Source organism: Bufo bufo, chromosome 4 (genome assembly GCF_905171765.1).
Source record: "Bufo bufo chromosome 4, aBufBuf1.1, whole genome shotgun sequence".
Taxonomy (NCBI): Eukaryota; Metazoa; Chordata; class Amphibia; order Anura; family Bufonidae; genus Bufo; species Bufo bufo.
In genome coordinates, this window is record NC_053392.1 from 548,628,591 (window position 1) to 548,772,769 (window position 144,179).

Sequence of the window (144,179 nt, forward strand, 5' to 3'; positions counted from 1 at the left end):
ACAGTGATTAGTCAGGCGGGTGGGTTACTGATATTTGTGTGTATACGAATGTATTATTGTATTATATAGATAGTGTGTGGGGTGGAATTTGGGATTGTGCTGTGTAGAGTAGTTAGGCTTGTATTGTGTTTATTGTAGTACCATTTCTATACTGCGGTGTGTACTTCTGTATGTATATATATTCATATCCATTGATCTATGAATATATATAGATATAGCATATTGTTAGACTTGTATAATTGTATTGTGTAATAAATATTCCTTATTGTTCATAATACAGTGTATGGTGTTTTTACTTGTCGCCGCCGTAGTATAGTGATAGTAAGTCGCACGTAGTGTAGTTCAGTGTAGTGTATAGGCAATCAGAGGTAATCAGTAGTGTTTTATGTTTATAAAGGTATAAATGGGCGGAGTCATCAATAGACGGCTCCTCCCATTTATGAATATTAATTATCGATATTTGCATAAATATTGGTGATTAATATTCCCCCCTTAACATGGAGCCTAAAAGTCAAAAGTTCAAAACATTGTTGCCTATTTGCTCGCCAGTGTATATTTTCTATTGGCACCATTTTGGAGTACATATAATCTGATGAATATTTGTAGAGGATTATTAATTGTTTGTCTTTTTTTTAAATGGATCAGTACAACTGCAAAGTTACCAAAATTATATTGTTAAAAGATGTTTTTCTACTTTTTCGCAATAAAAACACTTTGGCCTAGATTTACTAATCCTGTAAATGGAGTAAACCTAGACCGGCTGTCTAGACCTGCACCAAATTTATCACAGGGGCTTAGGCTGGATGATAAATGTGGTGCAGGGACATAAACTTTTTTCTGACTCTAAATAGATTAGAATTGCACTAACATTTTAGAGCAAAATGGTACATTTTAGGCCACATCTCTTTCCTGTGAAACCTGTGAACCTAGTACCATTATTCTTATTGAGGGAAAAAAAAATATGTATTATTATTATTGCTGGAGGCACCATAGGGGCATTATTAACACTGGAAAACTATAGGAGCTTTATTATTATTGGGTACATTACAGGGACAATATCACTACTAGGGGTCATTATAAGGGGCACTCTCGCTACTGGGACCATTATAGGGGCATTATTACTATTGGAGATACTAAAGGGGGCATTATTACTACAGGGGGCATTATAAGGGATCTTTATGACTACTTGGCCACTATGGGAGACTGTGGGCCAGATTTATCATTACACTTACATCTTACTCCATTTTTACATATGTTCAAAGTCACTTTAACCTAAGTCAGATTTATTAATGGTCCTTTAGTACTGTGAAAAATGTTGTTTGACGGTAGCAGTTTATCCTTCAGTAAGCAGCTTTACAAAAGTCGCACGTCTTTACGAAAAAGTCGCATGTTTTATTAAAAAGTCGCGGAAGATAAGCATGGCCCTCACTAGAGTGAAATTGCGCAATTTTTTGGGACTTTTTTAAATTGTCATAATAGTAAATCTGTCTAGAGACTCATTTACATAAGAAAACAAGTCCACTTTCAGAAAACTGGCGAGCATAGCGCAGAGCCAATAAAAGTCGCACATTTTTGCGCAGTTTTAGCGGTTGTGTAAAAATGTGCAACTTTTTTACTCCATTATTTTGACTTGAGCTAATGATAAATCTGGCTCTGTATTTCTACTGGGGGGCATATTACTACTGAGGCCACTATAGAGTGCAATAATACTACTACTGGGAGCACAGTATAGGGAGTGGTGCTGGGGTAGCAGAATGGGGGTTTGTGTTGGAAATGGGGAGGATGATAAAAAACTGAGGAGCTTAAAGGGGTTGACCACCCTAAGTATCAAAAATCCAAAGTGCCCCAGACAATAGCCAAAACTATAAAGTATTAATATCTAAAGCTAAATGTACTGGCTATATATCATTTCTCTAGCCTGTTCACCATGACACACTTCCCAGGAGGAGCTCCTCAGACTGGATGTGTGGGAGGAGCAGCTGTAAAGTGAAAGTAAAAATCCCAGCATGCACTGCAGCAACCATCTTCAGAGGAGCAGTCACATGACATCCCCGCCCACCTGTGTTCCCATAGAGACGAGAGCCCCTTAGACATCAGTAAATAACTGCCGTACAGACATAGCAATAGAAGGAACGCCCCAGTCCCAGCATTAAAGGGAACCTGTCACCGGGATTTTGTGTATAGAGCTGAGGACATGGGCTGCTAGATGGCCACTAGCACATCAGCAATACCCAGTCCCCATAGCTCTGTGTGCTTTTATTGTGTAAAAAAAACGATTTGATGCATATGCAAATTAACCTGAGATGTATCCTGTATGTGAGGCGAGTCCAGCGTGAAGGAGCCCAGTGTTGGTCTTTCTGTAATAAAGTTAGCAGAAGAAAAAAGCACCGCGGCACTCACCACTGGTCACAAAGTTGCTGTTTGCAGTTTATTTTTCAAATACACATCGTGGAAGCGGACAGGACACAGGTGAATGAACAGGCTACAGCTGTGTTGCGCTTTGTCAAGCCTCCTGTGACGTGGAGGAGGAGGGGGCTAGAAATACCCCCATCTCATGCACGTCACTGGTTACGATTAAAGTGGTATAAAAAACATGTGTGCTAAAACCAATCAAATGAAAACAGCTAAGTCATTCTTGTCATTTAACCCTAGAGGGCCCATGGCTTGTGTTTTGATTATCCATGCAGCTTCTCTCTGGAGAGATGGGGGTATTTCTAGCCCCCTCCTCCTCCACGTCACAGGAGGCTTGACAAAGCGCAACACAGCTGTAGCCTGTTCATTCACCTGTGTCCTGTCCGCGTCCACGATGTGTATTTGAAAAATAAACTGCAAACAGCAACTTTGTGACCAGTGGTGAGTGCCTCAGTGCTTTTTTCTTCTGCTATCATCATAACTACTATATCACCGATAGAGCACCACCGTGAAGGTTCGGGATCCAAGTGTTTTATGTGCTCCAGTGACTGTATAGGCACATGTAGCAGTGCCGGTTGCGTTCTTTTCTCTCATTCCCTTTCTGTAATAAACATGTCAGTGATAAGACCACAGAGCAGAGGGGCCATAAACAGGACAGGCACTTGGATTCCTCACAGTTTGTGGTCCTCAGCACCTTCCTGGCCCTGCTACATCCTCACATGCAGGCAGGATCCTCTCAGTATAGGAGATACATAGGGGGCAGAGCCTGCAGACAGTGAGCTCCCATCAGCTGATCACAGCTTCTCCTCAGTCTCCTTTCCTCCTGCAAAAGTTCCTTTATCTAAGCTTTTAAGAATCCTACTAAGTCCCTCCAGCCCTGCACAGCCAGGAGAGGCAGAAGGCACCACTGATACAAGCCGGTTACTTCTAGGACCCAGACAGCAGCACTCCTTCAGGCATGTGCAGGGATGGACCAGGGAGCATGCTGTGAGAGCAGGACAGGAGAGGGCGTGGTGAGAGCAGGACAGGAGGGGGCGTGGTGAGAGCAGGACAGGAGGGGGCGTGGTGAGAGCAGGACAGGAGGGGGCGTGGTGAGAGCAGGACAGGAGAGGGCGTGGTGAGAGCAGGACAGGAGAGGGCGTGGTGAGAGCAGGACAGGAGGGGGCGTGGTGAGAGCAGGACAGGAGGGGGCGTGGTGAGAGCAGGACAGGAGGGGGCGTGGTGAGAGCAGGACAGGAGGGGGCGTGGTGAGAGCAGGACAGGAAGGGACGTGGTGAAAGCAGGACAGGAAGGGACGTGGTGAGAGCAGGACAGGAGAGGGCATGGTGAGAGCAGGACAGGAGGGGGCGTGGTGAGAGCAGGACAGGAGGGGGCGTGGTGAGAGCAAGACAGGAGGGGGCGTGGTGAGAGCAGGACAGGAGGGGGCGTGGTGAGAGCAGGACAGGAGGGGGCGTGGTGAGAGCAGGACAGGAGGGGGCGTGGTGAGAGCAGGGCAGGAGGGGGCGTGGTGAGAGCAGGAAAGGAGGGGGCGTAGTTAGAGCAGGAAAGGAGGGGGCGTAGTTAGAGCAGGGCAGGAGGGGGCGTGGTGAGAGCAGGGCAGGAGGGGGCATGGCTGCCAATAGCAAGGAAACCAGACAGATCAGTATAAGAAGATATATTAGTAAGTGTAATATTTCCTGCCTTTCTTTACAGTTTTAATAAGTGCTAACAAAGTGGCCAACCCCTTTAAGATGTCTGGGTGGCAGACTGTGCAGAGATGAGATATGGCTGAAAGAACCATCATAGCAGTCTGTGCAAAATGGAGAAAATGAAGAAAGAGAATGTCTACATCAGAGAAGACCACTGGATATAATATAGTAGGTATGTAGTGCTATATTCCTGTTTGGTAATGCTGAAAGACCAGGGAGCACACTGAAGGTAGGGCTGGCTGAGTGCTGTGGCCTGCATCTCACTTTCTTGACCCTTTCCTCCATATCTAAATTAGAAAAACTGGAGGTCAACTTGTACCTACCTACAACATGGGGTCAGTTTTAGTTTTATTTCTGGGCCAAGTTCCCAGTCTGCCCCTCTCTGTTATCCTTAATTCCAGCAGTGAGTTTGGGGTGCCAGCTGTATAACACTGCCAGCATCTGCAAGTTATGGTGCGGGCACAGCTCCTGAGCTTGTGCCATCACTTTGCCCTAATAGTATGCTATCTGCTTGTCATGACATATTATTACAGTGCAGAGAGGGAAGGGGTTACTGTTCCTATAATTGCTTCTAGGAAAATGCACAAACATGGTGCCTCATGTAGAAATTAGCGTTGATCGAGCATGCTCGGCCAAACACCAGTTCGGATCGAGCATCGCGGTGCTCGGCACATCGCAGTGTTCGGCCAAATACCACGTGTGCTCGAGCGCAATGCTCGAGTCTCCTCCCCGCACGTTTGTTGGCTGCTATGCAGCCAATAAACGTGCAGGTAAGTACTGCCACTCACTGTAATGCCGTAGCCATGTTGGTTACTGGCATTACAGTGATTTGCTGTCCGGAACGCGTCATCGGGTGCTATAAAGCATGACACGTGGTTCAGCCAGTCTTAATCAGGGAGAGCTGTGCTGTAGAAGGGACAGATAGTGTAGGAAATTGAATTGAATTTTTTTGTTAGGCAGGGTTGGAGTTAGAGACCCAAAGGTCCTTTTAAGGACTATTGTTGTGTCAGGCAGCAATATATATTTTAAGCGCAACCTGCGCTAAATTGCGTGCGATTAGAGACCAAAAAGTCCTTTTAAAGACTATTGTTGTATATGGCAGCAATATATATTTTTAGCGCACCCTGCGCTAAATAGCTTGCAATTGTTTGGCCGCTGCAGACAGCGACATTACCTGCGCTACATCTCTTGTGTAACGTGTGCACAGCCTAAAAATATCTGTGACCTCCAGTGTACTTTTTCCGTAGACGGTGTCCGCTGCGGACAGTGACATTACCTGCGCTACATCTCCTGTATAACGTTTGCGCATCCTAAAAATATCTGTGACATCCAGTGTACATTTTCCGTAGACGCTGCCGACAGTGACATTACCTGCGCTATATCTCCTGTATAACGTTTGCGCATCCTAAAAAATCTGTGACATTCAGTGTACTATTTCCGTAGACTCTGCGGACAGTGACATTACCTGCTCTACATCTCCTGTGTAACGTTTGCGCATCCCAAATAGCTGTGACATACCCTGTAATTTTTTATTAGCCGCTGGTGAGAGCGACATTAACTGCGCTACATCTCCTGTATAACGTTTGCACATACTAAATATCCGTGACATTCAGTCTAGTTTTTTCGCTGCTGGTGGCAGATATATTACCTGCGCTAATTTATTTGCGCATACACTTACAAAACCTGCGCTAGTGTACGTGTGACATACTTGCAAGCATATATACCATTTAATATGTAGAAGGCGAGCAGTAAGGAACGGGGAAGTGGCCGTGCTGCTGATGGTGCACGCACAGCCCATGGCCCTGGGCGCGGTGAAACTGTACCTGCTGCCAGAGCACAAGAAGCACACTTAATACATGATACCTATCTTTATGTCCCAGTTTCCAGGGCAGCACTGGACACCACTCTCGAAGTCAGACCAGTGCAACCAGGTGGTCGGTTGGATTGCAGCAGATAATGCATCCAGTCAGTTAAGGATTACCCTGTCTTCCACAAAGTCTAGTCTCAGTAGCCAAGAGTCTGGTCAAAAGAATCCTCACCCTGATCCTCCTTCCTCCCACCATGGAGAGTCTTGCCAAACAAGTGATCCCACACTTGTATATTCCGAGGAGCTCTTTTCATCGCCATTCCTTAATTTGGGCCTCTCGCCAAGCCCGCTTGAAGAGGGACATGAGGAGATCGTATGCACCGATGCCAAAACTCTTGAGCATCCACAGTCACAAGAAGATGAGGGTGGGAAACGGCAATTAGTGTTTCACGAGGTGGATGATAATGATGAGACACAGTTGCCAATAAGTCAACAGCAATTAGTGTCTCAAGAGGTTGATGATGAGGATGAGACACAGTTGTCAATAAGTGAGGTTGCTGTTAGGTCAGCAAGACAGGAGGATGACCAGAGTGAGGAAGTGGAAGAGGAGGTGGTGGACAATGAAATCACTGACCCAATCTGGGTAGGTGGCAAGCCGAGTGAGGACAGCAGTACAGGGGGGAGGGATCCGCATCACCACAACAGGCTGGAAGAGGCAGTGGGGTGGCAAAATGTAGAAGGCAGGCCACATCAAACAGGCCCGCAACTGTTCCCTGGAGCAATCTCCTTTGCCGAGGGGTAGGGGTTCCGCAGTCTGGCGCTTTTTTGAGGAAAGTGCGGACAATAAAATAATTGTCATTTGCAACCTGTGCCGTACCAAAATGAGCAGGGGCGTGAACACTAGCAACCTAACCACCACCAGCATGATCCGCCACATGGCATCAAAGCACCCTAATAGATGGGCTGAATGCCTGGGTCCACAATCAGTGTCTGCGAGTCACACCACTGCCTCCTCTTCCCCTGTGTTACGTGCTGGCCAATCCCCTGTCCAAGACGCAGGCCCGGATGCCTCCTGCCCTGCACCTGGACCTTCGCAAGCACCATCAGCTAGCACATCCACTTCTGTGTCCCAGCGCAGCGTACAGATGTCCATACCCCAGGCCTTAGAACAAAAGCGCAAATACCCAGCCACCCACCCACAGGCCATAGCACTAAATGCGCACCTTTCCAAATTTCTGGCCCTGGAAATGTTGCAATGTAGAATTGTGGACACTGACCTTTCCGCAGCCTGATGTCGGCGGTGGTCCCTCGTTACTCAGTCCCCAGTTGCCACTATTTTTCTCAGTGTGCCGTCCCCACCTTACACCAGCATGTGACCAGTAACATCACCCGTGTCCTGACTAACGCAGTTATTGGGAAGGTCCACTTAACGACTGACACATGGACAAGTGCTTGTGGCCAGGGATGCTACATTTCCCTGACGGCACCCTGGGTGAACAATGTGGAGGCCGGGAGCGAGTCATACCCTGGAATGGCACAGGTGCTACCGACGCCAAGGATTGCGGGCCCTACTTCCATCAGGATTTCCGCCACCACCTACAATAGTGGCGGCTTTGGAGCTCCTCAAGCTAACACACATATCATGCCTAGTCCACGTGTTCAACTTAGTGGTTCAGCGGTTTCTAAAAACCTACCCCAATTTGCCTGAGCTACTGGTGAAGGTGCGCTGCGTGTGTGCCCATTTCCGAAAGTCATCTACATCTGCCCCCGGTCTGACAATGCTGCAGCAACGCTTGCAATTGCCAGCTCACCGACTGTTGTGCGACGTGAGCATGCGCTGGTGCTCCACCTTCCACATGTTTGCCAGGCTTTGTGAGAAGCAGAGGGCGGTAGTGGAATATTAGCTGCAACATGGTTGTCGCCTTTCCAGTCAGCTTCCGCTCTTCAAAAGCGACTAGTGGGCATGGATATCTGACCTCTGTGAGGTTTTACGCAACTTTGAGGAATCAACATAGATGGTGAGTGGCGATGGTTATATTATCAGCATAGCCATCCAACTTCTGTGTCTACTGAAACACTTGCTGCTTGCATTGAAGGAGGACGCTTTGCATGTGGAAGAGGTGGAAATAGGGGAAGACCACCCTCCGTTCGTCTTCTCAGTGTGAGTTGGATGATGAGGAGGAGGAGGAGCAGGAGACGGTTACCTCCGCTACAGAGGGTAGTACCCACAGCAGGTTTATTTCATCTGTTCAGTGTGGATGGGCCGAAGAGGAGGAAGAGGATGAGGAGATTGAGAGTCATCCTCTTGATGAGGACAGCAAAGTCTTGTCTGTTGGGACTCTGGCACATATGGCTGACTTAATGCTATGCTGCCTTTCCCGTGACCCTCGCATTATACACATTTTGGCCAACACGATTACTGGTTATTCACCCTTCTCGACCCCCGCTACAAAGAGAACTTCTCATCTCTCATTCCTGTGGTGGAGAGGACTAGCAAAATGGTGCAATACCTTGTGGAAAAATTGCTCCAAAAATTTCCAGCTGACAACGCTGGCAGCAGAGTACATAGTTCCTTGGGCAACCGAGGAGGGGAGACGAGGTGAACACACAGCAGTTCCAACAGAGGCAAGGTAACACTCTCCAAGGCCTGGGAGAGTTTCATGACACCTCGCTAGCAACCTCACTCTGATGCGCGGCCTAGTGTCACAGGGAAAAGTTTTGGAAGATGGTGAAGGAGTACATAGCAGACCGTGTTAGCGTCCTCAATGATCCCTCTTTGCCTTACAACTATTGGGTGTCCAAGCTGGACACGTAGCACGAACTGGTGCTCTACGACTTGGAGGTGCTGGCCTGCCCTGCTGCCAGCGTTTTATCAGAGCGGGTATTTAATGCTGCTGGGGGCATAATAACTGATAAGCGCATCCAACTGTCAACTGAAAATGCTGACAGGTTGACTCTTATCAAAATGAACAAGGCCTGGATTGCCCCTGACTTCTCTACTCCACCAGAGGAAAGCGGCTGAACATAAAGGCACTTTAAATGCGGCTTTTATGGTATATTGAATACACTGTATTCCTATGCACCCCTTCCAACACAAAAAAGGGTATATGGTTCAATCTTCTTTTACTCGTCCTCCTCCTCCATCATATCAACATGCTTATTAGGCTGCCCTCGCTCCTAATATTTTAGAGGGTTAGCTCAGCAGCAGGCCCTCAACCATACGTTTTTCAATGGTCAGCTCAGCAGCAGGCCCTCAACCATAATTTTTTTGATGGTCAGCTCAGCAGCAGGCCTTCAACCATAATCTTTTTTGATGGTCAGCTCAGCAGCAGGCCCTCAACCTTATTTTTTTCATGGTCAGATCAGCAGCAGGCACTCGCCCCTAATGTTTTAGTCAGCTCACCAGCAGACCCTCAACCATAATTTTTTCGATTGTCAGCTCAGCAGCAGGCCCTCAACCATAATTTGTTCGATGTTCAGCTCAGCAGCAGGCCCTCAACTATAATTTTTTTCGATGGTCAGCTCAGCAGCAGGCACTCACACCTAATGTTTTAGAGTCAGCTCAGCAGCAGACCCTCAACCATAATTTTTTTGATGGTCAGATCAGCAGCAGGCACTCCCCCTAATGTTTTAGAGAGTCAGCTCAGCAGCAAACCCTTAACCATCATTTTTTTTATGTTCAACTCAGCAGCAGGCCCTCAACCATCATTTTTTCAATGGTCAGCTCAGCAGCAGGCACTCACCCCTAATGTTTTAATAAGTCAGCTCAACAGCAGACCCTCAACCATAATTTTTTCGATGGTCAGCTCAGCAGCAGGTCCTCACCCCTAATGTTTTAGAGGGTCACCAGCAGGCCCTTGCCCTTAATGTTTTAGAGGGTCACCATTAGGCCCTTGCTCCTAATGTTTTTGAGGGTCACCAGCAGGCCAGCAATCATAATTTTTCAAGGGTGTGTATGATGCCCTCCTTTATGTGTAATAAAGGGTGTATTGAAGTGCCAGTTCCTTGTAATTTTTGGAAGCCCTTTCACTTAGTGCATAGGCTTTATGAGTGTAGGAGTCCCACTACCTGAACAATTGTACCACAATGTAAATGAGGCCCTCCATTATGTGATATACAGGTTGTATCGGAGAGCCTCTTCCTTGTAATTTTTGGCAGCACTTGCACTTTATATACAAGTAAATATACACTTAAGAATGTTTCCTAACAATCTTTCCTCTAAAATCGACTTTAACTTCGGTTTTGTGCGTATTATTGTCAGTCTGTAAAAGTGGCGTACTACTCGGACACCATCATTCCCAGCAGCGACCTGGGAGTCCAAGATGCATCCAGACATCCTCCCCATGCTGTTCCAGAACCATTTCAGTGGTGTTTCCATCCATTTCTGACCTTTTCCTGTGAACCAGACACCCTCCCCTCTTCAGAGCAGGGGGTGCCTGGTTTAATGCTCGGGTTCTCCCATTGACTTCCATTGTGCTGGGGTGCTCGGTAGAGCACCCAAACATCCCAAGGTGTTCTACTCGAGCACCCGAGCACTTTGGTGCTCGATCAACACTAGTAGAAATCCCAATCTCGGTTTTACATGTAGCTTTCAATGCTGCAGATTTTCAATGTAATTAAGACTGTAGATACATGGAGGTTTTCTCACGGAGGTACCTGCAATGCAGGTCTATATTCCAGATTCATAATGCAGTCAGTGCACCGCCATGTGGATAAACCCTTCAAGTATTATTCCTGTGTTATGCCTAGTAGAGGGTGGTACATGACACAAGGACCATCATAGACAGAATCCATGCATCATGTACCACCCCCTCTGGCCATACACAATGCAATGTCACTACAATTTTTTTTTCTGCCAGTTAAAACCAGATGGAAGCACATATCCTTTTTACTAATCTGTTTTTATTTTCTGATTGCAGATTTATTTATTCTGTTTTCTGAACATGATTATGGGGGCGTCCATCTTGCCTGAGCTGTTCTTAACAACATTTAGAAAGCATTAAGAAAATTGCTTTACGGCAGCCCCAAGGGCCACAGACACAATGGACAGGAGGGGACCTCATTAACTTCTATGGGAGAGATTTCTAGGCATGCTCTGTGACCGGTGCAGAGATCATTGTACAAGGAAAGAATAGATAAGCTCTGACAATCACTTACTGTAAATAGTGGTCCCTGTCTCATCTGTCATTCTAATCCTGCCTATAATGATATCACCTATGTGAACAGATAAGCAGATAACTACAGTAAAGTGATCTGTGGAGACCAAGAAGTGGCGCCTGGAGAAACTGCAGGATTTTATGGTTATTGTTTGAATACAGAAAATGAAAAATAACATCATCAAAAATACTTAAAAAATATGTTAAACATAAAAACGTGATTTATACAATAGGTCATTTTCTGATGATAAATTTCCTTTCACTGCACTGCAGAGAAAATAAGAGTGAGAAAGAAAATGAGAATATCCATCTCTGGAGCAATTCCTAACATAATCATATAGAAACCTGTAGGTGTCCTTATACCGGACATTTATTATTACGTATCATATTGTAGCAATTAGTTAAGCATTTTTATGAAAGACTTCTTCATTTCAATGCCTTTATGTGTATGGTTGTACAGTACTAACACAGTTCCTAACGTCAATAGGAAAGAAAAGTTCCAGGAAAGGGTTCTTATGACTCAGTGGTTCCTCAAATTAGAAGAACTGTTAATCTGTACAAAATTAAAGTGACCGAAAGGTAAAGGCCAGTTCTTCACACCTCTCTGTTTCATTTCCAGCTCTGTCCTCGGAGGTGTATATAAGAATGGTGCTGAAGTCGTATGGATTAAAGGTTAACGAGCCCAAGAAAAATAATCTGGAAACCTTACTTTAACATCCAGTGATCCTCTCCAGGTTCAAGATTTGTTTGGTAAAAGAAGTCAAATGTAATAATTCAACAAGAGAAAAGAGCTATAGGAAACAGAATAAAAGAATTAGCCTGAGCATGATATGGAGTCCCACAAGGGATATTGGTTGAAACCTTGGAAGCAGCATAATGGGAAAAGGATACAGTAGAGAAAGGTAAAATGAAGACATAAAATATGACTAGACACTGGAAAATAAAACAGACAATTATATTCTTTAGTGAGAAGGCTGTGCCAGATGAGATGAAAAAAAAAAGAAAATTAAAAGGTTGAAAATAATAAAGTTTTGAGTCACAAAAAATGAGAGGAGGATATTTGTATTGGCCTGGGATTATAGAACAATGCACATTAGCTGGAGCTAAGCAGAGGGAAATTAATGAGGGTGAGAGTATATTCTATTGACGGATAATTAATTTCAGAATATATTTAGTACTGTAGATAGCGAGGGCTTGGAGCTTAGGTCTTGTCAAGGTAAAAAAAAAATGGATACAGACTACAAAAAAACACATTATTTATAGATTTAATTACACGAGCAGCTGAAAAGAAAATTAAGGCTAAGGTTTTGTATGGCAAAGGTTTGTAGGATCATTTTTTCGTTCCAAGTAATTGAACATGTACTGATCGGTGGGCTTTTGCATTTCTCCAGCGTCTCTGCCTGATGTAAGATGTTTGGAATCAAAGTGAAAGTTTTTTCATAAATAAGAATAGAAAGTTAAAATACAATGACATTTTTTTTTTGGTCATGTGTTAACAGATTAGAGTATATCAGAACTATGCAGACCTTTACAGCCAGGATACCTGTTTGCAAGGCGGGATGTTAATTTCCATGTTTTTCAAGTGGAGACTTTCTTTCATAAACATAATTAAAAGGGTTGTCCCATTACAAACACATCCCTTACTGACAGAATAAGGGATAATCGTCTGTTCGGCAGGAATCTGACTGCTGGGGCCCCTGCTGATCATAGGAACGAGGGGCCTGCGTTTCCCCTTTGGAAGGTAGCAATGGATGTGCACGTGCACTGCCACTCCATTCAGCTCTATGGGGCTGCCAGAGATAGTCGACCACTTGTACTTAGCTACCTCCAACAGTCTCGTAGAGTTGAATGAAGCAGAGGACACACATGCAAGTCTATCACTCCATTCTCATGATCAGCCTGGGTCCAGGGATCAGACCCCTGCAGATGAGACAACTACCCCCTAAGCTGTGGTCAACCCTTTTAAGATTTTGCTTCATGTTACCTTACTAATATAGTAAAAACCTAAACCAGTTCAAGTTATGCTTGGCGTGCCACCGTCCGCAGATTGAGAGATGCTCTTTATAACCACTCCAAGGCTGAAAAAAGACATCTGTCCATCTAGTTCAGTCTGTTATCCTGCAAGTTGATCCAGAGGAAGGCAAAAAAAAATAAAAAATGTGAGGTAAAAGCCAATTTTCCTCACCGTATGGGAAAAAAAATCCTTCCCAACTCCATTCAGGCAATCAGAATAACTCCCTGGATCAACGACCCCTCTCTAGTAGCTATAGTCTGTAATATTATTACACTCCAGAAATACATCCAGGCCCCTCTTGAACTCTTTTAGTGAATTCAGCACCACCTCCGCACGCAGGTAGAGAGATAGATAATAGTCTTGAGCAGAAGACCCACTTTTATCAACTCCAAAAAAGACCACCTGCTTGCAATTATGCTTTCGGAACCTCTTATTGACCAGGCCTGAAATTAATTTAATGACCGGCTAAATGTTTTCATTTTTGCCACTTAGCAGCCACAACTTTTTTTTATTTATTTTTCATTTGACATAGCTATATGAGGTCATAATGTATACAGGAGAAATTGTATTCATTTTTCAGGTTATTACAGATGTGTAAAATCCAGGGTTGCTAACCACAGTCCGTAAAAATAAGTGACTTTTTTCCTGTGTCCATGAAAAAAATAGATGTGTCCGTGATTTTTTTTGAGGCTGGTGGTACTTGACTAGATTATTTTGGTGGTATTATCATTTTACAGCTCACAGTTAGGGATCATGCACATGACCATGTGCCACCTGGGCCAGTGCCGCGGATCGAAAATTGCGGTCCGCAATGCACGGGCACCAACCGTGGGGCCGCCGCATGCGGATTGCGGACCCATTCACTTGAACGGGGTCCGCGATCCGCATCCGACTGTCCACACAGCAAAAAAGTAGTGCATGTACTACTTTTTTGCGGTGTGGAGGCACAGACAGAAAACCCACGGAAGCGGAACGGATGCGGACCCATTTATTTCAGTGGGGCCAAAAATATACGGACAGTACACAGTGTACTGTCTGCATCTGTAGTTCTGTTCTGCGTCCCCGCAAAAAAGATAAAGCATGTCATATTCTTGTCCTATTCATACATCTGAATGGACTCTAAATGCTGGTAATGAGTTCTTATAGGTATACTGTGCTATAGACACGTATTGCTTATTATCATTAAAATTCATTATGGTTTTCCATTTGTGGGTAAAAAAATGTTGTCGTCCATGATTTTGGGATAAGTTGTACAGAAAAATTCTGGTTGGCAACACTGGTAGATATGTACCTATTTTGTTTTTATGTAATGTGGGCACTAGAGTAGACGGAACCTGCCTTTTGGCAGTTTCGAGTTCGGAGGTTTAAGTGAATTACGTAATGAATTCTATAACATAACGGAATCCATAACGGAATCCAATGCTGGCATGCCAAACGGCATTCCATTTTGCATGCTGTCATAATATAAGTGTATGGCCAGCAGAAAGGAACCCTCGGAGCTGGCCATACACTTGTAATATGCGGCATGCTGGTATTGAATTTTGTGATGGATTCTGTGGGAACGGAATCCATTACGTAATTCACTTAAACCCCGAACCCGAACCTGCCAAGAGGCAGGTTCGCTCAACTGTACTGGGCATAATAAAATATGAAATAGAAAAAGACGATTCCGGCACTTCTTTTTCTTCCCATAAAATATTCCTCTTTATTAAATCACATCATATGCGGGACAGTATCACAAACAAGCTGTTTTACGCGTTTCGCAGACCTTCTCCTTAGTAGTTACGACTAAGGAGAAGGTCTCCAAAACGCGTAAACAGCTTGTTTGTGATACTGTCCCGCATATGATGTGATTTAATAAAGAGGAAGATTTTATGGGAAGAAAGATAAGTGCCGGAATAGTCTTTTTCTATTTCACTTTGTCTACGTCCAGGAACTTGCTGGCACACGGGATATTACACGCCGACCAGGTGAGCTGGATACCATTACCCATAATAAAATATACATTAACTAATGACACACTTCTTAATTTTTTGTACATATTTATATTTTACATATTTATAATTACTTAATTATTTAACATATTTATAATTACAATTTTTGAACCCCATTAAAGAATTACTATTTTACAGGCCTGACAAAACCTTGGTCGCCCACTGACCTTTATGACATTTGCACAATGAACGTGAGGAAACCTGGAGGTCCTCTATGTGCCTACCAGCTTTCCATCTCAAGTAGCGTAGCGACAAGAAAACACACACTCATATATAAAAAGCCTGTGCACATCTTTGCTTTAGGTGTGTGGTTTTGTGGGTCGAGAATCAGAGCTGTAACTTTGCATTCCTGTGTTTGGATCTTGGCTCAAATTCAAAGGATTCCCAGAAATGGAGGTTGAAATCGACATTAGCCAAAATTTTGAAATAGTAAATGTGCTGATTTGCAAGGCGATTTAACATGCTTAGACAGACGTTTCACAAATGTCTTTGGCTGGAGATATGTGGTTTGTGGGGAAGGCAGCGATAGTATATTTCAGAGAACCTAGGGATTTATTTCAGTACTTACAATACGTTGTGCCTTCAGAGAAGGGTCTGCGCCCACAGCAGTTTATCATTACAGGGGTCATTATCAGTTTCAACACTATACCACACATTGACAGTACAAGTCAGAAGCCATTTATTTTTGGTTTAGCTACATGGAAATTAAGGGTGCATAAAAAATGAAGAAAAAACACAAAAAAAACATAATAAATCATAACTTTAAAGGAGTTCATCTGTTGAAAAAAAAACATACTCACCTGCTCCCCACCAGAAATGTATCATCCAAAATAGCTAGAGGATGCGATCACCCACCAAATGCGCCCCAAGCTTCCAATCCTTGACTAGAAAAGATGACATTAACCTGGCTTCATGGTCAGTCTTGGATAAGTGGCTAGGGAGGATATACATCAACAGCTGGGGTATATTCTCATGTGGCAGATTAGTTGCAGAAATCTCTGTAGGTCTCCATTGACTTACATTGCGGTTCAACAGGGGAAGCAGCGGATGCACGGTCTGTCCGCAGTATAAGACAATGGAGTCGCTGATATATGCCATTTTCAAACTACAGCGCCAGTTTGGAGGTAAGAGTCGATGGCAATAAACAAGAATTAAAAAGGTTGTCCCATCTTGGACATTTGGGACATATCGCTAGGATATGCCCCCAATGTCTGATAGGTGCGGGTCTCGCGGCCCCTCTCCATTCATTTTTATGGAACTGCCGAAAATAGCAAAAACACTGGTTCAGCTATTTCCGTCACCCCCATAGAAGTGAATGGAGTGGTGGCCTCGCTTGTGCAGTCAACTTCCCATTCATTTCAATGGGACTTCAGAAAATAGCCGAGCACATTGCTCGTCTATTTATGGCACTCCCATAGAAATGAATGGAGGGTGGCTGTGCATGTGCGGTGCGCCCTCTGTCACGAGCTCCGTTCTAAGGATACCACCTCTGGGACCCGCACCTATCAGACATTGGGGGCATAACCTAGCAATATGCTCCTAATGCCCAAGATAGGAAAACCCTTTTAAGCATATTAAACTATCGGACATTAGTGGCAATTATTTCTCAACAGTGATTCAGTATACGTACATGTATTACGTGCTGTTCCTACCACATGTGCAGCAATATGCATTTAGTGGCCAACCCCTTTAATAAATCCATTCAAGACAATAGTGGCATAACGGCATCTAATACATGTTCTGATTACAAACAGCTTCCCTGGTGAGAGTTTTCCTTTCAATTAAACAACTAGTAATATCAACATGAGTATTGCATGCTCCCATCCATGGATGGTTCTGATTATTTCTCATTTAATTATATTGGTAGAATAATAAATAATAGTTTGAATAACTAATATGATGTAATAACTTAAAGGGGTTGTCCTATGAAATATATTCTACATTTTTCAAACCAGCACCTGGATCTGAAAACTTTTGTAATTGCTTGTAACTAAAAATGTAGCATAGCCACTGAGTTATTCACTGAAATCTATCTGTATGGCGCCACCTGCTGTTTGTTCTTTTTCTAATGTCTCTGTCCTGCTTACTGAGATGGAAGCACATGCTCAGTTCCATCCTTCAACTGCCACTAGCTGCAGAAGAAAGGACACACCACCTGAGAAAGCGCACGTCCCCTAAGCTGCCAGCTTGAAATAAATCCAGCAGAGCATTAGGAGCAATGAATGGGGAGATCTCTGGGCAATTGTGAAGTGCAGGGCTGGTTCTAAGTTTAAAAAAGAGAATGTCATATACTATATGATATTGAATTTCATTCAATAAAATGTATCTGTCTAGCGCCACCTGCTGTTTGTTCTTTTACCTATTGTCCTTCCACCTCTCCTTACAGGGAGAGATCTACAGCAGAAAGGAAACGCCACCCTGAGCTGTAACAGGGAGAGAGCTGCAGGTGAAAAGGACTGAAATAAATCTAGCAGCACAATTGGAGCAATGAATGAGGGGGGCTTTGGATCCACGTGGGCTACAGGGCTGGCTCTAGCTTTGTTAGAAAGAGTTTGTCGTTAACTATATATTGTCTGATCTTTATTTTTGCAAACTGAGTTTCAGCCCCACATTTTGGCATATACCTCCTGTTATATATATATATATACCAAGCTTATCCATAGGGCCCCATTCACCTGATGGTCTACATCGAGATGGCATCAACATATCTTTTTTTTAACTGTATAGTAAAATACAGCAGAATGTGCTTTCCTATACAGAGCGACACCACCATGACACATATACTAAACTATATAATTTTTTTATAAGGCAATAAGCAATGTATATCACCATAAGTCTATACAGTGGCACATGTCAACGACTTCCATCGGAGGTATACGGTATATTGGGCAATGGAAGAGTGAAAGGCTCAGACTGCACAAAGCCTTGCTCACTTCATATAAAGACATTGTTGGTACAGGATGCGCCGAAGGAGCTTAAAGTCTCCTTTATGTCTGCATTGACTTTACCCCCTAGGGAGTTACACCCATATAATCATCGAAAACAGCTGAGCTAGTATTTTTTCTTTCCTAGGCCACATGCACACTGCATACCAGAGATGCCTGCACGGAGCCTGTATTACAATACACAGAGACCATACAGCTACGTAGTAAGGGAGCCATAAGGCCTCCATGCACTGCCGCACCATGCACCGTCACCGGTAGGGTGGCCACTGGCTTCACCCTAGAAAGCCGGACCTCACCGACCATGCCACCAAACTGCTAAACCTCGCCCCAGCGTTGTTAAGCCACGCCCCATTGCTGACAAAAAAGGGGAGAAGTTTCAGATGTGATTGTGAGCTGGGGGCAGTCCAGGGTGCTTCTTTCACCCTCAGTCAGCCACAGGGAGCCATGTCTGTGGGCTCTAGGGACTGACTGGGGGTGAGAGAAGCCTCAGTCAGTCAGTTAATATGTTGCTGCAGCTCATGCTCAAGCTACTGAAAAGGAGGACATCCCTGCGTCCGTCTAGGCCCTGTACCGGACAGAGGACAGGGAGCCAGAAAACCGGACTGTCCGGCCTAAAACCGGATGTCTGGCCACCCTAGTCACTGGGCTGCAAGTATGCAACATGAAACAATGCTTAGGCTCATGCAAACATTTACAACATGATTAAAAGAGTTTTCCCATAACTTATCCCTATCCAGTGGCGTTACAACCGCTAGGGTCCAATCGATCATGAGAATGGGGGTCTGTGCTCTCTGTTCGAATAGAGTGGAAGACACAAATGTGTGTCTGCTGCCCCCTTCAACTCTCTGGGACTACAGGACATAAAGTAGCTGAGTACAAGAGCTTGGCAGCCCCATTGAGCCGGATGGAATGGCAGCAGGGTTGCATGCTGATCCATTCAAACGGGGGAGCACAGGCATCCCCCCCAGCCCCCGTCTTGTGATTGGCCGAAGCCCCATCAGTTAGACTCCCACCGATCAGTCACATCCCCTATGCTTTGGATAGAGGATAAGTTGCCTTAATGGGACAATAACTTTAATTTGCACTGGTACTGTCCTTAAAGGGGTTGTCCACGTTAAAATATGTCTGGGGCAAACTGCAGGGAGGTTGGTAAAGTAATAATAAATCATAAAATCACTTTTCAAGCCCCCTCTGATCAACCGTCACCGCTTCGTCTTCTCCACTGGACTGCTATCGTGATGTAATGTTTTGTCGCAGTGTTGACGTCCCATATACCAGTGCAGTCAACCGCTGGTGAAAGCCAGTCACGTGCGTTATACAGGACAAGACTGGTGCAACCAAAACTTTACATCATAACTGCAACCTGGTGGACGAAGGAGCGAAAGCGCTGATCAAAGAAGGCACAAAAGATGAGTTTCATTTTGTTTAGTATTTTACCAGACTCTCTACAGTTTGCCAAAGATGAATTTGAAGTCAGACCTACCTTTTAATATGGGAACACAAGATACAATCATAGGCTTGATAATAGTGAATAACATTAAATTGTACTACATAGAATAAAAAAATACCCAAAGTCCAGTAGTGTTATGGCTACGTAATAGACACACACGATTCAGAGCCACCATTGTAAGCGTATTTCTCAGCAGCTTCTTAGGTATATTATGTGGACCTTTACTTTAGTTCTCTACACTCTTTGGGAACACACAGGATCAATATCGTGAAAAAATTACAAAAAGCAGCTGGGAATCCATATAGAACTTGTAGAAACAGATGTTTTTGTTGTTTTCTTTAATATCATATTATTGATTTACTGGATATACTCCAAAGACTACACAAGATCAATGATAGGTGATCTCAGATCTGCTTACAGTATATGTGACTTTAAACATTTCGTCTTTGAATTCCTCATGTAATCCCAGCAGGGTTTTGCTGAAGGAAAAAATTACAAAGTAATCCACAGCTGTAGGAAAATATGGACGGCCAATTCATGGCCGTGGAACCACCAGTGATATAGTTGGCTCTCATCATTTACTGGCTCGTTGGTGAAATTTCTGCACTACTCTTATAGAGAGTGTAAGCCTTGTAGAGGAATGTGAATAAAGAACAATAACTGTAGTCATTATCTTCATAGGAGACTATCATAATAAATGCTGAACTTTAGTCCGTAAAAAAACCTCAATGTCTTACTTTGGTTTCCATAAAAGCCATCAGGTTTTGAAATGAGTTTTGCAGAACTAGTTTGCTATTTGTAAAAAAGGTGGGTGATTGAGTCAGCACAACCCTGTATGTAGGTGCACATCACTATGGCGAAATACATATACAAACGCAAAATACAAATGTGATAGCACTCTGCAACCAGCATTCTGCCCTGCCTCTATGCTGGATGAGGCATTGGTGTACATTTTGGCCAAAGCGTAATAAGCCACTCACCACGTCAAGGTCGCCTCTATGGAGTGGTCCCTAATACTAGTTCCTACCTGTTTATGGGCCATGACAGCCACACAAAGTCCAGGGAATGCAGGTCAGCATGCACACCAAGCACACTCTGCTTTTAACCCCGTCCGGTGCCATTACAGCCTTCATCGGATCCAGGGATGCAAGTACCAACATGCATGCTGAGCCCACTATATACTTCTCCTTGAGCCAAATGGCTACTGGTAGGTTCTATATAAGCAGACTCAGTTTTATACTGACTTTAAAACCAGCCTCCAGGACAGATTGACTGGTCAGGTGTGCATGACTGCATGGAGATCGCCACACCTCCAATATATACTACAAAGAAAAAATGTGGGTGATTGAGTCAGCACAACCCTGTATGTAGGTGCACATCACTATGGCGAAATACATATACAAACGCAAAATACAAATGTGATAGCACTCTGCAACCAGCATTCTGCCCTGCCTCCATGCTGGATGAGGCATTGGTGTACATTTTGGCCAAAGCGTAATAAGCCACTCACCACGTCAAGGTCGCCTCTATGGAGTGGTCCCTAACACTAGTTCCTACCTGTTTATGGGCCATGACAGCCACACAAAGTCCAGGGAATGCAGGTCAGCATGCACGCCAAGCACACTCTGCTTTTAACCCCGTCCGGTGCCATTACAGCTTTCATCGGATCCAGGGATGCAAGTACCAACATGCATGCTGAGCCCACCATAGGGACCACTCCATAGAGGCGACCTTGACGTGGTGAGTGGCTTATTACGCCCACTGGCATCCTTCTGCTCCTTCCTACCATAGTCAACTAAAGCCTTCTCTGACCAGGCGTACACCAACACACCCTCCTGCCCATGATGGTCAGCGCGCATCCTAATTTGCCCTAGTTTATGGCAAGGGTTATTACAGCACCTTCCCCTGTAGGAAAGTGCCTAAGCAAGGGGTTCCCCAGCTTGCTAGTCCCTCTGGAGGTGCACTGTCATTCAGTTATGATTTCCTATGCTCGACCGCTTTCTGACCTATCTTCTGCATTGACTCTGAGCTGCCTGCCCTGACTTATTGCCTGTTTACCAGACTGAATGATCTCTGCTTGCCCTGAACTTGACCTGTTCACTGACTGTTGCCTGTCCCCTTGGTGCCACACACCAGTGTCTCTTGACCCACCTGGGTCAGCTGTCACTGAACAGAGACTACTTCAAGAGTCCAGTCGCTGTACAGAGGTTAATCTATGAATACCAGGAAGGCCCTTCAGATAATGCCTTTAGAAGTAGCCCCAAAATAAATTTGTTCAGTCACACAGTGATCCACATGCACTTCCTGATACGGTAAAGGTGCCACCAATCACTCAAGATTAGTTATTTTTTGGTTGATCGCACCTTTCATGAGGCACCAAAAATCCTCATTTGTGAGCAGCACATGATCCTGTGTAAAGAAGGATGTGCTGCCGTCAAACTGGGGTACTGTATAGGGATGAAGCCGGTAACGATCATTCATCCCCATACATCACTGATCATTGCTGAATGTAAATGCAGCTAACCAGCCAGCAAAGATTGGGAATCAGGACAAACTTTCTCATCACTGACCAGTGCCCACTCTCAGCCCATATAAAAGGACCCTTACTCTCCATACTACTAGTAACAGTAAACTCCATCATTATCTCTATAAGTTTAATTCAAACTCCCTGCGTATATAGAGTGTGTCACAAAGTCCTGTTTGTCGAGACATTTTTTTAAAAAGCCACCCAACACATTTCTGCATCATAAAATACACAGCTGGTGCTTCAAGAACACTGCACTATAGTGTTCTATGCACTATTACAGTCTGTGGACGGGTCTACTCTGGAAAATTACAGAAAAATATACAAAACATCCTGCGCGATATGATAACTGAATATGCGGATGTACATGGCAACATTTATAAGGAAAAAATCACGGAAAATAATGCACAATAGATGCAAACATTATATATGGACTAAGCCCTCACTCTGATATGATAAAATCTGAGACTCTCATATATATTTTGATTAAAACACATCTGTGCCCACCTACCAGCACCAAGGTGGTCTCAGGTCAGGCAGGTCCTACTCTAAACTTATGTCATATGGGCATCTACATTCAGGAGAGCAGACCCTGCACATATAGTGTGCTGCTCCTAGTCACCTCTATGTGCATCCAGCAACTGATGAGAGGAGGAGCACGCATAGCTATATGTACCACCTAATGAAGGTCGCCTGTGGGATATCTACTGTGGCTTTGATAATTGATTTTCAGGCTGAGCCCATTGACTTATAATGGGATTCATCTTCAGTTTCTGGTGTTTTCTTATAGTAATAATAATGCTATTCCTGCAGTCAAAGACACCAGAAAGCCGATGGTCCCTAAATTCCTGAGATGGGAATACTTCTATAGCACCGGTCAGGTGATAACTGCTAGATCAGTATGTATGTGTGTGTGCCCTACCTCTGGGACCTGTACTAGTTGCCAGAATGGGAAGTCCCATGTCACTTATTTAAATGTGGGCTCCTGCTCCATTCAAAGTCTGTTTGACAGATGAAGTCTACGCTGTATTTGGCTATCCCGATCAGTCCCACAGATGACGCGCTTCATTCAAATGCAAACCCTGGAACCCTATTCTGGTGCTGGGTGGGGGTCTCAGTGGCTGAATCTCCACTCTTCTAGCAGTTATCACCTATTCAGTGGCAAGATGATAATTGCTGATAACCAGGATATCCCCTTAAACCCTAATTGAATCTTAGTAAATAAATAGTTTTTATGTGTGTATTTATACATTTAACTACTAACATTTATTCACTTTCGATAATCAGACATGTCTTCTTTGGCTGCTGTATCGGGGTCCATTTGCAATTTGTGTGTGTAGATGGCTTATTCTTTCAGCATGTACATATGGATTAGCAGAAAACACAACAGAGCCGGATTTGTCAATGATCTGTCTCTTTTGTCACAACAAGGATTCATGTTGTTTTACTTCTTTACCTCGAGACCCACAGATAACACACAGAAATATTACATAGTTACATAGTTGATACGGTTGAAAAAAAGACATAAGTCCATCAAATCATATTACCATGAGTAGTGTCAAATGACAAATTTAGCTCTGCTACAGTAAAACTGTTAGTGCGTCTTCACATCTGCATTGGAGGCTCCGTAAGTCTCCTCCGTTCCAGATTCCGTAAAAAAATCTGGTCAAAATAAGAAAAGTATGCTGTGTTTTTTTATTCAGTAAAATGCCAGAGTCCATAGCCATGTTTTAGACTAATTTCACATGTCCGTAATGGCAGTAAGTGTGATGGCTGCATTTTCTGGCAGGAACAGTACTCCTCTGAGTGGGACTCACAGCATCATAATGATTTATAAAGTTGTGTGTTCCTGCCTGACTGCCACTCTATTGTACTGTACTCATGGTATAATGTGTGTACAGTACAGCAGACCCACAGCAAGGCAGGAACTCACAGCATCTTAAAGGGGTTGTTCCATCTTATATATTGGGGGCATATCGTAAGGATATGCCCCCAATGTCTGACAGGTGCGGGTCCCACCATCTTTAGAACGGAGCCTGCAAAGTGAAGGCGGGAGCACCTTGCATGCATACCTGCCCTCCATTTATTTCTATAGGACTGCTGAAATAGCCGGACAGAACTCTCGGCTATTTCCGTCAGCCCAATAGAACTGAATGGAGCGCTGGCCGTGCTTGCGCGGGACTTCCGAAAATAGCCGAGGACACTGCTTGGGTACTTTCAGCAGTCCCATAGAAATGAATGGAGAGCAGCTGCACATGTGCCCTCCTTCACTTTGCGAGCTCCTTTCTATCAGAAATTGGGAGCATATCATAGCAATATGCAGCCAATGTATCAGATAGGACAACACCTTTAAAGGCTATGGACACCTTTGGGGGCAATTTTCTTTATTACTGCATTGTACTCATTTTAAGATATATATATATATTTTTATTAGTCTTTAGTAAAAATATGGCATCCTTTTTTCTGTACAGAGCTGACATGCTCTAGTAGCATCCTTTGGATTTTCTATCTTTTCCGTCAGACCAGGAGCAGACAGACTCTTTATCTCTGCTCTCTGACACTATAAACACTTATTATAGCTCAGTTCTTATGTTACTGATAAGAATGTGGCTTTAATAAGTGTTTATGACCTCTTGGTAGCATAGAGATAAGGTTTATTAGATGATCAGCAAAAAAGTGAAAGTACCAGTCACACAGTTAGAAAAACAGTTAACCCTTTGTGACAGAACAGCTCAATATTTTTTTTTTAATAAAGGCCAATTGAAAAAATTATTTTTAGCCAAAAATGAGTAACATGCAATCATTAAAAAAAATGCCTCCAAAGGTGTACATAGCCTTTAAGTCATTATGCCTAATGGTGTAGCCCCAGCCTAAGACCACTTTTACATGGTAAAAACCAGTGTGGGTCCAAAATACAGAAGAAGCACAAGTCTTTCCAATAGGCCTCATGCACACGACCACATTTTGTACCCGATACACATTTTTTGCGAATAGCACCTTCTATGGGTCCACAAAAAAAAAAAAAACAGACAGGACGTGGATGTCATCCATGTGCTGTTTGCATCTGTATGTCAGTTACACAAATTACGGAACATATCCTATTCTTGTCCACACTGCACTGCACTAAAAAGGGTGTGGAAAAAAGCGGATTACATGTGGAAGGTATCTATACTTTAAGGTTCCATGGTTTGCCGGTCATGTGCATGAGGCCTTCTACCTATTTTCTGTAGGCTCCACTCCCGGTGTTGGCTTACAAATACTGAAGGAAAACACTGACCAAATACTGACCATGGTGTCATCAGCGGAAAAAGTCCAGCAGGAGCTCTCGGTATTGCAGCCATAATAGAGTCCACATCGTGGCTTTTTCAAATAAACAGAGCCACTCCATGGATTCTGGCTCCTTTTTCAGCCCCGTTCACTTGAAGGGGGCAATAGTGGTGCTATCTGGAAAGTAAAGCTGTACGCTCGCTGGCAGAAAACTCTAGAAACATTATATCCACGAATAAATAAAAATTGTAAAGGTTCTTTGTTCCTCAAATAGTCCATATAAAACAAATTGCAGATCCCTTTAAAGTCATCTGAAGGTGGAAAATTCCTTTAAACGGCTAATTTAATATTCCAATCTGGAGGTGTGATTTACGTCCTTTAATCTTTTATGCTTTGTTCCACTTTAATGTAAAAACAGATAATTAGAAAAACAAGGCGCTGGTAAGTGTTTTGTTTCATGGATGCCACATAATGAAGATGATTCTTGAGACTAATTAATCCTTAAAATGATCAGTTGATCTATCTCATTGAGACCAATACATTTTTAATTGTTCATTTTAGTCAAGCATCATTTGAACAGAACTCAATTTGCAATTTCATTAGTGTACAAAAAAAAAAAAAAAAAAAAGGCCCGGGGTCTATTCCTGGTAAAGGAAAAAAAAAAAATCTTTGGCAAAAATTCATAGCGGATGTTAATCCTATAATTAATTCTATGTATCGAGCAAGAATTAATGTGCCTTTCAATTTCATCATATTTCATTGTGCCAAGAACGGCATTTTGTCGTACCTTCCCCTTAGAAAAAAAAAATCTTTAACAAGCTCAGTGGCACAATATCCAGGCAACTAATGATAAGCTTTGAAACAACATTCACAGGCCATTTGCTTTGATGGCGTTTCAAGGTTTCTTTTCCTCATTTAAAGCCTACTGTATGCAAAGAGAGAAATCGCAATCAGCTTTTAAAAAATGAACTTTCACTTTGCTTTCGCTTCCTACAGACGTTTGTGTAAAGAATAATCCCGGTTTCTTAAAGGGATTTTGTGTCGTCAGAAAAGGACCCATCTTCTACATATTTTGAATTTTCCATTTCACATCTATATTTAAAAAAATGAAATCCCACAGTTTTTACAATGACTGCTAAGACTAAGAATAGGTGCCAATTCTTGGTCAGCAGTCATCTCATTATCATCACAGTCAGGATTACAATAATACATGTCATTAGTGTTGAGCGAATTTAAGTATCCAAAATGGACTTCGATACGAATTTCAGGAAAAATTTGATTCGCTGACAAGCCAAATTTCCTTGCACTTTGTGGTAACGAAGCCAGTCTGAGCGCAGTCGAAATCGGCAGACTGATGGAGAGATAAGTAAAGGCCAAGCTAACTTTCCACAATAGGTCAGAAGGCTAACTGGATTCTTTTTAAGCCTGTAGAACCCCTGCAGTGCAGTATAACCCTAGCATCCTCCTTTAAGAAGCAGGCCTAAACAATCTCAACAGTTTCCATATCTCATTGCAAGGAGACTCTCATTTTAGCACAGTTGATATCGTTACCGGAAAAGGCAGCATTTGTAGGTGAAAAGCCATGCAATTAGCAGACTATTTCCCCCAGCCGGGCTTTGAATGACTTGTGTGAGTACTTTGCTCTACACAATTTTTAATCTTTCAAACGGCGATAGATCATTTGTGCTCAAGTTGCAGTATATCAGAGAACAGTCTACAATGAAAGAACAAAGAGGCCTGAAATTCCTCTTAATTCATATTCTCTGTGATATACTGTCCTATATTATTACAGCCTGGGCTTTTGATGTTAGAGAAATTATGCCAGCTTTGTAGATAAAAATTCTAAACCATTACTTTACAAAATGTAATATGCATGACTGGTAATTACAAGAAATACACTGTGCCGAAACAGATTACAGAGTCACGCGGCGCTCTAGACGGAAGGTGGCTGAATAAAGACACCTCTTAAAGGATAGTCCTTGGCAAATCAAATTCACGCATTCTTTAACGGATTACTCAACTATTCATCATAATTCTCTTGTCTCAATGGGATATTTAATAATAGCAACGCTGGGTAACTTGGTCATGGTTTATCGGCGGTACAGAAATAACTTGATGTATAAAGGCTCCCTCTTAACAAACTATAAAACACAGACATTTGTGGCTAATATTAATACTGATGAGCTCACCCATTTACAGGAACTAGGGATTCCCCTGAGGACACAGGCAAAGGGGGAATCACTGGTTTAATGTCCCCTTTATATGTTTCTGTACTTGTAGCTCTGTACCACCAGTACTGGATTAGGTTACATCAGGGGCGGATTGGCCATAGACCTTACAGGGAGATTTCCCGGAGGGCCGATGCCCAGGGGGCCGCCGGAGCCCTGCTCTCGGCCGCCCAATGGAAGTTTTTGGGGATGTATTTTGTGCTGCTGGTGGCAGTATTTTGTGATGGACTGTGGTATTCGCCTCTGTTGGGGTGGTATAATGTGCCACAATATGGTATTGCTGGCCCTGCCTTCCATCAGTTTGGACTCAACTACAAAACAGGGCCACTTTTAGTATTTTTTCCAGGGTCACTTTGAATTCCCAGTTCGCCACTGGGTTAAATATAGCGTGCACAGCTAAAAAACAACAACAACACTCTTACTAAAGGGGTTGCTCAGTGCCACAAAGTATTAAAATGAAAGGGTTGTGGGTGGATGTTGTTTGAAGTTGGCGTTTCTGTATGTTCATATTTCTGTGTTATGAAAATAATAATAAAAGTGATCTGAATAAAAAAATAAAAAAAAGGTATTAAAATAGCCAAGACTCTGCAGGAAATTTCCTGCTGTTTCCAGCCCTGCCTTCTTTAGCAATGATGCAGCCAATCACTGGCCACTGAACTATATGGCAGGTCATCGCTGCAGCCAAGTGAATACAAACTGGAGGTGAGGATTGGAGTTGCAGAGCTGGGACTAACTAGTGAGTATTGGGTCTTTTCTTTTTAATACTTAGTGATTTTCTAACTTAGACAACCCTTTTATTTAAAATATATATACATATTACTTATTAAGTCACACATGAAAGAAAAATACACAATAACCAATATCTGTACAGCTTAAAGGGGTTGTCCCACGAAAAATATTCTAGTTTTCAAACCAGCACCTGGATCTGAATACTTTTGTAATTGCATGTCATTAAAAGTTTAGCATAGCCACTGAGTTATTCAATAAAATGTATCTGTATAGCGCCCCCTACTGTCTGTTTTTTTTCTTATTTCTTTGACCTGCTCAGTGAGGTGGCCGCACATGCTCAGTTTCATCCTTCAACTGCCTCCTGAGCTGTGATAGGCAGAGCATGGACACGCCCCTTGAGCTGCAGCAGAAAAGACACTCCCCTGAGCTGTCAGCTTGATATAAATCTAGCAGAGCAATAAATGAGGAGATCTCTGGATCCATGTGAGGTACAGGTCTGGTTCTAGCAGTGTTAAAAAGAGATTGCCATGGACTATATGATGCCCAATTTTTATTTTTTACATTAATCATGGGATAACCCCTTTAAAGCTAGGGCGACATGTGTCACGCGACAATAAGTTGCGCAACACAAAAGGTAAAACTACATTGCGACTTGTGCACTTTTTTTTGTAATGATAGAAAATGGTGTCGCGCTGCGACATGCTGCAATTGCAATACAACAGTCGCACAAATATCCAACTTGGACTGTGTTGCAGTCGGAGCATGTCGCAGTGCAACAACTTTGACTATCATTAACAAAATTGTTGGGCGACAAATGCTGCCCTGTAGCCCTAGCCTAAACAGGTTCTCCGAGATCAGTATTCCCTTTTCTTATGGCCAGGCAAGGTTCGGGGATTAAAAAAAAAAAAAAGAGACTCACCGGTGACCAGCACTCCGGTCACGTATTGTGCTTGCACACATCACAGCTGAGGCCACTGATTGTCCGGCAGCAGTGACATGCAAGTAGACAGCATGTCACACTTCAATTCAGAGTGTAACAGGAGAAAGGAGATTGCCATTGTAACCGAGACACCAGTGACAGGTCTATTATAATTTTTTTTATTGCAGCTTGCCTACGGGTTCCCAGTCAGAGAACCCCTTTATATATTAATGTACTGCAAACGTACACTAATTTATTTGAATAGAGCTGTGCTTACTCTGATGCACATAACTCAGCTGATCATTGGAGGACCCCCCGCCAATCCTAAGGACAGGTCATCAATACTCAAGTACCAGAAAGCCCCTTTAAAGGAGCTGCTCCAAGATGATAGGTGATGTGTCTGATTAATCAGTCTGAACTCTGGCATCTCCACCGATCACGAGGGCCCTGTGTCCCTCATTTAAAGTCTATGGGACAGCCAAAGAGTAAAAATAAAGGGGATCATTTATTAAGACTGGCATTTTAGATACCGGACTTAATAATGGCCAAAGCTGGCGGTGGATCTGGCGCCTACCTCTACATAACTTCAGGGGATCCGCTGCCGCTTCTAAAGACTTCCTTGCCGTCTTACATTTAGACCATTTTCTACACCTAAAGCATGCGTAGAAAATGGTAAATCAGACGCCCACTTTTTTAGACCTCGTGTGAGCGGGGAAAAGTTTCAGATGGCGGTGCAAAGAACCTATTAGCGTATTTGTTGTTAGTACATGACCCCCAAAGTGCCTTTTTAATGCATAAATCATAAATAAATAAATCATCCTTTCCAAGGAAGAGATGTTGAGTAGTTGTGGCCACATGGAAACTGCCAAGTAGATGTGCAGGCTTGAAGACCCAAGAAACTGATTCAACTATGAAACAACAGACTAATTGACAACTTAACAGAAGAAGACTACTCAATGACTTTTTTTTTATGGGGGTTGTTTGATTAGGAGAAACCCTATCCATATGGTGCATAAAGGCCCCTTTAATAAAAACTAGACGGATTGGCTCTGGATGCGTTCAGTGAAACTTGCACAATTTCGCAAGCAAGTTTTGTCAGTTTTGTCTGCGTTTAGTGTTTCAGTTTTTTCTGCGCGGGTATAATGAGTTTTAATGTGTTTTTCACACGGGTAAAAAAATAAAAAGAAGGTTTACAAACAACATCTCTTAGCAACCATCAGTGAAAAACGCATTGCATCTGGATGCAATGCATTTTTCACTGAAGCTCCATTCACTTCTATGGGACCAGGGCTGCATGAAAAATGCAGAATATAGAACATGCTGCGATTCTCAAGCAACGCAGAACTGATGCGTGAAAGATAACACTCATGCGCACAGACCAATTGATGTGAATGGGCATTGCACCCGCGCGGAAAACACTCATGTGAAAGGGGCCTAAAGCACATGTAAGGGCTCTTTCACACTTGCGTTGTCCGGATCCGGCGTGTACTCCATTTGCCGGAATTACACGCCGGATCCGGAAAAAAGCAAGTGAACTGAAAGCATTTGAAGATGGATCCGTCTTCAAAATGCGTTCACTGTTACTATGGCACCCAGGACGCTATTAAAGTCCTGGTTGCCATAGTAGTAGTGGGGAGCGGGGGAGCAGTATACTTACAGTCCGTGCGGCTCCCGGGGCGCTCCAGAATGACGTCAGAGCGCCCCATGCGCATGGATGACGTGATCCATGCGACACGTCATCCATGAGCGTGGGGCGCCCTGACGTCACTCTGAAGCGCCCGGGGAGCCGCACGGACGGTAAGTATACTGCTCCCCCGCTCCCCACTACACTTTACCATGGCAACCAGGACTTTAGCGTCCTGGAAGCCATGGTAACCATTCAGAAAAAGCTAAACGTCGGATCCGGCAATGCGCCGAAACGACGTTTAGCTTAAAGGGCTTCTGTCAGCCCACTAAACCGTTTTTTTTTGTTTAATAATAATCCCTATACTGCGAGCTCTGCATACATAAGTAAAATTATAATTTTCGTTCAGTAGAATTTGATAAAACGCTATTTTTATAATATGTAAATTACCTTGCTACCAGCAATTAGGGCGGGTACTTGCTGGTAGCAGCCGCATCCTCCGACCCTAATGATGCCCCCTCCGCATTGTGATTGACAGGGCCAGGGAACGGAATCGTTCTCTGCTGGCCCTGCCTGTTTTCATTCAATATCTGGCGCCTGCGCCGCGGCCGTACCTATCTTCAATCTGCGCAGGCACACTGAGAGGAGGCCACTCACTCGGCCGCTCGCTCCTCAATGCGCCTGCGCCGGGTGTAGATGTGACGTCATCGGTGCAGGCGCATTGAGGATGGAGCGGCCGAGTGAGTGCGCGCCTGCGCAGATTGAAGATAGGTACGGCCGCGGCACAGGCGCCAGATATTGAATGAAAACAGGCAGGGCCAGCAGAGAACGATTCCGTTCCCTGGCCCTGTCAATCACAATGCGGAGGGGGCGTCATTAGGGTCGGAGGATGCGGCTGCTACCAGCAAGTAGCCGCCCTACTTGCTGGTAGCAAGGTAATTTACATATTATAAAAATAGCGTTTTATCAAATTCTACTGAACGAAAATTATTATTTTACTTATGTATGCAGAGATCGCAGTGTAGGGATTATTATTAAAAAAAATAAATAAAAAAAAAACGGTTTAGTGGGCTGACAGAAGCCCTTTAAGGCCGAATCCGGATTAATGCATTTCAATGGGCATTAATTCCGGATCCGGCCTTGCGGCAAGTGTTCAGGCTTTTTGGCCGGAGCAAAAAGCGCAGCATGCTGCGGTATTTTCTCCGGCCAAAAAACGTTCCGGTCCGGAACTGAAGACATCCTGAACGGATTTCTCTCCATTCAGAATGCATTAGGATAAAACTGATCAGGATTCTTCCGGCATAGAGCCCCGACGACGGAACTCTATGCCGGAAGAAAAGAAAGCAAGTGTGAAAGAGCCCTAATAGAAAGCAGCCCACCCACACTTTTCTCTTAAATGGGTATTCCAGTTGTTAGAGCTCTATTTTCTGGCTTTAAAGGGGTATTATGGTTGTTACAAGTTATCCCCTATCCACAGGATAGGAGATAACTATTAGATCGGTGGGGGTCCTACCACTGATCACGGAATGGCCAGAGGCACATGCTATCTCCAGAACTCCTATAGAAATGAATGGAGCGGCTACTTCGTTCATTTCAGGGGGCTGCAGGGCATACGGGACACCCATTCTCGTGATCGGTGGGGATCTCAGCAGTAGGACCCCCACCGATCTAATAGTTATCCTCTATTCTCAGGCTAGGGGTTAACTTTAAACAACCAGAGTGCCCCTTTAAAGCCAGAGCAGAGAGCGGAGTAAATTTCCTTCTGCAGCACCTGCCATGTTTGTGCATTACATGGTCGACCCAATGACTGGCAGGTAATGAGGACTTGCCTGTGGTTCTCCTGCCCATAAAAGCTGATTGAGCAGGATTCACAGGAATCTGTCTCTTCCACGGCTACTAACAACATCTGCCAAGTCAGGTCCGTAAATTATTAATGCATTTATTTAGCAAACCAAAAGTTCGAAAACTCATTTATTAAGTGTTAATACATCTAACAAAAGGCTAGAAAATGGCCTCCAGGAGTGTTTTCTGAGAACATGGTGATTACAAATCAAGCTTGTTCATTCCTGAACATGGTAGGACACTTTATTATACAAAAAATACAAATATATAGTTTAACACTGTAAACGTTTTAGAATTAACTATAATAAAATAGTGTTTGCTGTGATTTCCACGTGTAATTTCTCACAGAGAAATTATAAGATGGCTCTAAACAAGGTATCCAATACAACAATATAGAAAGACTAGGTTGGCGCAATGTCACCGGAACTTGCTCGCGCTTTCATTTTCCTCCGGGCCAAAGCTTCTTGTTTCTTCCTCTCAATCTCCTCCATAGAACATTTCTTATTGTGGTCTTCAGATACAAACACTGAAATAAAACAAAAAGCTCCTTCACATTAGTAAAACATTTTCTAATTTCTTCATTAAAATGTTTCTTTTTTCCTATTGGTACTTCTTTATATAAGACTTTATATCCTTTATATCAAGTTTAGTGTTGGTATTCCAAATAGTGTGGATATGCAAATGAGCCTCTAGGCGCAACAGGGGCGTTACCGTTACACCTAGAGGCTCTGCTCTCTTGGAACTGCCACTTTTATCGACAGGGACAGGTGTGATAATGATTTCACTGCCTGAGTGCTGGGAGCGCAGCAGTTGCAGAGAGAGCGGAGCCTCTAGGTGTAACAGCAATGCCCCCGAGGCTCATTTGCATATATTAAAACGTCCGTTTTCTTAGCAATGCGGGCACATATGAACATGGGACTAACACAGATGCCTTCAGCTGCCAAGTGCACATGTAACAGGTCAGCCAGTGTCATAGGTACAAATCTGCTGACAGATGCCCTTCAAGTAGCCGATTAGGAAGAGGGTGATTGAAGTCAGACAACTAGTGATCAGATATTGAAGACCTATCCTGAGTATTTTGGGAACGTGATTAGGACTTCGTAATGGACACTGCTTTGAGGCTGGAATATTATAATAAATTCTGCACGTTGGGCACTATGGTGTGATATACTGCTTGGTAAAAGTCCTGATTGCCAAAACACTTGTTTTTGGCTTATTCGCTCCAAATAAACTTGGTGGTGCCTTGGACTCTTCTTGTAAATTGAGAATGATCATTTGAGCAACACTGGTGATACCACTACGCTGGCACTACACCTTGGCCTTACTTGTAAACCCACGTGTGTGTGTGTGACTGCAACATGCCACCATTGTTTGGTCATAACGTAGGGACAGTTCCTGCGAGTATGGTACCACTATTTGGAGAATTTTAAGCATTTCCTTAGCATTATAGCTCTGGACTGGGAACACAGGATTGTATTAAGGGTACAACTGTAGCCCCCATCACATAGCTATGATCAAAGTTTTGGATCCTAGTTTGGATTAGGGTTAGGTAGTCAGGTTATGCAAGGAAGAGGCTAAGTGAAAACACTAAAGCGCTTTATTACTGGTAAATGGGAGTAAAATATGCAATAACATATGTCTGATTAGCAACCACAGGTAGCATAGCATATACTTTTCAAATACACATACAGAATATATAACATATGGTCCTTCTTGGACCCATTTGCCATCCCCTTACCTTTAGAAGACTGTAGGGTGGACTCTGAAAGGTGCCTTTTTAATGTTGATTGCTGAGGATTGCTTACACTGTCAGAGTTAGATCGCACAAGTGTGTCCCTGTTACTCCTACTACCACCAAAAGTTTGAGAATGAAGACCATTATAACTGCTCCAGCTTCCAGCAACAGAGTGTGCTGTGTGAACAGATGTCACCTGGGATGGCTTTATCTTTGTAAATGAGAACTTAGAAGGAGCTGATGGGTTTGTTAAACTGCATGTAGTACCCAGAGACTTTCCTGGGTTCTGTGATTGAGGGCTAGTAACAACCGAGCTTTTACGCTCCCCTCCTGAAGGCACGGAACAGGATCTGCTTAAAGTCTGGTTGGACTTTTGTAAAGAACTGATTTTGAAAGCATTTAAGCAATTTCCACTGAAAGAGGCAGGCGAGACCCCTCTGTTGTTCAACTTATTTGTACCGAACGAGGAGCTTGCCGTAACATGGCTTCCATTTCTGTTTTGGTGACTGGCATTGGTTCCCTGTTTAGCAGGGATTTGGCAAGTTGTACTTGTTAACAGAGGAGTTTCCTTCTCAGGGTTTTCTCCAGTGGTTTCATAAGCTTGAGTTAATCTTTCAACGTCATCACAAACTTGATACAATAGATCATCATCATCTTCCTTCTCTTCCCACAGACTATCAGAATCACAAAACATATCGAGAACTTCATCGGAGAACTGGAGATCATCCCATTCGTCATGTGGGACAGAGTCTTTGTTAGCAGTCATCGTCCGAGTCTGTGGCACTGTCGGGGCACATGGTTTCTGGGAGGATTTCATCAAAGTGCTATTTGTTGCCGGTGCCAAGCTATGAACATTATTGCTTATCACTTGTCCTGCTGCATTTGTCTGAGGTTTCGAAGGCACGCGAGTTTGAGTACTAGAAAAGGATTTTACATTATTTGTGTCTCTTGAACTGCCTTGTAATGAATTAACACTAGTCACTTCTTTGCTACGCAGGTTACTGGGTTTTGTCTCAGATCCAACATTTCCCTTCCTTGGCACAAACTTGTAATTACTAGTCTTACTGAAAGAAGAAGAAATAGCAGTGGACTTATCCTCCCCTCCTGCAAGGTGGGTGCTGCTCTGACCCAGTTTACTGGAAGGCATAGTATTTTTAGGGGTAGCAATAAGTTCGGGATTCTGAGTAACCTGCATGATAAAAGAGTCATCATCAAGGAGATCATGGCCCCAGTCATCCTCAAAATCATCTTGGCTGCTTGATACTGACTGGACGGTTTCCTTCTCCTTACCGTTATTTTGCTTGTGACATTTTTTCACACTCTGTAATTTGTTTGTGGAGATTTTTGAAGCTGAACTAGAGTGCTCTGACTTTTTAAGTTTTTCAGAACATTGTTCTTTTTTACTGTGCCCAATATCTTCATGGACATTGCTTCTCACATTTACTGGAGCTTTGTTCACACTGCTAATGGAAACATCTGATAAACCTTGGCTTAAACGTCCGCTGTACTTCTGCGTCGATGAATCAAACAGATCATTAAGGGCAGCTTCAACATCCTGGTCCACAGACCTTTGACTACTCCCCTGAGGTGCAGATCTCTGACTAACAGATTTCAGAACCAGATTCATCTCATCTTCTTCGGGGAGGTCTTCCAGGAACGAGTCTTCTTTGTTGTCCATAGCATTGCGTTCACTGAACATTTCATACTCAGAATTCGCCAGCTGCTCCTCATTCTGATCTTTTTGCTTCACCAGATTACTATCTAATTGCTTTGCCAATTTCATGAGTTCTTCTTCAGTTTGTAAAATCCTTGACCTGCAGTAATAAGCAAAAAAGTAAAGTAAGTAAACAAATTAAAATGTTCCCAATTCCCTATACTGAAGTCGGAACCCAAACTGTTATGGGTTTGTTCGCGAGTCTTCCCAACGTGTATTTTACAAGAGTATCTTGGCAAAAACCTGAGACTGATATTCTGATTTCTGCTATGGATGTGCCGAGGAGCCGCATGGAGATTAGCCACAATGAGGCTAATAAGCTGCTTTTCCATGCAGAATCCACAAAAAGGATAAACATGGTCACTCTCATTGTGGATGATCTTTTTCTGCACCTGATTTTTTCAAGGCCATGTAAATACTGGATATAAAATACCCTATGGATGTTAACAACTTTGATGAGGATTTAGGTGCGGAGTCCACATCCAACTGGTTATTCACATATCCGCCTTAAAAACCATCCATGTTGTAGCTGCAACAAACAGACAATTTTATTAAGTACTGCAGTAAGGTCTTATGCCCGTGTAGGAAACTGGCTTAATGACTGCAGGGGGGAATTGTCTCCAGGTCCGTGTTCCATGAAGCAGGGCCAAGAACAGGACAAAACGGCGGTGTAAATACCAACACTTGGCTCAATGGGTTAGTGTGCAGCCTGTATGCAGTGACCTGTGTATACGGACCAAAAATATGGCTGTGTGGATAGGCCATAAATCCTCAGCAAATTCTGAATATGTGAGTGAGTCCTTATTGTTCTCAATGGAAGCAGCCCAGTAAGTGCTTTATTCTATTTATATGTCATAAATAGGGATAATTCAGCTTAACCCCTTCAGATCTGCTCGTTGACTATAAAACGTTCGGGTAGTGGTTGTTTATCCATTCAGAGATCGCAGCTACACGCTAATGGTGCAGCTGCTGTGTTAGGGGCCCGCTATCAGTGAGCAGGGCACCCCAGGGAGAAGGCAGGGACAGTTCCCAGGTGTCCCTGTCTTCTAGATTGCTGCATACATAGCGCTCAACGCTTCAAAACTGCTATTATTGTGTTAAAGTGAACTAAATAAAAAAGTAGATATATTAGGTATTGCCGCGTCCGTAACAATCTGCTCTATAAAAATATCACATGACCTAACCCTTCAGGTGAACACCGTAAAAAAATAAAAACAGTGCCAAAAAAAGCTATTTTTTGTCATACATCACAAAAATAGCAATACGAAGCGATTAAAAAGGCGTATGCCCCCCAACATAGTACCAATCAAACCGTCGCCTCATCCCGCAAAAAATGAGACCCTACCTAAGACAATCGGTCAAAAAATAAAAAAACTATGACTTTTAGACTATGGAGACACGAAAATATGATTTTTTGCTTCAAAACAGGTATTATTGTGTTAAAGTGAACTAAATAAGAAGTATATATATTAGGTATTGTCGCGTCAGTAACAACCTGCTCTATAAAAATATCACATGACCTACCCCCTCAGGTGAACACTGTAAAAAAATAAAAATAAAAACAGTGCCAAAAAAGCAATTTTTTGTCACTTAACATCACATAAAGTGCAACACCAAGTGATCAAAATGGTGTTTGCCACCCAAAATAGTAGCAATCAAACTGTCACCTCATCCCTCAAAAAATTTGATCCTAACTAAGACAATCGAAAAATAAAAAAGCTATCGCTCTCAGACTTTGGAGACACTAAAACATAATTTTTTTGGTTTAAAAATTGCTATTATTGTGTAAAACTTAATTAAATGAGAAAAAGTATACATATTAGGTATTGCCACGTCCGTAACAATCTGCTCTATAAAAATGTCACATGACCTAACCCCTCATGTGAACGCTGTAAAAATAAATAAATAAAAACTGTGCTAAAACAAACTATTTTTTGGTCACCTTGCCCCATAAAGTGTTATAATGAATGATCAAAATATCATATGTACCCAAAAATGGTACCAATAAAAATGTCAACTCTTCCTTCAAAAAACAAGCTCCTGCACAAGGCAATCTGCAGAAAAATAAAAAAATATGGCGTTCAGAAAATGAAGACACAAAAACATAATTTTTTTTTCAAAAATGCTTTATGTAAAACTGAAACAAAGAAAGAAAGTAGACATATTTAATATTATTGCAACCGTAACAACCTGCTCTATAAAAATAGCAAGTGATCTACCCTGTCAGGTGAATGTTGTAAAAAATAAAAACAGTGCAATTTATTGGTTACCTTGCCTCTCAAAATTTTTTAGATAGAGCAATTAAAAATCATATGTACCCCAAAATAGTACCAATAAAACTGGCTCCTTATCCCCTAGTTTCCAAAATGGGGTCACTTTTTAGGGGAGTTTCTACTGTAATGGTGCATCAGGGGTGCTTCAAATGGGACATCGCATCTAAAAACCAGTTCAGCAAAATCTGCCTTCCAAAAACCATATGGTGCTCCTTTTCTTCTGCGCCCTGCCGTGTGCCCTTACATCAGTTTACGACCACATGTGGGGTGTTCATGTAAACCGCAGAACCAGGGTAATAAATATTTCGTTTTGTTTGACTGTGAACCCTCAAAGTGTTAAATAAAAAAATTGATTAAAATGGAAAATCTGCCAAAAAGTGAAATTTAGAAAACAATAATAACTATTACCGGTAATTGTTTTTCTTGAAACCCATGACTGCACCCATGCGACCAAGAACTCCCAACAAGGACAGGAAACCTAAAGAGATAAAATGGTTCACACCCCCACCACACCTCAGTGATTCTAAAAAACAGACCTCCGGAGGCGTGCCAACCACCAAGAACAAAAAGGTTGAAAACAGAAACCAACAAAGTGGTAAAGAAGAGAACCAATCTCATGGATTTCAAGAAAAACAATTACAGGTAAGAGTAATTATTGTTTTCCCCTCACCCATGATGGCACCCATGCACGAATAAACTATAAGGTAAAGAAATTGGGAGGGGGGGGGGGGCTACAGCTTGTAGCACTTTTCTCCCAAAGGCTGCATCTGAGTCAAGATGCAGTCTGTAATGTCTAAAAAAGGTATGGGGAGAGCTCCAAGTAGCAGCTTTGCATATCTGGGCTAGAGAAGCATCCGCTCTCTACGCCCAAGAGGTTGCCACAGATCTGGTGGAATAAGCCCCGAAGGAGAAGTCAGGTTAAGGGATGAATAAGCCAGGGAAATAGAATTCTTTACCCATCTAGCAATAACACTATCAGAGACTTTGCAACCTCTAGCTTTACCCAAAAACTGAATAGGGAGATTCTCATCTATTCTCCAAGATGAAGTGGAGTCTAGGTAAAATACTAAACACCTACTGACATCCAGGCAATTGAATCTTTCTTCCAACATATTGGTTGGACTTGGACAGAAGGAGGGAAGAATCACATCCTGACTTCTATGAAAATCGGAGACCACCTTAAGCTGAAATGATGGAAGCAGTCTAATAATCACCTTGACCTCTAAAATGGTAGTATAGGGAGGAAAGGCAGAGAAAGCCTGAATTTCTGAAACCCATCAGCAGATGTTATAGCTAAAAGAAAGGCCATTTTGAAAGTAAGCATTTTAATAGAAATATCACTTACTGGTTCAAACGGCTGTTGCAATAGGGCCAAAGGGACAGTATTCAAATCCCAGGGGGGAGACAAGGGTCTTAAAGAAGGGTGCATTCTTGATGCTGCAGACAAGAATCTTTTAATCCATGGATGATCTGCTAATCTGGAATCAAAGAAATAACTTAAAGCAGCTACCTGGACTTTCAATGTAGATGCTTTAAGATTCCTATCTAGCCCTGCTTGCAAAAACTCTAGGATATTTGGTATTTCAGGAGACTTAAAGGGGTCTGGGCTATGTCCTAAGAAGGCTGAAAAAACATTCCAAACTTTGTTATATTTTCTTGAGGTAACCACCTTCCTACTCTTCAGCATAGTGGAGATTACTTTGGCGGATAATCCCCTTCTAGACCAAAGTTCCCTTTCAAAATTCACACCGAGAGATGGAGAATTTCTGGGCTGGGATGGACTAGCGGACCCTGGTACAGCAGATCCTCTTTCAACGGAAGGGGCCACGGAGGCTCTACTGTTAACTTTAGCAGACTGGAGTACCAGGACCTCTTTGACCACATTCGAGCTATCAGGATAACCGAGGCCCCCTCTCATTCTATTTTCTTCAATACCGGGGGAATAAGGCAAAATGGAGGGAAGGCATACCCTAACTCCTGGCTCCAGTCCTGTGCTAACCCTTCTATTGCTAACGGGCCGTCCAAACGGTTGAGGGAGAAGAACCTCTCTAATTTTCTGTTGGCTCTTGAGGTAAAAATTTCCACTGTGGGAAGATCGTACCTCTGGACTATTTGCAAAAAAAAAATCTTTGTTTAGACACCATTCTCCTTATTTTAAGGAGACTCGACTTAGAAAGTCTGCTATGATGTTCTCCTTCCCCTTCAGATGCACTGCTCACAGAAAAAGCCTTCTCTCCACTTATCTGCTATATAAAAAGATCTTCTGGCATAGAAGTAAAAATGAAGGTACTATCGTTCCCCCTTGACTGTTTATGTAGGCCACTGTTGTAGGATTGTCAGAATAGAAGACAATCTTCCTGTGTTTTACCTCTGGTATAGCCAACTTCAGTGACATCTCTACTGCCTTTAACTTCTTGAAATTGGAGGATGCTTTCCTCGTGTTCAAGTCCCATATCCCCTGCCAGCACTTGTTCTGGGAGTGGGCCCCCCAACCCCAAGGGCTGGCGTCTGTGGTAATTATAGTTGGGATTACAAATATCCATGGAACCCCTGCGGATAGATTCTCTGGAATTGTCCACCACAACAGGGAGAGTCTTGTCTTTGAAAAAAGATGGAAACTCTGATCCAAGGAATAAGGAAAGCCGTCCCATGATTTTAGGATGTTTGCTTGAAGCTCTCTGGAGTGGATCTGTGCATAAGGCATTGCTGGAATCGCTGATGTCATCTGCCCGAATGCCACCATTGCTTCCCTGAAAGTACACTGGTAAGAAAGAAAGACTGACCATACTTGTTCCCTGATAGACTCCTTCCTTGGAAGATTTTCCATTCTAGATTTTGCATAGTGGAGCAGAGGAATTTCATATCTTTTTTTCTAGTCTCTCTTTTGATTGAGAGACAATTAAAAAATCGTCCAGATAGGGCACTAACGCAATTCCAGACAGTCTTACAAAAGCCGCTACTTCTGCTACTACTTTGGTAAAAACTCTGGGAGCCTAAGAAACCCCAAAGGGCAGCCCTCTGTATTGGAGATGCAGTAACTCTCCCTGGACCCAGACTGCTGTTCTTAAAAACTTTTGGGAGGAAGCATGGATTGAACCATGGTAATGCATCCTCCAGATCCAAGCTTGCCATCCAGCAATCCTGGAAGAGGAGATTTACAGTTGATTTTATCGTCTCCATACAAAATGTTTTGTAGACCAGATTTGTTTAATTTTTTTAGATTTAAAATCACTCTGAATGTTCCATTGGGTTTCTTCACCAAGAATAGAGGGGAATAAAACCCTTTTCCCCTCTCTGTTTTGGGAACCGGGCAAGCTACCTCTTTTTCCAAGCATTTCTTCTTTACGGATTTTTGGGACAAGCTATCTGGGCAAAAAAATCTGGTGGATAAGAAAGGAATTCCAGTCGGAATTCATTTTCTATCACACTTAAGATCCATTTGTTCTGAGAAATGGACCTCCAGGCTGGGAGAAACTGAGACAGTCTTCCCCCCACCTGAGATCTAGCGTCATTGTTGTTTGTCCTTTGGTCTATTGTCATGAGGCTTGAACAAAAAAAAAAAAAAGATCTTTTAGGAAATGTCTCCCTGTCTCTCCTGTCACCCTGCCTACTTCTTTAGTTTTTTAAAACTGGCCTGGGATTTACAAAAAAAGCAAGTTTTCTGAGGAATCGGGAAACCCCTCTTTTTATCTGAGGCCCTCTCTAGGATGTCAACAAGCGAGGAACCAAACAACCTAGAACCCTTACATGGAAGAGTCTAGACTTAGAACCCTGATCCCACTTCCATGATTTAAGCCAGATAGCCTGTCTAGCTTTGTTAGACATGGCAGCTGCTTTGGCAAAAAAAACAGATCACATCAGTAGAGGCGTCCGCCAGGAAGTCTGCGACTTTAGAAAAGGTAGGGAGGGAAGATAGTAATTCCTCTCTAGGTCTTTTGTCCTTAATATGCGACTCCAGCTGATCTAACCTAGCCTTAAGGACCTGGAGACTCCAGAGGCGCCAGTGGCCGGCCTAAGACTTGTTGAAGCAGACTCCCAAGCACGTCTAAGATAGACGTCTGCTTTTTTATCTAACGGATGTCCTAAGCAGCCTAAGTCATCAAATGGTACAGCCGATTTTTGGGCTATTTTAGCGACTGGGTAATCTACCGTGGGGGAACTGTTCCAGACACCCGCTACAGACTCCTCAAACGGATCATTTATTTTTACATAATTAGGAATGAAAAATTTTCTATCAGGATTTTTCCATTCTTTTCTGATAAGGGCTTCCATATTTTTATGAACGGGGAAAACTCTATGCCTTTTAGGGCTGAGACCATCAAAAACCGGGTCAGCAATAGATTTAGGTTGTTTAACATCCTCTAATTGCATGGTGGTTTTAACGGCTTTAAGTAAAGGCTCGGTATCTTCTGGTGGAAAACGAGCCCTCCCAGCTGAATCCTCCTTTGAAGAGAAGAAATCATATAATGAGGCCTGGCCGGATTCTCTATCCTCGTCCTCCATAGAAAAAACTGAATCAGAGTCCTTATTATAGGTAGATCCTGGGCGACTCCGACCGAGTGATTTAATAGAAGATTTAACTTCTGACCATACCAAGGCTTTAATATTTCTGTTTAAGCTGTGAGACTCCTCCATAACCAACGTATCTATACATGCTTGACATAGAGGTTTAATATAAGAGGCTGCTAAGGCTACTCTACATCCTCCACATTCTTTATGTTTAGTCTTTCCGGATGATTTCTTTGGTGTTCTTGCTACATATAACAATAAAGCAAAACAACAGCCAAAATTACTTAGGAGAGGATAAATCTGACCAGTAGTAGAGTCAAGCTTCCCCACTCCTCAGGACCAAATACCAGGCTGGTGGGCCTCGAGGGTCCCAGGGGGTCGGCGCATCCTGCATCACCTGGTTCCGACATGCTGGTGAAAACGGAGATCCTGCACAGCACTGTGTGCACACAAGGCTGGCTGCCTTTTCCTGCAGCCAATTTATAAAACGCGCCTCGGCCCAAAAAACGCCTAATCCAAAGCATAAGGATGCCCACACCTCTTCCGGCCCAGCGCCCGGAAAATACATCATTGAGCCGGAAGGGGCCTTCAGAACGCCAGAGAAGCGCCCGACGCCATCTTGGAAGCGGGACGCCGGGCACCCCGCTGCAACACAGCCACAGCGGCTCCCTAATGAGGCTTGGGAGGAGGCAGGAGGAAGAGCAGGCTCGAGGAAGGCGTAGGTCCCTTTACGGTGTAGCAGACCCGTACCTTTCCAGCCTCCCGAGGTAAGAACCAAGCAACGGCAGGAGCCAGAGCTCCTCAGGTACCTCCTATCCGGAGGACAGGAAACCTGAACTGAGGTGTGGTGGGGGTGTGAACCATTTTATCTCTTCAGGTTTCCTGTCCTGGATGGGAGGTCCTAGTCGCATGGGTGCTGTCATGGGTGAGGGGAAATTTAATCTCTATTTTCCTTTAATTCTTGTGGAACACCTAAAGGGTTAACAAATTTTGTAAAATCAGTTTTGAGTAACTTGAGGAGTGTAGTTTCTACAATGGGGTCATTTATGGGGGATGCCCACTATGTAAGCCCCACAAAGTGACTACAGACCTGAACTGGCCCTTAAAAAGTGGGTTTTGGAAATTTAAGAATTGCTTCTAAAATTCTAAGCCATGTAACGTCCTAAAAAAATAAAATGACATTTACAAAATTAGGCCAACATAAAGTAGACATATGGGGGATGTTAAGTAATAAATATTTTATGAGGTATCACTTTCTGTTTTAAAAGCAGTAAAATATAAATTTTGAAAATTTGCAAATTTTTCAAAATTTGGGGTAATTTGGGGATTTTTTTCATAAATAAAGGTAACATATATTGACTCAAACTTATGACTATCATGAAGTAAAATGTGTCACGAGAAAACTATCTCAGAATGGCTTGGATAAGTAAAAGCGTTCCAAAGTTATTACCACATAAAGTGACATATGTCAGATTTGCAAAAAATGGCTTGGTCAGGAAGGGGGTAAATGGCCCAGATGGGAAGTGGTTAACTTATGGTCCGTGGTCACGGGATCCATAACGCAATTTTGCAGTAACCTCAACCCGAACTTCTAAAACAGCAGTTCGCTCACCCCTAGTCATGAATGTATTTCGGTGGGATGGAACTAGGGTTGGGCGATATCAAAAATATTCCCATGATAACGATATTAAGAAATTTATCGCCATCTTCACCTCAACCACAGATAATTGGACATCCTAGCGAAAAACCCTGATAAGTGGGTTGTTCAGAGTGTGCCCATCATACGTGCACATTGTCAGGAAGGACACCATGGCATCATAAAGATGCCTTTCAGTCAAATAAAACATTGGGGGTCATTTACTAAAGACTGGCGCTTCCCATATGGGTCTTAGTCCCTACACACTACAGCCATATGACCGCAGCCCCCAGAGCGCAGTGATTGTTCTCAGCCCGAGCCTCTCTGTGCAGCAGCCCCAAGACTGTTATCCAGCGCCGGTCTCCTGGCTCTGGGGGTTTACAGCCACTAGATGACATTTCTTTGTGACCTAAAGGACCCCTGTGACTAGGGTTGTCACAATACCAAAGTAATGCAATACTCGATACTACGCAAAAGAAAAATGAACTGCCCAAACAAACTGTGCATTCCGCAATTTATGGAACGTGCGGCCCATAATAGAACAATCCTATCCTATTTTTTAGGGGAGAAGGAGACAAAAAAAAATGGAGAATCGTGTTTTTTACAATTTTTTTTCTGTTACCGGCGTTCACCACATAAGAGATCTATTTCAATACTTTAATAGTTTGGACTTTTTAGGACGTATTTTTCGCTTTATAAGACGCACTTTCCCCCCCAAAAGTGGGGGGGGGAATGGCAGTGCGTCTTATAAAGCGAACACTGCCATGTTTACTTTGGTGACGCTGATACATCGCAAGCCGCGATGTATCAGAGGGGTGGGAGGAGGGGACAGAGGCTGGCAACAGCGGTGCAGTAACACTACTGTAATACATTGGGCCCCGCTTACGGCAATTATCACATGTACAGTCTATAATCTTCAAGCAGTATCTCTGCTTTAAACTAGGGCAATCCTCTGTAGTAGTACAACTCACTATGAAAGCGGCAGGCAGAGCGGCAGCGTAACCTCGCGATTCTCACTCATTCATGCTCCTCCCACTTCATTCATGGGAAGGAAGTGGGAGGAGCGTGAATGAGTGAGCATCGCGAGGTTACGCTGCCGCCCTGCCTGCCGCTTTCATAGTGAGTTGTACTACTACAGAGGATTGCCCTAGTTTAAAGCAAAGACACTGCTTGAAGATTATAGACTTTACATATAGAAGAAAGCAGAGTGTAATGAAGCAGTTTTCATAACAGTACTCACTATGAAAGCAGCGGTCCAGCCGGCGCGTGACGTCACTCACTCGGTCATGCTCCTCCCACTTCATTAATGAAGCTGGCAGGAGCGTGACTGACTGAGTGAGTGACGTCACGTGCTGGCCGGACTGCTGCTTTTATAGTGAGTACTGTTATAGAAGAAAGCAGAGCCATTAAAAGATTTTACATATAAAATCTACTGTGTGCCCTGTGGTGTAATGGGGGTCACTATTCGCACAGGGACAATATACTGTGACACATATGATACTGTGACCAGCATAAGATCATCTTATGCTGGTCACAGTATCATATGTGTCACAGTATATTGTCCCTGTGTGAATAGTGACCCCCATTACATAAGATGCTATATATGATGCTACATCCCCCGTAGTAGTGTATCATCCACACATCCCCCTCATAACAGTGCGTCATCCACAGATCCCCCATAACAGTGCGTCATCCACAAGTCCCCCCATAACAGTGTCATCCACAGGTCCCCCCCATAACAGTGCGTCATCCACAGGTCCCCCCATAACAGTGCGTCATCCACAGGTCCCCCCATAACAGTGCGTCATCCACAGGTCCCCCCATAACAATGCGTCATCCACAGGTCCCCCCATAACAGTGCGTCATCCACAGACCACCATTAGTTCAAAACCCCTCCAAAAGCACACCTTTTGGTTCAAATTTTTTTTTTCTTATTTTCCTCCTCAAAAATCTAGGTGCGTCTTATCATCAGGTGTGTCTTGTAAAGCGAAAAATACGGTAATTTTTTTTTTATTGTTTATATATTTTTTTAGGTAAATTGGGAAAGGGGGTAATTTAAAATGTTTATGTTTTGGTGTTTGTTTGTTTTTTACTCTTTATTTAATAACTATTAGCCCCCTTATGGGGCTAGAACCTGAGATCTTTTCATCCCTTGTCCTATGCACCCTGATAGAGCTCTATTAGGGTGCATAGTATCTCACATTGTCCCTGCTGTCCTGTGGTTTGTGCACACGGCAGCAGGGAGATTACCATGGCAGCCATGGATGGCTTCAGTAGCGTCATGGCTGCCATGGTAACCGATCGGAGCCCCTGAGATTTCCCTGCTGGGGAGATGCCACTGCACCACCAATGAAGAGGGGAGGGGACCCTGCGGCCACTGCCACCAATGATTATAATACTGGGGGGCTTGGGTGCAATGCGCCACCAATGATTATAATTTATAATACTGGGGTATGGGGGGGGGGGGGCACACGGGCACACTGCGCCACCAATGAATGTAAGTAACCCCATAATACAAATATAGAATGCGGGTGCCAGCCATATCACACAGCCGGCACTTGGCCTCAATGACAGGGATCCCACCAAAACGTGCCAATTAACCTCTCAGGTGCCGCATTTGAGGGGAAAATTGCCTCGGTTCACGGGATCACCGCTTCCTGTCATTGAGACTAGGTGCTGGGTAGGTACACGGCCGGCACCCGTAGTCTATATTTGTATTGACGGTAATTCTCATTGGTGGCGCAGGGGCCACAGCCCCTCCCCATCTCCAATGTGCCGGCTGTAATGTGCGTCGGACGTTTTAGAGGCATTCAGCACTGTGAGGTGTGTCAGCCCCTATGACGTCACTAAAATACCGCGGTAATTAAGAAATGGCGATATCGCAATATCGCCGTTTCTTAATACCGTGGTATATCGTTAATACGGGTTTATTGCCCAACCCTAGATGGAACCTCTTTAACCTCCTCAGGACCGCTGTACGCAGGATTGCGTCTTTGCGGCGGCCCTGCTCTTCTGGGTGGACGCGCCGGCGCGTCCTCTCGCGAGACGCGAGATTTCCTGTGAACGCGCGCACACAGGCGCGCGCGTTCACAGGATCGGAAGGTAAGAGAGTTGATCTCCAGCCTGCCAGCGGCGATCGTTCGCTGGCAGGCGGGAGATGTGATTTTTTTAACCCCTAACAGGTATATTAGACGCTGTTTTGATAACAGCGTCTAATATACCTGCTACCTGGTCCTCTGGTGGTCCCCTTTGTTTGGATCGACCACCAGAGGACACAGGCAGCTCAGTAATATGTTGCACCAAGCACCACTACACTACACCCCCCCCCCTGTCACTTATTAACCCCTTATTCACCCTTGATCACCCCATATAGACTCCCTGATCACCCCCCTGTCATTGATTACCCCCCTGTCATTGATCACCCCCCTGTAAAGCTCCATTCAGATGTCCGCATGATTTTTACGGATCCACTGATAGATGGATCGGATCCGCAAAACGCATACGGACGTCTGAATAAAGCCTTACAGGGGCATGATCAATGACTGTGGTGATCACCCCATATAGACTCCCTGATCACCCCCCTGTCATTGATTACCCCCCTGTCATTGATCACACCCCCTGTAAAGCTCCATTCAGATGCCCGCATGATTTTTACGGATCCACTGATAGATGGATCGGATCCGCAAAACGCATACGAACATCTGAATAGAGCCTTACAGGGGCGTGATCAATGACTGTGGTGATCACCCCATATAGACTCCCTGATCACCCCCCTGTCATTGATTACCCCCCTGTAAGATCCATTCAGATGTCCGCATGATTTTTACGGATCCACTGATAGATGGATCGGATCCGCAAAACGCATACGGACGTCTGAATAAAGCCTTACAGGGGCGTGATCAATGACTGTGGTGATCACCCCATATAGACTCCCTGATCACCCCCCTGTCATTGATTACCCCCCCTGTCATTGATCACCCCCCCTGTCAGGCTGCATTCAGATGTCCGTATGATTTTTACGGATCCACGGATACATGGATCGGATCCGCAAAACACATACGGACATCTGAATGGAGCCTTATAGGGGGGTGATCAATGACAGGGGGGTGATCACCCCATATAGACTCCCTGATCACCCCCCTGTCATTGATCACCCCCCTGTCATTGATCACCCCTCTGTAAGGCTCCATTCAGACATTTTTTTTGGCCCAAGTTAGCGGAAATTATTATTTTTTTCTTACAAAGTCTCATATTCCACTAACTTGTGTCAAAAAATAAAATCTCACATGAACTCACCATACCCCTCACGGAATCCAAATGCGTAAAAATTTTTAGACATTTATATTCCAGACTTCTTCTCACGCTTTAGGGCCCCTAGAATGCCAGGGCAGTATAAATACCCCACATGTGACCCCATTTCGGAAAGATGACATTCCCAGGTATTCCGTGAGGGGCATATTGAGTCCATGAAAGATTGAAATTTTTGTCCCAAGTTAGCGGAAAGGGAGACTTTGTGAGAAAAAAATAAATAAAATCAATTTCCGCTAACTTGTGCCAAAAAAAAAAAATTTCTATGAACTCGCCATGCCCCTCATTGAATACCTTGGGGTGTCTTCTTTCCAAAATGGGGTCACATGTGGGGTATTTATACTGCCCTGGCATTCTAGGGGCCCTAAAGCGTGAGAAGAAGTCTGGGATCCAAATGTCTAAAAATGCCCTCATAAAAGGAATGTGGGCCCCTTTGCGCATCTAGGCTGCAAAAAAGTGTCACACATCTGGTATCTCCGTGCTCAGGAGAAGTTGGGGAATGTGTTTTGGGGTGTCATTTTACATATACCCATGCTGGGTGAGAGAAATATCTTGGCAAAAGACAACTTTTCCCATTTTTTTATACAAAGTTGGCATTTGACCAAGATATTTATCTCACCCAGCATGGGTATATGTAAAATGACACCCCAAAACACATTCCCCAACTTCTCCTGAATACGGCGATACCACATGTGTGGCACTTTTTTGCAGCCTAGGTGGGCAAAGGGGCCCACATTCCAAAGAGCACCTTTCGGATTTCACAGGTCATTTATCTACTTACAACACATTAGGGCCCCTGGAAAATGCCAGGGCAGTATAACTACCCCACAAGTGACCCCATTTTGGAAAGAAGACACCCCAAGGTACTCCGTGAGGGGCATGGCAAGTTCCTAGAATTTTTTATTTTTTGTCACAAGTTAGTGGAAAATGATGATTTTTTTTTTTTTCTTACAAAGTCTCATATTCCACTAACTTGTGACAAAAAATAAAAACTTCCATGAACTCACTATGCCCATCAGCGAATACCTTGGGGTGTCTTCTTTCCAAAATGGGGTCACTTGTGGGGTAGTTATACTGCCCTGGCATTCTAGGGGCCCAAATGTGTGGTAAGGAGTTTGAAATCAAATTCTGTAAAAAATGACCAGTGAAATCCGAAAGGTGCTCTTTGGAATATGGGCCCCTTTGCCCACCTAGGCTGCAAAAAAGTGTCACACATCTGGTATCTCCGTATTCAGGAGAAGTTGGGGAATGTGTTTTGGGGTGTCATTTTACATATACCCATGCTGGGTGAGAGAAATATCTTGGCAAAAGACAACTTTTCCCATTTTTTTATACAAAGTTGGCATTTGACCAAGATATTTATCCTTATCCATATTCCAAAGAGCACCTTTCGGATTTCACTGGTCATTTTTTACAGAATTTGATTTCAAACTCCTTACCACACATTTGGGCCCCTAGAATGCCAGGGCAGTATAACTACCCCACAAGTGACCCCATTTTGGAAAGAAGACACCCCAAGGTATTCGCTGATGGGCATAGTGAGTTCATGGAAGTTTTTATTTTTTGTCACAAGTTAGTGGAATATGAGACTTTGTAAGAAAAAAATAAAATAAAAAAAAAATCATTATTTTCCGCTAACTTGTGACAAAAAATAAAAAGTTCTATGAACTCACTATGCCCATCAGTGAATACCTTAGGGTGTCTACTTTCCGAAATGGGGTCATTTGTGGGGTGTTTGTACTGTCTGGCCATTGTAGAACCTCAGGAAACATGACAGGTGCTCAGAAAGTCAGAGCTGCTTCAAAAAGCGGAAATTCACATTTTTGTACCATAGTTTGTAAACGCTATAACTTTTACCCAAACATTTTTTTTTTTATCAAAGACATGTAGAACAATAAATTTAGAGCAAAATTTATATATGGATCTCGTTTTTTTTGCAAAATTTTACAACTGAAAGTGAAAAATGTCATTTTTTTGCAAAAAAATCGTTAAATTTCGATTAATAACAAAAAAAGTAAAAATGTCAGCAGCAATGAAATACCACCAAATGAAAGCTCTATTAGTGAGAAGAAAAGGAGGTAAAATTCATTTGGGTGGTAAGTTGCATGACCGAGCAATAAACGGTAAAAGTAGTGTAGGTCAGAAGTGTAAAAAGTGGCCTGGTCTTTCAGGGTGTTTAAGCTATAGGGGCTGAGGTGGTTAAAATAAGCAAAATATAAACTTATCAACAGCACAAGGCATACTTCTTAAAGGTAAACCACTATAAAGTAAATAATTAGAACAAAGAAATCTCAGTGACTTCCAACCACACACACATTGTACCTTTGAATTTTAGTTTTACTTCGGGCTACCAGCGGTGTACATGGGATAGCATCATCTCCGATCCAAATGCCAAGATATGCAGCTTCAGAGTTTGATGGCTTTTCATTCTAGAAAACAGAAATAATCGTTAGTGAAAAACAACAATTCTACCTTAAAAAAAAAAAAAAATATACAATGAATTTACATGTCCACTTATCCACATACCAAGGAAATGATATTTATTATTCTGGGAAAGTGGGAGGAGGAATGCAAATTGTTCCTTTCTGCCCCTAGTGGCCAGATATGCATTCAGAATCATTGGTGTATAGCACAGATATAGCCAAATAAGTAGTCATTTATTCCAACCTGAATACAGCTTTTAGGTATGGAAACTACGGCTGTATGGACAGGACTTCTACTTGGAACTAGGCAGCAAGGTTAGGCTGCGGATAGCTGAAAGCAACCAAGTGCTCTTTTACCTAAGCACTTTGGAACACACGTATTTCTTAAAAAGGAAGGCAGAGTGAAATTTTTGGAGAAGACCATCCCTTTATTTAGGCCAGATTTCTGCTCAATCCTACGCATACAGTGCCTTGCAAAAGTATTCAACCCCCCCCCCTTGACTTTTTTCGTTTTTTCGTGCCTCAGAACCTGGAATTAACATGGATTGTTTGAGGATTTGCATAATTTAATTTACAGAACATGTCCACAACTTTGAAGATTTTTTTTTTTTTTTTTTTACAAACAACAAATAGGACAAAATAACAGAAAAAGTCAATGTGCATAACTATTCACCCCCCTAAAGTCAATACTTTGTAGGGTCACCTTTTGCGGCAATCACAGCTCCAAGTCGCTTTGGATAAGTCTCTATGAGCTTGCCACATCTTACCACTGGGATTTTTGCCCTTTCCTCCTTGCAAAACTGCTCCAACTCCTTCAAGTTGGATGGCTTGCGCTTGTGAACAGCAATCTTTAAGTCTGACCACAGATTTTCTATTGGATTGAGATCTGGCCTCTGACTAGGCCATTCCAGCACATTTACATATTTTCCCTTAAACCACTCAAGTGTTGCTTTAGCCGTGTGTTTGGGGTCATTGTCCTGCTGGAAAGTGAACCTCCGTCCTAGCCTCAAATCACGCACAGAGTGGTACAGGTTTTGCTCAAGAATATCCCTGTATTCAGCATCATCCATCTTTCCCTCAACTCTGACCAGTTTCCCAGTCCCATCCCTAAAGCATGATGCTGCCACCACCAGGTTTCACTGTGGGGATGGTGTTCTTTGGGTGATGTGATGTGTTGGGTTTGCGCCAGACATAGCGTTTTCTTTGATGGCCGAAAAGTTCAATTTTAGTCTCATCAAACCGGAGCACCTTCCTTCATACATTTTGGGAGCCTCCCACATGCCTTTTCGCAAACTCACAACGTGCCTTATTGTTTTTAGCTGAAAGTAATGGCTTTCTTCTAGCCACTCTGCCATGAAGCCCAACTCTATGGAGCGTACGGCTTATTGTTGTCCTATGTACAGATACTCCAGTCTCTGCTGTGGAACTCTGCAGCTCCTCCAGGTTTACCTTAGGTCTCTGTGCTGCCTCTCTAATTAATGCCCTCCTTGCCCGGTCTGTGAGTTTTGATGGGCAGCTGTCTCTTGGCAGGTTTGCTGTTGTGCCATGTTCTTTCCATTTGGTTATGATAGATGTGATGGTGCTCCTGGGGATCATCAAAGATTTGGATATTTTTTTATAACCTAACCCTGACTTGTACTTCTCAACAACATTGTCCCTTACTTGTTTGGAGAGTTCCTTGGTCTTCATGGCAGTGTTTGGTTAGTGATGCCTCTTGCTTAGGTGTTGCAGCCTCTGGGTCCTTTCAAAAAAGGTGTGTACAGTGGTGGCCAAAAGTTTTGAGAATGACACAAATATTAGTTTTCACAAATTTTGCTGCTAAACTGCTTTTAGATCTTTGTTTCAGTTGTTTCTGTGATGTAGTGAAATATAATTACACGCACTTCATACGTTTCAAAGGCTTTTATCGACAATTACATGACATTTATGCAAAGAGTCAGTATTTGCAGTGTTTGCCCTTCTTTTTCAGGACCTCTGCAATTCGACTGGGCATGCTCTCAATCAACTTCTGGGCCAATTCCTGACTGATAGCAAACCCATTCTTTCATAATCACTTCTTGGAGTTTGGCAGAATTAGTGGGTCTTTGTTTGTCCACCCGCCTCTTGAGGATTGACCACAAGATCTCAATGGGATTAAGATCTGGGGAGTTTCCAGGCCATGGACCCAAAATGTCAACGTTTTGGTCCCCGAGCCACTTAGTTATCACTTTTGCCTTATGGCACGGTGCTCCATCGTGCTGGAAAATGCATTGTTCTTCACCAAACTGTTGTTGGATTGTTGGAAGAAGTTGCTGTTGGAGGGTGTTTTGGTACCATTCTTTATTCATGGCCGTGTTTTTGGGCAAAATTGTGAGTGAGCCCACTCCCTTGGATGAGAAGCAACCCCACACATGAATGGTCTCAGGATGCTTTACTGTTGGCATGACACAGGACTGATGGTAGCGCTCACCTTTTCTTCTCCGGACAAGCCTTTTTCCAGATGCCCCAAACAATCGGAAAGAGGCTTCCTCGGAGAATTTGACTTTGCCCCAGTCCTCAGCAGTCCATTCACCATACTTTCTGCAGAAGATCAATCTGTCCCTGATGTTTTTTTTGGAGAGAAGTGGCTTCTTTGCTGCCCTTCTTGACACCAGGCCATCTTCCAAAAGTCTTCGCCTCACTGTGAGTGCAGATGCGCTCTCACCTGCCTGCTGCCACTGGTGGCACTCCGATCCCGCAGCTGAATCCTCTTTAGGAAACGATCCTGGCGCTTGCTGGACTTTCTTGGACGCCCTGAAACCTTCTTAACAAGAATTGAACCTCTTTCCTTGAAGTTCTTGATGATCCTATAAATTGTTGATTGAGGTGCAATCTTAGTAGCCACAATATCCTTGCCTGTGAAGCCATTTTTATGCAACACAATGATGGCTGCACGTGTTTCTTTGCAGGTCACCATGGTTATCAATGGAGGAACAATGATTTCAAGCATCCAATCAGCCTGACATAATGATCTCCAGCCTTGTGCTCGTCAACATTCTCACCCGAGTTAACAAGACGATTACTGAAATGATCTCAGCAGGTCCTTTAATGACAGCAATGAAATGCAGTGGAAAGTTTTTTGTGGGATTAAGTTAATTTTCATGGCAAAGAAGGACTATGCAATTCATCTGATCACTCTTCATAACATTCTGGAGTATATGCAAATTGCTATTATAAAAACTTAAGCAGCAACTTTTCCAATTTCCAATTTTTATGTAATTCTCAAAACTTTTGGCCACGACTGTATATGTAATGACAGATCATGTGACACTTAGATTGCACACAGGTGGACATCATTTCACTAATTATGTGACTTCTAAAAAGGTAATTGGTTGCACCAGAGCTTTTTATGGGCTTCCTAACAAGGCAGATGAATACATACGCACATGCCAATTTTCTGTTTTCTATTTCTTTTTTTTTTTTTATCAAATAGTTTTTTATTGGTCAAATAAAATTGACTTATTATACGACAGTACATGTCTTCATTTTTCCAAATCACAAATGCAAAGTCAGAATAAAACATTAGCATATGACAATATCATGAGTAAATCACCACAAATCAGTGTACAATATAGGCATACAAGAGAAAGCTATTGCACATTTACCTGTCCACAACATAACTTGCTCCCAGCCCTCGCCCACCCCCCTCCCAGAAAACCCATCCCCCCCATAGATCAGAGCTTGAATATCTCCAAAGCATCCTATATTACAACATGAGTATGAGACAACCATTCATTCCACAGCTTCTCAAACTTATGAGGACATCCTCTCCTAACAGACACCCCTCTTTCTAACGTCAACATATCATGCACCTTTCTCACAAATTCCTCCGATGTTGGCGGACTCCCCTGGATCCACCTCTGCGCCACCAACTTCCTAGCCACATATAGCAGCCTCCCCACTGCCACCTTAACCAGCTCACTCCCTCCGATATCAGTCACATAACCCAGCACGCATACCTTGGGATCCTTTTGCAACCTCAACTCCAGATTGCGATTAAGCAAGGTCAACACTTCGTCCCAGAAACCACTTATCAGAGGACAAGACCAAAGCATATGCAGCAGATCTGCCCCTTCCTCCATACACTTTGGACATTTGTCATCAGTTCTAACACCAACTTTCCGTAAAAATACCGGAGTTTTATATACTCTGTGGATGATGAATAATTGTGACAGCTTGCCCTGTTCGCTTAAAGACACTCTGGGAACTACCTCCAGTATATCTTCCCACAGATCATCCTCCCATTTCCTCATCCTTGTAAGTGGGAACCCTATTAATAATTTATCTAGTAAAAGAGTATACACCTGCGATATCAATCCTCTCTTCCCCCCGACCGGGAGAACCAATTTGTGAACCATATCCATTTTAGCTATAATGCAACCTTTCTTCACCGTGACATCATAGGTGTGCCTCAATTGCAAATACTGATAAAACCAAACCTTGGGGATATTAAATTCCTGCTGCAAACCCTGGAAAGATTTAAATACATTACCCTCAGTCAGTTGACCTATCCTCATTATCCTATGAGATTCCCAGTTCCGGAGTCCTGACAGAGATAAGAATTCTGGCAACAAGTTATTGTTCCGAACTGGGGAAAGCTCACCAACTCCACCCACACCCCTAATCAGTTTCACCTTCGCCCAAACTTTTTTCATAAGTTCAATGAGCAATTCCTTCTCTCTCCCCACATGCATTCCTGATCCCTCCAGTATACACATAAGGTCTCGACTGCCCAACCAGTGCTGCAGTATCCTTCCCGTCACATCCGGCAGCTGGAAGTCAATCCAGCCCTTAAAGTGCTGACACTGGGAGGCTAAGAAATAGATCCAGGCATTGGGAACAGCCAAACCTCCTTCAGTCTTAGGGTATTGCAGCGTCTCCAGCTTAATCCTAGCTTGGCCGTACTTCCAGATAAGATCTCTAAACATTGAATGTATTTTCCTAAATCTATCCAAAGGAATCCACACAGGGGCATTATTCAATACATAAAGCAGCTAGGGCATCATCACCATTTTTAAAAGGTTTACTCTACCCACACTTCAGCCTAAAAGTAGCTAGCAACGGGGTTAAATTAAGTTCTTCAAAATCCAACAGTCTAGGTGTTCTATATAATCCTAAATATTTAAATTTTCCTTACTAGGGTACCAAACTATTGACTCGCCCACCTGAAAGGGCCTGTCCATCTACCGGCATCAAAGCAGACTTCTGCCAATTTATCCGATGCCCAGAGAAGCCCCCAAATCTATCTATTCGAGCCATGGCCGCATCCAAAGAATTCCCAGTGTCGCCCAAGAATAACATAGTGTCATCAGCATACATAGCCACTTTATTTTGCATCTCACCATATCTAAACCCCACAATATGAGGTGACAGGCGAATAAGGGCCGCAAGTGGCTCAATTGCTAGAGCAAACAGCAAGGGCGACAGTGGGCACCCCTGTCTGGTGCCTCTGGCCAAGGCAAAGCTATCCGACAGCCCCCCATTAGCTCTAATTCTCGCCCTGGGGCTCGAGTACAGCACCTTCACCCACCGAATGAACCGTGCACCGAAGCCCATGACTCTCAGGATCCCCCACAAGTAATTCCATTCAACACTGTCGAACGCCTTGGCGGCGTCCAGCGCGAGTAAGGCCCTATCCCCACAGTTATCAGCCGGAATATTCAGGCTAGCATACAATCTGCGGATATTTATAGCAGTCGATTTCCCAGGCATAAAGCCCGTTTGATCCGGATGCACAATAGTCAGAATCACTCTGGACAACCTGTTCGCCAGGAGCTTCACATCCGCTGTTAAGAGCGAAATTGGTCTATAAGAATTGGGAAATTTGGGATCCTTCCCAGACTTAGGAATAACTACAATGATAACTTCCTGCATATAATGTGGTAGCGAACCCGCCTCCAGAGAATGTTCAAGGACCTTGAGCAACTCGGGGAGGAGTACCCCCTGTAACTTTTTATATACCTCCACTGGTAGGCCATCTGCCCCCGGAGCCTTACCATTCGCCATCTCCCCAAGAGCGGCCTCTAGCTCCTCAAGCGAGATCGGCTCTTCTAATCTCTCCATATCTTCATTTGACAACACTGATAACTGTGCCTCTGCCAAGAAGGCGGACAAGGCCTCCTCAGAGCTAGAGACAGTGGAAGTGTATAGAGACACATAAAAACTTTTTAGAATGTCTAATATCCCTTTCGTGTCCTGGCTACTATTCCCAGTTCCATCCCTCAGTTCCTGTATACAGGAGGAGCCCCTCTGTGCCTGAGAAACAACTGACAGCAGATGACCTACTTTCTCTCCCCCTCAAAAGATCTTTGGCGGTAAAAGCTACGTTTCCTCTCTGCGGCCTGCAATAGATGACACCTCAACTGTTCCTGAGCTACCGACAGTGCCTCACTATTAGCCAGGGTAGGGGATCTACTAAACATCCATTCGGCCTCTGCTACTTGCACATGAGCTTTAACATCCGCCTCCCTGGACTTGGATTTATGCATACTAATTTCTTTAATCAGTACTCCCCTCAAGAACGCTTTCATGGCATCCCAGACTCCGTGTATTGAAGCCGTCCCTCCATTAATAGCAAAGTACTCCCTGACCTCCAGAGAAACCCCGGATAGGTCACCTAGTACATTAAGCCAATGTGGGTTACATTTCCACAACCTCGGTCCCTGTCTGAGCACCCTCAGGCACATGTCAATCTGCACCAAAGAATGGTCAGACAACGACCGAGGGTGATGGACAACATCCCTATGTCATCTCAGTGGTAGCATACCATCATTCACCAAAGCCAGGTCTATGCGCGATAATGAATGATGTGTAGCAGATCTACACGAAAAAACGCGTCTATCAGGGTTATGCAGTCTCCATACATCAAATACACCGGTTTCATTCATAATATTCTTTAGAGCAACACTCCCCGGTGATCCACTTGATCCTTCCACCCGACATCTATCTAAGGAGTCATTCAATGTGCAATTGAAGTCCCCCACTAGTAGCCACGGTAATACAGGGAAGTCCGCCACAAAGGTCATAATTTCCCGTATCAGGGGAGAAGCAAACGGTGGAGGCACATACACTGACACCAACACCACCTGGATCCCATCAATCTTACACACAACGCATACATATCTGCCCTCAGCATCCACACATTGCTGCATATGTTCATATCTAATACTTTTATGCACAATCACACTTACACCCCTGGAGTGAGAGGAATGAATTGCATGTACCACATGGCCCACCCAGTTTTTGTTCAGCCACTGCACATTATCATTGGTCGAATGCGTTTCCTGGAGGCAACATATGGCTGGCTGAAACCGCCATAACTCTCACGTTCCAGCTCAATACTTTAATCACCTGTGTCATGGTAAAACGATGCGACATATCTGGATCCCATACCCCACTCAAACATCATCCGCTCAGAGTTCACGCCCCTATCCCAACCCCTATCTGTCTCCCTACCCCCCCCCCCCTCCATCCGCCTCCCCATTAATCAGGTTATTGTAAACAATTTCCTCAATCCCTCCCTCCCCAACATCCAACACTAAAACAGGGCAATCCGTAAGCACCTTGCCCACTAATGAACAATAATCATTACTGATTCCAACACACTCCCTCAGGTAGAGAATCCTCTCCACAACTGGGAAACACATTTCAATCCCCCAACCTCCTACTCCCGCCTCAGGATCTACCATGCGGTAGCAACACTTAATGCACTTCTTAACTGGTGTAACATTAAAGTGACATTAGGGTGCAAACCCATGTATAAAATAAACCCAAAAAGCAAACTGCTTCCTTCAAGTGTCCAGGGCTCCACTTCTCAGTTGCCGCTCGTGGACGTCCAGCTACTGTGCCGCTTCATCTGGATCCTCAAAAAATCTGGTGGATCCCAATGCCACCACTCGCAATTTAGCCGGGAACAACATGGCGTATGGAACCTGTAACCCTCTAAGCCTTTTCTTTATATCGATAAATCGGCTCCTCCTCCGCTGCACCTCATTTGAATAATCTGGAAAGATGGACACTCTGACCCCGTTCAGGACCATCTCATCATTGTCCCTAGACTGACGCAGGATAGTGTCCCGATCTTTAAAATGCAAAATCTTCGCCAGTATGGGGCGAGGAGGCCTGCCTGGCGGGAGCGGCCGCGTAGGCACTCTGTGCGCCCGCTCAACCGCATACAGGGAAGATAGGCCCTTCTCATGAAATAACTGGTACAACCATTTCTCCACAAATTCAGTGGCATTGGCCCCCTCCGTCTTCTCTGGCATTCCTACAATTCGCAGGTTATTCCTCCGTGACCTGTTCTCTAGGTCATCCGCTTTGGCATATAGGGCAGCAATGTCCTTCACATTTGTCTTAGACGCCATTTGCAAAGGCTGAATTACATCTTCCAATGAGGACACCCTCTTTTCCAATTCAGAGGTGCGCTCAGAAATTTTGTGCAAGTCATGTCTAATTATAGACACATCAGATCGCAAGCTGCCAACTTGAACTGTGAGCACTTTCAGGGTACTATTGCAACTTGCCACAGCAGCCATTATGTCCTTCAGAGTTGGTTCCTTTGCAGATTCGGCCCGAGGGCCCACTGAAACATTTGCAGGGCCTGCAGGATTGGGCAGAGGCTGACCAGCCGTGTCCGGGCCGTCGCCATCTATGGAACCGTCCTCCTGATCAGAGGAGGTAGGTATATCAGTCCCTTTATCGCTAGCCCAGTCGCCCACTCCTCCATCTAGTCTGGCAAACTTGCTAAGTTTAGCTGCCGCACTCTGGCTCACCATCTCCTGCAGCGCCATCACCTCTCCACCTTCGGCGCCATCTTGGCCCATCTCCAGGCGATCTTGTTTAGCAACTTTACTCGATTTTCTCTGCATTTCCAGGTTCCCGATCGTGACACAGCAGCCACCGGACACTTTCCTCTCACCAGGTAAGGTTTTCCAAGCAATCTAAGTGTGCTACCAGTATAACAGAGCAGGATGCTAGCAGGAGCAGTGAACGGTGCGTCTTACTCCATGCGCTCACAGGCCACGCCCCCCCTGTTTTCTATTTCTAAACAAGTTTTTTTTATATATATTTTTCTCATTTCACTTTACCAACTTAGACTATTGTGTTCTGATCCATAAAATTCAGAACAAAACATTGAACTTAAGGCTGTAATGTAACAAAACACGAAAAATGTCAAGGGGGGTGAATACTTTTGCAAGGCACTGTATGTTTATGCATATGGCCCATCTTCTCTGAGAGGAACACCCAGCTGGAAAATCCTTTTTCAATAGAATTTTGAGTAATCATCTTCAAATAGGATTCACTGTATTGATATGGCCAATTTTAGTGTAGATTGCTTTATACTTCAATAATAATTCCTCCAGTGATATCCAAATCTTTCTGTACTGTCTAAACAATAAATGTTAGGACACATATGCGCTGTAATGGATCATTTTAAGAAATAAAATTTAGAAATTGTTCAAAACAGTAAAGCTTATAATAGTGATGCTTAAAAAGCTTGTCCGCTTATCCTATATTAATGACCTATTCTCTGGATAATACTACTACTCAGTATCTAATGGAATATCTAGGAGGGAAGACATTTCTCATTTGTTACAACAGTGCCATCCTATTACAGGACCATGCTGGAATTCAGAGAGCTCTTTAAAAGGACCTATTCTTTCACAAATATTTGTAAGGCTAGGGCTAAATGGTGACTCTGGTCGCACGACAGCTGTTGCAGCGGTGATCCTGTAGAAATGAATGGGATCACAGGGAGTTCTGCACTTTTTTGCTACCTGCGTTGCGATCCTATTCATTTCTATGGGATCACCGCTACTCTGCGACCAGTGTCGCCGAGTATCTCTAGCCTAGAGGCAGACTGCATTGCTAGGACCTGAATTTAACACACCAATGGGACTGAATATAACGCCTGAATTCAATGATTAAACTATGTGTGCCCTAATACTTTTGCCAATAGTTAATGAGGTAAATTAGAAAATAATATAGATGATCAGCTGAGTACCTTTGGAGCAATTCTATTAACAATATCCGAGATGTCAACCGTACATTTGTTTGCAGCCAGTTTTCTCTTGCCATTTTCTAAAAAAAACATTAATAATTAAAATCATACAATTTATTAAGTACTTATACCCTTCCCCCTAAGACAACATGTACATCACACAGTAAGGAGTGACCTCTCACTATCAGAGATATATATTGCCGATCCTGGTCAATTAACACCTCAGATGCAGCTGTCAATAGCGACTGCAGCACCTGAGCGATTAGACATCGTCCTATTGGAACCCAGTAGCGATATTACAGGGCTCTGACCGGTTGCTATGGGGCCTTGTGAAGACTCCAAGCGCTGTCACAGCAAGCTGCCTGAAAACCTGTGCCCGAGGCACAGCCTGACAAGCAGCCACTGAGAATCCCATAGACTGCAATAGTATGCTATTGCAGTATATGGGACAAGAGATCAGATCACCCATACAAGTCCCCTAAGGGGCCTAAAAATTACAATAAAAAAGATAAAACAAATTTTAATGTAAAAAAAAATATATAAATATTCAAATCCTCACTTTCCCACTTTTACTTATTTTAAAAAAATCAAAAAAAAATCTGTATTGCTGCTTCTGAAAATGTTCAAACCATTAAACTATAAAAAAAACAAAAACTTTCCTATATGGTGAATTCAAAAAAATAAAAAAAAATAAGGGTATTTAAAAATTACAAGTCACCCTGCAAAAATAACAGTGCTGCAGACAAAAAAGTTAAAAAGTTATGGGCATAAGAGTACGGCAATGCAAAGTAAAAAAAAAAATGTTTTTTTAATGCTTTTTCAATTTCACCCCGTAAAAAATGGTTTTCCTGTTTTCAAATACATGCTACAGTAAATTAATGAGTGCCATTAAAAAATACAACTCATTCCGCAAAAAAACAAGCCCTTAGGGTACTTTCACACTAGCGTTATTCTTTTCCGGTATTGAAATCCGGTAAAGGGTCTCAATACCGGAAAAAAACGCATCACCTTTGTCCCAATGCATTCTGAATGGAAAGCAATTCGTTCAGTATGCATCAGGATGTTTTCTGTTCCGTCCCTTGTACAGTATTTGACCGGACAAAATACCGCAGCTTGCTGTAGTATTTTTTCCGGTCAAAATCCCGGAAAACTACCGCACTTGCCGGCATTAATTTCCATAGAGATGTATTAATGCTGGATCCGGTACCAAGTGTTCTGGAAATTGCTGCGTTGCCAGATCCGATTTTTCAGTCCACGTATGCGCCGGGACATAGGAGGAGCATTTTTCGCTTTTGATCTTTGAAAAAAAATTAAATACTGATTCCATTATTCCAGATGATACGGATGCGGTATATAACCAGATCCGTCTAACGGATCCGGAAAAAAAGGATTTCCGTTTGTATACGGTTTGCCGTTGATGGAACTACCTGCCGAATTCGAACAATGCTAGTGTGAAAGTACCCTTATACAGCTATAGCAACTGAAAAAAAAAAAGACTTTTGGAAAGCATGGAAGAAAAAACAAACGATAAAATAAAAATAGGCTTTATCTTTAAAGGGTTAACAACTTGTTCACCACAATCAATACTAACTGCAGTGTGCAGCAGGCTCTATTCAAAAGTGCACTGTTGACTGTGGGTCAAATCTGATGTAATTATTTCCAATGTAAACGCAGCCACAAAAAAAATTTCATCTCCGAGCATCTTATAAACAAGCAGTCAGACTCGGGTCAATAGTGTATGTACATACTTCCTGTTAGGAAATGCTTAACAGAACCTGTCCTCTCTCCTGCCATGTATTGTGTATTAAATACCTTCCAATTAAATAAAAATTCTGGGGCATCATTTATTGTGATGTTCCTCTGGTATTCCTACTGGGAACGCATGAATAAATTGACGAATGGAAAGCATTTAAAGCAAACAGTATACATTGCATTCAGAAAGTCTTCATACCCTTCAACTTTTTTCACGTTTTGTTATGTTGTGACCTTGTGCTAAAATAAAATAAAAAAAGCTAAGTTTATCCCCTCAATCTGCACTCCGCAGACATGATTTGGAAAGACACAGTCCTGTCTATATAAGGGTACTTTCACACTTGCGGCAGAGGATTCCGGCAGGCAGTTTCGTCGCCGGAACTGCCTGCTGGATCCGGCAATCCGGACGCAAACTGATGGCATTTGTCAGACTGATCCGGATGCGGATCTGTCTGACAAATGCATTGAAATACCGGATCCGTCTCTCAGTGTCATCCGGAAAAAACGGATCCTGTATACATTTTTTTTTTGCACTTTTAAAGGTCTGCGCATGCACAGACCGGAAGGCCGGATCCGTTTTTCCGGAACACTTAATGCCCGATCCGGCACGAATACACTTCAATGTACAGTTGCAAGAAAAAGTATGTGAACCATTTGGAATGATATGGATTTCTGCACAAATTGGTCATAAAATGTGATCTGATCTTCATCTAAGTCACAACAATAGACAATTACAGTCTGCTTAAACTAACACACAAAGAATTAAATGTTACCATGTTTTTATTGAACACACCATAGACTAATGACATCTCCAAGAGCTAATTGGAGTGAGGTGTCAGACAACTTGAGTCCAATCAATGAGATGAGATTGGAGGTGTTGGTTACAGCTGCCCTGTCCTATAAAAAACACACACCAGTTCTGGGTTTGCTTTTCACAAGAAGCATTGCCTGATGTGAATGATGCCTCGCACAAAAGAGCTCTCAGAAGACCTACGATTAAGAATTGTTGACTTGCATAAAGCTGGAAAGGGTTTTAAAAGTATCTCCAAAAGCCTTGCTGTTCATCAGTCCACGGTAAGACAAATTGTCTATAAATGGAGAAAGTTCACCACTGCTACTACTCTCCCTAGGAGTTGCCGTCCTGTAAATATGACTGCAAGAGCACAGCGCAGACTACTCAATGAGGTGAATAAGAATCCTAGAGAGTCAGCTAAAGACTTACAAAAGTCTCTGGCATATGCTAACATCCCTGTTAGCGAATCTACGATACGTAAAACACTAAACAAGAATGGATTTCATGGGAGGATACCACAGAGGAAGCCACTGCACAAGAGCACCTGGATGTTCCACAGCAGTACTGGCAAAATATTCTGTGGACAGATGAAACCAAAGTTGAGTTGTTTGGAAGAAACAACAACACTATGTGTGGAGAAAAAGAGCACACCAACATCAAAGCCTCATCCCAAATTTGAAGTATGGTGGTGGGGGCATCATGGTTTGGGGCTGCTTTGCTGCGTCAGGGCCTAGACGGATTGCTATCATCGAAGGAAAAATGAATTCCAAAGTTTATCAAGACATTTTGCAGGAGAACTTAAGGCCATCTGTCCACCAGCTGAAGCTCAACAGAAGATGGGTGTTGCAACAGGACAACGACCCAAAGCATAGAAGTAAATCAACAACAATGGCTTAAACAGAAGAAAATACGCCTTCTGGAGTGGCCGAGTCAGAGTCCTGGCCTCAACCCAATTGAGATGCTGTGGCATGACCTCAAGAAAGCGATTCACACCAGACATCCCAAGAATAATGCTGAACTGAAACAGTTCTGTAAAGAGAAATGGTCAAGAATTACTCCTGACCGTTGTGCACGTCTGATCTGCAACTACAGGAAAGGTTTGGTTGAAGTTATTGCTGCCAAAAGGAGGTTCAACCAGTTTTTAAATCCAAGGGTTCACATACTTTTTCCACCTGCACTGTGAATGTTTACATGGTGTGTTCAATAAAAACATGGTAACATTTAATTCTTTGTGTTATTAGTTTAAGCAGACTGTGATTGTCTATTGTTGTGACTTAGAAGAAGATCAGATCGCATTTTATGACCAATTTGTGCAGAAATCCATATCATTCCAAAGGGTTCACGTACTTTTTCTTACAACTGTAAATTAATGCCGCATCCGGCATGGAAGAAGAGAAAACTGCAGCATGCTGCGGTATTTTCTCCATCCAAAGAACGTAAGAGGGATTCAACTGATGCATCCTGAACGGATTGCTCTCCATTTAGAATGCATTAGGATAAGACTGATCATTTTTTTTTTCCGGTATTGAGCTCCTGTGACGGAACTCAATACCGGAAAACAAAAACGCTAGTGTGAAAGTACCCTTAGACAACGTATATAATTTCAAAAACTGAGCCATGAGGAAAGAAATACCTGTAGAGCTCAGAGACCAGAGGCACAGATCTGGAGATGGGTAAAAAAAAAATATATTCTACTGCACCGAAAATTCCCAAGAGCACAGTGGCCTCTATAATTCTTAAATGGAATAAGATTGAGACATCCAGGACTCCTTTCTAGAGATGGCCGCCCCTCCAAACTCAGTAATCGGAGGAAAAGGGCCTTGATAAGAGAGGTGACCAAGAACCCAATGATCACTGTGGGTGAGATCCAAATATCCTGTGTGCAGATGGGAGAAAATTCCAGGTGAGCCATCAGTGCAGCACCAATCTGGGCTTTATAGCAGAGGGGCCAGAAAGAAGCCTCTCCTCAGTAAAAGACACATGAACGATTGCAAAAAAAAACAACAGCTATAGGACTCTCAGACTGTGAAAGATTCTCTGGTCTGATGAAACCAAGATTAAACTTTTTTTCCCCTCAATTCAAAGTGTCATGTCTGGTGGTCCTTCTCATCACATGCCAAATACCATGCCTACAGTGAAGCATGGTAGTGGAAGCATTGGCTGGGACAAGTAGAAAACTGAATGGAGCAAAGTACAGAGATAATCTTAATGAAAACCTAAACTGGGCTGAAGACCCTAAGCACACAGCCAAGACAACACAGGTGTGACTTAGGGACAACTCTATGAATGTCCTTGAGTGGCCCAGCCAGAGCAATGACTTGAACCCAATAGAACATCTCCAGAGAGACCCAAAAATGTCTGTCCACCATCCAACCTGACACAACTAGAGGGGATCTGAAGAGAAAAATGGAAGAAAATCCCCAAATCCCGGTGTGTAAACTTTGTGGCATCATACTCAAGAAGACTGGAGGATGTAATCCCTGGCAAAGGTACTTCAACTAAGTCCTGAGTAAAGGGTCTGAATACTTACAAAACTAAAATCTCGCACTGACGTAACAGCGGCTGCTGTGCGTCGCTGTTCCCCTGCTTACCGCCGTAGTCCCGGGCGCCGTGTTCAGCTGCTAGTGCTTCCCATTCACCGCTGCAGTCCTGGGCTCTGTCTGTGTAGGTAATGTTGTTCTGGGATCCGATCCCCAGTTTTCTCTCAGCCCTGGCCATAGCATGCTTGCTTTCTCCAGCACTTCCTTAAGGGCCGGCGCGCGTCACTCCCTGTGCTTTGTGGGTTAGGTCATGTGACGTCGCTGACTAATCCTAGCCCTCCTGCAAATATATAAGTGGCTCAGCCTACTTCCCAGATGCGTCAGTGTCAAGGTCCTTGTGTCCTGCTAAGGTTTCTGATATCCGCTTGTGTTCCTGTATTCCTGACTCGTACTTGTATTGCCTGACCTTTACCTGTGCCGGCTGCCCTGACCTCTCTTGTCTGACTTAGCCTCTGCCTCATCCTTCGGTCCTGCACTGTTGCTCCTGGTTACGCCTGCTGACAACGCCTGTACCTCTGGTACCTTTCTCAGGTATCTCCTGGTCCACCTGGACCAGCTGCCTCATGTGACTATCCTCCTCAAGAGGTAGCAACCTGGTGTTCCCCTCAGGAAAGTTTATCCCCACCATCCCCTGGGGTACTGTGAAGATCGAAGGGTTCACTTAGACAACGCCCTTAGAGGAGGTAGGACACGTGGCACAGTTAGTTCACACCCGCTGGTTCGTGACAGTTACACTGAGGCCATGGACCCTGCTGGTCACCCCAAGCCTGTCGTTCAGGAATTGTTACATGAAGTGAGGTGTCAGAGAGAACATCAGGATGTCATGAAGCAGTTCATGCAAAATGTTGCTGCTCGTCTGGATGCCTTCGCTTCTCCAGCTATTGCAGGGTCGCCAGCCGCTGCTACCCCTGCAATACCCACACAGGTGAATCCGGATTTGCGTGCAACTCCCTCTGCCATCCCGCTATGGTGGAGATCCAAAAACCCTTTAGTGGATTCCTGAACCAGTGCCTGATCCACTTTGAGTTGCATGGGAAGAAGTTTCCCACTGAGGGGTCCAAGGTTGCCTTTATTGTGTCCCTGCTGTCTGATGAGGCCCTTGCTTGGGCAAATCCTATTTGGCAACATGGAGGTCTAGAGACCACTAATCTGCAGTCTTTCCTGGCTACCTTCCGGCTGGTCTTTAAAGAGCCCGGGCGCACGTCCTCCACAGCGTCTATGACAGGGTTCCTCGTTTGTGGGTCAGTGCGCCATCCAGTTTCGTACCCTGTTTGCCGGACTTGCATGGAACAATGAGGCTTAACTGGCGGTGTTCTGGGAGGGCCATTCTGATTAAGGATGAATTAGCTGGTTGTGACTGTCCGTCTACTCTGAATGACCTGATCACCTTGGCCACAAGGATAGCTATGCGTTTCAGGGAACGTTCTAAGGAGGTCACATGCACCAGAAGACCACCTTGTTTGGCTCCATCCTTCCAGAAGCCGGTTCTTCCTCTAATGTCCACCCCATCTGGAGAGCCCATGCAAATATAGCACCTTCGATTGTCTGACCAGGAACGTTTACGGCGCAAAGCAGAGAACCTGTGTCTGTATTGTGGAGACAAGGCGCACTTTGTGCATAATTGTCCACAGAAGCCGGGAAACACCAATGTCTAGGATCAGTTGGAGAGGTGGTCCTAGACAAGGAGAAGTCCTCTCCGAAACTTTCAGTAAATGGACTGCCACTTCCTAAACCTCTGCTTTCTGTTACTATGCCCCTTAAGTTGCAAATAGGGGTTCTGCATTCAGAGATGATCTCCTTATATGTGCTGACAGCGTCCATGAATCCGGTTATCCTTGATCTTCCCTGGCTGTGTCAGCACACTCCAGTTGTGGAACTGGTACTCCGGTCAGATTCTGCTGGGATCATCCTGTCAGTCCACCTGCTTATCAGAGGTCCGACCTGCTTCCTCGCCTACTTTACCTGTAGACCTGCCTGGACTTCTGCAGCAGTATGCCAGTTTCGCGAATGTCTTCAGTAAGAAAGAGGCCGAGACTCTGCCTCCTCATCGTCCATATGATTGTCCGACTGACCTTATGCCTGGTGCCACTCCTCCTCGTGGTCGAGTCTAACCACTCTCACTTCCCGAGACCCAACCGATGTCTGATTACATCAAGGAGAATCTCAAGAGGGGGTTTATCCGGAAATCTACTTCAACAACCGGTGCCGAGTTGTTCTTTGTGCAGAAAAAAGATGGATTCTTACAGCCCTGTATCGACTCTAGAGGTCTGAATAAAGTCACAGTCAAGAATCGATACCCTCTTCCGCTAATCTCTGAGCTGTTTGACAGGACCCGGGGAGCTAAAATCTTCACAAAATTCGACCAGCTCGGCACATACAACTTCACCCGCATTCAAAAGGGTGATGAGTGGAAGACTGCTTTCAACACTCGTGATGGACACTACGAGTATCTTGTCATGCCCTTCGGTCTGTGCAATGCTCCTGCGGTATTCCAGGAGTTGGTAAACGATATCTTCCGGGACCTGCTCTATGTCTGCGTGATAGTGTACCTGGACGATATACTGATCTATTCTCCAGATTTGACCACTCACCGGAAGCATGTACGTTTAGATTTACAGCGGTTGAGAGAGAATAGACTTTATGCCAAACTCCAAAAATACATCTTTGAAAAATCTACCATACTGTTCTTTGGATACATCATCTCGGATGCCGGGTCGCAGATAGATCCTGAAAAATTTAATGCAGTAATGGACTGGACCCGCCCACAGGGTCTTCGTGCTATACAGCACTTCCTTGGATTTACTAATTTCTATCGTCAGTTCATCACAAATTTTTCATCTCTTAGTTCGCTGGTTTTACTAAGAAAGGGGTCAATGCCAGAGACTGAACTCCTGAGGCGGAGGCTGTCTTCATCTAAATAAAGAGGTCCTTTGCTTCTGCACCTGTTTTGCGTCATCCCGATGTCTCCCGCCAATTCTTTTTAGAAATGGACGCCTCCTCCATAGGAGCCGGTGCCGTTTTACTACAGAAAGGTTGCAAGGTCAATATGTTTACATGTGGATTCTCCTCCAAGCTCTTCTACCCTTCTGAGAGGAATTACTGTATAGGAAACAGAGAGCTTCTGGCCATAAAACTTGCCTTGGAGGAGTGACATTATCTATTGGAGGGGCCCCAGCATCCAGTGATAATCTTCACCGAACACAAGAACCTTACATATCTGCAGACGGCCCAACGTCAGAACCCTTGCCAAGCCAGATGGGCACTCTTCTTCTCCCCTTTTGATTTTGAGCGTAACTTTCGCCCAGCCAAGAAGAACATCAAGGTGGATGCTCTGTCTCGGTCATTTGACTTCTCTGACCAGCAGGAGGAGCCCCAGTACATTGTAGATCCTGCTTGCTTGATCACAGTGGCTCCTGTCCTGGTAAAAGACATCCCTCCCAGGAAGATATTCGTGCCATCTGCCAAGTGAAAACATATTCTAGCTTGGGGGCACAACTCCAAACTGGCTGGTCACCCAGGGATCCGCAAGACCAGAGAACTTTTGTCTCGCCACTACTGGTGGCCCACACTGTCTAAGGATGTGCATGATTATGCGTCTGCCTGCAACGTCTGTGCTCAGAATAAAGTCTCCAGGACCAAACCACCCGGGTTGTTGCTACCTCTTCCTGATGCCCCATGGCAACACATCGCCATGGACTTTGTTACAGATCTGCCCTCTTCTGCCGGATGTACAGCCATCTGGGTGGTTGTGGACGGCTTCTCCAAGATGGCACACTTCGTTCTTTTAGATGGACTGCCCTCGGCTGCTGAACTTGTTGTAAATTGTTCGTGAGACAAATACTCGCTTGCATGGTCTACCTTGGCATATTGTTTCTGATCGCGGAGTCCCGTTTACCTCTAAGCTCTGGAGAGCTCTTTGCCGGCTGCTCGAAATTGAGCTGGACTTCTCTTCCGGTTATCATCCCCAGACCAACGGGCAAGTAAAGTGGGTCAATCAAATATTAGAGAACTATCTCTGGCATTATGTTTCAGTCCAACACAACAACTGGGTACAATTTCTACCTTGGGCTTAATTCTCCTATAACAACCACTCTAGTGAGTCTACTGGATCCTCTCCATTCTTTGTCGTTTATGGACAACACCCTCGTACTCCTCTCCCTGTTCCTACATCTTCGAGGGTACTAGCTGTGGATTCCTCTTGTAGGGATTTTTTGAAGATTTGGCGTGACACCAATGACTCAGGACTGCATCAACAAAGCGGTGACCCGCATGAAAGCGAATGCAGACAAGAGACGAAGAAAACTGCCTCAGTTCTCATCTGGAGATAAGGTAAAAACATCCGCTTAAGGGTTCCCAGTTTCAAGTTTGCTCCTAGGTTCCTTGGACCCTTTGAAGTATTGAGGAGGATCAACGAAGTAACATATAAGTTACGTCTGCCTCTCTCTCTGCGTATTCCTAATGCCTTCCAGGTGTCTTTGCTAAAACCAGTAGTCCTTAATCGCTTCTCGGCGGCTCCTTCTACGCCAACTCCGGTATCTGAAGATTCTGACGAGACTTGAGGTCAAAGACATCCTGGACATAAAGAAAAGTGGTAAGAAGACCTACTATCTTGTGGACTGAAAGGGCTTTGGTCCTGAGGAGAGGTCTTGGGAACCAGAGGAAAATATTCATGCTCCAAGCCTGAATAAAAAGTTTCTGTCTCGTCGTGGACTCAAGAAGAAGGGGCGTAGGGTGGGGTGGAGTACTGTAACAGCGCCTGCTGTAAGCTGCTGTTCCCCTGCTTACCACTGCGGTCCTGGGCGCCGTGTTCAGCGGTGATCTGCGGCCGGTGCTTCCCATTCACCGCTGCAGTCCTGGACTCTGTCTATGTAGGTACTGTTGTTCTAGGATCCGCTCCACAGTTTCCTCTCAGCCCTGACCACAGCATGCTTGCTGCTTGTTTCCTGCAGCACTTCCTTAAGGGCCGGCGCGAGTCACTCCCTATGCTTTATGGGTTAGGTCATGTGACCTCGCTTACTAATCCTAGCCTTCCTGCAAATATATAAGTGGCTCAGCCCCCTTCCCAGATGCCTCAGTGTCAAGGTCCTTGTGTCCTGCTAAGGTTCCTGAAATCTACTTGTATTCCTGAACTCTGCTACCTGTTTGATCCCTGCCAGCTTGCCTTGACTCTCCTGTTTGCCACACGGATTGCCTGACCTCTAACTGTGCCGCCTGCCCTGACCTTGCCTGTCTGACTTTGCCTCTGCCTCATCCTTCGGTCCTGCACTGTTGCTCCTGGTTACAAGTCAGCCTGCTGACTACATCTGGTCCGCCTGGATCAGCTGCCTCGTGTGCCTATTCTCCTCAAGAGGCAGCGACCTGGTATTCCCCTCGGGAAAGTCTATCCCCACCATCAGGGGTACTGTGAAGATCGAGGGGTTCACTTAGAGAACGCCCTTAGAGGAGGTAGGACATGTGGCACAGTGGGTTCACACCCGCTGGTTCGTGACAAGGTTTTCCTTGTAAATAAATTGGCAAAGATTTCTAACGTTGTGTTTTCACTTTCTCATTATGGGGTATTGAGTTCAGAATGATAGGGAAAAGTTGTTGTTTTTTTTTCATTTAGTACAAGACCACATCATAATAAAATGTGAAAGGGTATGAAGTCTTCCCCAATGCACTGTATATATGGACAGTATTTAGTATTCCAAGAGACAAAAGAAGTCAGGGATCCTTGAGAAGAAGGTGTTGGGGTGGGTTTTTGCTTTATGATTTCCACACATTAAACACATAGGGACAGATAGGATTTTCAAAACTCCTTCCAAATATAGGGAAAAGCATCTTCAGGAAATTCAGGGCACACTCTTGATTTTTGAAGGTGCGGCATTACCACTACGTTGAAGAAATTGTCAGCAATTCTGCTGTGAAATCCACATTAAATGGTTCTTTACCTTTTTGTTACTGATGATCTATCATTTGGTTAGGTCATCACTTTCTGATCGGTAGGGGTTCGACACCCAGGACCCCCACCGACCAACTATTTGAGAAGGTAGTGGAGCCTTCTTGCAGCTTCCGCAGGCCAGTGATGTCACAATTATGTCACAGCCTCATTGAAGGACAGCTTATCAGTAAAAAAAAAAAAAAAAAAGGTAAAGAACCCTTTAAACTAGTGGTGCACCGAAATGAAAATTCTGGTCCGAAACTGAAACCGAAAATTCAGGATGCCCTTGACCGAAAACCGAAACTGCCTTTTTGCCCAAATACTTTTAAAATAGTTTTTTTTTAATGATTTTATTAATAATTCTTTTTCATGAATGAAATTCATCTGTGGATGGCGCTGTTATGGAGGGGGGGGATATGTGCACTGTTATGGGCATAACAGTGCACAGATCCCTTTCCCCATAACAGTGCACAGATCCCTTTCCCCATAACAGTGCACAGATCCCTTTCCCCATAACAGTGCACAGATCCCCCCTCCCCATAGCAGTGCCATAGACCGATCCCCTACCCATAACAGCCCCGGCCCTGCTGCTCACAGCAGACTAATCACTCACTGCATCTTTATTTTACCTTACAATCGTGACGCTCCAGTAACAACTCTGCAGGCAGAGCGGAGGGCGGCGTAACGTCACTTACTCACGTGACGCACCTGCTCCGCCCACTTTATGAATGAAGGAGGCGGAGCAGGCGCGTCACGTGAGTAAGTGACGTTACGCCGCCCTCCGCTCTGCCTGCAGAGTTGTTACTGGAGCGTCACGATTGTAAGGTAAAATAAAGATGCAGTGACTTAAAGTAAACCGCCCGCCCGGCGCGGGTGACAAATCCCACAAATCCCAAACCCCATATTTTCTGCCGATATGTACCAATATCGGCCGAAATGGATTAGGCCCATTTTCGGCCGCCGGAATTTCGGTGCACCCCTACTTTAAACACATTTGTTCTGTGCAACTCGACTTGTCTTTATCCGCCAGTTTGATAAAAGCATCAGACATACAGCAATGAGTAACACTTCACCCCTCAAATACACTACTCCCAAACATTTCGGGTCTTCCCAGGATCAGCAATAGAAATATTTTTTCTAAACATTGCCCATCTACATGAACGCCGGTACATGGGCTGTTACCTAATTTATAGGTTGTTGGTGAATGAGGATCCCAGAATATGTCCTGCTGTTGATCGGCATCATTAGATGGAGAGTTAAAGGTGGACGTCCATAGCTTAGATCTGGGATACTGCCTGGGAGTCTTCTTATTGGAAAATAATTCTGTAGGTTTAAAAAAAAAAAAAAAAAAAAAGGGAATGTAAAAAGTCATCTACATGTTACATAGCTGAAAAGAGTAACGAGGTTGCCCCAATAAGACATCATAACAACAGGATAGAGGATATGTGTCTGATCTGGGGGGGGGGGCCTGGATGATCACGAGTATGGGGTCCTTCCTTTCCGTTTGAATGGAGCGGCAGACACACATGTTTGTCCGCCACTCTATTCAACTCTATAGGACTGCTGGAGTTAGCTGAGTACAGGCGTTCAGTTATCTCCGGCAGGCCCAAGAGCTGAACGGTATGTCACTGCTGTGATGTATTGTTCAAGCACGTGACCACTAAGCCCTGCGACTTGCCACAGTGGTCACGAGACCAAGCCACTTGCTGGCCCTGTGGGGACTAGAAGAGAATGGGAACTGGCACAGCAGTACCAGACAAGGGAGTGTGTTTTAGTTTAACAATGATTGTATCAGTTCAGAGTCTCCTACTCAGATGTTATCACAGTGAAGCCTGCAGCATCCCATAGAGTACTGATACTATACTTGCAGTGAGTAAGGCCACGTTCACATCTGAAGCATCCTGGATCTGCCGGAACAGCCTGTCAGACTTCTCCGGATCTGGCATAGCCGGACAGTGTCGCACACGGCTGGACCACATAGACTATAAAAGGGATTCGGCCACTTTCTGGCGAAATGCCAGCTTTTAGACAGACAAAAGAAAACATTGCATGCAAGGTTTTTTTGTCTGGTCGAAACCCACCACTTATACCATAAAGTGGCCACATCCCAGCTAAATCCCATTATAGTCTACGGAAGGGATCAGCAACCTCTGGCACGCCAGCTGCTGTGAAACTACAATTCCCAGCATGCAAACATGCTCGGCTGCTCTTCTAACCCCCATAGAATTGAATGAAGCATTTTGGGAGTTGCAGTTTCTGAACAGCTGGAGTGCCGGAGGTTGCTGATCCCTGGTCTATGGGGTCAAGCTGACTATGACAGATTCGGAGAACTCAAGCAGGCTTTTCTCTGCCGGCAGAGTCTGCCAGACTTCGGATGCCACAGATGTGAACCTACCCTAATGCTACAGCCACATAGGGCAGAGACGCTGCAAGTTTTCCGTAGCAGAACTGCATTAATAAAATCCAGACCACTGTGTAACACAGTAGCAGCAAAGTGGATGAGAGCTCAACAAATGTTATCCACACGCTATGGAATCCACACATAACTTGACCTGTGGGTGTAGCATGTGAATTTATGCTGGTGCTTGTCACTGTGGTTTTGACCCTATGTAATGCAGAACGTGAAATCTGCTGCAGCATTTCCACATGGATTTCCGCACCATTTGGCAAGAATATTACTGACTTTAATGTACATATTCACACTCAGTGGTTTTCTACACACATTGTAGTATATGGATCTGTGGGACCATTGGTAGATGTTCTGGAAATTATATTTCAGCCTAGCAGTGTCTGTGTTATACGAATGACACACGGAGAGCAAAAAACAGACGCACGGACCAAATATGGATCCTTCATGGACATCTTAACGGATGAACCACTGATTGTCTTGTCATAGATGTCGTCAAGGACATGCACACGTGAATGATGCACACGTGAATGATGCCTGAAGTACCTTACGACCAAAGGTAAGACCTTCATTAGAAGGTAACTGTAGTCTATAGTGCCTAAAAAACGTATGTGGGGAGCTCCAGGTAGCTGCCTTACAAATCTGCTCTATAGAGGCAGAAGCTCTCTCTGCCCAAGACATGGAAACTGATCTCGTAGAGTGGGCCCTAAACCCGAGGGTGGATCATTCCCCTTAGAAGAGTAGGCTAAGGAAATGGCCTGTCTAATCCACCTAGCAATAGTGTAAGAAGAGGCTGCCGATCCCTTTTTCACTCCCTGGAACAAAACCAGCAGACGTGAAGAAGATCTCCAAGGCTGGGTGCCCTGCAGAAATTGCAAAATACATCTCTTAACGTCTAGACAGTGGTATGCAGATTCCTTTTTATTTTTAGGGGAAGCACAAAATGAAGGTAACACTATCTCCTGAGAACTGTGAAACCGTGAAGAGACTTTTGGTAAGAAGAAGGAGGATCAGGAAAAATCACTACCCGATCTTCCAGGATCACCAAATAGGGTCAACAAAAAGAGCAGAACTCTCACTAACTCTTCTAGCCAAAGTATTGGCCAGAAGGAAAGCAAGTTTTTCGGGAGAGCAACTTTGGTGATATTTCATCAATAGGCTCGAAAGGGTCTGAGGTGAGAGAGGAGAGGACCAAATTTAAATCCAAGGGGGAGGGGATTCTATTTTTATAGACCGGGGACAATTTAGAAATTCCTGTTATAAATCTTCTAATCCAAGGATGTTCCGCTAACTTAAACTCAAATAAGGCACTTAATGCAGAAATCTGGACTTTTAAAGTGCTGGGCCTAAGTTTTTTGTTCCATCCTTCATGTAGGAAATCTAAAACTAGCGGAATGTCAGGAGCTTCTAGCACATTCACAGGTTTCTTGGCGAATCTGAAAAAAGCCCTCCAAACCCTAAGGTAGCTCTTAGAAGTGACCTCTTTCCGACTGGCCAAGAGAGTACTAACTACATCTTTGGAGAGACCTCTTTCCTTTAAAATCTCCCTCTCAATAACCAGGCAGTCAGGTGCAGATTCTTCACCTCTGGGTGAAAAACTGGACCCTGGGACAGAATCTCCTGAGATTCTGGAAGCACCCATGGTGTTGCTATCTTGCCGAGCCAGGAAAACCACACTCTTCTCGACCAAAAGGGAGCTATAACCATTACCGTGGCCTTCTACTCTCTGATTATCTTGAGGACTCTTGGTAGCATCCAAGAGTAACAACTCTCGGATGCTCCACTGGAGAAAGAGAAAAGAAGACTTCTACATTCCTGTTTGCCCTGGTGGCAAAGAGATATATCTCTGGGGTACCCCATAAAGCAGCCACCTGATTTAGAACCTCCTGATCTAAGAATCACTCTCCCTGAAATAGTTGATGACAACTGAGGATGTCCGCTTTCACATTGTCTGAACCCTTTAGATATACTGCAGAAAAAGATCATAGAGAAACTTCTGCCAGGCTGAAAATCTGATGGGAGAGAGACATTAGGCCCTGAGCTCTTGTACCTCCCTGCCGGTTGATATAGGCCACTGCTGTTGTGTTGTCTGAAAAGACCCTTACATTCCTTCCTCTGATGATCGGGAGACTCTGTACTAAGGCTATCCTGTTTGCATTCAATTCCCTGAAATTGTGCGAATGGGACAGAGATTTGCTGTCCCAAATCCCCTGCAATAGCAGGGACCCCACATGGGCTCCCCAACAGGATGGGCTCGCATCCGTGGTTAAGGGGAGAACCGCCTCCCTGGTCCAAGGAACTCCTCTCTCTAGATTTTTTAGATCCATCCCTCACCCCAAGGAATCTAAGGTCTGGGAAGATAGAGATATCTCTGAGTCCAGAGAGGGGAGACTTCCGTCCCAATCTCGCAGGATCTGAAGCTGAAGAAGCCTTGTATGGTACTGGGTCCATTCCACCCCTGGAATAGTGGCCGTCATGAAACCCAGTACCGACATGGGCCCTCTTATAGTGACTGACTGAGAAGAATGAAGAAGCTGAACTCTTGATCTGATTAGTAAAGCTTTTTGCAGAGGTAGCAGGCACTTCTGGGAACTGGAGTCCAAAATCATTCCTAGGAAACTGCATCTCTGGCCTGAGCATAAGCTGGATTTTTCTAGGTTTATCTCCCATCCCAGCATCTCTAGAACTTCTCTCTACCAGGCTATCTGACCCTGAAGAATTTGACTTGACCGGGCCACTAGCAGAAAATCGTCTAGGTAAGGTATAATGATGATCTCCTTCTCCCTGACGTCGGCCATCATTTCCAAAACTATCTTTATGAAAACCCTCGGAGCTTAAGCGAGGTCGAAGGGTAATGCTCGGAATTGAAGATGCTGAATCTCCCTTTCTAACCGAACTGCTAGCCTCAGGAACCTCTGGTGGCTGGGATGAATGGAGACATGATAGTACGCATCCCTCAGGTCTACTGTGGCTATAAAGCAAAACGGGAAGAGATTGTTCACTGCTGACTTGGACTCCATACGAAATCTCTCGTACTGCAGAAATTGGTTCAAACACTTCAAGTTTAGTATAGTCCGAAATTAGCCATTTGGTTGAAAAGTTGAATAAAACCCCTCTGTCAATTCCTGCTCTGGCACTCTTACCAGCACCCTTTTTTCTATCAGGGAAAAAACTTCAGCGACAATGGCAGATTGTTTTCCAGAATCTGAACGGTAATCTATAATTACAAATCTCCCTACTGGAAAACTCAGAAATTTTAATTTTAGGCCCTCCCCTATCACAGAATGTATCCAAGGGCTGTTGGAGATCTTCTGCCACTGAGGTGCAAAAAGAGACAGACGACCTCCGACAGGTGCTCTGGCGTCATTGGGACTGCTTTTTTGTGGTGTCTGACTCAAAAAAAAGAAACCCCTTACTTTTTTTTATTTGGACCTGCAAATTGTTTTGCTCTTTCTTTGCCCCTAAAGCTCTCCCCTTATTAAATCTGGGGCGGAAAGACTTCCTGGGTGCCTGACTAACAGAGGGAAAGCCCTTCTTTCTGTCCGAGGCCTTTTCTAGTAAGTTGTCCAGGACGGGACCAAATAAAAACTCTCATTGACAAGGGATAGCACAAAATTTTGCCTTGGAGCCAGCATCCCCATTCCAGCTTTTCGACCAAATAGCCCACCGGGCAGAGTTGGATAAGGCGGAAGCCCTAGCGGAAAATCTTAAGGTATCCGCAGAAGTGTCAGCTAAGAAATCCAAGGCATTACTTATAACAGGGAAGGAAGACAATAACTGCTCCCTACGGGTACCCCCTTTAATGTGAGACTCTAACTCCCCCATCCACACTTTTAGTGATCTGGCAACAGACGTAGCGGCAATAGCAGGATTTAAAGCCGCCGCAGAGGCTTCCCAATTTTTCTTTAAATAAACCTCTGCTCTCCTATCAATCGGGTCCTTGAGCGAACCCATGTCCTCAAAGGGGAGTGCGGCTTTTTTAGACATTTTTGAGGCATCAAGCTTTGGGGCCCTATCCCAGGGGGCAGACAACTCCTCATCAAACTGATACTTCCGCTTCACCGAAGAAGGGACGGAAAACTTACTATACCTTTTCCATTCTCTGGCAATCACATCCTGAATGTTCTTATGCCTATTAAACACCTTCCTCTTCCTGGGAGCTAACCCTTCAAACTAGGGATCGACCGATTATCGGTTTTACCGATATTATCGGCCGATATTGAGGATTTTGACAGTTATCAGTATCGGCATCTATTTTGCCGATATACCGATAACGTATTGGGAACACAGAACGCGCTGCTCTCAGCGCTCTCTGTGTTCCCTCCGCAGCACAGGGGAGAAGGAAGCAGTGTCTCCTCCCCCTGTGCTGCTGCTGCCGCCAATTAGAGGAGGGAGGACAAGAGGAGGGGCTGTGGCCGCTGCGCCACCAATGAAGATAAGTCTTTCATTAATTCTTATATACAGGAGGCGGGAGCTGGCTGCAGAATCACATAGCCGGCTCCCGACCTCTATGAGCTGTAGCTGCAATCTGCGGTAGTTAACCCCTTAGGTGCCGCGGATCGCAGCTATCGCTCATAGAGGTCGGGAGCCGGTTATGTGATTCTGCAGCCAGCTCCCGCCTGCTGTATATGAATTAATGAAAGACTTATCTTCATTGGTGGCGCAGTGCGCCCCCCACCCAAGCCCCCCAGTATTAATCATTGGTGGTAGTGGCCACAGGATCCCCTCTCTCCTGCTCCTCCGATTGGAGCCCCAGCTGTGTAATCCTGGGGCTCCGATCGGTTACCATGGCAGCCAGGATGCTATTGAAGCCCTGGCTGCCATGTTCAGCTCCATGCTGCTGTGTGCACAGAGCAGCAGGGACAGTGTGAGATCCTATTAACCCTGATAGAGCTCTATCAGGGTGAATAGGACAAGGGTTCTAGTCCCTAAGGGGGCTAAAAGTTAGTAAAAAAAAAAAAAAATATTAAAGGGACACTGACAGGGCCAATAAGCATATTGAGGTATATATATGGCAGTACAGGTCTTATAATGGGTATTACAATCATCTAAGTATCCCCCCTGTCCACATTATACATACAGTAAACTTAAGTTTTATAACCTGCTCCAACAGTCTTCAATCTGCCCAAGGGGCGGATTTCACCTCTCTTGCGCCCAGCCAGCCTCCCCAACTGCCGCTTTGAAGCGCCGCCCAGCTCATGAATATTCAGTTTGCTGGGCGGCTTCTGCGGTCCCCGCTCTGAAGCGCTGCGCTTAACAGTGCCCTGCGTATGCGCCGGATCTTGTGAAGTCGGGGACAGTAAGCACCGCCCAGCGAAGTGAATATTGATGAGCTGGGCGGCGCTTACTGTACCGGACTTCACAAGATCCGGCGCATGCGCCGGGCACTGTTAAGCGCAGCGCTTCAGAGAGGGGACCGCAGAAGCCGCCCAGCAAACTGAATATTCATGAGCTGGGCGGCGCTTCAAAGCGGCAGTTGGGGAGGCTGGCTGGGCGCAAGAGGTGAAACGCCGCCCCTTGGGCAGATTGAAGACCGTTGGAGCAGGTTATAAAACTTAAGTTTACTGTATGTATAATGTGGACAGGGGGGATACTTAGATGATTGTAATACCTATTATAAGACCTGTACTGCCATATATATACCTCAATATGCTTATTGGCCCTGTCAGTGTCCCTTTAAGTATAAATGAAAAAGAAAGATTTACAAAAAAAAAAAAAATACACGTTAACAATAAACATATTCATTTTTTTTTTCCAAAAATGAAAATTCCCAGAATATCGGTATAAATTATCGGCTATCGGCCTGAAAGTTCACAAATTATCGGTATCGGCCCAAAAAAATCAATATCGGTCGATCCCTACTTCAAACATAGAACTGAATGCTGTGGCCTCTGTTCTTCCAACCCCATAGTCGCCCGAACCGCCTTAACTAGAGAATTAGTATTTTCCACATGAAAAAGTGGTCTCCCTGCGGCCTCGTCCTCAGAAGACTCGTCTGTTGATCCCCACTCCTTCTTCCAGACCACAAAGTATCTCACTATCACTGGAGGGGGAGTCTTTTGCAGCAGCTGTGGAAGTACTGGGGCGGTGCTTTCTCAGACCGCTAACCGACTCTCTGACCTCTTCACGTATCATCTGTTTTATGCTGCCCATAAAAGATGGAGCTTCCTCTTCCATTAATTTGCTGATACACCCCTGACATAGGGGTTTTGCCCAGGCAGAAGGAAGCTTCTTCTTACATACACTACATCCCTTCTCCTTTAGGCCTCATGCACACGGCCGTGCCGTTTTTTGGAGGTCCGCAAACCACGGATCCGCAAAAAACGGAAGCCGCCCGTGTTGCCTTCCGCAATTTGCGAAATGGAAGCCGGCAGTGTAAATGCCTATTCTTGCCCGCAAAGCGCGGACAAGAATAGGACATGTTATATTTTTTTAACGGGGCCGCGGATGCGGACAGCACACGGAGTGCTGTCCGCATCTTTTGCGGCCCCATTGAAGTGAATGGGTCCGCATCCGAGCCGCCAAAACGGCGGCTCGGATGCAGACCCAAACAACGGCCGTGTGCATGAGGCCTTATTCTGGAAGTCTTCCTACAAGACTAGGCAACACAAAATGACCCCATAAGCATTAAGATAAATAATATATGCTGGGGTATAACCCCTCTTATCCCGCCGTGGTACCGATGTATCATCGGTGGTCTCAGTGGGATCAGCACGTGGAGCCTGCTCCAAGTTTCATACAGCAAACAGCATGACAGTGAGCCGGCTGGGCTTTTCTCCTCGGCGTGCACTAGCCGGCATCCCCCCCCTTCCGGTCCCTGAGCGTTAGCTTCCTCCCACCGCTGCAACCCGGAAGTACCCACATATCATCACACGGCCGCAGAGGTTCGTAGGAGCCCAGGAAGGCAAGACCCTCCCAGGAACTGGGAAGGAGGATGGAAGGGGTAAGGACAGAGAAGGGAGCCCAGACTTTTGCAGCGGCTCCAAGAAGAAACTTACGCCGCACGGGGTTACCCTCCACACACTATTTTATAGCTGGGGCCCCGCAGCTCTTTTCTTGATATCCAGCGGATCCGATTCTCTCCTCCCCTTAGGACAGGAAACAGAACTGGAGATAGAGGGGATGATCCTTTCTTTAAAAGGCGGTTCTGGTTCCTGATTCCTGTCCTGAGGAGGTGGAGGTGGCCTCTCCAGGGGTGCTGTCATAGGTGATAAAGAAAATTAATGTGTAAGGGCCGTCGGGATACAGAGACAGGCTGCGGCAGATTTATCAAGATTTCTATGTGCTTGAAGAAGACCTTTCACCTCTCCTGACATGCCTGTTTTAATAACTTCTAGTAGAAATAATAAATGAATGGCACAACATACAGCTATAAGAATAGATGCTCCAGAATTGGTATAACATGGGGAATGCATTAAACTATTAAAACAAGCATGTCAGGAGGGGTGACAGGTCCTCTTTAAGATGTGCACCTAAAATGAACTCTAGCCTAGCTCTCAGTCATCATTTACACCAGAAAACTGCCATAAATGATGACAGATCTGCCGATGGACCAGCCCAACCTATTGCCCCTTTTCAGAAAGTAGTGAGCATGGAAAATTCTGCCTGGGGTTCTCTGGGATTTATATATCGACGACCTATCCTTAGGATACGCCATCAATATGAGATCTGTGGGGGTCCGACTCCTGGGACCCCCACCAATCAGCTGTTTGCAGAAGGCCACAGCACTCCCGTGAGTGTGGCAGCCTCCTCATAGCTTATCAAGCACAGCATCATACATTGCATAGCATCTGTGCTTGCCCTTCACTTGAATGGGGCTGAGCTGCACCAAGGCCGTGTGACTGATATATGGTGACGTCACTGGCTGCTGAGCTCACAGAGCACTATGGCCTGTTCATACAGCTGACTGGCGGGGGTCCCGGGAGCTGGACTTTCACTGATCTCAGGTAGGCACTAGAGATGTCCAGTTCTTGAACGAATCGTTCTTTTGAATCGATTCCTTTCACTGAACTGGAGGAGTTGATTCATCTGACTGAGCTGATCCGTTGGAAGCAGCTCAGTGTGAGGTAGCAGGTCTTGTGTAACATGATCCTAGAGTGAAGGCTGGGCCCTCCCAACCCACCTGGTCTGCAACCATTTATTAATTACCCCTCCAGTCCGGAGTTTTCCCCACCACCTTGATGCTTGTTTTTTTTATTTTTAGGCTACTTTCACACTTGCGTTTGGTGCGGATCCGTTCAGATAATACAACCGTCTGCATCCGTTCAGAACAGATCTGTTTGTATTATCTTAAACATAGCCAAGACGGATCCGTCATGAACACCATTGAAAGTCAATGGAGGACGGATCCGTTTTCTATTGTGCCAGATTGTGTCATAGAAAACGGATCCGTCCCCAGTGACTTACATTGTGTGTCAGGACGGATCCGTTTGGCTTAGTTTCGTCAGACGGACAGCAAAGCGCTGCAGGCAGCGTTTTGGTGTTCACCTCCACAGAGGAATGGAGACGGGACGGAGGCAAACTGATGCATTCTGAGCGGATGCTTTTCCATTCAGAATGCATTAGGGAAAAACTGATCCGTTTTGGACCGCCCAGAGCGCTGAACGGATCTCACAAACAGGAATCAAAACGCCAGTGCGAAAGTAGCCTTAACTCCTTGTCAGCCGACTCAGCAAGTGAATTGAATGAACCGATTCATGAATCGGTTCTTTTGAATGAACCGATTCATTTAAAAGATTCAAACTCCCACCGCTAGTAGGCACAGGTGTCAGCCGTCACAGCAGAGGTCACCCAGCTTTACCACAGTCCTGACGGGCACCCTCTGCCTGCCCATGCAGTGGGACACACAGCCTAGACTACTGGTTCACTATAGGGACAGATTTACATTCAGGAGCCTGGGAAAGCTGGGTCACCGCATTGCCTGCTGGTCTCATCCACATAGAAGAAGGGAACAGGAGGGGATCCTGCTTATATTCGGGCACTGCCCGGGGGGTGACCCGGAGGAGGCCTGTACAGAGCACACATTTTACCCTCTTCTGTGGGGGCCACACAGGACGACGTCTGACTGCACAGGCGGGAGCTCCCAGACCTCCTGGTGCGGGACGCTTTCTTGCTGGGCTTTTTGGGGGTCTCCCTGTCACTGTCCCCTGCCCGTTCTTTGGGGACTTTCCGTTCTCCGCGGTCCCCGTCTTCACACGTAAGCCGAGACCTATCTCCGGGCTGCCGCCTCCTGCTCGTCATGTCGCCCGGGATGGTCGTTATCAGGGGCTGTCCGTTAATACAGTGTTTACGGTACAGCTGTACAGTGAAAACCGAGGCCTGCTACTACGGCGCCGCCATCTTGCCTAGGACTAAGCGCTGATTGGTGCGTGTTGCGATAGGAAATGGATCTGATTGGACAGCGCGGTCATGTGACCTGCGCGCCGAGGCTCCGGAACCGGGAGCTGAGCATAGACAATGCAGTGTCCGGGCGCTCTTAACCCTCCCGCTGCCGGACTGAGCCCTCTAGAATTCCATTTAACGTACACTTCAGTCTGCATTTGTTTTTTTTAATAATCATTTTTTCCTTTTTCATGCATAATTTTTACGATAATAATATATTCCCAATGTATTACTGCTGGTGGACGTAAGATGCACCGGCACTCGGGCAGGCATTGGGGTGCGTTCACACATTAAGTAAATGTTCCTACTTGGTAAATCTGTACCAAAATCCGCACTGAAATACACTTATGTAAGCATAGCCCCCAGCAGGGTTGTCAACCAGAAGTTTTCTTTTTTTTCTGGACAACTTATCCCAAAATCATGGACAGCCAACAGTTTTTACGGACAAATTGAAAAAAACCGCGATGCACGATAAAGACTATAAGAATACATGTCTAACTGATAACACCTCATTACCAGAATGTAATGTGAGCTGTAAAATGATGATAGTTACCACCAAAATAATCTAGTCACGACTACCAGCCTCAAAAAAATCACGGACACATCCATTTTTTTTTCACGGACGCAGGAAAAAGGTCACCTATTTTTACGGACTGTCCAGAAATTTCAGAACGGTTGGCAACCCTGCACCCCAGCTATGCACACCTAATCCCACCCACTAACAGTAAGGCCCCTTGCAGACGAGCGTTCCTCCCGCAGCGAGTCCGCATCGCAGCACTGACGGGATTCACTTAGCATTATATTGATTTATGATGCTATGTAACCCTTACAGTTCTGGAATGTATTGGATAACACTGGCAGCATTATGTCAGTGTTATCCAATACATTCCAGAACTGTAAGGGCTGTTTCACACCAGCGAGTCCATTGTGGGAATCGCGCTCCGTGTGTGAGTGTGATCCTCCGCTCTGGACTTGCAGGAGCGCACGGCTATGTGTCTCTGCATGGCGTTTTTTTTCCGCAGAATCATAGTGACATAAAGCTGTCAGTATGATTCTGTAGAAATAAGGTCAAGCAGAGACACCTAGCATTATAAATCATGATAATGCCGTGCGCTCCGGAGGATCACACTCGCACACGGAGCGTGATTCCCGCAATGGACTCGCTCGTGTGAAACAGCCCTAAGGGTTACATAGCATTATAAATCTATATAATGCTATGTGACCCCTGCAGCGCTGGGAGGTCAGGCCGGGAGCTGCGTTGTGTACTCGCTGCGGGAGGAACGCTCGTCTGCAAGGGGCCTAAGAATGCCCTGTTACTGCCACAGAGTTCTGCCCCTTTAGTGCCCCCACATACTAATTATGCCCAGAGGCGGACTGGGAACTTAACTGGACCTGTTCCCCCCCCCCCGACATGTCTGTTTTAGTAACTCCTTGCATTCCCACATGTAATAAAAATTGTGGAGCATCTGTTCTTATGACTCTATGTTGTGCCATTCCTTTATTATTCCTGCTAGAAGTTTATGAATGAATCATTAGCAGCTTGCAGTAAATGTATAGCTGGGTGTTACCAGTTGGGGGTGTTTCCCTGCACAGTCTGACACCAGCAGTAGAGATGGCCTTGCGTTTCGCCCGGCGGTCGTTTCGCGGCGAACTTTGCGTCTTCGCCGAACATGAGAACATATGGAGATATTCGCGCCCGCCATATTCTTTTACATTGTGAAGAACGTTGACCCATGACACATCCATCAGGTGGTAAAGGACAGCCAATTGAGACATTTCAGCACATGGACATAACCCCTACCTTATAAATAAACCTGATCTGGCCGCCATTTTACATTCAGTGTTTTGCCAGTGTAGGGAGAGGTTGCTGTCTGGAGCAGGGACAGGCTGTTAGGGACACCAAACGCTAGCTAATAGGGCCACAAAAGTCATTTTAAGGACTGGTATAGGTGTGCTATCGATAGGTGTGATACACAGGGGGGTGCGATATACTTATAATATACTTTTATAATGAGTCAAAAACTCATAGATCTATATAGTGATCACCTGGAAGTCAGGGGGCTAGGGGCTTACTAGGGCCATTTTTATATAGGGTAAGGTTCCGGACGGGGTCGCTCTTATCAGGGCCAGAATAGCAGTCCACTGTAGGGCAATATCAGGGACAGTTCTTTGCCCACCCTGTCCTTCAATACCACATCATCATCTAGCCCAGGGATAGATGGTTTTTGCTTTCCCTCCGAGATTCATGGATGTGCACTGGAACCCCCCGGATTGTGGTAGGACATATGGTTTCTGATTTAGTGCCGCCGAGCACTTGTTATCGCCTACCACATCTATGCTTTTTGCTTAGCTTTAATAATTTAACTTATTTTCATTTTGAGGGATATCTTTTCCATTCACACGTCTGCAAAATTGGTCTGCATCCGTTCTGCAATTTTGCGGAACGGGTGCAGCCCCATTCATTTTCAATCACGTCCATCACTAACCAGCAGCACTGAGTGGACAAGGTCAGACACCCTCAGCAATACCATTACTGCTGACTGCTGGCAATTTATTTGAAAACTTATAGCAGGAATAATACAGGACTGGCACAACATAGAGACATAAGACTAGAAGCTCTAGAATTGCAATTACATGGGGAATACAAGTAGTTACTAAAACTAACATGTCAGTAGAGGTGAGAGCTCTTCTTTAAAGTAGCCCTGGAAAAAAATAAAAGTGGCCCCATGTTGTAGTCGGGTCAACGTTGCAGACATCCCAACCTGCAAAAACTCATTTCAGGGAGGTTTTCTTTCACTGACTTTTTATTACATTTTCCAGACATATGCAGTATCTGCACACTTTGCTCTATGGTGTGGAGGACTGGGCTCATTACCCTGCCCCAAATTATCATATTTATGTATATGATTAAAAGGATTCTGTCACCACCTATAAGCCCTGTGAGCTAAACATCTGCTCATGTCCAGGGCAGCATTCTGATTTCTAAGGTGGCCTTAAAAAAACTATTTGTGGCTTTATTCTGTGGAAAAACAGGTTTTACTAACCTGTCAATCATTGAATTAAGGTGCCCAAGCAGGGGAGGTCTGTGGATGCATGGTGCCCGGCCGCACACATCGCCGTTCGTGCCCAGCGCCGCCTTCTACTCCTCAGTGCCGCCTCTCCCTCCCTCCCCCTCCTCCCGCTTTGAGATCCCGTGCGTGCGCACAGGCTCAGCCTGATGCGCCGTTGCGGACTGCTGGCATCGGCTTCTTCTTGCACTGTGCGCACGCGTCGAGAAGGGGACACTGCTACATGTTGCCGGAAAGGTTTACTGCGAGTAAACTAGAGATGGGAAGTTCGGATCTTTCACATGAATCGGTTCATTTGAATCAGTTCATTCAAATGAACCGATTCATGAATCGAATCTTCGGTTTATTTGCTGAGCCGGCAGAAGCAAGTGAACTGAAGCTTAGGTTGCGCAATGCGCATGCGCGGATGCTTCCATTCACTTGCTGAGTCGGCTCTTGGTCTGAGTCAGGAAGTTTATTCTTTAAATCCCTGTGTGTAATTATCTACCCCACTGTAGGAAAAAAAAACAAGCATCCAGGGGGTGTGGATTTAACACTGGGGTAAATAATATAATTAAAATGGAGGGTTAAATGTGTAAATGTATTTTAAAAAAATACTCTCTCAATAGCTCTATAGCTACTGAATGAGACAGAAGAAGATGCCTTTAACATATGTATCTCCTTGAGAAGCCAATTTGACCCTAAAGGGTTAATTCAACCTGTAATCTAAACTCTCTGTCCTGTCACTTCTCTTATCTCTCTGCTCTGCTATCAGTGAACCTTTCCAGGATATATTGTTTCACATGCGGGTGTCAGGGAGCCGCTATCTAATAGCGGGAGACTCCCTGAACCTCCGGGAGACTTGAGATCCCTGACGTTGACAAAAGGCAGGGCCAATGGAAGCAGACGGGGCCAGCAATATTACAGTGCACAGCGTCGTGCTGGCCTAACAGAGGATCCTCCGGTGGGCCCAGGCTCTGACCCCATAGTGGGTCTAGGAAAAAAAAAACTTTTGGAGCAGTTTTTTGGAGACAATTGGGGGAAGAGGGGTTATCAAATTAGTTTAAAGTAGAACTGGTTTAGTTGCCCATAGCAACCAATCAGATTCCACCATATATTTTTCACAGCTCATTTGGAAAATAAAAGGTGGAATCTGATTGGTTGCTATGGGCAACTAATCAGTTCTACTGTACACCAGCTTGATAAATCTACCACTTACCACTAGGGTCTATTTCTATTGATGACGTGGGGTTTGGGCCCCAAGAATAATTTTCTCTGTTGGGTCCAAGGAACCCCAGTCCGACCCTGGTAGTGCAGCAGTAAATACCACCCCAGCAGAACTAAATACACAGTGCTGCACAAAATACTACCACCCCGCAATAGTATGCAACAGGCAGCCATACAGTTCAGGGCCGGAGGGCACTTTCTACCACCAGCCAGATGCATAAGTCCGGATACTTCTGGCATTAGGTAATGCTGAGAGCATCAGACTGCTACGTACCCGTCCGGTGGAGGGCTTGGGTAGCTCCTTGGGCATCAGCCCACCAGGAAATTTCCCTGTGCAGTCTTCAGCCAGTCTGCCCCATATCTATGCTCCCTTAGTGCCCCAACATAGTAATTCTTCGCCCTTAGTGCTTCCACATAGTAATGTCCTCATAGTGCTCCGTACACAGTAGTTATGCCCATCTTACAGTAGTGTTGGCCCTTTAGTGTCCCCCTTACAATAATGTTGCCCCCTTAGTGTTAAAGGGGTATTCTGGTTTCATGATACTGATGAGGTGGTCAGCACCCCCGCCGATCAGCTGATTGAAGCGGCTACAGCAGTAGTGTGAGAACTGCTTCCTCATGGTGCGGTGTAATTACAGCTTCTTATAGGTAGAACAGCTGTAATTACCCGGCACCATGACTCCAATGTACACAGCGTGGAGACACTGGAGACACTGCAAAAACACAACTCAGCGGATCGGCGGGGGTGCAGAGAGTCGTACCTCCACCAGTCTGATATTGGTGACGTATCCTGAGGATAGGTCATCAGTTTTACAAACCCGGAGTACCCCTTTAATAAAATAAAAAATGTAATGCTCACCTAGCCCTATTTCTCCACACACTCAAAGCTCTCCTAGTTGGCTTGAAAACCTGCTAACTAGTGTCCGTTACCCCCCCCAAATTGATCTCAACTCTGTACAAAAAACTTAATCTCCCTCCCATAAAGGTTAAAGCAGCTTTTGTTGGTTTATGGGAAAGAGATTTGGGTAGACAATTCTCTGATAAAGAGACCAATATTCTTCTTAGCATTCCACATAAACTCTCAAGGTGCGTCTGGGTGCAGGAGAACAGATATAAAGTGTTGTCTAGGTGGTATAAACCCCTGATAAGATATCTTTCCTGTACCCCGACGTCCCCGATAGATGCGGTTCTGAAAAAGGCCCCCAATATTTACATGGTGGAAACAAATCTTCCAGATAAGCAATACCATATGTAACTCCAAGTCCCCCTGTACCCCTGAAATTGCCCTTCTATCTCTTGGCATAGTGAATACTGGTAAACAATAAAAACCTCTGCTACCCTACTTGCTGTCAGCGGCCCGCCTCCTGATCCCTACGCTGTGGCGCTTTGCCGAGATCCCCTCCATTGAACAATGGAAAAACAGAGTACACCAACTTTATCGCTTAGAAGAACTCTCCAACTGCGAATTAGGGACAAGAAATAAGTTCCTCTCTATTTGGTCCTCTTGGAGGAAACACAGAAATTTCTCATAAGGCTACTTTCACACTTGCGTTCGGAGAGGATCCGTCTGGTGTCTGCACAGACGGATCCGCTCCTATAATGCAAACGATGGTATCCGTTCAGAACGGATCCGTCTGCATTATATTTCACCAAAAAATCTAAGTGTGAAAGTTAGTCAGACGGATCCGTCCAGACTTTGCATTGAAAGTCAATGGGGGACGGATCCGTTTGAAATTGCACCATATTGTGTCAACTTCAAACGGATCCGTCCCCATTGACTTACATTGTAAGTCTGGACGGATCCGTTTGGCTCCGCACGGCCAGGCGGACACCCGAACGCTGCAAGCTGCGTTCGGGTGTCCGCCTGCTGAGCGGAACGGAGGTCAAGCGGAGCCAGACTGAGGCATTGTGAGCGGATCCGCAATCACTCAGAATGCATTGGGGCTGTACGGATCCGTTCGGGGCCGCTTGTGACAGCCTTCAAACGGAACTCACAAGCGGAACCCCGAACGCAAGTGTGAAAGTAGCTTACTTGTCTGTTTCTCCAGGTCTCTTTCACATGCATCTATTTTAACTTTTTGGAAATATCCCTCTTTTTGGCTTCTGCATATATAACTTCCAATGTGCCCTCTCATTATTCTCTGTATAACCATATTTATATACTCATTTGGTTTCATTGTTAACCTGATTTCTTGCTTAATTTTTGTTACTCAAATTGCTGTAACCTCATGCTCTTAAAAACGTATTCTTACCTAAACTTAATAAAAATTGTTTATTAAAAAAATAAAAATACTAATTACCATTTCATAATTACAGTGGGGATTCAAACATATAGCACCATAGTACATATTTAATCACAGAACCATAACGGCATGATAGTATAAAGGTACCAAAAATCTTTTAATGCCCCGTATCTATCTCATTAAAGTAAGGTATGGCTGACTACCTCTTTTTAGTTAGTTACTGACAGCAATGATATATGGGGTTAGCGTAACACATCCTAGGCAGTTCAATACCGCCTCTGACCCAACCTCTAGATCATTATAAGTCTTTTCCTTACTGTGCAATGGATGGTAAAGATATAATATCATATGGTTAGACTGCAAATGGACCTTACTATCTGTAACAGTCGGTGAGCCACTATAAATACTCTTTTACAATCTGTAACATACCTTAGATTAAGTGTAAAATGGCGACTTCCCCTCAACGTGCGTTTCACGTTATTGCTTCTTCAGGAGGAGAGGAGCTCTCCACAGGGCAGCACCGGCCGGAATAAGACGAGGGAATAGTGAGTGTTAGCACGGTCCAGAGCAAGAGGGGTAAGTTCTTTTCTTTCTTTTTTTTTGTCTGATGGAGCTTGGGGGTCTGATCTAAGGTCTAAGGAGGAATGGGTGTTTGATCTGAGGTCTGAGGAGGAATGGAGGTATGATCTGGGTCTGATATAGAGGTGTGATGAGGGTCTGATCTGAAGTCTGAAGGAGCTTTTAGGTCTAATTTGAGGAATAGGGGTCTGATATGAGGTCTAGGAAGGAATGAGGGTCTGAGGTCTGAGGAGCAATGGGGTTCGGATCTGAGAGAAAATGGGGATATGATCGGGGTCTGATACAGAGGTCTGAAGGATCTTGGGGGTCTGATCTGAGGTGTAGGAAGGAATAAGGGTCTGATGGAGCTTGGGGTTCTGATCTGAGAAGCAATGGGGGTCTGATCTGAGGTCTGATGAGGATTGGGGATTAGTTCTGATGTATATTCGAAACAAAAGTATGGAGCAACACAGTTCCATACATAATGCTTCCCAGTGCCAGGCACCAAAGCAGTAGGAGCATGAATTCCCAGTAGCCCCCAATACAGTGCCATGCAGAAATGGCCACGTACATTGCCATCCATGGTGCCCCTGCATACTGTACCAGCCACAATGCAGTCACTACTGCTGGAATGATATATGGTCAGGGACATCAGAACAATATATATTTATTATGTACATAACTTTCTAGAATGAATCTCCATTGTCATGCATAACATAAGTCTACAGAGTGAGACAGCGCTATGTATTAGTTGCCCACATGTGTTTCCCATACACCCCTCATCTCAGTGCCATCAGAGTAACTCCACCTTCATACATCTGGAATACAGTCAAATATGATTCTACATAGCTTGTGTGCCATTGATAAGATGCTGTATCTTAGAATTTGTCAGCCCTGACTTTCAAGCTTTTAATCCCTCATTCTTTATCTTCCTAAGACAAGAAGGACGTCAAGTTCCAGCATTCACTAGGATGGAAGCTAATGAAGCATAGCAAGCTCAGCTGTCTTTGATGGCCCTAAACCATCTGGTAACCTTATTATAAAACAGTCTCCTTTTCTTCTTTGACTTTTCCTTTTCACTTTTGTCTTTCCCCCCACTTTCATAGCATCATTTTGGCAATTTTGATGTAACTCGTTTCCCAGCAAGTATCCTTGTGTGTTTTTGAAAAAAAAACAAAATATTGGCACAAGCTGCGGATTAACAGGATCTCGAGCCAAAAGACTCCGAGAAGGTGAATGCTGTTGACTGTATAGCTTAGTCTGAGAACATTTCTCCATTGACAAAGCTGGGATTTCTTGCCAAAGATCGTGAGCTTCCAATCTCAGTAGCACAGTCCAAGATCTGAAAAAAAAAAACTGTTACTAAACCACAGTATGTATAGGCTGTAAATCAACACCCCGGAGCCTCGCATGGCTTTTCTTTTAAGTACATTAAAAAGCGACATACATTGGACTTTTGTTTCATGCAGATGTTCGTCAAACAGTTATGGGTTATTGGCTACAAGTCTAAAATGAAAGAGATCCTGAGATACACAGCGTCTATCTGATAGAAGAGAGAAGCTTTTTTTTTATTTTATTGTTTAATATTTGCATGACATTTTGTTTTCTATTTTATCTTCCCTCTTGGATTCCCCCCCCACCCCTTCCCCGGAGCTTCTGAAGGTTGAACATCATCATCCTCTACATAGAACAGCTGTGCTCTATCTCCGAAAAAAATAAAATAAAAAAGCAAAAAGTCAAAGGACAGCTCATCAAAAGAATGGACAGTTCTTTGGGATTGCTTCATATTTACACGGACAATAAGGAAGTCTTCCTGTAGGAACATATGTCGGGCATTCCACCCCGCAGCTGGCTGCATGCATGTTTCCAAACCACTTTTTTAGTAAAGCACAGGAAACCATTGGCCGGGGGAGTTAAGTCATTCACTGACATATGTTTCATGTATTCGTTTTTTATATTTTTTTCTCTCTTTGTCAGTTTTACAAACTTTGGCTGGGAATCACATTCTATTCAGGTTGTCTAGCTGAAGTAAAACGATTCTTGGTCCAATTTATGGGATAGAAACCTGGCTAAGATGTGCATGAGCTATTTGTTAAATATGCAGTCCAGCAATAGACGACCATTATCGTGTCTTTACTTGTAGAATCTGTAAAATGACCGGTTGTGATAAGCAAGGAACAGTAAGTGGTGTCTGAAAGCATCTTGTAATGAAAACTGTCTTGTGGTCAGCTATATACATTTCCTGCAAGGTTTTATCAATTTTAATCAGTTTTCGTTGTCTCCTCTCCTTCTCCGTAGTTCAGTTATATCTTGAAATGCTGCGTGGACATTTCAGTGTTGAGGATGCTGTGTGGCTCTGCCTTTAGAGAATTAAGTAACTGTAGTTTGGGAGGTGTTGTATTATGTTGGTGTGGAATGTCTTCCTTGTGTGATCATCCGTGTGACGGCTGGGCCCAAACTGCGGATCTGCAAACCATGGGCACCGGCCATGTGCACCCCGCAAAGCAGTGCGTACCCATTGACTACAATGGGTCTGCAGGATGTGGCCAAAGAAGGACATGCCTCCACACTGCAAAAGCCACATCTCATGGATCACAGACCCATTGAAGTCAATGTGATGCAGGGTGTTCATGTCCGATACCTGTAGTTTGAAGATCTGCGGTTTTGGCACATCCTTCACACGGTCATATGAATGCACCCTAATCCAGTTAATTCACATCATAATCTGTAAGAAATTTGATGTCTATCCGTGGCAGGGATCTCTCTTGCATGTTAAGTTTTCTTCAAAAAATCTGACCATATAACAAAATTATCATGGTAAAGATGTGACATTATTTGAGCCTACTAAAGACGTCTGGTTTCCGGAGGAAACCGGACAGCACATGCAATTGTTACCTGAAAGATCCCGCTTTGCCGCTGCGGTTCTCCCAGCCCGGCACTGTTTACCTGGCTGCAGCGGTGACATCATGTCAACAACATGTGACCGCTCCAGCCAATAATTGACCTTTTGAGTGCACCACTAAGACCAGTGATTGATTGCAGTAGTCATGTGATTTCACTGCTGCAGCCAGGTAACCAGAGTCTGGTGTGGAATCTGTCAAGTTAAAGGGGTTCTGCAGTTTTTTTAAACTGATTATCAATCCTCTGGATAGATCATCAGCATCTGATCGGCGGGGGTCCGACACCCGGGACCCCTGCTGATCAGCTGTTCGAGAAGGCAGCAGAGCTGGAAGTAGTGCCGAGGCCTTCTCGCTGTTTACTGCAGGCCCAGTGACGTCACGACTTGTATCACTGGCCTGGGCGCGGCTAAGCTCCATTCAAGTGAACAGAGCTCATCCCCGCCCAGGCCATTGATACTAGTCGTGACGTCACTGGGCCTGCGGTAAACAGCGAGAAGGCCTCGGCACTACTGCCAGCTCTGTTGCCTTCTCGAGAAGCTGATCGGCAGGGGTCCCAGAGTGTCGGACCCCCGCCGATCAGATGCTGATGATCTATCCAGAGGATAGATTATCAGTTTAAAAAAACTGCAGAACCCCTTTAAGAAATATTCTTAATTGCAGGCAGATTGCGTGTCCTGTCCAGTTTCCTCTTGAAACCAAGCAAACCCTTTAACCCCTTAAGGACACAGCCTTTTTACACCTTAGGACCAGGCCATTTTTTGAAAATCTGACCAGAGTCCCTTTAAGTGCTGATAACTTTAAAACGCTTTGACTTATCCAGGCCGTTCTGAGATTGTTTTTTCGTCACATATTGTACTTCATGACACTGGTAAAATGGAGTAAAAAAAATAATTTTTTTTGCACCAAAAAATACCTAATTTAACAAAAATTTGGAAAAATTAGCAAATTTCAAAGTTTCAGTTTCTCTACTTCTGTAATACATAGTAATACCCCCAAAAATTGTGATGACTTTACATTCCCCATATGTCTACTTCATGTTTGAATTGTTTTGGGAATGATATTTTATTTTTTGGGGATGTTATAAGGCTTAGAAGTTTAGAAGCAAATTTTGAAATTTTTCAGAAATTTACAAAAACTCAATTTTTAGGGACCAGTTCAGGTCTCAAGTCACTTTGCGAGGCTTACATTATAGAAACCACCCAAAAATGACCCCATCTAAGAAACTACACCCCTCAAGGTATTCAAAACTGATTTTGCATATGTTGTTAACCCTTTAGGTGTTGCACAAGAGTTATTGGCAAATGGGGAGGAAATTTGAGAATTTCATTTTTTTGTCTAATTTTTCATTTTAACCCATTTTTTCCACTAACAAACCAAGGGTTAACAGCCAAACAAGACTGTATCTTTATTGCCCTGACTCTGCCGTTTACAGAAACACCCAATATGTGGCCGTAAACTACTGTACGGCCACACAGCGGGGCGTAGAGGGAAAGGTGTGCTGTATGGTTTTTGGAAGCCAGATTTTTATGGACTGGTTTATTTACACCATGTCCCATTTGAAGCCCCCTGATGCACCCCTAGAGGAGAAACTCCCTAAAAGTGACCCCATCTAAGAAACTACACCCCTCAAGGTATTCAAAACTGATTTTACATACGTCGTTAACCCTTTAGGTGTTGCTCAAGAGTTATTGGCAAATGGCGATGAAATTTGAGAATTTCATTTTTTTGCCTAATTTTCAATTTTAACCCATTTTTTCCACTAACAAAGCAAGGGTTAACAGCCAAACAAGACTGTATCTTTATTGCCCTGACTCTGCTGTTTACAGAAACACCCAATATGTGGCCGTAAACTACTGTACGGGCACACAGCGGGGCGTAGAGTGAAAGGTGCGCCGTTTGGTTTTTGGAGGGCTGATTTTGCTGGACTGTTTTTTTGGCACCATGTCCCATTTGAAGCCCCCCTGATGCACCCCTAGAGTAGAAACTCCATAAAAGTGACCCCATCTAAGAAACTACACCCCTCAAGGTATTCAAAACTGATTTTACAAACTTTGTTAACCCTTTAGGTGTTGCACAAGATTTAATGGAAAATAGAGATACAATTTCAAAATTTCACTTTTTTGGCAGATTTTCCATTTTAATATTTTTTTTCCAGTTACAAAGCAAGGGTTAACAGCCAAACAAAACTCATTATTTATGGCCCTAATTCTGTAGTTTACAGAAACACCCCATATGTGGTCGTAAACTGCTGTACGGGCACACGGCAGGGCGCAGAAGGAAAGGAATGCCATACGGTTTTTGGAAGGCAGGTTTTGCTGGACTGTTTTTTTTTACACCATGTCCCATTTGAAGCCCCCCTGATGCACCCCTAGAGTAGAAACTCCAAAAAAGTGACCCCATTTTAGAAACTACGGGATAGGGTGGCAGTTTTGTTGGTACTAGTTTAGGGTACATATGATTTTTGGTTGCTCTATATTACACTTTTTGTGCGGCAAGGTAACAAGAAATAGCTTTTTTGGCACCGTTTTTTTTTTTTGTTATTTACAACATTCATCTGACAGGTTAGATCATGGGGTAATTTTATAGAGCAGGTTGTCACGGACGCGGCGATACCTAATATGTATACAATTTTTTTTATTTATGTAAGTTTTACACAATGATTTCATTTTTAAAACCAAAAAAATGTTTTAGTGTCTCCATAGTCTAAGAGCCATAGTTTTTTCAGTTTTTGGGCGATTATCTTAAGTAGGGTCTCATTTTTTGCGGGATGAGATGACGGTTTGATTGGCATCTATTTTGGGGTGCATATGACTTTTTGATTGCTTGCTATTACACTTTTTGTGACGTAAGATGACAAAAAATGGCTTTTTTTACACCGTTTTTATTTTTATTTTTTTACGGTGGTCATCTGAGGGGTTAGATCATGTGATATTTTTATAGAGCCGGGCGATAAGGACGCGGCGATACCTAATATGTATACTTTTTTTTATTTATGTAAGTTTTACAGAATGATTTCATTTTTGAAACAAAAAAAAAAAATGTTTTAGTGTCTCCATAGTCTAAGAGCCATAGTATTTTCAGTTTTTGGGCGATTATCTTGGGTAGGGTATGATTTTTGCGGAATAAGATGACGGTTTGATTGTTACAATTTTGGCGTACATGCGACTTTTTTGATCACTTTTATTACCTTTTTTGGGAAGTAAGGTGGGCAAAATTTCAATTTCATCATAGTTTTTTATTTTTTATTTTTATGGTGTTCACCGTTCGGGTAAAGTAACATGACCGTTTTATAGATCAGGTCGTTACGGACGCGGCGATACCAAACATGTGTAGGGAATTTTATTTTTTTCATTTTTTATCAGTGATAAATGTGTTTTTTGATTTTTACTTTTTTTTCACTTTTATTCACTTTTTTTTGACCCAGACCCACTTGGTTCTTGAAGATCCAGTGGGTCTGATGTCTGTATAATACAGTACAGAACAATATATATTGTACTGCACTGTATTTTACTTACACTGAACAGATCTATGCCTTTCAGCACAGATCTGTTCAGCACCATGGACAGCAGGACGCCTGAGAGGCGTCCTGTTGCCATGGGAACCTTCCCCGTCTGCTCAGAACTTCGCAGACGGGGAAGGGTAAGGAGGGGATCTCTCGGGGGGCTGTCTGGGGGCTCTCTCCCTCTCCATCGGGGGGCTGCAAAGGCACAGCAGCCCCCCGATGGGAGAGGGAGGGAGCTCCCTGCGCTGTTAACCTTTTACATACAGCGGTCCGTACGGACCGCTGTATGGAAAGGGTTAAACGGCTGACATCGCATCGCAGATGTCAGCCGTTTATACCAGGGTGCCAGCAATGTGCTGGCACCCTGGTATCCCCACTGAACACCAATGAATTTTCAAGGGGAGGCGGGCGGGGGATCGCGATCCCGCCTGCCGCACCGCCCGCCTCCCGCACCGCCCACACCGCCCGCAACCCTCCCCCTGCACCTCCCGCCACCATAAAAATCATTCGGGGGTGCAGGGGGGGGTGAATAAAACTTTTTTTAGGCACAGCAAGTTTCTGATCCCCGCGGTCAGGGACCGCGGGGACCAGAAACTGCAGAAATCGCAGCAAACCGCAGGTCTGAATTGACCTGCGGTTTGCCGCGATCGCCGACATGGGGGGGTCACGGGACCCCCCCCGCGCATTTAGCCTAGGTGCCTGCTCAATGATTTGAGCAGGCACCGGGCTCCGATCACTGCCGGCCGGGCGGCAGTGATCGGAACAACACATGACGTACCGGTACGTCATGTGTCCTTAAGTACCAGGACATCATGACGTACCGGTACGTCATGTGTCCTTAAGAGGTTAAAGGGCTTCTGTCACCCCCAAAACACATTTTTCATTTTTGGGCTTGTTAAAATCCTTATTGAACGACTATTCCCTATATAAGGCTCTTACCTTTGTCTGTGGCTTCGTTTCATTAAAAATCGATCTTTTAAAATATGCAAATGACTTCACTACCAGCAAGTAGGGCGTCTACTTGCTGGTAGCCGCCGCAAAAAAACGCCCCCCTCCTCCTGTTGATTGACAGGGCCAGCGAGCGCTCTCCTCCTCCGGCTGGCCCTGTCAGCTTTTTAAATCCCGCGCCTGTCTTCATTCGGCGCAGGCGCTCTGAGAGAAGGAGGCTCGCCTCCTCAGCACTCCCTCAGTGCGCCAGTGCGCCAGCGCCGAATGAAGACAGGCGCGGGATTTGAAATGCTGACAGGGCCAGCCGGAGGAGGAGAGCGCTCACTGGCCCTGTCAATCAACAGGAGGAGGGGGGCGTTTTTTTGCGGCGGCTACCAACAAGTAGACGCCCTACTTGCTGGTAGTGAAGTCATTTGCATATTTTAAAAGATCGATTTTTAATGAAACGAAGCCACAGACAAAGGTAAGAGCCCTATATAGGGAATAGTTGTTCAATAAGGATTTTTAACAAGCCCAAAAATGAAAAATGTGTTTTGGGGGTGACAGAAGCCCTTTAACTCACAGCATTTATTTTTTATTTTTGTCCAACACCCATAGCTTTTTTACTTTTCCATAGCTGAACGTCAGCTTGTTTTTTGTAGGACATGTTGTATTTTTCCATTTTTTTTTTGTGCCAAGTTTGAACACATGTATATAGAAATAGACCGGCACTCGAACATATGGGTTCACGTGAGAGACCAAGCAGATAAAGTGCAATTTATTACAATTAACACATAAAAACATACGTAGACATAAAAATGGGATGAACAAATTCCTAAGTAGGATTGTGAATACGCTATCTGATCAATAGAGTCCGCAATGACGCAGGTAATTGGATGATATCAAAAGTCCCGCTATATAGATAAGTCCCGCTAGATTTGTAAGTCCCAGTATACTGGTAAATACTATTTGATATAGTTAGTGACAATCAACCTTATAATACAACTTGAGTACTCCCTGTTTGGTAGTGCCCTTGCTTGTGGCTTCCCACGTGTAAAGGCGCTTACCTCAGGTATAGATGGCAGGGTATAGTTGCTTGCTGATAACATAGATCGGAGTTTCGATAGATCGCTCCTATTCTCGCGAGATGAGCTGTTACCTTTTTTTTTCATATAATATGTAATACAGGCTCAAGAAATCACAAGTTGAAAAATCGCAAGCTGGAAGTTGCAATAAATCTTCGACCTTTTTTCACTGAAGTCGAAGTTTGCCTTCCTTTCGAATATTGCTGTTATTAAATTCGATCACCTGTAAATCTTCATTTGTACTTTCAAGAAGGTATTTTCATCGGTGTCTTTCAACAATGCATGGCCATGCTTGAAGTTTTCGGACTCCTTATGAATAAACCGTAGATCCCAGACGCATTTTTCGAAAATAGATCCCTATTTCTTCCTCAGTGGGTTTATTTATGTTAGAGAGTTCAAGTTCTTATATACCTGTCTGTTGATTGCTAGGGCATATCCCATCAAATTAGGGAAATGCATAAAACATGGATAGGGAGTGAGATGGTAAATCTTGCATAGCTTTTTTCTCTATAATGCGGTATGGCGGTAGTAATGCGTCTTTGCTGTGTTTTTTCTGATACATATGTGTTTTTGGGTAAATAATTGCTAAATATAATGGCAATAAAAGCCTATATATTAGAATCATTTCCCCTCTTTTAAATTAAAAGATACAATCATATATATACTGATAAACTAATAAACTACGAATCGTACGTAATACACATAAAATGTAATAAAATGCATAAAATAAGTTGCTGAGTGCACAATATTCGATAAGCTGTAGACTTTTAGATATAAGGTGAAATTCCAGATGAGTTCCCAGATGGAATATCAGATGGAATATCAGATGGAATATCGAATGGATGGGGTATCAGATGGGATATAAGTTTGAACACATATTCAATGAAACCTGTTTTTATGGAATACTGTTATAATACTGATTTATTGCTTACTGGAGCCTGTCCCTTGTGCCATAGTCATTATCGCACATGGATATTGACCAGGGCAGAAACGGCTATAATTTATTTCTGATCAGTGATGGCCAGTTCGCCCGCGAACACATTCGGGCTGCCATCTTAACTCACAAGTCCGGCAAAGCACAGGTAAGCCCTTACCTGTGCCTGAGCTGCGAGCCACTCTGAAACAAATGCGGTCACCGGGAGCAGGCAGTTCCGAGAACAGCCCGAGGAAGGCCCCCAGCGGCTGTTCTCGGAACTGCCTGCTCCCGGTGACCGCATTTGTTTCAGACCAGCTTGCGGCGCAGGCACAGGTAAGGGCTTACCTGTGCATCGCCGGACTTGAGTTAAGATGGCAGCCCGCACTGTTTCTGATCTCTGCTATCACCGTGAGATGTCAAATGTAAGTGACTCCTGTGGGGAAAAGTGGACACAGCGACTGTACGCAAATGTGGAGAACTACCTCCCACCTGTGCAGCACGATTGTAAATTATATGAATGGGGATGAGCAAACTTGTGTTTCAAGTTCAGCATACAAGGTTCGGGTTTGGGTTATCTAAGAATTCCCTTACGGATTCATCCAATCCATAACAGATTTCTTAGATAACTCGAAACCGAACCTTGTATGCCGAACTTGAAACACAAGTTCGCTCATCCCTAGAAATAAACATATTACCACAGTCTTAGCATAAGGCAGATCATGTGTATGGAGTCTCTACTGCTCCACACCTCAGAGGCATAGGCATGCCATGTGCTGACTTATTGTGCCTCCATACAGGGCTGCTTTGCAGAGATGGTCTAATGAAATCATGTCTGATAAAGAAGACTTGTGTTGAAGTCATTTGTACAGAATTACATTGTAATCAAATGAATGTACGATATGGTCTCTATGGGTGATATATTACAAGTCGTAGTTTTATTCCGGCCGCCTCTCTGCATGTTTGCCGTGCTGCCGCTGGAACTCCGGCCCGCTCCCACTATAGTCAATGGGGCCAGAGTGGTAATCCGGGGGTACGCGTGCACTAGCGGCAGTACAGATCCGACAGGCTGCTCACCCACCGGAACAGCCAGCCGGAGTTTCTTGCCGCTAGTGTGAAAGTAGCCTTAGCGTATAATTGTGATATGGCATAAATGCCTCAGGAATACTGCTTTATGTTTTTTTGCTGCCCCAACAATGTGGCCCTCGGAACAGAAAATGTTGTGCATCTCTGGTCTAGAGCCATAATGGTCGAAACAGCAACACAGGTAACACTGTTCACCATGTTGAGAATTCCTTCCACACTATCTGAGGTATTAGAGGTGATGCAAGGAGAGATACTCTGTGTCAGCAACTAGAGAGGACAATGGTGTCCAGCACACGTCAAAGAAAAGTTAAAACTGGAGTTTATTAAAACACAGCAGAAAAAAAAAAACGAAAAAGGAAAATCTAAATTATGGAATAAAATGCTTCAGGATTTATTAGAAATCCTCATAAAATCCATAAGTGACAACAAGGGGCTATCACGCGTTTCAGGCGTTTATGCCTTTAGTCATAGCATGCTGATATAAAATGCATCGTTTAAATACTTCTAAAAATCAGAAAATGCATACAAAAATACAATTAAAATTATGACGACATGCAGTTGGCACATTAACCCTTTAGAATCAACTAGAGAATACAAAAAGTCACCAGGTATTAATAATAAAGAATGAAGTCTTGACGTGCTCATGTATTCAGTATGAAAATCCAAAATGCTTCCCTGCTCATGAGCTTGTGGCGATAATCTCCACCCCGTGCAGGTGAATTAACTCGTTCAATACCAATAAGGAGAGAATAGCTTCTACCATGTTTTTGTCGACAATGTGCAGAAATATTTCTAATAGCAGCAGTACTGTTTCAATCAGATGAATGTCTTCTTATTCTGGTTTTATGAAAACTACAGATGTACACTGTAAAAAAGAAGCTGACACTTTGAACCATTAGGTTGGCTGCTTGTCTATTTTCGGAAATCCCATAGAAATTAATGGAGACCACACCATGCAAGCACGCCCACCGCTTCGTTCACTTGTATGGAATTGCCGGAAATAGCTAAGCCAGCACTCTGCTATTTTCGGCACTCCCATAGAAATGAACGGGGAGCGGCCACGCATTCTTGGTGCACTCTCGTTCTCTTTGGGAGCTTCGTTCTAGAGATAGGTGTAGGTCCCAGAGGTGGGACCTGCACTTATCTGACATAGTGATATGCCACCAATTGAGTTAATAAACTCCAGTTTTAACCCTTCTTTGATGTGCATTGGACACCAAATAAGAATTGTAGAGCCATAATGGAGCCCTCAAAGTTCTATCATTTTTCTCTGTTGCATAGGTGTGTTTCTTAGTTTGACCTTTTGAAGATGACTGGGCTGTTTCTGATGGTCTCATCTCTCCCTCCATCGACCCATTGCTGTGAAATCACCACTTGACCTGTCTCAATTAGCCTGGACCTCGGCATAACAGCATGCTTGAATCATCCTTGACCATTGCTATGATAGATTATTTCTTTAACCTTGGTGACTTTCTTCTGCCAGGTGCCTACTCCATGTATGGCGTTTAAATGTGATTTTTTTTATTTATTTATTTTTCATTTAGAATTCAGAAAACTCTAGATATGAAATAGCTTTGTAATATACTATATTTATCAATAGGATACCCAAGCCGAGATCTATTGGATGGACGCCTATGGATATCATGATCGGTGTATGTAGCACGGCATAGGCTCACGGTCCTAACTGATGATTAAAATACATTGCAATTTAATTAAACTTTGAGACTTCATCAGCATGAGAATATTTTTCACTATAGGAAATAAACTTGCATAACACTTTTTTTTACTACAGAAAAATTCTCAACATTTTTGTAATTTTTCACGAAGTTACATATCGCTGTTTTTACCCATAGAAAACATTTTATTGCCTCTAAAACATAAAGAAGAAAGAAGCATTGGGCACCATCCCATATAAAGCTTCTAACAAAAAGGGATTGTCCACACTAGGCAACCCAATAAAAAACGAAAAGTTTCCTATGCTCAGATGTACACACAAAAGTGCTGGTTTCTTGGAGGCCAATAAACCTATGAACATGTTTTTACAGTATGAGAAGAAACCAGAGTGCCAATATTACATTTAAAAAAATAGCATTTCAATTTTTATAAAAGATATAAAAAAGCATAAAATAACTGTTCTGGTATTACTTTAGGAAGTCTGGAGGTATTCAAGTGATTTACCGATGAAAGGTGTTCAGCCAAGTGTAAATTGCTGTAGCCAGGAACAGACTGTTGGTATCTCACAGCTTGGATGACTGGCACCTTGTCACTAGTATAACACACCTATATGAAAAAGTGCCAAAACCAACAAACAGCATAGGTGAAATGAAGAATTTTCAGTTTCCATCCTGATAATGTTAATTTGTTTTGACGTGTCAACTGTAACAAATGTTAAGATGGTAGCTTTGAATGTAAAACCCTTTAATTGCCTTTCATCCTCTTATTTTTAATATATTATTTAATGTATTTAAAAAAAAAAAATCCACATCTTACTCATGCCACCTGTTATGATCCTAGTTCAGTTTTAGAAAATTCCTACAAAAATATATCATAGTGTCTTTGTGGTACACCAACCACCCCAATAAAAATGATATAAAAATCTCTTTTCACATAATTATTCCCATATAATTTCCGTTTGGCGTACACAGCCTACAGTGCAACGTTGGGTTATGTAACCATGCAGCCTATAAAGGAATCAAAAGAAAGATATGTTTGCCATTCAAATAACCACAACATTGGAATTTTTGAATGTGTAAAAAATGTTGTGGTTCGGGAGCATTGTTAAAGGGGCTGAAGAGCGGTGAAGCATAATTTATGGGGTGGTCATAAAAGGTGCCAGACTGTGTATGACATTGATTACTGAGTTTCTTAAATCTCGAAATAATTATGGCCGGTGAAATTTAACGTTAAAATATGGGCGAAAGCATACATTAATTAATGCAATCAACATTCACTCATATGAAAGATGACTGTTCATATGGTAGAACAAAAAAAATGAGTGCAATAATAGATAAAAGAAAAAATAAAGCTTGAGTAAAAGTAAAAAAGTCAATAACAATTGCAAATAATATGTAAAAAGCAACTAAATTTCCGAAAGAAATCTAACAATGATGCAACTGGTATAGTATATTAAACTATATTATCAACCAATGTCAATGAGCTGTGTCAAAGCCAATCAGTCCAGGTACAACCTTCACCTCTCTTCCACAGAAAGCTGGTAAACTTTAATATACACGTTGTATTTACCAGCTCACTTTGTCAGTGTGCTCTGCATTATCACATAGCATTTTAATAGCGTTTGCCACGGTTAATTTCATTAGGTGATGACATGAAACCTTAAAGGAAATGCTACTTTTGACCTTTGAAGAGAAAACCTTTCTGTGAACTCAAATTATTCGTCTCAAAGTCATAAAGGCTTCACATTTTAGATGCAAGTTATTTATTTTGCGAAAGTCTGTGGTACATTTTAATACTGTCCTGAACAAAAACACAGACTTTGTGGCTATTCATTTTTTTTCTTATCTGTAAGTACTTTTTTTTTTTTTTGTACAATTAAAATATGTATGCGATATAGATTTAACTTTTGCTTGTATTAGCCGGAGGATGATTTACAAGGCTTTCTGATTAAATAATTTTAAATACTTGTTGATGGATCTTGGCCAGGTTTGGTAATAAATTATGTATTATTAGAAAGAAGCACAAAGGAATATTTTAAAGCTATGAAGTTGCAATCCTTCATTTTTTTCATATGGTAAATTGGAGAGTACAAACATTGCAAATAAAATTATTCGAGAATTGCATTTATATTTTTTTACTTTCACACTTTGTGATTTCATTAAATTAGCATTCACAAAAGACATCATAGAACTCGAAAAAGTTAATAGCGTGGGTCCAGCTCAGTTATGTACAAGTCAAAAAACTAAAACAAAAAATCAAAAGAAGTCAAAGGGACTGTTTTAAACAACCCGTTGGGGCATGTTGGCTAAATGGCAAGAGGGATCACAATTGGGAGCTCTCGATCGGAAGCTGTTACTGGAAGTGCAATCCACAAGCCATTCATCATGGCTCTCAAGCATCCTGATAGGTACTCAGTTCCCCACTTTTAAACACTCACTAGTTACACTATATGTAAAATACTGAAACATTAAAAGGGTTGTGCAACTTCAGCAGATTTATCATATAGACAAAGTTAATACAAGGCACTTACTAATGTATTGTGATTGTCCATATTGCCTCCTTTGCTGGCTTAATTGATTTTCCCGTCACATTATACACTGCTTGTGCCCCCCACAGTGCCCCGCCACTTTAAAATGGGCCTATCCCCTTAACTTTGACCTTCACAGCAGCCCGCCCCTTTAACAGTGAGTTTCACAGCACCCAACTTCCTTGACAGTGACCTCCTCAGGGGCCCTCCCCTTTAACAATGACCTTTACAGTACCCCTCTGCCGTAACAGTTATCTCCACAGCAGTTGCCCCTTTAATAGTGGCCCCTGCCCCCTTAACAGTCACCTCCACAGCGCCCTGCCCCTTTAATGCTAGGGCTACATGATGACGTGTCGCTCGACATTTTGTCTCAACAATTTTTATAATGATAGGCTATGGTGTCGCACTGCGACATGTGACATGTTGCGACACGATAGTTGCAAAAAATCCATCCAAGATGTAGTGGTTTAGTTGTGCCCTGTGTCGTGCGACACATGTCGTCGTGTAGCCCTAGCCTAAAGGGACATGTGACCGTGTGTACAGCAGTTGGGATATGAAGAGAAAGACTTGCAGGCTTGTATTGGCTAATGCAGGTAATTTTTGGGGAATTACTCAGGAATGGTACATCCTAGAGAGCTGTGACCCCCACAAGATTTCTTTACAGGTAGCAACGGATGTGTATACCAAGTTTCGTTAAAATCGATGGTTGCGTTTTTTTAGTGATCGCGGAACATACATACATACATACATACATATATACATCCTTCTTTATATATATAGATGTGACAAAGGCTCAATTAAGTTGAGCTGAAACGTTTCAGAAGCATAGGTGAATTAAGACATTCACATTTTTTCACTTTATTTTGGAGTTCTGCCTCTTTTTCCTTTTTGTAATAAGTAATTAATATATAAAATAAATGTATGTAATACAATATATTATATGGATGCTTAGGAAGCTTCTGTACCATAATGTTAGGGAATTGTTATTTATGCAGTTCCCTGGTACTGTTTAGATTACTGAAAACTAGATTCCCTTTAGGTTCAATTCCAGTAAAAATCGAATCTACCCGCTCCAGTTGGCCTGACAAATTGTGCATGACACTCTGATGTGTCAGAGAACATATTTTTTTTATCTTGTCTGTCACCATTTTTCAAAATTTTTTTAAAATTATTTTTAACCCCCTCTCTCCCCCAAAATTCACCAAATTGAATCACCAGAAATATGGATTTGGGTGCAACTGTTACAAAACTTTGATTTGTTTAGAATCAATTCGCTCATCTCTTTTGAAGACTAGTGTTGAGCGAACTTGTGTTTTCAAGTTCGGCATACAAGGTTCGGGTTATCTTCCGCTACCACAGACCATAACTTATGGTCCGTGGTAATGGAATCCATAACAGAATTCTTAGACAACCCGAACCTTGTACGCCGAACTTGAAAGCACAAGTTCGCTCATCCCTATTGAAGACAAAAATTTCTCAAAACTACAAAGCAATTTTGTCAAAAAGAGGGAGAAGGCGCTCATAGGGTAGTAAGTCTTAGGTATCAGTTTTTGGAAGTATGCGGTGTCAATTGATATGCTTACCTTCTGGTGTTGTGCATACGTGGGCACAACACTCGTAAGGGCGAAGGGTCGGTGCTGCCGGTATCTTCTCAGTCCTTGTTGGTGGAGTTGCCAGGTCTCCAAAGGAGTGATAAGAAGTGCAATAGGATGCTGTGTACTGAGATCGTACACAATGTGATACCTCTTGGCGCAAGACCACGGCCGTGATAGGGTGACTCTTTTTTAAAACTGTTTTTATTGGATGACAACGCGTTTCGGAGTAAAAATACTCCTTTTTCAAGTCTTTGGAACCGGGTGAAGGCAAGTAGCATGACCAGTCAAAAGAACTTAGGTCCGGGCTGCTGTGTGTGGCACGGCCAAAGACGTAAAAAAGGAGGGTTTTTACTCCGAAACGCGTTGTCATCCAATAAAACACGCTTTAAAAAAGAGTCACTCTATCACGGTCGTGGTCTTGCGCCAAGAGGTATCACATTGTGTACGATCTCAGTACACCGCATCCTATCAAAACTACAAAGCCGGCATATAATTTGCCTGTGTAACAGTTTCATAGAATAAAATGTGTTGCCAGAACATACAGCTAATGTTATTCGTGAGTTTTTATCCCTCTGTCATTGTTACTATGTCATTGTTTTATTATCATTACTAACCTGTTTACTATAAGTCTCAGTTTCTTTTTTACATGCTTTTACTTAGTTGTGAACTCTCAGCACCCTGGGATATATTCTCAGTGTAGTCTTAAGCTATTTAATCAATGTCACAATCTCATTTTTTCCTCCTCCTAGCGATGTTCCAGCAATCTCAGCCGTTCCACCTTCAGCATCCTCCTCTTGTTTCCTTATCTGTAATTACTCTTCATATTTCATCTGTCATTTCTGAGACAGTCAGATGCAACCTGAGACTGTATCATTAAAAGTAAGTCAATTTTCTAACCAATTATAGTTAGCAGTCTATCATGTCGTTATATGCGCTAACAAATCAGGGAAATAAAGTGCCTTTGCCTCGCTGTAAATATTTTTGGTAAATCCCAATGGAAAAAAATGTGTTATGACAGTACATTAAAAATAAATAAATGTATAAGTTCACAAAAAAACATAATTTCTTCCTGTTGCTTACGTAGCACCATCATATTCTGCATCAGTCTCGGTCCTCAGTGGAGCTCACATTGTGATTTCCCTTTCAGATACAAATACAGTACACAGAAACATTTCATAATCCAGGTTTAAGGCTTCATCCACTTTTATGTTGGAGACTCCGTTCTGATAAAAAAATCTTGAAAAAAGTAGTGCAACATTGATAACGGAAAGGGAACCCAACAGACCCCGACTGACTCCGTTCATTCGTTTATGTGCTGAATTGCTTTCATGAGTTACAAGAACCTAACACCATAAAATAACGCCCTTCCTTGCTACCGAATTGCAAAAAAATTTAGGGAAATTTATCATAGTTGCTATGGCAGATTTTTGCCACACCAAATTTTTTGTGCACGCCTTTTTACATCACGTGTGGCACTTTTCTGAAAACTGTGTCTTAAATGGGTGGAGCTTAAATTTGACTTTCTGGCCCAAAAAGGCACAAAAATGCGCCCAATTTATTTAATACTTGGTTGTGCTGAAACCTTTAAAACTGGAGCATGCTCTTTGCAGCAGATCTCTATTTTGGGTTATAGAATGGTGTCCCAGATTGGGACCTGACTGTCAGACTGTGTAGGGATACAATTGTCAATTTATTAATACATTTCTAGGAGAACATTATTATACATTATTAAATATTATTTATTTAAATTATTATATATAAATTGGGAGGGAAGATTCATCGTCCGGTAACCCTATATATATGGGTCCTGTGTTTCCTGCCAGAGCTTTGGGACACAGGCATAGTCAACTGTCCCGAATTTGCAGGGACTGTCCCTGATTTTCAGAAACAGTCACAGCAAATTTCAGCTGTCCCTGGCCGAAAACGGGCAGGATTAATGATATGTGGATGTTTCAGGGCAGAAGTTAGGGCTTTCCCAGGGGTGGGGTTTTGGGTGCCCCGATTTTACCAACCTAAATGTTGGTAAGTATGCACAGGCAGATATGGAATGATAGGAGTGATTGGAGTGTCACTGATATTGATGACCTATCCTGAGGATAGACAATTGTATACAACTGCACAACTCCTTTACCCTTTAAGAGCAGACAATGTCCCCTCCCCCATTATTTCCTTCTCACTTTTGCAACCTGCATTTTCTGGACGTCACAGGGTTTACAATAATTCACCCAAACAGAGAGGCCTGGGCTCCATTTTAATGTCACAGAGCTCCAACTCCAAAAAGTAGTCCTAAGATGTATGCCGGCCTACCACCATTAGTGGTGCTTAAGAACTGACCGAAGACGGGTTTATTAAGTTTAATGGGAGTGGTATAAATTGATCTTCAATAAGCCCGGAATTGCATAATTTAAAGGGGTTGTCTAATGCTTAGATATTGATGATCTATCCTCAGGATAGGTCATCAATATCAGATTGGTGGGGGTCCAACACCCCACACCCTTTCCAATTAGCTGTTTGAAGAGACCGTGGTGCTTGTACGAGCACTGTGTCCTCTTCACTGTTAACTTGTTTACCATCTACATTGTAGCAGCGGCACTGTGTAATTACACCTTCCTTTCCCATTCAATTGAACTGGAGAGGAAGGTATAATTACATTGTGCCGCTGCTATGATCTATTTTGTAAGTATGTGATCTGCACTCCAATGTGCCGGTCTGGGTGCTCGTGTGAGAAGAGAATTTTGAGCGTAGGAATATCCACGGCACTCAAGTCAAGATATATGCAATTCTTTTTAATCACCAAAGAAGTGTAAACATCACTTATTATTCCATACAGTATTATTTATATCCAGGAATAGAACAAAAATATTAGCCACATTGTATTCCCCGGACGTTTCGGTCTGAATTAGACCTTTATCAGCGGGATCTGTGAACAACATATCATATCTCAGATTATAACCTGGTATATAATGTACAGAAGAATGATGTATATGAGAAAAAAATGAAGGTCCAGAAGAGAAGTATGAAAAGAAGTGGGTGGGAAAGTAGAGTAAATAGTGTTCTCTGGTGCATATAATGAGGGGCATCTGGATTAACATCAATGGGAATAAAGTAGTTAATAGTTGAAATATGCTTTAGTGATGCAAGGAAAACATTTAACGTGGTTAAATATAGCAAGAAGATTTCCTCATTGGTGGCAGGAGGGTATACGCTATCCTGAATGTATGCTCGTTGGTCTAGGGGTTGGTTTAAATGGCCGCAGGTACGTGGCATCGGTGAGTGACGTCACGGTTAGTGACATCACCGTGCTGAGGTGAAGAGGGCATGAGCTTGCGCATAGAGTCAAGAGCGACCTATGTAGTGTGGGTCGGAGGCGTGCGCATGGCAAGTAAGGGAGGAGGAGTACATATGACAGAGAACTGGCAGTGTGGGCAAAGCAGGAAAGGGATGTGTGTGTATATATTTATGTGGGACAGAGAGATGCGCAATGTAGGTAGACATGCTGAAGAAGGGGAATTAGCGTGGGAAAGGAATGAACCAAAATAATAGAGGAAACATGAGATAATGCAGTGAGTAGGAGTGATAATGTAGTGATGGAGGCATAATGAAAGATGGAAAAAAAATAAAAATACATAAAATAAAATAAAATAAACCATGTATAGTAGGACAAGGTGATCTTACAACAGTGTAAGGAAAATAATAAAGTAATAATTCTAATCATGGTATATGAAGGAATATCAGACAAGAAGAAAATTATCAATCAAATGAAAAAATAACGATCAACAAAGTGAAAAACATCAAATGAAAAACGTGAAAAAAATTTGAAGAAAATATCAATACATGAAAAGCATGCAAATAAAAAATCATGAACCAAATATTACTTAGCTGGGAGTAAATAATACAATGATCCCGCTAATAAAGGTCTAATTCAGACCGAAACATCCGGCAATACAATGTGGCTAATATTTTTCTTCTATTCCTGGATATAAATAATACTGTATGGAATAATAAGTGATGTTAACACTTCTTTGATGATTAAAAAGATTTGCTTTTATCTTGACTGGAGTGCCGTGGATGCCACTATGATCTGGACGGCATGTAGGTTAACAATGAAGAGGAAGCACTATGGCCTCTTCAAATGACTGGTTGGCAGGGGTTGCCTGGTGTCAGACCCGCCAATCTGATATTGATGACCTCTACTGAGTATAGGCAATCAATATCTAAGCAATGCACAGCCCCTTTAATGCTATGGCTGAAAGCAGGTGGTTTGGAGCTGTATATTAACAAAATGGAGCTTCAATTCATCTTCAGGATAGGTCATCATTACCTGATTGTGGGGTCCGGCTGCCGGCATCCTCACCAATCAGCTGAAGGGTCAGCAGCGCTTGGACAAGTGCTGTGTCCTCTTTACAATATACTAGGCACAGTGCTATACATTGTATAGTGACTGTACTTCGTCTTATATTTAAGTTTTATCCACCTGAATGGGACTGAGCTGCACAAAGACCATGTGACTGATGGACGGGATGAGGCTGCCACATACTCGACTGAGGGGGGTGCCCACCAATCTGAAATTGATGACCTATGTAGAGGAAAAGTCATCTATATTTAACTTTTGGAAAACTTTTCTAATTCGGACAAAATTTGGACCTGTTTAGATTGTAAAATTTAAAACTTATACAAATGTATTAGATACAATTTGTAGATAGTTTGTTCGGTTATTGTGCACAGTTAATTGTAATATGTTGATATCTGCAGTTTCCTACACGGATACAACTAACCCTATTGAAATATCACAGATATGCAATGACAAAGTCAGCTTTGCTACATCTGTATATGTAATAATCTTAAAAATAAAAAAAATAAATGACCTCAATGAGAATTGGAAATGAATGTGCTGAGGACGTTGTCCAAGTACATAAACATTTTCAACAGTTATTTTTCTTTACTCCTAGGGGTTATGTGGGTCCCACCGATCATCCATCAATCCTTCCTCTGCAGTAGTACAGTTTTATGTTATTTTGTGGTTTCCAGGTTCAGGCTGATGTTACAAAATGTTCCTCATTATTCCTAAACTAAACCATTTATGAAAAGTGTGTGGCTTTTCTTTGACCTTCAGAAAACTGATAACCAAAATCGTCCTTCCAAAATCTTACTTTGGGTTCTCCTGTCCTCACATTTATTTCTAATCATTGTACGGTAATTTATGCAGTGCTATATCTCTCTATAGTCTTGATGCTTGGCCCATGTGAAGAATAGTAGCAGGTTTCTGCACAGCCACGGCTTGTAAGCAAATCTCTGTTTGAGCCACTTTGTCTGTCTCGTGCGTATAAATCTGAGTCAAAGTCTATAAATCAGAGAAGTCTGTGGACTACGTACCTTTCCATTATTTCTGACCCTTGCAGGTTTTCCACTTAGTTGAGTTTTGCTGGTTTATAACTAAAGCTGATGAGAAAACCTTTGATTATATTGTTTCAGCCAACCACTTACAATGTGGAAGATTTAATGGATGAAATTGAATTTATACATGTCTCAGAAAAGAGATATGCAGAGAGCAATCTTTGGACAACCCCTATTTGTACATTATATTATCTTTACTGTGGCCAAGGATGGTCTTTATAGCGTTGTTAATATGTATTCTTTCCAATGAGGCCGGATTAAGAAACCATTTCTATCTCACACATGCTCTGTTACTGTGAGTAGTGCCGCTTACATGCATATACTTCATCAGGTTCGTTTTGATTGTAACGCACCTCACAAATGATGTATATTCATGCATGCACCACCACTCACGGTAATGGCATATGCATGTGAATAAGATGGTCTTGCAAGACCGGGGCCACTTTAATATGGGCTCGTCGGAAAAAATACATTTAACAGTGCTACAAAGACAGTTCCTTGGCCACAGTAAATAATAATAAAAAAAATAACATTTATTTATATAGCGCCACCATATTCCCCAGTGCTTTACAAATTCATAGATTTCACTTCCGTACATGTACGGCGGAAGTTGCCACTTTAAATCAGGTGCCATAGCTGCCAGGTTTCTGCTGTTTCATACAGCAGACAGCTGGGTCAAGTGTCTATGATCATCGATAATGCTGATCACAGACATTTGACCCCTCAGGTGTCATGGTCAAATGTGATCGGGAAAGCTTTTACTTGGTAAGGATAGGCCAGAGCCTGCTGGAGGCTCCATTGCCTATCACAATTTTATTACAATACAGGCCTTTAACTTTTACTCTAATAACACTAAAAGCATTGGTGGTTGCAGTGGGACAATGGACAAAATAACATACACACATATAAACACATATATTGCCACCATCCAGAATCGTCTGTAAGAGAATAATGATAATGGGTGGATCTTACCCCGTCCGGTAGACATACGATTCACTAGATGGTGGGTGGCGTAGTACTCCTGTGTGGTATAGTGAATCGTATGTCTACCGGATGGGGTAAGATCCACCCATTATCGTTATTCTCTTACAGACGTTTCTGGATGGTGGCAATATATGTGTTTATATGTGTGTATGTTATTTTGTCCATTGTCCCACTGCAACCACCAATGCTTTTAGTGTTATTAGAGTAAAAGTTATATTTTAAATATACCCAGTCCACATGTGGTAAATACATTTATTAGAGGTGTGACATATCTCTGCATATATATACCTGGTGCATAGAGATACATTACTGTACATAAATACAGGCCTTTAGCTGCAGAAATACATTGGAATATACTGAATATACTAAATAGAAATGGCAATCTAATGATTGCTTGTTATAGTTACAAAAATAGTTGATATATAAAATAATTCAGATCCATCCCCCTTTCCCCAAAATTTAAATAAAAATAAACAACCCCAAAAAATTAAACATTATAGCCATAATATACAAATATTTCTTTGATACGGTGAACGTGTAATGAAAAAAAAAATTGACGATTTGTCCATTTTACGTCGCTTTACCTCCAAAAGAAATGGTATCAATAAAAACTACAGATTGACCAGCAAAAAATGAATCCCACACAGCTCTGTAGACATAACTATAAAAGAAGTTATGGGGGTCAGAATATAATGATAAAGGTTTTTTTTTTTCAGTATTAAAGCACTGACACAGAGAAAAAAGAGTTAAGACTCTGGAAAGGCAGGGAACAAAAATGCAAAAAAGAAAAATCTTCTGGGGCTCAAGGGGCTAAATATATCAAGAAAGGGAGCCCTGCATAACCTTAGGTTGTGCATGGAGAAAGAGAACTGGAGCCAAACTGAGCAACGTACCCTCATCTGCCATTGTCTTCAAGGATATTGAAGTTGTCTCCATGATATCTACGCTATTGGGTTTGAATCCTTTTATGCTTTTCTGTATCTTATTAATATACTTCAATTTACTGGAAGTGGATGGAGCATTTATGAATACACATCGATAGGAAGTGAAGACAGAAAATGAGGAGGTATGTGTACCCAATCAGAGACAACTGAAAGATATTTTTATAAATGATATCACTAATGGAAGCTAATTTTCATTGTTATAGAAAAACTTGACTTTGGCCAAGACCCATTTTAAGTGAATTTTAAATGTCTGAAAAATGTGAAATGACACTATTACTACCAGTGAGCTGGCACAGATTTCTGGACGAAATGACATTCCTGACGGGAAGTAAGGACATACATTATCTCTAAAATTCTGTCACTGCAAGTAAAATTAGATGAATATGCTGCTGAAATACATACATGGTTTTAAAGATATTTTGTAGAGTTAGAATTATATCAATTAAAAATACAAGATAAAATGGATAATAGAACACATTTCTCAATTTTCTCCTGTACCCCAAGAAATCAAAACTTGCCCCTCTATAATTAATTTTGTTTTCACAAGTATTTCTACATTGATGTTATCAGCATTGGTATGTACAGTAGTAGTGGAAATTAACTTAAAAATAAGGCCCTTAAAAGGGTTCTCCCTGAATGATTTAAAATGGCCTCCTGCAACCTGTCCTAGAATGTGAACAGGACTGGTTCCCTACACTTGCAGAGCTGCCTAGCATGGTGAGGGGACGAGGCCTCGCTACACATCCTCTATCACTTTTATATACTACACATTTGTGAGTTTTCCTGTCAGGCTGCTCAGCCATGATGGCCTATCATAGGCAGGATCACATCATTGTCATCTACTGTAGAGCAGTGTAGTGAGGCCCTCACCCCCAGGCAGCTCTGCAAATGGAGACTAGTGATGGCCTTGTTGTTCGCCTGGCGGTTGGTTTGCGTGTTCGCAATCTGCCGAACATGCGAACATATGGCGATATCCACGCGTGCCATATTCTTATGCATTATGCCGAACTTTGACACATCCATCAGGTGGGACAGGACAGCCAATTGAGACGTCTCAGCACATGGGCAACCCCCAACCCTATAAGAGAACCCGATCTGGCAGCCATTTTACATTGTGTTTTGCCATTGTAGAGAGAGGTTGCACATTTTGGAGCAGGGACAGGCTGTTAGAAACTTAGGGACATCTAACGCTAGCTAATAGGGTCACAAAAGTCCTTTTAAGGACTGGTAACGTTGTGCTATCGATAGGTGTGTTACACAGAGGGGTGTGATATACTTATAATATGCTTTCTAACATAGAAAGTATATTATAGTGCATTTGTATGCTTCCAGAAAATACTGATTGAGGGCTGCGATCTATCAGCTTCCACAAAATAGTGATAGAGGTTTTCCATATACCTGCATACACAAAATACAGATTGCGGGTTTTGATATGCCTGCTTCAACTAACAACTGATTGAGGCCTGCCATATATCAGCTTCCACAAAATAGTAATAGAGGTTTTCCATATACCTGCATCCACAAAATTACTGCTTGAGAGTGATATACCAGCTTTAACTAACAACTGATTGAGGCCTGCCATATATCAGCTTCCACAAAATAGTAATAGAGGTTTTCCATATACCTGCGCCCACAAAATTACTGCTTGAGGGTGATATACCAGCTTCAACTAACTACTGATTGAGGCCTGCCATATATCAGCTTCCACAAAATAGTAATAGAGGTTTTCCATATACCTGCGTCCACAAAATTACTGCTTGAGGGTGATATACCAGCTTCAACTAACAACTGATTGAGGCCTGCCATAAATCAGCTTCCACAAAATAGTAATAGAGGTTTTCCATATACATGCGTCCACAAAATTACTGCTTGAGGGTGATATACCAGCTTCAACTAACAACTGATTGAGGCCTGCCATAAATCAGCTTCCACAAAATAGTGATAGAGGTTTTCCATATACCTGCGTACACAAAATACAGATTGCGGGTTTTGATATACCTGCTTCAACTAACAACTGATTGAGGCCTGCCATATATCAGCTTCCACAAAATAGTGATAGAGGTTTTCCATATACCTGCGTCCACAAAATTACTGCTTGAGGGTGATATACCAGCTTCAACTAACAACTGATTGAGGCCTGCCATATATCAGCTTCCACAAAATAGTAATATAGGTTTTCCATATTTCCCTCGACCACAAAATTACTGCTTGAGGGTGATATACCAGCTTCAACTAACAACTGATTGAGGCCTGCCATAAATCAGCTTCCACAAAATAGTGATAGAGATTTTCCATATACCTGCGTCCACAAAATACAGATTGCGGGTTTTGATATACCTGCTTCAACTAACTGATTGAGGCCTTCCATATATCAGCTTCCACAAAATAGTAATAGAGGTTTTCCCATATACCTGCATCCACAAAATTACTGCTTGAGGGTTATATACCAGCTTCAGCTAACAACTGATTGAGGCCTGCCATATATCAGCTTCCACAAAATAGTGATAGAGGTTTTCCATATACCTGTGTCCACAAAATACAGATTGTGGGTTTTGATATACCAGCTTCAACTAACAACTGATTGAGGCCTGCCATATATCAACTTCCACAAAATAGTGATAGAGGTTTTCCATATACCTGTGTCCACAAAATTACTGCTTGTGGGTGATATACCAGCCTTAACTAACAACTGATTAAGGCCTGCCATATATCAGCTTCCACAAATACTGCTCTTCTCTAGGGACTTTGGCACAAGGTAATTTTGAAAATGACAGGCAAAGGAAGAGGCAGGCCATTCTGCAGGGGTGGTAGGGGTCAGGCGGGTGCACCAGGCCGGTGCATAAGTGGGAATTTGGAGAAGGTGCGTGCTATTATGTCAAAGGATGCACCAGAGTTGGTTGAGTGGCTCACTCAGCCTTCCGCTTCTGCACCCTCCTCATCCTCTGTATCTGCACCCTCCTCGCTCTTTGCTGTGTGCACCCCCAAAGACACCACCACCACCATAGCCCCTCCACTCGAGTCAGAGGAATTATTTTCCCATCGATTCCCAGATCTTACCGATGTGCAGCCATTCTTGGCATCGGATGAGGAAGAGTAGGTAGCAACGGCCGCCATCCAGCGGTCTGACGACAGTACCCAGATCAGCCCAAGGAGAGTGGTCCCTGCTGTTGCTGCCTACGCCGAGATCTCTAATTTCAGTGGTGGTGAAGGTGACGATGATGACTTGTCAATGGACATCACGTGGGTGCCCACAAGAGAGGAAGAGGAGGGGAGTAGTTATGGACGAACATCTGCCTGACGTTTCGTGAACACGATCGTGCGAACACGATCAAATGTTTGCGGCAGGTCCCATTCATTTTAATGGCAGGCGAACCTGAAAAACCTTCAGCTCATATTTGCAGCAAAGAAATAATTACTAGAAGTGCACAAATGGTCCCACAACATGGACAGTGACATACCAGATGTATTATTCGAATTTGAGATTTCCATTCATAATTGTTTTCAATGCAAAATATCGGCAATATAATTTTCGCGTATGCACATGCGCAAATGCACTATACAGTACCCAAATGCACTATAAAGAAAGTATATTGGTATATAACACCCCGCTTCAATCAGTTTTTTGGGGGGGCGACTGGTATATCACACCAATAGAAATTATTTGTTCCAATAACGCTTGTCCCTCTATATACCTGCAGTATCGCAGCAGAACCGCACACAACTGCGCACAATTCAAATGCACTATAATATACATTCTAACATAGAAAGTATATTATAACATTGTACAAGGAAGGCAATTCATTAGACTATACATAAAGATAAAATGTAACCTTTAATAATGTTACTATGAGGGTCCATTGGCACACCGCAATGGAAGGTCTCCAGAAGGAAATATTTCACCCAGAATGGCATCCCTGAACTATATAGCCACATTCAGCGGCAAGTTAATATATCTCTGGCACACAGTTTTCGGTGCCAAGATACATCTGACCACAGACACGTGGTCTAGCAAACACGGGCAGGGAAGGTACATAACTTTTACTGCCCATTGGGTGAACCTTCTGAAGGCCATCAAGCATGGAACCCATGGCACCCGTGTGGATTTGGTGTTACCGCCACGGATTGCATGCAGTCTGGCCTCTTGTTCTCCTCCTCCTACTCCATCCTCCATCTTCTCTACTGCCTCTTCCGCTGCTCCTCCCCAGCTCCCCAGAACCTATTCGACGTGCCAGGTGAGACGTTGCCATGCTGTGCTGCGGCTGTTGTGCATGTGAAGCCATAGGAAGCAGAGACAGCTGTCTGTAATGATGAAGTAAAGATCCGTCCGTCAGCTCCCTGCTCCATCATTCCTCTCCCTGTTTGCGCTCCACACTGCTGGTGTGGGCAGGGGGCGGGCCAGCTGGCAGCCCAGTGTATAATCCTGCTGCTGGGGAATGAGGTAAGTATGTGTTTTTGTTTTTTAACTGCCTGTGAAGGGGGCACAACTGGACATATTACTGTGAGGGGACAATACCGGGCATCGCTATTGTGAGGGGGCATATAGCTGGACATAACTACTGTGAGGGGGCATAATCCTTGGCATATTACTGTGAGGGGGCAAATCTGGGCATAACTACTGTGAGGGGGCACATATCTGGCATAACTACTGTGAGGGGGCACATATCTGGGCATTGCTACTGTGAGGGGGCACATATCTGGGCATAATCTGTGAAGTGGGCACAATGCTGGCATAACTACTCTGTGGTGGCATAAAGGGGGAATAATTACTATGTGGGGGCATTTAGGAGACTAGGTGGGATTAGGTGTATAGTTATGTTTTGGGCAGAGTTAGAGGTGTGGCCTAGTGCTGAAAAAAATCTGCCGCGGCACGCTTAGTGTTAGGCTACTTTCACACTCGTGTTTTGGCTTTCTGTTTGTGAGATCCATCATGGGCTCTCACAAGCGGTCCAAAATGGATCAGTTTTGCGCAAATGCATTTTTAATGGAAAAGACCTGCTCAGAATGCATCAGTTTGCCTCCGATCAGTCTCCCTTCCGCTTTGGAGGAGTTGAGATAATTAGTGAAGGGTAAGGAACAGGGGGTAGTCACCCACCCCGAGTTTTAACCGATCACTGTAAAAGAACAGTTGAGCGCCAAACTCCTAGGAGACAGAATAGAGGTGTTGGAAAATCGTAGACATTAGCAAGGATCACCAAACTCAAGTGCTATAGGCTGGCATGTAGAGCACCGTTGAGAATAGGTGTTAAAAAATAGGATGATATTTGTGTAATTATCATGTAGCAATAAAACTGAATAGATGTATAAAATAAGTATTTCAAGAAAAGTAAAAATAAAAAATAATAATAGAACTATGGAGACAATAATAAGAATAAAATCATTGGTAAAAATCCACTCACTTCACAGGGGGGGCACCACAAGGATGAACTTAAAGCACCTGTGGCAAGTCACCCCCCTAAGCCGGGATCGCGTATAAGTTGTCAGAGGTAGACTTCTACATCCTGGGTGTACAGCCTGGTTGGTAAAGCAGCAGACAAATCCAAAGGTACGTATTTGATCCTCTTTAATGATAAAACATAAGGCTCAACGCGTTTCAGGGGTCACAATACCCCCTTCATCAGGAGCAGGATATGCAATAGACATAATGTATGGGCTTTAAATACATGTGGGTGTGCCGTTTTGGCGCCAAAAAACAGTGGGTGGAGTCACAAATGATGACATCATCGTTGTGGGAATAAGAATATTTTAAAATACAGGTACATTGGTGGTGCCTGTAGTAGATGAAAGGCTGGACACCTATATACACAAAAACCATATGAAACTATATAACAAAACTACCCTCAGATCGTTAGTATTTCTATATTGGAATCGTATAACCGGAAGTCAGGTGGGTGGAACGCAACGTGCGTTCCACCAGACCATATTCGGGATGGAGTAAGCCGCAACCGGAAGTGAGCCGTCACCGGAAGTTGCTATGTTAGAATTAGGTGGAACGCAGGATGCGTTCCACCTGGTACATATCCGGAATAGAGAGGCCGGAAGTTTGCCTGTGGAAGACCCAGGGGCACACGCAGCTGTAGTAAAAGCAAGTGGAACGCAGTATGCGTTCCACCTGGCGCATATCCGGATCGAGAAGACCGGAAAGGCGCCTGTGGGACGCACAGGGATCCACCCACGTTATAAATGTCTACTAAATAGGTAAAAACATAAATATGGAAATACATCTGGCCAATCAGTGAATGGCCTTAAAAATATAGTAATATAACAATGAAAATAACAATAAAAGTATCAATAAAATAAGAAAATGTGCGTATCTTGATTCACCCTATATATAGCTACATGGATAATGTCACTCATAGTAGTAATATTTGTACTGATAAAAAAATGGGTATCGACGTTAGGATCGGGTCGCATAAAAGGTATACATAAAAACTAATTTATATTGATATCTGTGGGGAATAAATATGCCTCTATTAGACAGTATGGGTATACTGTCTCCAGAAATGCCAATTTTTGTTAATTTTGTCCCAACTGGAATATAATGATGGGTGGTGTACAAATACTAATAATAAAGGTGTAAGTAACGTAGTGATAATAGCACGATAAAGTGAGGAAAAAATGGTATATCGATGTATAGATGAATGGATCTGTATATTTATTTCTTTGAGTAGTTACCATTGAAAGATTAGGTATATGGTGGTGTATGGTGATGTCGTATCTGTAAATGAATCAAGATCTTATATAGGGAGCTGGTAATTTTAGTAGTTGGTATACTCAAGAGATTCATTGAGACCGAAAGGTATGAGGGTGTTTAGCTTGAAGATCCAGAACATTTCTTTTCTGCACAGTGTTTGAAATGATCGGGGAACCCATTCGAGTGGCGTAACTGACAAAGATGTGGGGTCACCTTCATGATGAGAAGCGTAATGTCGGGATACACTGTGTGTGCAAATTTTGCGTCTTATGTTCGAACGATGCTCATTCATACGTTCCTTCAGAGATTGAGTTGTGCGCCCAACATACAGAAGGTTACACGGACATTGCAGTAGGTAGACCACATTTGTAGTGCTGCAATTCATAGAGTGGTGTATGGTAATTGGTTTCATAGGGTGAGGTAAGGTCACCCGTTCGCCGCAACAGTTTATGATGTCACAGCACATACATCTTTTTATTCCGCATTTGTGTGAGCCTATTTTCAGTAGGCTCTTATTCGGACCCGATTTGGGACATCGTGGGTTAATCTCAAGTTTGGGACATGAGGGGGCTAAAATGTTTTTCAAGGTCTGGGCACGTTTAAAAATTAAATTAGAGGTTTTTGGGATAGTCTTGCCTATAATGGGATCCTTTAATAAAATATTCCAATGTTTATTTATTAGTTTCCTGATATCCCTGTGTCTGGAGTTGTAACGTGTGACAAAATGAAAATTAGATATGGCGGTGTTATCCGGTCACTGTACAGAGGTGTTATCCGGTCAATGTATGTCGATGGTATCCAATAAGTGGATGGCCATAACTGTATCCCTTTCCCTGCCCACGCCATCCTTTTTTAGACCTGGCATGAGCGGGAAAAATATGCAGATTGCGGTGCTAAGGACCTTTGTGTCACAATCTGTGTCAGAAATACGCCTAGCATAGACGTATTTCTATATAATAAATAACCACCTAATTGTATTATTATTCGGGGGTAGGGCTAATATCTTTATATTATATAGATTCTAGTGTATTATGTGCCCTGTATTTCCCAGTAGAAAATGATCCTTGGGAAACAGTCCTCATCCCTGACTACCAGGACCAGGTAGCGCTCTGTCAGTACATGGCAGCCTCCCCTCTCCGCCTGCTCCGCTGTTTACTGGTGCTTATTCTGACACTAGGGCTGGGTTCACATCCTATTATTGCCATCCATTTAATGCATACCAAAAATGTATGTGTTAACAGATGCCTCAGACTGATGCCGTACAGTGGCGTCCGTTCACCATACTGTTCCATGGTAGAAAAAAATATTTACACGAACGTATGCATTTTTTTAATGGATTCTGCAGGATACAAAAACGTGGAGTGCTGCACATTTGTATACATCAAACCGATAGGAAATAAAAATTTTCTAGGCTGCAGCAGGGCACATTTTTGAGTGTTTCCCTTTAAGACGCATAAAAATGGCCCCTGATTAAAATACATATGTTTTGTGGGAATTTTTGCCAATGATCCCCCTTTGGTATATCACTGTCCATGTTGTGGGACTATTTGTGTACTTCTAGTAAGTGTTTGCTGGCTGCAAATATGACCTGAAGGTTTTTCAGGTTCGCCTGCCATTAAAGTGAATGAGGCCCGCCGCGAACGCGCCATTCGCGAACACTTGATCGTCCCTACCGATGTTCGTCCATCAGTAATGGGGACAACCAGTCCTGCTCATATTCTAGGACAGGTTGCTGGCGGGCATTTTAAATCATGCCCTGAGAACCCCTTCAAATGTTATTGCTCATGATTTTCTTCATTCAGAGCCTAGGCAGGAACCATTATGCAGTTGAAGTCATGTGTGCTTAGCTCCCTTCATCTTTTTTTGTGTATCAGACAACCCATCTGTTTACCCCAAATTGTACCCTGAGCAGGTGTCCCCTTTTTAGCCCACCAACCTATAAAAGCCTTTGTCTAGTTTAATAAACACCTTTCCATATACCCTATTATGGAATTCCATTCAGGATGCTCATCTATTAGTTAGAGTGAACTTAAAGGGAACCTGTCATGTGGATATTTGATTATAATCCAACTAATTATATACAATCATTAACTACTAAAAAGTACCTTAGATGTATTCACTTACTGGTGTGACAGATGGTAACCTCATAATATACACACAAAGATGCCGCATGCTAATGAGCTGATTTGAGTCCAGCGTGATGTCATGGAGTCCAGCGTATATTTAATTCAGAGCTATAGCCACTCCCCTGCCCACCTGCTGCTGATTCCTATGGAAACAAACTGTCAATCAGCAGCAGGTAGGCGGAGAGAGTCAGGAGCTCATGAATATTCATGACTCATCATTATCAGCTGGAGCTTTTCAATACAAGATGTTGGCAGAATGACTGGGTCAATTAAAGAAAGTGACCCAGTATTGTGCTAAGATAATCAATCACTTATTTATGTTGCCCTTAGTTAGGACACCATAAAACTGGTGACAGGTTCCCTTTAAATGAGCACGGTGTAATCATTCATTTCCCCTGTGGTGGCGCTGTAGGGAAATAGAAAATGTACTAACAGGTTTCCCGAGGATTACAGCTTTTTGGTAGGGTTCCAAGCAGGGACCCTTCCAACAAGTAGGGGCTGTCCAAAGCAGACAACACTTTAAGAGGTTTTTTGGATCATGTTTTGACTTCAGACCTTGATCTGAGACCATGACAGTGCTCCCATCATGCAGGGTTAGATTTCATGTAATACAGTCCCATTCAAGTGAATAGGGTTGAGTTACATTACCAGCACATTTAGGGAATCATTTATTAAACAGAACATTTCTGGCGAAAATTGCGGCGCTAAGGTTCTTTGCGGCACAATCTGCAACTTTTCCCTGCTCACGCCCGGTCTAAAAAAGTGGGCGTGGTGAGGGCGGGGGAATTTACCATTTTCTATGCCTGTTTTAGGCATAGAAAATGGTCTAAAAGTAAGACAGCTGTCTTAAATTTTGAAGTGGCAGATACAGCGAAGTTATGAAGAGGCTGGCGCCTCTTCATAACTCTGGCAGATCCACCGCCAGGTATAGGCCAGCGTCTAAAACGCCGGTCTTAATAAATGTTCCCCTTAATCTTAGAATTAAATTAATAATAATTTAAATTAAAATGTCTAAATGTGGCAAATGTCACGTCTGAACCCCCATTTCCAATCTACAGTAATCAGTAAATACCGTAAAGGGAGTCTGTCACCTCCTGCAAGCAGCATTCAGTTCTGTACTACATGCATTGTACTGTTGCGTCCGATATCAGATCGCTAAGTTATTTCTTAAGACCCCTCATTCCCCGATACTTCCACTGTGCTACCACTGGAATACATTAGCAGGACACCTAAGCTCACACTCAGATGCTCCTGTCCTATATGTGTGAATGCTCAGGAGTCCTGTTAGGCCTCTTTCACACGGGCGAGTATTCCGCGCGGATGCGTTGCGGGAGGTGAACGCATTGCACCCGCACTGAATCCAGACCCATTCATTTCTATGAGGCTGTGCACATGAGCGGTGATTTTCACGCATCACTTGTGCGTTGCGTAAAAATCGCAGCATGCTCTATATTGTGCGTTTTTCACGCAACGCAAGCCCCATAGAAGTCAATGGGGCTACGTGGAAATCGCAAGCATCCGCAAGCAAGTGCAGATGCGGTGCAATTTTCAGGCATGGTTGCTAGGTGACGATCGGGATGGGGACCCGATCATTATTATTTTCCTTTATAACATGGTTATAAGGGAAAATAATAGCATTCTTAATACAGAATGCTAAGTAATTAGGGATGGAGGGGTTAAAAAATAAAAAAAATTATTAAACTCACCTTCTCTTCTTTCTTCTTTGATGACTTGGGAGGAAAAGGACCTTTGGTGACGTCACTGCGCACATCACATGGTCCATCACCATGGTGATGGACCATGTGATGAACCATGTGAAGGACCATGTGATGAGCGCAGTGACGTCACCAAAGATCCTTTTCCTCCCAGGTCATCAAAGAAAAAGAAAGAAGACAAGCCGGGCAGCGCGATCAAGTGGATGAGGTGAGTTTAATTATTATTTTATTTTATTTTTTATTTTATTTTTTATCCCCTCCATCCTTAATTTACTTAGCATTCTGTAGTAAGAATGCTATTATTTTCCCTTTATAACCATGTTATAATGGAAAATAATAAAATCTAAACAGCAACTAACCCAAACCCGAACTTCTGTGAAGAAGTTCGGGTTTGGGGCTGGGTACGAAACATGCCCATTTTTCTCACGCGCATGCAAAATGCAGTAAAACGCTTTGCACTCGCGGGGAAAAGTTGCACATTTTCCCGCAAAGCACCCGCATATTTTCCTGCACGTCACCTGCAACGCCCGTGTGAAAGAGGCCTTAATGTATACCAGTGGTGCTTTGCGGTTGCACAGCAGTGGAACATACAAGTTATCCAGATCCAGAACAGCTGCGTGCAACTAGGAACGTCATAGAAGAGAATGGAGAGTACAGCGCATGTGCAACCTCTCCTTGCACTACAGTCAGCAAATGGAGCCCTGTTCTGAAGATAAATTTGGGTCCCAGAGGAGGATATTCCATAAAAGTCAGTGATTGGAATACCACTTTATTAGAGCTAGTCCAACTGCTACATGCTGATGCGTTGAGAGGACTCCTAAGCTTGCATGATGTATTGGGGAAGAGTCCTAGGGTGCAGCTCATGTGCGGCCTCACAACAGGGTAGTGCAAGTGAGCAGAAAGATAGAAATCACAGATTCAGAATCAATATCTTTTAAACTATTTAACTATTCTTTTAGTTTGAGGGGTTGTGCAACTTTGGGTGAGGGGTTGTTAAACCACCCTCTTGGGCAGACCTGCAAAAGGAAGCACACTTACCTGCTTCCCGGTGCTGGCTCTCCATTTCTTCTCCCCTTGGCCTAGTATGCCCTGCTGTTCTCTCAGGATGTAAACTTCTGTTCTGACGCTGCTGCAGCCAATCGCTGACTGCTTCCCTTGCGTCACGTGACCATTTGTCATGGTGCAGCAATTGGTGAAAATGGAAGCTTACATCCCGGGAGCACAGTGGACCTTCCTAGGCTGGGGAGAGAAGGAGTGGGGAGCCAGCGCCGTACTTCCCTTTGGGGTTACCAAAACCCTCCCAAAGAGGGCAGCACTGTACAGTGTTAGAGTCATTTTTGGAGATTTTTTTGTTAAGTGAAAATTTTTCAAATCTTTCTATTATTAAAATCTACTGCTTTTGAAAACTTCTGCTAAGTGACCATTTCTACAACAACCAGTGTATTTTTCCATTATATATTCTTTGGCAAGGTCGGGTAATAATTTGGCAGCTTCAGCGTGTCTTTCAAGCATCGGGTTTTAAATGAAACCTTGCATGCGCTGGCCCTTAGTGATAGGTAACGAAAACCATACCATGGCCCTTATCCACAGCGCACTGCCATCCTGTACAGCCGCCGCACATCAGACTGTCAATTCCAACACGTCATGTCCTTTCTACTCATGGAGTTGCACAAGGATTTTGTTCTTTCCTCCTTTTTTCTGATTTCTGATGTGCCTCAGTATGGTAATATTGCAAATAATTGGTTGAGAAAAGAACTGTTCTCCACATTTAAACAACAGCCGGGTTACAGCTTGAAAACGATCAAGATATAGAAGCAAATCTTAATGTGAAACAGGAAAAAAAATAAAAAATCCCCTTCGCTGTAGCTGCCCCGTCATATGTCAGGACATGTGGCAGGTTGACTGCTCATTAATTCTATTTATATCAGTATGATAATACACCCCACTGAGTACACATGTGTTAAAATATTCATAGATTATAGCTGGAGATGGCAGATATAGATTTAGTGGCAGCAGAATGCTATTGTCATAATACAAAGTAAACACAATCTTTTTTCTTTATTACAGTTATTATATGCTTATTGTGCCGCATATATATGCTGAATCATATTTTATAGACGGCCTACAGGAGTGTACGGCTGGGTATAATAAAACTGTACGAGTGCGAATGTATGCCGTACGGTTATTTTAAAGAGTATTACCAAAAAGTATATTGGAAAGGTGCTTGTGTTTTAGAAAGCCTAGATCAGATAACACATCAGTCATTAAATAGATCCCAATTCATTTCACTTCATTTTAAAGGGACACTAACCTTAAATGACAGTACTGCTTATGAAAAGTTATATCGATCTCTCATGGGTTTCAAGATTTCTTTGTGTAGTCAGCAAAGTGCGTTTAGCTGTGTCATTACTGAGAGATTGGTTGTAATGGAAGCACATTTTAAGAGCTTCACTGCTTTTTGGGTTACATGGAGTGCCGTCTTCTCCAGTCTTCTGCTCACTGCACTCAACTAAGCTAGAAAAAGGCCAAGGAATTACTTACAGAGGTTATCCATCCTTAAAGGGCATCTGACAGCAGATTTGTACCTATGACACTGGCTGACCTGTTACATGTGCGCTTGGCAGCTGAAGGCACCTGTGTTGGTCCCATGTTCATATGTGTCCATATTGGTGAGAAAAATAATGTTTTAATATATGCAAATGAGCTTCTAGGAGCAACGGGGGCGTTTCCATTACACCTAGAGGCTCTGCTCTCTCTGCAACTGCTGCCTCATCTGCACTTTGATTGATAGGGCCAGGCGTGATGACGTGTACACTACCTGGCCCTGTCAAAGTGGAGAGAGCGTGACAGAGCACAAAGAGAGCAGAGCCTCTAGGTGTAACAGCAACGCCCTCGTTGCTCCTAGAGACTTATTTGCATATCCTAAAACATATTTTTCTCAGTAATGCGGGCACATATGAACATGGGACCAACACAGTTGCCTTCAGCTGCCAGGTGCACGTGTAACAGGTCTGCTAGTTTCATAGGTACAAATCTGCCTTTAAGACAGGCCGATTAGATTGGCCTGTCTTAAAGGTAGGCCAATCATTGTTTAAATTAGTCCATATTGTGTTTGTACTGCAGAACTCCAAACTTTTAGTAGTGGACATCCATTTTAAAAGTACAGTATGGATAATCCCTTTAAACTACTTTTTTGTTCTGGTTTACTCAATTAATATTTTTAAAATTGGAAGCGGTGTCCACCTTTGCAGCTATTTTTTTTTTTATATGGCCCCTTTTCTACTGTCAGTAGGTTAACAAGAAGAGGGGACGTATTTCACACAGTAACAAATGATTGCAGAATCAGACTACACAAGGTTTGTTTGTAGTCTGTAACCATGGAAGCTGACATGCTTTTTTTTATGTAGCCTTTTTTTTATATTTTTGCTTTATTTTCTTAACATAAAATGCATTGGAGCAATGAAAATATTGATTCTAAATGTATGATCATGGTTACACAGTTTTACAGCTCTATGCAAACCTATGCATTTACATAGTAACAGACTACAAATGCTTTGTAGTCTGATCCTGCAGTCATGGGTTACTTATGTCATATGGCGCCTTTCTTTCTGTCTATAGGTTAACAAAATCTGTAACAAATGATTGTAGGATCAGATCTACACTAGGGATGAGCGAACCCAAACTGCAAAGACTTTTCCACTGAAGTCCGGGTTCGGTGTTTGTGTGATTTTATTATTTTCCGTTATGGTAATATCGGAAAATAATAGCATTCTTAAGACAGAATGCAAAACAATATTGCCATTTAAGGGTTAAAAAAACAACAAATCACCTTCCACTTGATTGCGCTGCAGCAGCTTTTTCTATCTTCACTGAATAGGACCTGCCAAAGGACCTGCGATGTGCGCAATGACGTCACCTCGCTCTCCCGCTTAGTGATGACAAGATTAGGCATTTTCTATTATAGTGCCGGCGATGTGCGGTCCGCAAATTGCAGAATGCACATTGCCGGTGTCCGTGTTTTGTGGATCCGCAAAACACTTACAGACGTGTGAATAGACCCTCATAGTAACATTATAAAAGGTTACGTTTTATCTTTATGTATATTCTAATGGATTGCCTTCCTTGTACAATGTTATAATATATTTCTATGTTAGAAAGTATATTATAGTGCATTTATATTGTGCGGCAGTTGTGTGCAGTTCTGCTGCGATACCGCAGGTATATAGAGGGACAAGCGTTATTGGAACAAATAATTTCTACTGGTGTGATATACCAGTCGCCCAACAAAAAAACTGATTGAAGCGGGGTGTTTTATACCAATATACTTTCTTTATAGTGCATTTGGGTACTGTATAGTGCATTTGCGCATGCACGTACGTGAAAATTATATTGCCGATATTTCGCATTGAAAAAATAATGAATGGAGATCGCAAATTCGAATAATACATCTGGTATGTCACTGCCCATGTTGTGGGACTATTTGTGCACTTCTAGTAATTATTTCTTGGCTGCAAATATGAGCTGATGGGTTTTCAGGTTTGCCTGCCATTAAAATGAATGGGACCCGCCGCGAACTTGCGATTCGCAAACACTTGTTCGCGCGTTCGCGAACCGTCCCGGCAGATGTTCGTCCATCACTAGTCATGGTTACACAATGGCATTGTACACAGTGAGTGAACCGATACCACACAAATTCTATCTACAGTCCAGGACCCAATTCAAAATCCACCACTTAGCCCACGGCAAAAACTGCCACGGTTTCTGTAGTGGGTGTTCACTTTGGATCCTGCGGGCTCGCTTGTGGCTTAGGCTCCAATGAATGGAGCTAAACCACAACTGGACACCTGCTTTGGCTTTAAGTAGCGGCTGTCCACACACCCTGCCAAGAAGGTACACGTCCCTTCTCGGCTTTAAACCACCTTCTTAAGAACTTTGAAAACCATGGGAGGCAGGCACCACACGGCTGGTGCAATGTCCACACCTAAATTTGGCTGCCAAATTCTGCTGTGTGAACTGGCTCTAAGGGTTATATGGGAGTGTCATAAATATCAAGGTGGAAATGCACATTTTATAAGGCCTCTTGCACACGAATGTGTGCTGCCTGTGCCCGTGCTGCGGCCTGCAAATTGCAGTCCGCAATGCACGGGCACCGACCGTGGGCCAGCCGCATCCGGATCACGACCCCATTCACTTGAATAGGGTCCGCTATCCGTCCGTTTCGCAAAAAGATAGAACTTGTCCTATCTTTTTGCGAAACGGAAGCACGGAACGGAACCCCACAAAAGCACTCCATACTGTTTCCATTCCGTGGTTCCATTCCACACCGTATCTCCAGAATTGAGGACCCATTCAAGTGCACATGGCCGTTGTCCCGTGTATTGCGGACCCCCCGTATGCGGGCCGCAATACGGCCACGGGGGACACACGGTCGTGTGCAAGAGGCCGAACTGTTATTTCTCCTGACTCCCCAAAAAACTTGGTTGAGACTGCATGTTTTTATTTTTATTTTTTTCAATTGGGAGAGGAGAATAAGCAGCAACCAGATTCTTTTGGCAGAGTCTTATCTCCTAATAAGACTGATGAATGGTAACACACTGATCCTTCTTTCCCCCTGATATCTGCCATTTAGAAAGAGTTGGGCTACCTCCATGCACATATTGGCCAATGGTGCCAAAATCAGAGGGTTCAGATCATTTTTGTGTAATGTGTATGAGCACCTTAGTACAGATCTTGCAGCGTAAGTTCACAAAGCTAATAATTATATGGGCTGGCGCCTCATGATAAATGTACTTGAGTGTACTAATATTAGATGTAGGCGTGATTTGATATAATGCTAAGATATCAGACTACTATACCAGCATGTTTAGCCAATTAAAGATAATAGAGATTTAAAGGTAGATAAAGAGATTAGGAAGAAAAGGGATAATTTTATGGAGACTAGCGTGTGCATGATTTCTGCAGGTAGGCTTATTATTTAATTAAATTCGAGTTACACCATATTATACTTATTCATGTCAAGTATATTATATGTGTACGATAAACTTTGTTGTATAATTAGTGCTTTTGACCCAATGCCATCCTGTTAAAGTGTACACACAAAATAGATAATCATGCCTCACACTATTGCACATGCATGCTTTTAAACACCCCAGTTTACACAAATGCACACTCCTATCGACCCCAAATTTTGACCAACCATCAGCTACATTGGTTATTGCATATAGCAGCTCCTTCCTGTATCTCTTCAAGGTATGACCAGATGTTGGTAACTTACTCCACTATTCCCTGTGGCCAGGTAATGTGCCTTGCCTCTGTGATGGTGGCTACTTACTCTGATATACCTTAAAGGGCATCTGTCAGCAGATTCACACCTATTAAACTGGCTGATCTGTTGCATTTGTGAATATTTAATATATGTAAATGAGCCTCTAGGAGCAATGCGGGTGTTGCCATTACACCTAAAGGCTCTGCTGTAACTGACGCGCTCTCTTCACTTTGGTTGACAGGGTGATGCAATGAAAAAGTCATTGCGCCTGGCCCTGTCAGAGAGCGTGTCAGTTGCAGAGAGAGCTGAGCCTCTAGGTGTATTGACAAGGCCCCTGTTGCTCCTGGAGGCTAATTTGCATATATTAAAACATAATTTTTCTCATCAATGCAGCACATATGAAAACTGGATCAACACAGAGGCCTTCAGCTGCCAAGAGCACGTGCAACAGGTCAGCCAGTTTCATATGTACAAACTGCTGACAGATGCCCTTTAAACTGATTCAGAACCAGCTGGTCTTTTCCAGATCAGTTTTTGTTTTTTTGCTCCAGCAAATGAACCTAGAGATGGTACTCAAGAAGTTCAATTATTGTGAATGTCATAACGCAGCTGGTGGTTCTGAATCTTTTAAGGTATTTTTCTGAATTTCTAGGCGTCCTTGGCTTTGAAGATCTTGAAATCGAAGGTGGCCTGACTCGCCGTCATTACCCTGATTTATCATGCATTCATTCCAGAATCCTGGCTTCAAAAATGCTCACTCCAGTTTTGAAAAGTGGGAGAAAAAGTGAGGGCGTTTAGCTTTGTTAATGAGTTTCACACAATATTTACCATTGAGACTTTTTTTTAAAAGTCACTAAAAAGTTGCAATCTCAGTCTAGTAGGAGGATGGAGTAGGAACACTGGAGTAGCTTTCCAAGACAGAAGTGTTAGGTTTAAGGATAATACAAATGTATCAAACAACATATGACATTTGATAAATGTGGCATAAAGTACGCCAACACAGACTCAACAAAAACTGACTTCAAATATTCCCCTCATGATGAATCAATCTCCTCCATTTTCTTTTGGGTAGTTTTTGCTTCCAACATATGTTTTCAAAGCTTCAACCTCTTCTTGAAGGCCAGGCTATTGGATCATAGAGTGTTTTAGCCAGTTCCTGTGTCCCATACTGGCAGGCCATGCTTCTGAGTCTCTACAATCTCTACTTCTTTCTTTATCAACAACATTTTGTAAAGTTAACTGATTGTCCACTACAAGCATCGGAGGTCATACGCTCTGTCATGGCTCGTGTTCAGGATGCGTTTTTTTTTTCTGTAGCTACAGCACTGGTCTGAGTATTAATATGGTTCACTTCATCTTGCAGGGAGAAGAAAATGTCACAAAGGTACTTAATTGCATCTTCTAGCGTGTTAGTGTCTGGTGCCACCCTGAAGATGCTGCGTTATTCCAGGTGAAAACCCTTCTACGATATCACTTCCAGGTGAAAACCCTTCTACGATATCCATATCTATGGAGATGTAGATACTCATGCAACCCAATACTGCTTGCCATTTGGTCTACAGATCAGCTACTTGTATGCAAACCTCGAAAACAGAAGACTAGAAAAAAGCTTATGAGCTTTTTATGTAAGGGGAAAAAAGGCCATTCTTCAACTGGTGATACTTCTAACACTGCACAATTTTTTTTTTCTGTATGGAATTTAATCAAGATTAGTACTATCTGGCATTGCATAATATATGTATTATGAGTTTGTTTCTCCATACTCTAGAATTGAACTAAATTGGTTGAGTTCAGAAATTGATGTCATGCAATCCTCTTTTATCATATTGTACTCTGGATTCTGTACATCATCCAGGTTTACTACCATCTGGATTTCTAATAAGGTTGGAATGACTGATCTTTCTATAAACAACTAAAGCTTTCTGATTCATTAAGTGGAAACTTTTTTCATCAGTCCATTACTCCTTAAAGCTACCAACTGTACTTTGTGCCTTTTTGTCATCTAAATACATCACAATCTGGACTGTGATCCTTAAAAAGACTCTCTTAACTTGTATCCTAAATCACGTTGTGTACCAGAGAACAAAATGTAGAAAACCCCAAATGAAACTTCCAGCCTTTCTGCTTTGAAGTGACTCATTGAATTACCTGGTCAACTCATTCCGGTCCATTCAAACATTCTCTTATTCTTTTCTGGTGTTTTGGAATACGATGGAAGGAACAGAACAGAATTGAGAATTAATGTACCCTAAACAAGGATAATAGTTGTCAACAAAAATCATAGACCTTAACCAAACCCAGACAATGCTCCAGTACGATGGAATTCATCAGGCTTTGTCTCCTGTTAAATGAGCTACATAATTAATTATTCAGGTGTCTCTTGTTGTGTGCAACTAAGTAACTAAGTTAAGCAACATGAAAGATCTGAATTGGCAAAATCATATGACTGCGGGAATAAATAAGAAATAGGGGGATTAAGTCCTAGCATAAATGACTCCAGATTCCAGACAAAGGGTTGTAAGATATTCCATTCTCACCAGCAAGCAATATTTTTCAAGATACTTAAAAAGTCACTGTCGTCATCAGAGACACAACTGGTAAAATGCAAAAAAGACCTGAATCAGGCATCTATGTGCAATACATTGATCCAATTCTGCTCAGCATAAAAATGAGGTTCTCTTTTTATCAAAATGCATAAACCCACTTACCACTTCATGACCTCTTTCAAGTGGGTACCTACATTACATTAGTGTTGCATCGACGGAGTCTGTCAATGCTCCACTTCTTCTATTAGAAATATTATTCATTGAACTACTACTATGCCTATTGCTGTCTCCTCTCCTTGCTGTGTACAGCTGCACAGCTGCTTCTAATCATTTTCTGCTATATTACTGTGGTACTAACCTAATTTCCTTGTCTGAGCAATTAAGGCTCCTAGAGTGCTAGCTCCTTGCCTGTTTACAATTGTGACCCTCTACTGTCAGCCCAGACCTTGGACCTGTTTCACTGATTCACAAGAACTCTCCCTGCCCTGATCTTGGCCTGTTACTGACTATGTGTTTTGCCTGTTGCTTTGGTGCCTTGCACTGATGTCTCTAAGCCCAGAGGTCAACTGTCAACTGAGACTACTCCAGGCGGTAGCGGTCTGGTTATTCCCTGCAGCAAAGTCCAGATCCCTGTATAGGACTTAAAGGGTAAATACCAGAGCACCACCAGGATAGCACTGTAAGGTTTAGCCCAACTACTTGGTTGACACAGTGCTTCCACACACACTTCTGTAACAGCTTAGCATTGCTTGGTGACCACAGCACCTACAGGAGGCATGATAAAGCAGCCTAACAGTGCCCCCGATGTCAGGCTAAACCTTCTCAGTCCTGTGCACAGTAACAATAGCTGCCATACAATCGCCATATGGTAAAATGTATTTTTCTTTAAATTGCCATGGATTTGTATGTAAACTTAAAGGGGTTCTCTAGGATTTTCATATTGATGACCTATCCTCAACTGTATAAGAGGCTGTGGCTTTCTGTGAGCTCTTAGGCCTCTTCCTGGGCCACATGACGTCATGTTCATAGGTTACATGGATGAATGGGGCTGAGCTTCAATACCAAGCAAAGGAGTTGTATCTCTGCTAATCTCATATTGACTTCTCCTGAGGAAAGCCCTTTAAAACCTTCTAAAGCCCCTTTAACGGTGCAAGATTATACAACATGGACGCTTTCTTCCAGAAGCAGTGCCACACTGGTCCACAGGTTCTACGTGGTATTGCAGCTGAACCCTATTCACTTCAGTGGAGACAAGCTGCAATACCAGACAATCCATGAACAAATAATAAACTATTTTTGAAAGAAAGTGGTCATGTTTTCTTAAGGCTACTTTCACACTAGCGTTCGGAGCAGATCCGTCTGATGTTTCATCAGACGGATCCGCTCCGATAATGCAGACGTTTGCATCCGTTCAGAACAGATCCGTCTGCATTATTACTTAGAAAATTTTCTAAGTCTGAAAGTAGCCTGAGCGGATCCGTTCAGACTTTACATTGAAAGTCAATGGGGAACGGATCCGCTTGAAGATTGAGCCATATGGTGTCATCTTCAAGCGGATCCGTCCCCATTGACTTCCATTATAAGTCTGGACGGATCCGCTCGCCTCCGCGCGGCCAGGCGGACACCCGAACGCTGCAAGCAGCGTTCAGGTGTCTGCTCACTGAGCGGAGCGGAGGCTGAGCGCTGGCAGGCGGATGCATTCTGAGCGGATCCGCCTCCACTGAGAATGCATTGGGGCCAGACGGATGCGTTCGGGGCCGCTCGTGAGCCCCTTCAAACGGAGCTCAAGAGCGGACACCTGAACGCAGGTGTGAAAGCAGCCTAATACTGGACAATTATTTTAATAAAATGCATAGCTTTTGTGAATGATATGACGAAAAGAAAGATATTAGATCAACCGGATCAGCACCACACCTTATTTTACATTCAAATGTAATGTGCAGACACAGTGATTGATTATATCTGTTGAACAGTTACTTTTTTTTCTTCCTGAAAAGTGTAATTATAATGATTAATGTGTTGCCCATAGGCTCATGCAAATGGTGGACCCAAGTGCACAAACATATAAGGCTCCATACTACAATGCCATAGGCACTTCATTTGCCACCATATGTTGTTTTTAGAAGAGAATACATCCACAATATGGCAATTTACTCTACCACTGGGGAAATCTGACAGAAAAAACTCTGTATGCCTCCATATAAAATCAGAGGCATAAAGAAGTACAGCAAGACCCCGTGGACTTCTATGGGCACCTTTTTACAGCTCTGTACACTGCCATAGTGCGTTTGTATGCCTTTATATGAGAAGCATATTTTTCATAACTAATTGTCTTGGCTGTGAGGTATAAGACCTATTAATAAGACAATGCCATTTTAGGCTTTGATAACACATTGAAGATCTTTTTATACCAAGTGAAGATCTATTGTAAAATCTACAGTAAATTTGTAGCTATTACCATACAGATTTACCTGTGAATTTTCCAGTCACAGATATGTTGGAAACCTCTAATGCATGTCACTGTATAAGCAACAGTGGAATACGTTGATCATTGCCTCCTGTTTTAAGAAAAATGTATACTGTGTGGTATATGGTTGGTCTATAGCCTGGAGGTAAGTGTTCTGCCTTCCATATAGAGGGTCTTAGGTTCAAATTCCAAAAGAGACTTGTGAATTTTTTATGTCAGGAAATATTTTTACACTGAAAGTGTAGCTTAGGCTTGGAACAAACTACCAGCAGAGGATCCTGCTGGGAAATCTACAGTAAGTGAATTTAAAAGGGTTAGGGCCCTTTCACACTTGCGTTCTTTTCTTCCGGCACAGAGTTCCGTCATCGGCGCTCTATGCCGGAAGAATCCTGATCAGTTTTATCCTAATGCATTCTGAATGGAGAGAAATCCGTTCAGGATGCATCAGGATCGTTTTTGGCCGGAGAAAATACCGCAGCATGCTGCGCCTTTTGCTCCGGCCAAAAATCCTGAACACTTGCCGCAAGGCTAGATCCGGAATTAAGGCCCATTGAAAGGCATTAATCCGGATCCGGCCTTAAGCTAAACGTCGTTTCGACGCATCGCCGGATCCGACGTTTAGCTTTTTCAGAGTGGTTACCATGGCTGCCGGGACACTAAAGTCCTGACAGCCATGGTAAAGTGTAGTGGGGAGCGGGGTAGCAGTATACTTACCGTCCGTGCGGTTCCCCGGGCGCTTCAGAGTGACGTCAGGGCGCCCCACGCGCATGGATGACGTGATCACATGGACACGTCATCCATGTGCATGGGGCGCTCTGACGTCATTCTGGAGCGCCCCGGGAGCCGCACAGACGGTAAGTATACTGCTCCCACTACTACTATGGCAGCCAGGACTTTAATAGCGTCCTGGCTGCCATAGTAACACTGAACGCATTTTGAAGACTGATCCGTCTTCAAATGCTTTCAGTTCACTTGCGTTTTTCCGGATCCGGCGGGTAATTCCGGCAAATGGAGTACACGCCGGATCCGGACAACGCAAGTGTGAAAGAGCCCTTATCCTGGATTTTTTAACTGATGACCTCTCCTCCGCTGCCCTCTCGCAACTTACCAAGCACAGCACCATACATTGTATAGCGGCTGTGTTTGGTATCGCATTCAGTTGACACATGAATGTGTCGTCACCTGGCCTAAGAAAAGCAGTGTGTCCTAAGATAAATAAGAAATTATATGAAGGCAGACTAGATGGACTTTGTGGTCTTATTCTGGTGTCAATCTTCTATGTTACTAATGCTATATGTTTTTTCACAGTGTCCCTTTGCATAGGAAAGTGTAGTAGACTATTTTTACCTTTACAATGAAAAAAAAAGGTAAGGTGACCCATAACGTCCCAGTGTGTGCTGACGCACCGTCAAAATATATACCAGAAGGACACACGGTCTCCATAGTGTGAACAGAGCATTACCTGTATCAGCATCAATACCAGTGGCAGACATGTTTGACTATAATGCCAGGCATTACCTATGCCCAGCATACGCAAGTGAGCAGGATACCAAGCTCCCATTTCCCCAGCTAATATGAAAAGTGATGAACTTTCCTACAGGCGCTCTGTATTTTTTCATATATCATCAAATTTAGTTTCATTGTGGTTTTTTTGCTGACACAGTATTTCACAACATACATTTCTATGATTGGCCAATAAGCCAGTATTTAAATAGTCCTGCACCTATCAGATCCCATAATTCCAGATTAACAGAATTTGACTGACTATTCGCTTGCATATGGCAGAAATTTCCTATCTGAAATTTTGAAAACATTAACAATTTGTGATTCTTTTTCATAATGTCTGAATTTTACAGAACACTCATTTTTTCATTCTCTAAAAATAATATCCATGCTGTGTAAATAAATACATTTGAACTCTTTTACACTCTTCACATATTGTTTGTATGATCCATGTTTTATTGTTTGCAAATATTTTCTGATCTAGCTTTCCATGTTAAAAATATTTTCTCAGCACAGTCGACATATTGGAAAGGTTATACGCGTCTTCTCTTTTGTGCTGTCATTCCTGCCCCCTTTGTATCGTGGAACATATGGCAATCACCCTCTCTGGATCCTTAAACAACAGGAGGGACTTGATTTTTATTCTGCATCCTGTCATCAATAAATCCCATGATATTTTTCTTTTCAAGCTCGAGATTTCATTTGCGCATACCATAAGGATCCAGCTTAATATTATGCATTTTTAAGGAGTCCTTTATCGCTTAATTAAAGACAATATAAATCTTGTGCTATTAGATAAATATGGGGAACTTGACATAATCAGTAATAGTCACCTTTGTCTAAGTGTGAATCACCATTATAAAGATTATCCTTTTGAAACTTTAGAGCATTGACTTGGCTTTGTTGGTTTAATCCTCCTGTCTCCTTTGTGCAACCTGAGACCCTTTGCTGTCATCTTTATCCAAAATTCAGCCAAAATTTCCTCAGCTTTCACCCAGTCATTAAAATTAGCACTCACGACGTTTGAAGATCAAGCTTTTCAGCGCACCACAAAGATTCATTTCCACCAGAGAGATGGCTTCATGTCTGATAAATATTTCATTTCATTTTAGTATGAATTGTTGTCTTGTGTGTAAAAAGCTGTCGAGGCAAGTGAATTCCGTCACTGCAATATACAGCCGTAGCCCCACAATATTCTTTATCTTACGCTTTTCTTTTAAAAAAAAAATACTTCTAAGGAGTAATTATAGGAATTCCGTCACTGCAATATACAGCCATAGCCAACAATATTCTTTATCTTACGGTTTTCTTTTCTTTTTAAATACTTCTAAGGAGTAATTATAGGAATTCAAGAAAGATCAAAGTTATATATATATTGTATATAATATATATATATATGTATAAAACAACGAAGATCAGGGCAGCACTATTATTAGCAGAAAGAAAGGAGTGCTAGCAGTTAAGATGTATCTCCAAACACCAAGGAATAAATAAAAAAGAAAAGACTGCGGCACTTCCATATGGTGAGAAAATATGTAGTCCTTTATTCACCCAAGCTTTTATATATATATACATATATATATATATATATATATATACACTGCTCAAAAAAATAAAGGGAACACAAAAATAACACATCCTAGATCTGAATTAATTAAATATTCTTCTGAAATACTTTGTTCTTTACATAGTTGAATGTGCTGACAACAAAATCACACAAAAATAAAAAAATGGAAATCAAATTTTTCAACCCATGGAGGTCTGGATTTGGAGTCACCCTCAAAAATAAAGTGGAAAAACACACTACAGGCTGCTCCAACTTTGATGTAATGTCCTTAAAACAAGTCAAAATGAGGCTCAGTAGTGTGTGTGGCCTCCACGTGCCTGTATGACCTCCCTACAACGCCTGTGCATGCTCCTGATGAGGTGGCGGACGGTCTCCTGAGGGATCTCGTCCCAGACCTGGACTAATGCATCTGCCAACTCCTGGACAGTCTGTGGTGCAACGTGACGTTGGTGGATAGAGCGAGACATGATGTCCCAGATGTGCTCAATTGGATTCAGGTCTGGGGAACGGGCGGGCCAGTCCATAGCATCAATGCCTTCGTCTTGCAGGAACTGCTGACACACTCCAGCCACATGAGGTCTAGCATTGTCTTGCATTAGGAGGAACCCAGGGCCAACCGCACCAGCATATGGTCTCACAAGGGGTCTGAGGATCTCATCTCGGTACCTAATGGCAGTCAGGCTACCTCTGGCAAGCACATGGAGGGCTGTGCAGCCCTCCAAAGAAATGCCACCCCACACCATTACTGACCCAATGCCAAACCGGTCATGCTGGAGGATGTTGCAGGCAGCAGAACGTTCTCCACAGCGTCTCAAGACTCTGTCACGTCTGTCACATGTGCTCAGTGTGAACCTGCTTTCATCTGTGAAGAGCACAGGGCGCCAGTGGCGAATTTGCCAATATTGGTGTTCTCTGGAAAATGCCAAACGTCCTGCACAGTGTTGGGCTGTAAGCACAACCCCCACCTGTGGACGTCGGGCCCTCATATCACCCTTATGGAGTCTGTTTCTGACCGTTTGAGCAGACACATGCACATTTGTGGCCTGCTGGAGGTCATTTTGCAGGGCTCTGGCAGTGCTCCTCCTGTTCCTCCTTGCACAAAGGCGGAGGTAGCGGTCCTGCTGCTGGGTTTTTGCACTCCTACGGCCTCCTCCACGTCTCCTGATGTACTGGCCTGTCTCCTGGTAGCGCCTCCATGCTCTAGACACTACGCTGACAGACACAGCAAACCTTCTTGCCACAGCTCGCATTGATGTGCCATCCTGGATAAACTGCACTACCTGAGCCACTTGTGTGGGTTGTAGACTCCGTCTCATGCTACCACTAGAGTGAAAGCACCGCCAGCATTCAAAAGTGACCAAAACATCAGCCAGGAAGCATAGGAACTGAGAAGTGATCTGTGGTCACCACCTGCAGAACCACTCCTTTATTGGGGGTGTCTTGCTAATTGCCTATAATTTCCACCTGTTGTCTATCCCATTTGCACAACAGCATGTGAAATTGATTGTCACTCAGTGTTGCTTCCTAAGTGGACAGTTTGATTTCACAGAAGTGTGATTGACTTGGAGTTACATTGTGTTGTTTAAGTGTTCCCTTTATTTTTTTGAGCAGTATATATATATATATATATATATATATATATATTAGAACACGATGGCGGCACTGGACAGATAAAGCTAGTGGGTGCTAGGTCCAGGGGTGTAGCTGCTTACCCCGTAATTATGGATAGGAAAACCAGACAGCACTCCAAGTAAAAAACAAATAATGTTTATTCACCCATGTGGTAAGGCAACATTTCAGCTCATACAAAGAGCCTTTCTCAAGCAATGAACACAAGTGCATCATGGGGTATATACACTGCGTGCAGAATTATTAGGCAAATGAGTATTTTGACCACATCATCCTCTTTATGCGTGTTGTCTTACTCCAAGCTGTATAGGCTTGAAAGCCTACTACCAATTAAGCATATTAGGTGATGTGCATCTCTGTAATGAGAAGGGGTGTGGTCTAATGACATCAACACCCTATATTAGGTGTTCATAATTATTAGGCAACTTCCTTTCCTTTGGCAAAATGGGTCAAAAAAAGGACTTGACAGGCTCAGAAAAGTCAAAAATAGTGAGATATCTTGCAGAGGGATGCAGCACTCTTAAAATTGCAAAGCTTCTGAAGCGTGATCATCGAACAATCAAGCGTTTCATTCAAAATAGTCAACAGGGTCGCAAGAAGCGTGTGGAAAAACCAAGGCGCAAAATAACTGCCCATGAACTGAGAAAAGTCAAGCGTGCAGCTGCCAAGATGCCACTTGCCACCAGTTTGGCCATATTTCAGAGCTGCAACATCACTGGAGTGCCCAAAAGCACAAGGTGTGCAATACTCAGAGACATGGCCAAGGTAAGAAAGGCTGACAGACGACCACCACTGAACAAGACACACAAGCTGAAACGTTAAGACAGATTTTTCTAAGGTTTTATGGACTGATGAAATGAGAGTGAGTCTTGATGGGCCAGATGGATGGGCCCGTGGCTGGATTGGTAAAGGGCAGAGAGCTCCAGTCCGACTCAGACGCCAGCAAGGTGGGGGTGGAGTACTGGTTTGGGCTGGTATCATCAAAGATGAGCTTGTGGGGCCTTTTCGGGTTGAGGATGGAGTCAAGCTCAACTCCCAGTCCTACTGCCAGTTTCTGGAAGACACCTTCTTCAAGCAGTGGTACAGGAAGAAGTCTGCATCCTTCAAGAAAAACATGATTTTCATGCAGGACAATGCTCCATCACACGCGTCCAAGTACTCCACAGCGTGGCTGGCAAGAAAGGGTATAAAAGAAGAAAATCTAATGACATGGCCTCCTTGTTCACCTGATCTGAACCCCATTGAGAACCTGTGGTCCATCATCAAATGTGAGATTTACAAGGAGGGAAAACAGTACACCTCTCTGAACAGTGTCTGGGAGGCTGTGGTTGCTGCTGCACGCAATGTTGATGGTGAACAGATCAAAACACTGACAGAATCCATGGATGGCAGGCTTTTGAGTGTCCTTGCAAAGAAAGGTGGCTATATTGGTCACTGATTTGTTTTTGTTTTGTTTTTGAATGTCAGAAATGTATATTTGTGAATGTTGAGATGTTATATTGGTTTCACTGGTAAAAATAAATAATTGAAATGGGTATATATTTGTTTTTTGTTAAGTTGCCTAATAATTATGCACAGTAATAGTCACCTGCACACACAGATACCCCCCTAAAATAGCTAAAACTAAAAACAAACTAAAAACTACTTCCAAAAATATTCAGCTTTGATATTAATGAGTTTTTTGGGTTCATTGAGAACATGGTTGTTGTTCAATAATAAAATTAATCCTCAAAAATACAACTTGCCTAATAATTCTGCACTCCCTGTATAGTCCAACCCCTATCATACAATAATCAATACAGCAATGAACGTCAATTAATATATTAAGCAAAAAATATAATATTAGTACATTGAAAAGCTTTTTAGTTCATACAAAGTGCATATAGTCCATGTGAGGACAAATCCATAAAAAAGTGCAATACATATCTGTTGGTAATCATACAAAATACATAGTAAAGTGACAAGTGCCAACAATTGTATACATATGTGCATAATCATAAAATAAATAAGTGGGAGGAGTGATGCGATGCTAAAGAAAAAGGAGAGAGTGATGACATCACCTGTAAGAGCACCTGAGTCCCACACGCCAACTGCCGCCAAACTCGGCGTTCGGAAGTCGCTACTGCGCAGGCGCCAAGTTGCGTCAAAGACCTACGGTATGATGTCGGAACGTGCCGTTTGAAGAGCATGCGCTCTAGTTATCAGCCATGTCAGCGGCCATTTTTCAATAAGTCGAGACCTCTCCTATCGTGTGCGCATGCCCATAAGCGCTGAGATGTGGGCAGCGCCATCACGGAGTGTGGCAATGTATTCCACGTCCTAAAACATGGGTATCTTGGAGAATATACGGGGAGGCTGTGTCTCGTCAGAGACCCAGACCCTCCTCCCAGGTGGGTACAATGTGAATGCAAGCATGACGGGACTCGCCACGCCCACCTCCACTGATTCCACTATACATCTCCAATAACTACCCCTGGTGGAGGTCTCTAATTAGTCAGAAAATAATATGCAGAAAGAAATATACATATTTGACACAACTTGGAATATAGCATAAATGCTATCAATAATATAAAACAACATAGGCATGTGGACGCAGTGTTCATATGCAGGGCACATCCACTCCTCAAGCTCCAGCATCCATCCCATCTGTGAGAATAAAAAGAGAAAAGAAAACAATAAATATGGCTTGTTTGTGTTCATGATCCACTATGTATGCCCAGGATCACAACTATATCGCACATGCATACACACTGTAGGGCAAACCGCTTCCCTAAGAATACAACCCCGGATTATAATCCATATTAAGCCCATTGGGTTTCAAACAATCCAAAGTATATATCCAATATAGCTTCTTCTTTTTTAACATCAGTACTCTATTGCCCCCACGTCTAGGCATGGGAACATGATCTATTATCCAACATTTAAGATCCTTCTCTGAATAATTGAGATCAGTGAAATGTTTAGGAATTGGGAGGTCCTGTCTTTTTTTGCGTATAGTGTACCGATGATTATTTAAGCGCGTCTTCCAATCAGTGGACGTTTCACCCACATATAAC

At 43.3% G+C, this 144,179-nt stretch overlaps 1 protein-coding gene across 1 annotated transcript; it reads right to left on the minus strand.

The window, feature by feature from the left end:
• Positions 1 to 32,702: 32,702 nt before the first annotated feature.
• On the minus strand, positions 32,703 to 83,970 carry ETAA1 (ETAA1 activator of ATR kinase). Its single transcript, XM_040430068.1, has 6 exons — positions 83,657 to 83,970; positions 73,403 to 73,543; positions 61,219 to 61,295; positions 51,097 to 51,203; positions 34,338 to 36,148; positions 32,703 to 33,125 (listed from the first exon to the last, which is right to left on the minus strand). The coding sequence occupies exons 1-6, from the start codon at positions 83,865 to 83,867 to the stop codon at positions 33,001 to 33,003; spliced, it is 2,472 nt and encodes an 823-aa protein (XP_040286002.1). The 5' UTR covers positions 83,868 to 83,970; the 3' UTR covers positions 32,703 to 33,000.
• Positions 83,971 to 144,179: the final 60,209 nt, after the last annotated feature.

What these genes read in the sequence shown, in the direction of transcription:
- ETAA1 (XM_040430068.1), bottom strand. Translation starts at nt 83,867, where the DNA reads ATGACGAGCAGGAGGCGGCAGCCCGGAGATAGGTCTCGGCTTACGTGT. An exon ending in ACCAACAACCTATAAATTAG is followed by an intron (nt 61,296 to 73,402) that starts GTAACAGCCCAT and finishes TGTTTTTTTTAG; the next exon opens with AAAATGGCAAGAGAAAACTG. An exon ending in TTAATAGAATTGCTCCAAAG is followed by an intron (nt 51,204 to 61,218) that starts GTACTCAGCTGA and finishes TCTGTTTTCTAG; the next exon opens with AATGAAAAGCCATCAAACTC.